General features: G+C 46.0%; 1 protein-coding gene and 2 long non-coding RNA genes across 23 annotated transcripts; 2 read left to right on the top strand and 1 right to left on the bottom strand.

Moving 5' to 3' along the window:
* The first annotated feature begins 32966 nt into the window (after positions 1-32966).
* LOC112836443 (uncharacterized) lies at positions 32967-42644 on the top strand. Its single transcript, XR_003211481.2, has 4 exons — positions 32967-33180; positions 36155-36461; positions 36566-36685; positions 41644-42644. It is a non-coding gene; the product is annotated as an uncharacterized lncRNA (long non-coding RNA).
* Positions 42645-46438: 3794 nt separating this feature from the next.
* On the bottom strand, positions 46439-139068 carry TNC (tenascin C). Of its 17 annotated transcripts, none has more exons than XM_073905851.1 (30): positions 138784-139068; positions 110699-111292; positions 106709-108118; positions 105173-105436; positions 103833-103948; positions 102956-103112; positions 99221-99490; positions 98000-98185; positions 97651-97740; positions 95715-95978; positions 86744-87016; positions 85894-86166; positions 85016-85288; positions 82323-82595; positions 79730-80002; positions 78285-78557; positions 75542-75817; positions 71778-72050; positions 69939-70211; positions 64295-64417; positions 63049-63192; positions 60824-60943; positions 58851-58994; positions 57957-58087; positions 54374-54506; positions 52612-52763; positions 51568-51664; positions 50514-50675; positions 48403-48566; positions 46439-46574 (listed from the first exon to the last, which is right to left on the bottom strand). In XM_073905851.1, exons 2-30 carry the CDS (start codon positions 111153-111155, stop codon positions 46464-46466), a joined length of 7155 nt encoding a protein of 2384 aa, XP_073761952.1. In that variant the 5' UTR covers positions 111156-111292; positions 138784-139068; the 3' UTR covers positions 46439-46463. The 17 variants fall into 17 exon arrangements, with proteins under 17 accessions (XP_073761952.1, XP_073761939.1, XP_073761938.1 ...); XM_073905838.1 differs by lacking the exon at positions 78285-78557 and adding an exon at positions 137088-137274 and having other exon boundaries at positions 138784-139067; XM_073905837.1 differs by lacking the exon at positions 78285-78557 and adding an exon at positions 123917-124050 and having other exon boundaries at positions 138784-139067.
* LOC112836442 (uncharacterized) lies at positions 108087-113749 on the top strand. 5 transcript variants are annotated; one of them, XR_003211480.2, is made up of 4 exons: positions 108087-108292; positions 111515-111606; positions 112395-112510; positions 113315-113749. It is a non-coding gene; the product is annotated as an uncharacterized lncRNA (long non-coding RNA). The 5 variants fall into 5 exon arrangements; XR_012382209.1 differs by having other exon boundaries at positions 112326-112510; XR_012382210.1 differs by lacking the exon at positions 108087-108292 and adding an exon at positions 111835-111913 and having other exon boundaries at positions 111153-111606; positions 112326-112510.
* Positions 139069-143436: the final 4368 nt, after the last annotated feature.

Below are 143436 nucleotides of genomic sequence, written 5' to 3'. Positions count from 1 at the left end.
CTTAATTTGAGGGAGAGAATTGTGGGCGTTTGTGTTTTGGATCTTATTTTTAGACATTACAAAAATGTTCCATCCACTGGATTTTGAAATTAAGAATGGGGAACATTATTTATATCTGAATCATATATTACAACAAATGAAAATATTACATGTATGGTTTCCGTTCTGTACTGTAGGCATTTAAAGGGAAGAGGGAGAGAAAGAGAGAGAGGGTGGGGGAGAGGAGAAGAAGGGAAGGGGAAGATGGGCTACGGCGGAATTGGTAGACATGAAAAAGACACAGCAAGGGCAAGATTCACCGGGCTTAGGCACCAGTGTTTGCAGACAAATAGCTTTGGTTTTGCCCTAATTAACACTTGAGCTATTGATACTAAGTCATATATTTGCTGCTATCACTTTCCTTTGAAACCCACCCACCACCCGCCCATCCACCCATTCTTTCTTTTTTGAAGCAACAACTCCTAACTACATCCTAAGTGTTTAGCCCTGTCCTAGGTGCTAGCAAGGCAAGCCATGAGGTCAGTCCTGCCTTCTTAGAGCTCACAGTTTTGTGGGAGAGGCAGACAGGTAACTAAATAAGAGCAGAATAAAATAAGTGACTGCTTCAGAGTTGGGGTGTGGTGGGAAAGACTTCACAGAGGAGGCGACCCTATGCGGGGTCTCAAAGGACATGCAGTAATGTGTTAGGTAGGCAAGATTGTTGGGTGGGAGATTAGGGTTATGTTCTGGGCACCCCAAAATTCAGAATAGCTTCTGGAGTGACCGAGTTCTGTCTGAACTGGGAGCTGGTTTATTTGAAACCTAGCCAGTGTGGCAGCTGGTTAAGATCATAGATATTGCAGGATAGATATGGGTTTAATCCTGATTTACTAGCTGTGTGGCATTGGTCAACTGTTTATTCTTTCCAAGTCCTAGTTTCTTTATATTTAAAAGGAGGTTAAAACTCGGAAAAGTTGTACGTCTTAAGTGAATTGACATGATACATGTAATAGCTTTGCACACTGCTGGGGACAGTAGTGAGACCATTATTCTCATTTCAGTATTTGGATCTTTGGTATAGTAGAATCTTAGTAGCAATCTGAACACTTTGGGTTAAGGGTGAGAAGCAATGCCCTATGCGGGGGAGAAACAGATTATATTTTATTTATGACTTTTCAACTATTCTCTTGAAATGTCTCAGAAACTTTTCTAAATCACAGTAACTCAGATATCAATGTCAGATTTTTTTCCCCCTGGGGTCCATCCCCCTCTGTATTTTCTAAGGCTGGAATGAAGTCAAACCAGAGGTGAGAGATTCGCTGTCTTGTAGATTACCTCTTGGCAAAAAACCTAAGCTTCAGCTCCTGAGAGCAAAGTTCTTTGAAAGGCTACCAGCCATACCTTCCGGCCTGTAATTATGAGTAGCACCAAGGATAGCCAATGGAGAGGATGGTGAAGATCTGGGTCAAGTGTTTGGAATAGATGCTCATGTACAGGATATAGCTAGAGCTAGTAAAACCACGAGACTAAAGCATGAATGGAGGGGAGCCATCTTTAACACAGACCAATTTAAGGTTAGCTGCCTCTTCCATAGGAGTACTATTAACTAGTGGGAGTTTGGAGTGTGATATCAATTGAGCAGGCCTTCAGTTTATAATACATTCTTTCTCAGGTAATATAGTGGACTGCAACACAGTCAGATTTGTTCTTTATCCCTCTGTGTCCTTGGCCATAGCTGATTCTAGGGCAGTTGTCCCCAAACTTGAGTGTGTATCAGACTCTCCTTGTTAGAACAGGACTTCCTGGGTCTTGTCCCCAGAATTTCTGGTCCAGTAGGTCTAGGGTGGGGGCTTGAGAATTTGCTTTTCAGAAAGTTCCAAGGCATCCTGATGCTGCTGGCCTGGGAGCATACATTAAAAAACACCCACCTAGGAGTAGACAAGTGAGCTATCTCTGTATTCTTTCTTCCAATGCACCCATCTACCCTCAACCTTTTTTTGTGTGTGTTTGCTGGATATAGTTTCCATTGCTCACAAATAAAATGATGTTAATGAATACTAGACGGGGGAGTCTTGTCTTTATCTTGGAGAAGAGAGGAGTCAAAGGGGGAAATCAAGGTTTTCTCTAACATCTTAAGATCTGTTGTGTCAAGATAAGAACAGGAGGTGAATCTTGCCAATTCTCCCATTTTGTCTCAAACCAAGCAAGACTTTTCTTAACCATTTAAATTATATAAAAATGGGCAGCTTTGGGTTAATGATGATAGATTGAACATACTCATTTATCCCTGTTCTCACCTGAAACACCAATAAAATGACAGTGACTGGGCTTTTAGCATAATGTATGGCATCAACTCTCAAAGACAAAAAGAAAGGAAGAAGGAATGGTAAAGACACTGGGAGCTGGAAAGCAGATGGACAACTGATCCCAATTGATTCTAGCAGGCCCAAGAAGCCTGATTCGTAAGCTGGCAAATGCAGAAGAACAAAGAGATTTACACTCTAGAGCCCCCAAAAGATTCTGGATTCTGGGACTTCCAAATAGGGTGAAGTTGAGCCTTAAAACAGGAAGAGTGGTTGAAAATCTGTAAAAGCCAAGGGACCTCTACATCACCTCCACCAACCATATCACCCAGCATATGCTCCTATGTCCTGGCCCATAGTGGGAGGTTTACTTTTGAAGGAAGCCAATCAGGGGGACTCTGGACAAGTGGGTACCAGGTGCAGTTGGAAGAAGGGGTACCTTATAGAAAATGGGTGGGGGATGAAATGAAAGTCAACATACGGAACTTTTATACTCCAGTCCTCTTCCCACACTGAGCTCCCAGAATCATGACCTTCAATTGTGTGCCTTCCAGATAGCAGTATGGTGTTGGGATTGAGAAGGTACTCAACAACCTGGAGCTATTACACAAAAAGCCTGGGAAGGGATGGAGGGGATTTGAGATGCAGGGCAGGCCTGATGAGGGTGTCCAAACTGAGTTCAAGTCAGTCCTGTTTACTGAGCAGCTAGCTATACCCGGACCAAGTAGCAAGCTCTGAGCTCTAATGATTCAATAGTGTGATTCAGTGTGCCCATCCCCCAGTGAACTAGAGGGGAAGGTTGGGGGAAGGAACAGCTTGTACAAAGGCTAAGCCAGTAGTGAAATAGCACGCTGAGTTTGTGGAACGATGAGCATTCAATATTGTTGGCTTAGAAAGTATAGACACACAGGGAGTGTGGGAAGAGGGGAGGCCAAAGAGATGCCATTAAAGTTTATGACCCTCTCTTCCTATGCGGTCTCTTAAGATACATGCACATATTTGAATCTCCATAAATGTATCCATTCTGGTTTTCCTTTTTTTTTTTTCCCCATCAAGGGCAATGTTTTTATTTTATTTTATTTATTTAAAAAATTTTTAAAGATTTTATTTATTTGTTTGACAGAGAGAGACACAGCGAGAGAGGGAACGCAAGCAAGGGGATTGGGAGAGGGAGCAGCAGGCCTCCTGCCAAACAGGGAGCCCGATGAGGGACTCGATCCCAGGACCCTGGGATCATGACCTGAGCCGAAGGCAGACGCTTAACAACTGAGCCACCCAGGTGCCCCAATTTTTTAAAATTTTAATTCCAGTTAGTTAAGGACAATGTTTTTAAGATCTATCTATGTTGCTATGGCAATAATCTAAGCCATTCCTTTGAACTCCTGCCTGATACTTTGTGGTATTTTATGGCATATAGTCACCTACTTTTACCTACCTATTGCCCCAGGGAAGGACATCAAAATCATTTTCCATTCCTTCCTCTTTCTTGCTCCCCTCCCCCCCCAAAAAACCCCAGCAATAAACATCCCCGGGCATGTTCTCTGATGAAGCTGTGTGAGAATTTCTTGTGCTTTATACCCTGGAGAGAGATTGCTGGGTATGTGTATATGTAATGGGGTGAAATATTGATACTTTGCCCTCCAGGATGGCCCATCACTGGGACATCAGTATTTTCATATTCCTGCAAATCCAGTTTTTTTCTTTCTTTTTCTTTTCTTTTTTTTTTTTTTACTCCAAAAGTGTTCTTGTACCTCTTTGGGTTATTCCTACTATTATTTTATAACAACACTTACAGTGAAATGAGACAGATTCTCTAAGTGCACAATATAGTATTGTTAACCATAGGCACTGTGTTTTATAGATCTCTAGGACTTACTCATCTTGCATAACTGAAACTTGATTTCCCATTTCCCCCCTCCCAACCTCTGGCAACCATCATCCTATTCTCTGCCTTGGTATGAGTTTGACTATTTTTGATATCTCATATAAGTAGAATCATGCAGTATTTATCCTTCTGTGACTAGTTTATTTCACTTAGTGTAATATTCTCCAAATTAATCTGTGTTCTTGCATATGGCAGGATCTCTTTCTTTTTAAGGCTGAATAATATTCCATTGTGTACACACACACACACACACACACACACACTACTTTTTTTTATCCATTCATCCATCAGTGGACATTTAGATTGTTTCTACCTCTCAGATGTTGTGAATAATGTTGCTGTGAACACGGGAGTGCAGATATTTCTTTGAGATCTTGATTTAAGTTCTTTTGGGTTTGCCAAGTTCTTTGAGTCCTTGCCAACAAAGAGATTGGAGGAGGGACCTTGGGTAAGTCCCTTCCCAGAAGTGGAATTGCTGGATCATATGGTAATTCTATTTTCAATGCTTTGAGGAACTTCCATACTGTTTTCCACAGCAGCTGCACCACCTTATATTCCTACCAATAGTGTATAGGATTCCAATTTCTCCACCTCTTGTGCCAACAAAACTTTTAAAACACAGTTTTATAGTTGTTGCTAGTGTGAAGTGTTTATCATTTTTCCTGGGTCCAAAATGTCATTTGTGTTTCTTTCATTGCTGATGATTTTGAATACCTTTTTTTTTTTTTAAATCAGTTTCTGAGCTTTTGAGGCTTCCCCTTTTGAAATTGACTGTTCACATCCTGTTGCCATATTTCTGTTGGGGCAGCTGTCTGTTTCTTGTTGATTTGCATGATTTTCTAATAGATTTTAGATATTAATCTCTTGTTAGCTACTTAATGAATCTACTTGTTAGCTGGGGAATGCCCTTCAACCGCAAGCCCTGCCTCAAGATAGAGCCATAGCTTCTCAGAAACAGAAAAATGACCTTGAGACTTGAGACAAAATAAACTGCCAGTGATCCTCTGTGTGACATATACTTGCTTATGATCTCCAAGGGTCACTAAGGTCATCTTGTCATTAAGTCTTCTAGTGTCTGACATCACTCACAAAATTTCCCTTCATCACTTCCTTCACCTGCCTAATCTTTAGCTAGGCACAACATACTACCGTCATTATCATTTCACCTTTATTACACAGGCTAAAAAAATGTTCTGCTGTTGAAAAATTGGAAAATATTCAAACTGATAACAAATAATTAAAAACCATCCACAACTCTGCTATTGAGCAATGATGTCCATTAATCTTTTAGGACAGATCCCGCTCCCTGTAGAGAATGGCTGAGAAGACATAAGCATCATTATGATCAATGAGCTTCCTCCTAACCCTGTCTTTCTTGTAGAGCTCCCTCCATCTTACTATAATTATTTGTCCAATAACTATTTGTAAATAACTATTACAGCTATTTGTTCAGAGGTTCTTGGGAGAGGAGTCAGTGGACTCAGGTTTTAGTTCCGTCTCTGATTTGCCAAAGCTCCTCTTTTTTTTTTTTTTTTTTTTTTTAAAGGAGGAGAGCTTGCAAATCATGCCCAGTGGTTTTCATTTTCTTCTGGAAGTGAGTAGGAGCCACCGAAGGATTTGAAGTGGTGAAATTAGCCAGATTAATTTTGGTAGAGGAAGTTCTCCCTGGAAGCGATGAGACATAAGTGTAAGTGAATGAAGATGATATTAATCATGTACCAGCTGTGGTGCTCCAGGCATATTATCCATGGCATTTCAGTGGATCCCTTCAGTATCCAGTGTAGGGAGGATGCTCCACAAGTTAGAGATGGCAACTTGTAACTTGGTGAGGCTAAGCAATGTTCTCAAGGACACACAGATAGTAAATGTGGGGGACTTAAATCCAGCACCATCTCCTTCTTTCGAGCATGATTTCTTTCTGGGCACAGAGGCCAGTTCAAAACGTCCTTCAGTAGTTTAGGCAGCATCAGTTCCTACTTAAGAATGGAGTTCAAGTGCCTAGCGAGCTACATTTTTATAGCAGCAGCATTACTTAGTTGGTGGCGGTCCCCAGGGGTTTTTCCCTATGACTCATACACAGCAGGGGAATCCTGAGGGAAGCTCAGCTTTTACTTCTTGAATTTCAGTCTTGGCAGATGCTGTAGTGACCTCAGATAGCCATCTGAGTCCTTGCCATCAGAGAGATTGGAGGAGGGACCTTGGGTAAGTCCCTTCCTCTCTGGACCTCAGTTTACTTAACCACAAAAGATGAAGGATCCCTGAAGTTTAATTAGAAAGAATCTCTCATAGCGCCTAATGTGATGCTGAGTTCTCAGGGAGCTTAATAATGATATCGGTGACTTGCTGGAATTAAACCAAGAGAATACCAGTACACGCAGAAGTGATTGAAAATCAGCTGTAGGAAGGGCATAGAAGGGACACGTTCTTAGTTACTCAACTTGCATATTCACTCGACTGGATGATTCATGTGGGAGGGACGTGCCTGGGATGGTATGTTTGTTCATCCCACATCTTAGAATCTGTCCCTAGCGCCTTCTATATAAGTGGCCAAACTATTTTGTTGAAGGAAAGAATGAAAAGCAGAAAGGCTACTTGTCTCTTAAGATCCCTCCTCCCCTTCTCCCTCAATAATGCAGGATGTAAAAGTTACTGGAAACAGTAGCCCAGGACAAAAACCTCATTCCCCAGACTTCCTTGTAAGTTGGATGTGGCCGCTTTATGAAATTCTTACCAATGGAACACACATGGAATTGGTGTTGACATTTTTCTCAGGAAATAGTCTTAATGAGAGATGTGATTTTCTCCTTCCTATTTGTCCTTCTGGCTGACTAAGATAAAATAGATACATGGAAAAAAAGTTTGGATCTTGGATCACAAGCTGAAAACTCAGTGTTGAGAATAGCAGAGCAATAAAAAGGATGGAGTCTGGGTATCTGATGATATTCAAGCCTCTGTAGAAACCTTACACTGCTCTGTTAACATAAGCATGAGAGAGAAATATATTTCTCTTTTGTCTTAAAAATTACTGCTTTTAGTTTAGTATTTGTTGCAGCTGAGCCAAATATAAGGGAACATTCAAATGACACATGATCTTCATAATTTTTCTTTCAAAGAGCAGCTGATAAAAAAATATTTTGAGCCTGGTTGCCATAAACTTCACAATTATATGGCATATCTGATTTGGGGGATGGCCACAGGATGCCTACTCAGCTGGCCAACAGTTGATTTTTAAGAGGGCCAGTAGTTTTTGTATAAATACATGCAAGTTTTGCTAATGCGATAACTTGAATATTTTATATTCAATTTCTAAACTGATCCTTTTACTTTCACTGAAAAATTTTATATGTCTGTTCTTTACTTGAGGTTGTTAATATAAAAGCAACTCATTTGCTGTGAGTGGAGTGGGGTTGAGGAAACATAAAAAGATAGCCAGTTGTTCCAAACCATTTATTTCACAGGATATATTTTTTTGCCATGGATTTGAAAAACACAATTGTCATGTATTAAATTTCTACATATTGGTAAACATTAGAAGAATAATGGCTAGGAATTTTATAAAGTTGATAAAAATATAAATCCAGAAATCCAAGATGGTTAACACATCTTCAGCTGGAAAAACACAAAGAAAATCACACAAAGAAACATACTAATTAAATTTCTAAAAACAAGTGATAAAGAGAAAAATCTTAAAAACCGCCAAAATATGTATAGGGTAACAAATATATAAATCCAATATTTCATCAGCAACTATGCATGCCAGAAGAATGGAAAGTGCTGGAAGAAAACAGAAGATAAACCTATACTTCTGTATGTGAGAAGAATATCTTTCAAAAAGTGGTAGGCCTGGATTATAAGAAATGTTAAAAAAAATAAACTCTTCAGGTTGAAGGAAAATGATAACTGATGGAAATTTGGATCTACAGAAAGGACTGGAAAGCTCTACGAATGGTAAATATAAAATATATTTTTATTTGCAAAGTTCATTAAATGTCTGTAAAAATCCTCAGTGGGTGAAAGCAAAATCATACTAAATGCATACTCTAAATCAGTGTCCTTTAAATGTTACTGTGTCTTCAGAGGAAGAATATATGGAGTAGTAACCAAAGGAGTAGCCATGGGAGTATCCTTGCCTGGAGAATTTATGCACACATTATGGCAAATCTGAATTCTGAATGTTTAGGGGTCTTGGTTTCAAGGGAACACAGGGAGAGACCCATTGAACCATCCCACACTGTTTCCAGGGCGTTTGGGGCTCCTTGTGCCAAAGGACCATCACGCAAGAACCGGAGTCACCATGATAGGGATAATTATTTCTCAGAGGAGGAGGAATTGCTCAGTGGAGGTAAGAAGGAAAATGCTTGGTCTCCACGTGATCCACTTTGGCATTCTCTTGGTGTTCCTTTACCCCGTCTAGATAGTAAATGGACAAATGTAGCAGTTGCAGTAAGAAAGGCCATGGTGGCCATGGCCTCAGACCCTTCCAGAAAGAGTATTCATGCCATTAGCTAAGCCACCAAGAGTGGTAGAGGTTCTAGCTTTGGGTGAGGGGAATCTAAAATGCATAGTATAGCAGGGAATGATGGGTATCACTTAAAGTCCCAGACAAACAGCAGTGTGTAGGGGCTGTAGTTTTCCCATAAACCTTTTAGAATCCTGAAGTCCTCAGAACTTACCTTGAAGAAGTGGGTCCAAGCAGCACAAGCAGCAGAATCTTTTTTTTTTTTGATGTAGTGTCCCATGATTCATTGTTTGTACATAACACCCAGTGCTCCACGCAGAACGTGCCCTCTTTAATACCTGTCACCAGGCTAACCCATCCCCCCACCCCCTACCCTCTAGAACCCTCAGTTTGTTTTTCAGAGTCCACTGTCTCTCATGGTTCGTCTCCCCCTCCGACTTACTCCCCTTCATTCTTCCCCTCCTGCTATCTTCTTCTTTTTCTTTTTTCTTAACATATGTTGCATTATTTGTTTCAGAAGTACAGATCTGTGATTCAACAGTCTTGCACAATTCACAGCGCTCACCGTAGCACATACCCTCCCCAATGTCTATCACCCAGCCACCCCATCCCTCCCACCCCCCACCACTCCAGCAACACTCAGTTTGTTTCCTGAGATTAAGAATTCCTCATATCAGTGAGGTCATGTGATACATGTCTTTCTCTGATTGACTTATTTCACTCAGCATAACACCCTCCAGTTCCATCCACGTCGTTGCAAATGGCAAGATCTCATTCCTTTTGATGGCTGCATAATATTCCATTGTGTATATATACCACCTCTTCTTTATCCATTCATCTGTCGATGGACATCTTGGCAAGCAGCAGAATCTAATGAATGCTGTGATAAGCCTGCAACCCAGATCTCCTGTCAGGACTGAAAGACTATTTCCTCACAAGTGAGGAATCCTGCTAGGTGACAGAATTTGGCTGTCAGCCATCACTTGTGATTGGCTTTCACAAGAAAAAGCTGCCTCACCCAGGGTCAGGCTTCCTTCCCGGGGCAGATCACGTCTAAGGGGCTTGGTAGGAGCTCAAGCAAAAAAACAAAAACAAAAACAAAAACATGGCTAAGCTGTCCAGACTGGGAATATAAGAGGAGTTTAGGGGGATGTCTCTACCTCTCTATCAGTGAGGAAGAGGAGAGGTTGGGTATATAAAGGAGTGGGGGAGGAAGGACTAGAGAGATGGTCTGTGGCTGAGGACTACTGGGGGGGGGCGGGTACCAGAGCCATTAGCTGCAGGTTCTGTGGGGTACCATTGTTGATGCTGGCTGGCTAAGGGGGCAGGTTGGGGCTGCAGTGACACAGTGCTCTGTTCTCCAACCCTTGGTCTATGACACATGAAGGGGGTGCCTCTATGGCCCAGTGGTGACCCTGGGAAAAAGCATCCCATGGGAATTCCCTTGGGGCCCCTTGGGGCAGGGTGGACATGAGAAAGTTTCACAAGGGACATGTCTGATGTTCAATCTGAAGTTGTTGATATGTAACCCTTTACCTATCTCCTAAGTTTTTTTAAAGATATTTATTTATTTATTTATTTATTTATTTATTTATTTATTTAAAGACTTTACTTATTTATTCATGAGAGACAGAGAGAGAGAGAGAGAGAGAGAGAGGCAGAGGGAGAAGCAGGCTCCCAAGGAGCAGGGAGCCTGATGCGGGACTCGATCCCAGGACTCTGGGATCATGACCTGAGCCAAAGGCAGACGCTTAACCATCTGAGCCACACAGGCGCCCAAAATTTTTATTTATTTGAGAGAGAGAGAGAGAGAGAGCAAGCACAAGCAGGAAGAGGGGGAAGGGCAGGGGGAGAGGGAGAAGCAGGTCCCCACTGAGCAGGTCGCCTGATGTGGTGCTGGATCCCAGGACCCTGTGATCATGACCTGAGCCAAAGGCAGACGATTAACCGACTGAGCCACCCAGGCGCCCCTCTCCTAGGTAAATCTTCAAGTAAGTGTATCATACTTATCAGCTCTGTGCAAGATGCCGTGTGTGTGTGTGTGTGTGTGTATGTGCAGAAATAGGAAAAGTTGGATTTCTTGTCTGGGTTTTAGCAATGTAGAATAAATAGCACTTGCAGAATCAAGAACCCAGACTTGGAGACATCAGAATATAATCCCCCCCCCACCTACTCCCCTCTTCCCCAGGAAATCTACAGAAATTTTAGCCTTTGCTTTTCCATGGAGCATAGAAATAATGATTTGAGCCACTTTATCTGGATTTTAAAGGGCAGGGAGGAAGCAAGTGATATCAAGATTACATTTCCTTGTTTTGGTGCCTCCAGCAAGATGCCATTGATAAGTTTATTTTATGGCTGTCTCTTGCTCAATCAAGTAAGCTGCTGGTGTATTGCTGGTACTTTACACAAATCATTGAGGTTTTAAGGAAGCAGTTTAAAACAACAATTATATGAGCAAATGGAGATTCTTATCTCTTGGATACAATAGCAAATAGTTCACTTATGTACTGTATCTTCTGGAATGCTTTTTTATAGACTGTAATTAGATGAGCTAGCTGAGTACAATGCACGGTATGGAAAGGTAAACTGTTAGAAGCCGTGGGTTCAAGACCCAGCTCTCATGCCAAGTTACTGTGTGAATTTGGATCCTTTAGCCCTCTCTGATATATAATTGTCCTGTGATATAGATGTGTTAAAGAAAAATGCTCTTCAGGATCTGTATTAATTAAGACTAAATTAGTTGAGTGAAACAGTGATTTAAATAGGATAGAAATGTCCTCTTTCCTCATGTAGAGGTCTCAAGACCCTTGGTTGCCAACCCATATATTCTACCTTTGAAGATGCAATAATATATAAAGTCACTGACTTAGAGTATGCATTACATATGTACTGCAAAGTATCTTTACTCAAGAAATCCTCAAGAACCCAGGAGCCTTTTGTTTTGTTTTTCCAGAAAGAGGAAATATAAAGAGCCAAGAACATACCACTTCTAATGATTAAATATACAACCTGGAGCCTGCACATACCATTTCAACTCATATCTTGTTGGCTGAACCTTTGTCATATGGCCTCATGCAGCTGCAAAGTTGACTGGGGAACAGTTTTTATTCTTAGCTGTTACAGTGCCAGGTATAACTGAACAGAATAAAAAAATAAATAAATTTAAAAAAATAAAAAAATAAAGTAAAAATACTTGAGAAAATGTAAAAAAGATAAAAAGCATTTGCAAATTTGGTAGGTTAAAAAAATAAATAGAACCTGGAGTTCCCTCACTCTGAGAGAAGAGAAGAATGGATATTGCAGAACAGTTAGAAGTCTCTGCCAAGAGTTCCTTCCAGAACTCACAATCTAGGATTCTAGGTGTTATCTACAGATTGGATGATCAAAAATCAGATCATCCTCCATAAGGGCCTCCCTCACTGAGTGACATAGTCAAGATGCCTTGATCACAGAATTAGCAAGTAGCGTGTAACCAGGGCTATCCCAGAGAAACAGGACATGAGCCACACAGACATTTTTTAAATTTCTAGTGGCCAGAGTAAAGACAGCAAAAGCAACAGGTGAAATTAATTCTAATAATATATTGCATGTAACCCAATCATGCAATCAATGGAAAAAGTTATTCATGAGATATTTTACATTCTTGTTTTCATACCAGGTCTTCGAGTTTGTAGTTTACACTTATAGAGCATCTCAATTTGAACCAGCCACATTTCCAGTGCTCCAGAACCACGTGTGGCTAGCGGCCACCATGGAAGACAATACAGTTGTAGATTGCGTCTACTGGAACAATAGCACCATTGTATGCACACATAAATTACTTTGTTATGAAAAGACTCTGCTAATTAATTCATGCAGATTTAACAGTATTACAGTATATGAATATGAAAGAGAACATTATCTTCTCTCCTCCCCCGCCTCTATATGAATACAAAAGAGAACATTATCTTCTCTTCTCCCCCGAGGATTTCTATGGATAAGTGATGTTAGCTACTGGCTTTCTGGATCATCAGAGGTCTCACAGATGACCATTACAGCTACCCAAGTCAGGTCAAACTGGCTGGAATCCAGCTCTGCCATTTACCATGTATGTCACCAAGATTAAGATGTTGAGTTCCTTTCAGCGCAAGTGCCCTACCTGTAAAGATGTTGAGGTGTCTTTTTCTTTTTCTTTCTTTCTTTTTTAAAATTATCTCTTGGCAGATGGACTCAGCAGAAATAGTACTGGACCAAGAATAAAGAGTTTGGATTGCAGCTTTACCTTTCCTCTGACTCTGAGACTATCCATCTTGTCCTTCCTCTGGATCTTACCTTTCCCATTTTGGAAGCTAGAGGTGGCGGTGGCATTTTAGATGCTTACCAATTTGTCTTTTTTCTTTTCAGATGAATCACTGCAATTTGAAGTAAAACTAAAATAGTCACCTTTCTAGGATACGACTAGGGAGATGATTGCTTTCTCAACTTGTGATGACTTCCAACAATTTCATAAAAGAGAGAATTGAAATTTGGAAGGTTGAGACATCCATAGTGGTCCGATGTTTGTAAACAGACAAATTCTTTGGAAAAAGGAGTGGGAGGGGTCAGGTAGAAATACCGCTATGGTCGTGACAGAGCCTTTCGCGTAAGGGTTGCAAATAAACTCTGGGTGCTCTCAGTCATTGCTGGTGAAAGTGTGTATTGAGGCATCTTTGTGGAAGGCAGTTTGGCAACATGTACCAAAAAGACAGAAAATGTGTACATCCTTTCATAAAATAATTTTGTTTCAGCATTTACAGAAACAATCTGATGTTCACAAGGATTTGTTTATTCAAGTGTTCTTTGCTCTGTTACTGACATTTGCATGAAATAGAAATATTCTGACTGTAAAAAATAAAGGAAATAGTAAAAAAGTTATGGTATAGGCATATGTGTGGATATTATTAAACCACTAAAAGCCATGTTTTCAAAGAATATTTAGTGATCTCCTCACTAGATGCCAATGGCACCCTTCTTCCAGATGAGACGACCAAAAATGTCTCTAGACACTGGCAGATGTCCCCTTGGGGACTAAACCACACATCTCCTCCTCCAGTTTTGTGGTTAGCCAAGTTTGGTGATTATTCAACTCTTCTTGCCAGTGAGAGGTGGAAATTGAAGATACTTCCTGATTACCACCCCTTCCCCCAGCTGTCTCCCTGTCTCTCTCTGTCACACACACACACTCACATGCACCTTCTCTCTCACACACACCCCGCTCCAGCACATCCTTATATGCTCATATTCACACAAATAGTAATTCACTAAGACGGCTCCGTCTGTGTGCACACTTGGCATTTCCCTCCATGGAGCATTTCCAGCATGATCTCTTTCCACCATGAAAGTAGAGCACTCTTGGAGCACTCTTTGCTCTCTTGGTTCATCCTCTGGTTTCCAGAGTTAACAGAGAAACTCACGCTCCTAGAGCTCAGTGATCGGAAAGTGAAGCTGAGGCCCAAGGTGACTTTACCATTTGTCTCTGGAAATTCTTGTCCAAGCAGATAAAGCTGTAAACCAATAAATGACTTCATCATTAACCTCAGGCACCTCATTAAACCCATTTATCCTGCTCTGGACAATTGGATACTCATCTGGACAAACATCATCCTTCGCAGAATAATAGATTGCTCAGCTGGGCAAACCTTCTTGCTTATCAAACAGCTGTTTACTCATCAACATTTCGCTCAGGACACTAGACTTTCCATGTCCTCTAATCCTAAACTGTTAGGACAATCTACTTGAAACACTCAAATCTGGATCCCCAGACACTTTTATAAATGTTACCCTTGACCTCCCCTTTCGAGACACACAAATACTCCCTCAAGATGGCGTTCTCCCTTATGCAACCAGTAGAAACTGAGCTTTGCCCGATAAATGAAAGTCTCTTTGGGGGAAAAAGCAGTCCTCTGGGGCCTGTTTACTTTTAAAGAAGGGGGGGCCATCATAAAGCATGGACCCAATGATACTTACAAAAAGCCCAGGGGGAAATTTTGACCTAGCAGCTTCCCTGCAGCTTTGGTCAGATAAGATCCCTAAGCGATGGTGTTGCACTGCACCCCACGAGTAGAGAGAAGCCAACCGGAAGTTTATGGTCTTCCTGCCCATGGCATGTGAGTGCAAGTGGAACAGAGTGAGGGCCACAGGTTTCAGAAGCAGAGAAAAGAGAAAGCACAGAAACACACAGACATACCGTGGAATTACGGCTGATTTCATTTTTGTACTTTTCTGTATTTACAATTATGATCTTAATGAAGATGTCTTCCTGTTCATCAAAGTAATTACTCTTCTGATTTTATTTTATTCATTTATTTGTAAAGATTTTATTTATTTATTTGACAGAGAGAGAGAGAGAGACAGAGAGAGAGAGCACAAGCAGGGGGAGTGGCAGGCAGACGGGGAAGCAGGCTGCCCGCGGAGCAGGGAGCCCGATGCAGGGCTCGATCCCAGGGCCCTGGGGTCATGACCTGAGCCGAAGGCAGACGCTTAACCTACTGAGCCATCCAGGCGTCCTACTCTTCTGACTTTAGATAAAATAATAGGTTAATAGAATTCTCTCCTAGAATATTAAAGAGAGATACAGGATATTGGCTTCAAGGAGGGGCCAAAGAAGTCAGAGACTTAGTCCTGGAGATTTTCCTTTTTCTGCATGGTTCAGAAGAGCACTAGTAAAAATAACTATAGGCTTTGGGGGTGTGTCATTTGGACCAAGAATTACTTTGAAATACGAATGAAAAAGATTGCAATTACTGCCCCCCCCATATTTCTCTAATCACATCATGGCTACTAGGAGATGCACTCAGCAGTGAGATGGGATAGGAAAGCCATGGGGCATATGACAGGATATAGTGACTAGGCACTAAAATAAATCCTACGGCCGATACCCAGGGACATGGACAGATGTATAAACTGAGAATGCCCTTGACCCAGTAAGTCCTTATAAAGAAGAAGCCTCTGGGATTGGCTTCACTCCTACTACTTAGTATTTTGTGACCATGAGCAAAATGCTTCACCTTTTGACAATAGTTCCTTCACCTGCAAAGGTAAGATACTGGACCTTGTCCAGGGAACCTCATGAGTTTGTTACAGAGATCAAGAGCGAGAACAGATATATAAATGTTTAGGAGACAGTTCAAATGCAAGGCATTATGAGAATATCTCTCAATGTTTCAAATGTCTCATTGATATTAACATAGATTAAGATATTCAGCCCACACTCAGTGTAAATGCCAAAGGTAGTTAGCTCTATGGGACTGCTTGAGGCAGAGATAGAGGCATTTGGGCATCTCCACCTTATCTCGGAGCCTGGCCTGGCATGGCACCAGAGACCTGGCTAGAGGCCCCCAACTTGGAGCCCGGTTCCCACAGGGATGTGTGGGGACTGCGTATGCCTGTCAAGAGCAAACCTGGAGGAAGGCTTAAGTTCTTAGGAAAGCTGGCCACAGCTGCCGCCCATCCATCATTAACAATTCAGGCCTAGCATGTAATCCACAATTCAGATTTTCCAGGGTGGAGTCCAAGAAATGAGAGGAATGAGGAGGAGCAGAGGGGGAGGCACATCTCCTGCATCTGCAATTTATTTATTGTGTGTCTATCAAGGCTGAGTACGTGTTATCTCATAGAATACCCGGAACCAACATGCCGATAAAGTCCACGTGGTGCTTGTACTGATCACAAGCTTCAAGAGTTTAAACAATTTGCCGCAGGTCACAGAGCTCACGGAGAACTGAGCAAGAATTCACACCCAGCTGCATGAATCCTCTTCTGCCTAACTCCAGCTGAGCCACCGGAGGGTAGGACAGCGTCACCACTAGATTTCCTACTATAAATTCTCTCCATCACTTACACACGGCCAGAGGGCAGAGGGCAAAAGAAGGTATGAAGAAATGAGACCTCTAATGTCTAGCGCTCTTATTTCTCCCGCATAAGCAGAATTTATGCCTAACTATGCAAAATGCTTAACTATGCAAATCATCCCAGAAGTGGGTTAGGTTTTTATTGGGCAGGTCCTGGGGCTAAATGCTTTTGACTTTTTTTTCCTCTGCCACTCTCCACATTTTGATTTTAAGGATCAGATAATCCAAGAATGCCATAATCCAATGTTAACTGAATGACATATGCATGACATTTCACAAAAAAAGACTAAATACCTTTTTAAGAAAAAAACTTAATTTGGGGTGGGAATGACTTGAGGCAGTAACTTCCCACTTTCCTTTGGCTTTTGAAATACAAAGTGGGGAAAGTCTGTCAAAACGGAGTTTGATAGGTTGGGGGAAAGATTTTTCAAATCCCTCTGACATGCTCAGGATATGAATGAGGTCGTCACAGTCATCATTGCTTGTGAACCCACATGCCCACTAGAAGGAAATGTAGTATTTCTTTTTTTTTTTTTCAGACTCCCCGAATTCTCCAGATTTTCCAAGAACCTTAGATGCTTATGCAATTCCAATAGGATCAGTTCTTTTTCTAAATTCCAAGCCCTAAGGAACAGCTGGGTTCTCAGCCCCTGCTTCTCCCCATCTCACGGTGGCACTGCGGTAGCTCAGCCGTGCAGAGCCTGGTGGCCCCTTTCCCTGTCCCCCATGAGGTGCTTGCTGGTCCAGCTCCTTGTCTGGGCTGCAGATCTTACGTGGTCTTCAGAAGGAATCGTTCTCTTCGGTGACATCCACAAGCCTATCGCTATGGTTTTTCCCAAGGGCTGTCTGTACCTGTCCTCCTGTTAACTGTGACTGTGGTCTAGCTTGTGTCTCACTGTTCTACAGAGAGCTTTATTTCTGGTGCCTGTTGCTTGTCTCCGAACCTCTGATGAGGTTCCTGGCCTTACCTTCCTCCTTTTGGAGTTCTTTCTCACTTCAGATCTCAGTCCGCATACCCCCCCACTCCCAGGAGACCTGCTCTGTACTCCTCAGATGAACTGACCCCTCTCGTTCTTAGTGAGCTGCTCTGTGGACAATTAGCCTCCATAAGTAGCAGCTCTGATGCAGTAATACAAGATTCTGTCCCGATGCCCCTTACCCCGCAGTATCGTCTACATTTATGAAACTCAGGGAGCCCAGAACACATTTCTTAAGTGATTCCTTTTTCCATATCTAAATAGAAGAGTGACTCATTTTAAATCCATCCCTTCTGATGGATTCAATCCATCTTATACCCTGTGTGATGTCCTGACAGCACTATATTGGTGATGTATTATTCCATGACACTGTGAAAAAGCGTGGCGTTTGCAGTCCAAGCGGTCCGCCTTTGCAGGCCGGGTCTCCGTCATCACTTAGGTGACCGAGTCATTGTTACCTCAAAATATTGTTATCTCAAGGATTCCTTCCCTTGCCTCCTGTTTCCCCATCACGGATCTAACCTCCACGCTGCAGCCAGATTGATTTGTCTAAATTACTGCTCTGTGTGACAGGCTTTAAAAAAAAAAAAAAAAATCCCTTCCCTCTATTTCAAGTTTTCTGCACTGATCGTGCATTCCTTTTGTGCTTTAGAAAATAAAGCAGGGAATGCATAAATAAACCATGAGGGCATACATATGGCAGTTAAAATGGAGCGAACTAGATGTAAATGCAACATCAAGGATAAGTCTCCAGATCTTTTGGATGAGTGAAAAAAGCATGGTGCAGAGACATTCTGAATGGTTCTGTGTATGTTCCGTTTTAGACACACAGAGAGTACAATGAGTTGAGATTTGAAGGGTCCAGGAAATAGCACCACCCTTCCCTGCCAGAGTTCAAAACCAGCCCGCTGCAGGGGCCACAGGTCAAGCTCTCTGTGTAGCCTCTTGAAGGGCTCTTTTTTGGGGCCGAGGTGGGGGAAAGGGCATCCTCTGCCCCTTCCCTATGATGGGGTAAGTGTGAAGAAAAGCAGAGCACCCTGGCAAATTCTTTCTCAAAAAAGTCCCTAATTGTTTGATTTCTTTTTCCCTCAGGAGAATTATGAGCTCTTTCATAAAGCCTGCAAGTGAGTCATGGGCCTTCTTGGCCAACTGTCCTCAAGTCTTAATATAGAATTGCTACGCTTCAGAATACGGGGCATATAATAGGCTTGACAGGTATTGCATTATAGGTGGTCTTTCGGATAGGTATGGCATTATAGGTGGTTTCTGCACAAAGTCCCAGGTAGTAGGAGACAATCTTGTTAACATTAGAAACTGCATTAAGGCCCAAAGTTTTCCCACCGGCGTTCATTCAGTACCCAGCTCTTCTGGGTCCAGCCCTATGATGGGTGCTCAGACATGAACAAGATCAGACTCCCAGCTTTGGGGCCTTCAAAGCTGGTTGGAATTACCTCCCTGGTCAGTTCTCTGCAACTGGCCTCTACACACAAACTAAGCCCCCCAGATGTGCTGGCACCTGTGTGGAAGGCACGGCATATGTCTCCACCTCCAGGCCTTTGCTAGCGGTTTCCCTCTGCTTGCAGTGACCTGTCGTCCCCCAGCGAGCATATGCTCACCCCAAAGGCCAGGGAACCTTTGCCAATGCCTGGTGCACGGCATTTCTCCCATCCTGACTCAAATCTCTCCTCTGTGCATGGCGAACCCTTCTCCTAGTCGGCCTGGGGTCATCCGTGTCTCCCCCATCAGACTAGGAGCTCCGTGACGGCACAGCCCTTGGCTTTTTTATTTCTGTGTTTTCTAAGATGCCAGATGCAGTGACTGGCCCTGGTCGGCTGGATGAACATCTAAGTGTGTCTTCTGGGCCACGAGCTGCTTGGCCCTTAGTCCACACAACTACCTCCCCTCCTTCCTGAGGGTGTCCCTTACCCTGAAGGCCCTGGATTCTCAAGGGGTCTCAGGAGGGGTGGCTGTCTGGACGTGTGGAAAGAGCACTGGGCAGAGCATTAGGAGGCTTGGATTTTCATCCCTGCCCTGTGAGGTTCCTGCTCCAGGGACCATCACTTTCCATGTCTGGGCCTTGGTCTCTGCCTGCGGAGGGCCTGTGGCTCAGAACTCTGAACACGTCTCTTGCTATGTGCTGTGCTGCTTTCGGATCAAAGCTCCCCTGTGTCTCTGTCTCTCTTTCCCCTCTGTCCTTCCTCTTAGGTGCGTAATAAACCAAGAGTTTACAGTAAAAGCACAGGAAGAGCCGAATGATGTGTTCTCTTCAGGAAAGTACCTGGTCCCCCAGGGAGCTAAAGGCTGTCTCAGGAGCCCCATGCCTCCCGAGCTGTGGCTCCTGAGGGCTTTCAGTGTAGACCTGCCAACCCAACTCTAGCCTTTGATGTGGCTTTGACTGTGCATGATACGCCAGCTGGCCTGATTCAGAGCTGCGGAAAGGCGTGCCACTCTCTGCCACCAATCCCAGGGATCGAGCGGTGGCAGTGGTGGTGGGGGAGGGGCGGGGTACAGACAGAAGGGCCCCCCGGGAGACGGCAGAGATCCTGACTCCCAGTAATCACACCCCACCCGATCCCCAGACTCCACGCAGGACCAACCTCTTGTCCACCGAAGCTCTCAAGAGGAACACAGACATGCTCTTAGAATCTCTGTGCACTTTGAGAAGCCAGGCAGTGCTCAGAGGAAATCCCTGGAGACACAACACATTGAATAATCAGCCCCCGAATCTTCAGAAGTGTCTGTGCTCTTGTGAAGAACGGAGGAATCCCCAGTTTGTTTATTCATGTCTTGTTCTTAGTAGAAATGAAGGTGGTGGAGGAGCCTGAAGATATGGTTTCAACTCATGGCTTTCATTCAACTCATTCATTCATTCACTCATTCACTTCTTAGCAAAGATGCGAGGCCCTCTGTTATACACGGCACTGTGCTGGGTATCGGGGGTACAAGGGTTTTAGAGAGATGCTAGATAGAGAGAGAGATAGATGAATACGGACACAAATAACAGACATAGATCCACAGACACGGATATAACGGGGCCCTTGCCAAGCTCAGAATCTGGTAAAGGACACAGCATTCTACAAACAGGCACAAATAATTGTGGTAATTGCCCAGAGGGAACAGACTGGTGAACCACAAACCTATAAAATGGGGGAATTGTGATTTATCTCGGGGGTCAGGCAAGGTTTTCTGCATCATCATTTGCTTGCTGAGCTCCAAAGAAAGGAGGCGGCCAGCCTCCCACCCCCTACTACAAACACCTGTCAAACTAATTGTCCTGTGGCTTCTGAAGTCAGACTGCTTGAGTTTCTCATTCTGTTTCCACGCCAAAGTAAGTAGTTTAACAGAGTCATGGACCGGGAGTTCCTTCGTTCTCCCTTCCCAGCTACAGCCCTGGAGCACTGCTTTGTTTCAGGTGAAGGGAATGTTGCTTCTCCAGGTGTCACGACTGTTTTGGGGTGCAAAGAACAGAAGGACCAGATCCAAAAGGGGGCATTTCCTTTCCAAGAGGCTACCCAGGGGCTCCAGCCACTGGATTCTGCCTACATCTCATTGGCCAGAACTGGATCTTACCACTACTCCTAGAGGAAGGGATGTCTAGGGGGAGGCAGGAGGATTTTACAGTGGACGCTTTGCCTGTTTGAGCCAAATCAGAGGAGACTGGGGGGGACACCAACTGTGTCTGCCTGAGCTTGGACTTCTTTTTGGACTATGGACTTCTTTTTTGGTAATCTGTATCTTTTCTGCTCTTTTGGCAACACTGACCAGATTTTCTTTCTGGAAATGAACCTCCTCCCAGGATAGAAGTTCCTGATGTTCTGCCTTCTTGAAAACAAAGAAGGGACGAGCCCAAGATGGAAAAGAGTTGTATGTTTATTCTAAGGCCTGGTCAAAACGACTGGTTATCTCCTGCTACCCAGAACCCTGGAATTGCCCAATTTCTGTTCTTTTTACATTGGGTTTTCCAGTCTTCTCCTAGATTCAGTGAGCTAAAGCCTCTGCTCCCTCTTCCTGGAGCAGAAGCGCCCTTTCCCCCACCCCCGCCTCCTCTCCACCTCCCCCCACCCCGACCCCTAGCCCCCAGCTCTCCAGCTCTTCACTAGAAGCTCATCCTAGCAATCAAGTAGGTTGGCTTTTCTGCTTTAGGTCATTGCCTGTATGTCTGTGCCCTCCCCTGCCTCCACTCTTTTGACTGTAAGCTACTTGAGGGCAGGGATGGGTTGAATTCACTTTCAGGTCTAACACCTAGCACGGTGATTAGCGTGTGGGGTCTCTTGATACGTGCTTATTATAGCCGCAGCAATGTACTGGGAACTATTACAGAACAGACAAAGCAGGAGGCAAGAGTCTTGGCTACGGAGAGATTCCTGACCGTGTCTCCAGAACTTTTCCAGAATCCTACTAGCTGTACAGACTTAGTGACTCCTTATTCTTCAGTAAGTTTTTTTTTTTAGAGATTTTATTAATTTATTTGATAGAGAGAGACACAGCAAGAGAGGGAACACTAGCGGAAGGAGTGGGAGAGGGAGAGGGAGAAGCAGGCTTCCCGCAGAGCAGGGAGCCCGATGCGGGGCTCGATCCCAGGACCCTGGGATCATGACCTGAGCCGAAGGCAGACGCTTAACGACTGAGCCACCCAGGCGCCCTCTTCAGTAAGTTTGACTCCTGGAGTCACCCTCCCCTCTGTATCACAACAAATTCTCCTCCCGCTCCTCCCCTCCTTTGTTGTCATCTTTACCTTCATCATCATCATCATCATCATCATCATCATCGTAGACTTATATTAAACATTTACTATGTGCCAGGCCTGTTCTAAGTGTGAGGTAAGAGGATGCGCCTCTTGACCAAGATTATAGCTAAATCAGGGCAGGGTTAGGACGCAAACTCAAGTCAGTTTGACCCAAAACCTGTGTTTTTGACTCCTCCTTCTCTCAGCTGCAAAGGAGCTTCTCTAACTTCTCTAGCCATGCTCCACTTTAAAATCCTCCCATGAGCTCTGCAGGGCCAGCTGGGTGGTGCACACAGACCCGTGAGCCCGAGGACGGCGCTCCCGCCCCTCAGCGCAGAGCCATCCTTCACCCCGCCCTGCCTCTGTTCCACGTGACTCGCCTGACGTTCTGACCCAACCACCTGCCCCGCGCACCAGGCATGCGCTGGGTGTGCGCGCCGCGTTCTCGCTGCCCACAAACGCCCTCCCCCGATCTGCTTATAGAAATCATACCCTTCACTTAAGATCTCTGTCAAGTGGTAGAGGCACGTGAAATCCTCCTGGATTCATGCTCCCTTTCAAAGTTAGGCTTCTCTCTTTTCTAACCCTGCACAGAACGTCCTGCTTTCCTCTTGGGTCTAAGGAAGCCATGCAGGGGAGGGACCAGGGCCTGGGGAACAGACACGCTGTTGGAACCCCTTACTAGCTTGGTGAATTTGGGCAAGTTACTTGGCCTGAGTCTCTTGGTATCTGTAAAAAGGAGATAATAGTATATACTTTGAGACTATGAGACACTTTTCATAAAAGGTCTCATGCCCTTGCCCACCTCACCCCTTCTGCTACCTCTGCCACCCACCCTCTCTCTGAGGCCAACTTCCTAAGCAGCCCCCAGTCCTGACTTTCTCTTATCTTCCAGAGAATAAATCATCTTGATGATAATGGCATTAAGAAATGACACCCCCGACTGTTAATCACTTCTGTCTCCTTTGCGAGGGCACTCATTGACCTCAGAGTAATTTCCTGGCCTCCTGATATCTTGGTGTCTCAGTGGCTGGTGAGAAGCACCCTGGACATGATTGTCTGCCCCACTGAGGGTGGAAATCCTATCTTGATGGCCTTGCCACTGGTTTATCGGTAAGTCTGATAAAGGGCATTACAGACCCTATGTGGAGGGGGGGGGGGATGACCTGGGTTTAGTTATGGGGCTTCCCCTGATTCACTGTGTGCTTACATCAAAGTTCTGCCCCCTCTGGCCTCAGTTTCCCATCTGTACAAGGGGACGGAGGGACTCAATTCCTAAGCAGTGTCTACCTTGATCAACTCATTAGGGTCTGTGCATCCGTTTCAGGGGACAATGCCTGGCTTTAGAGGCCCCATGGCTTTGGAGGAGGGGTGATGATTGGTGGTGGAGGGGTGATGAACTAGAGGAGTCCAGGATGTGTGTGGGGGTGGGTGGGGGGACTATGACCAATTCGGGGGTCTGCTAAGGGACATCTACTTAATGACAGTTCCTGGGAATTCAGTACCACTTTGAATTCTTGAAGATACTCTAGATAGCCTTTGTATATCACTCTAAAGGCAAGCAGTTGATATTCATTGAGTATCTACCGTGTACCTATGTGATACTGAAAGGAACTTTACATTTACATTTATAGTTTTTATATGGATAGTTGAGTAACTCAAATATTCTATCTCAGCACAGTATGATCTTTGGTCCAAACAGCCTTTCTTATTTTAATTTTTATATTATCAATATTATTTTTCTTCCCTGCACCCTCACTCCACTCTGCCATCCTCCCCACACCCATCCTAAAAATGTGTGTATATTTTTGAACATGTGTAGGGTTTATGAATGGGTAAGCTTTTAATTTTTATATATGGTGCTGTGATATGTATCTCAGACAGTTTCTTCTTCCTTCACTCAACATTTTAAGAGTCTATCCAAGTCATTGGGTATCCTTCTAAGTTGACATTTCTCACCGCTACATGAGATCTCAGTGTGGAACACCACTTTGTAGTCTTCATTCCCCTAGGGACTGCAAATATATCATCCCTAATTTCCCTAAATTCCCAGAAGCAGTGATGCAAGTCTTTCCTGCTAGGGTACTCAGCCTTTTCCCAATGCTTTCTAAAGGCGGACACTTGTTGCTGATGGACATAGTTTTAGGGGCCTGCATAGTGTGGCTATTCATCACATGGGATTATGTACTACATTGTATCAGGAAGATCGTATCAGTTTGGTGCTAGTAAGTTATTGGTGACTCTCTTATGCTTGCTAAATTTCCCTTTTTTTAATAGATCAGGAGCAGACCTCAGGCTAACATATTTTCAGGCGGCACACTCTAGCTGAAATTTAATTAAAATGTAATTTAAAAAATGTATTTATTTAAATGGCTTCTATTTTTAATAAGCAACTCTGGTTTTCTACTTAAAGAAATGACATTCCGTATTTAATAGAATCTAAAATGTGGCTGATTATAAAAACAACATTATTATATATTCCATTAAGAAAGGAAAACAGGGGGTCCTGGGTGGCTCAGACGGTTGAGCGTCTGCCTTCGGCTCGGGTCATGGTCCCGGGGTCCTGGGATCGAGCCCCCACATGGGGTTCCCTGCTGAGCAGGGAGGCTTCTTCTCCCTTTCCCTCTGCCTGCCGCTCCCCTTGCTTGTGCTCTCTCCCTGTCTAATAGAAAAATAAAAAATCTTAAAAAAAAAGAAAGGAAAATAATTCTACTAATTAAACCATCATATATGACTCAGGGTAAGAAATCTGCCTGCTTTCAAAGATGTTAAAATGTGAACAAACGTGCATCCACTTTTGTTTCCTTTAGCAAATAAAGTTATTTAAGCAAAGAAGAGAATTGATTGAATGAAAAAAATAGTTAATAAGTGACAATAGCCATGGTAAGTGAATTTTGTAGAAAGGAGGATGCAGATGCAGGAGTGACTGGAGTCTGGGAAACAATGAATTGTTAATCCCCAAGCAGACTCTGCTGAGTGCTGAGCCTGACGCGGGGCTGGATCCCAGGATCCTGAGATCATGACTTGAACCGATGTTAAGAGCTGGTCACTTAACCAGCTGAGCCACCCAGGCGCCCCTCTTTCTCTCTCTTTTTAAATTTTTTTAATTTAAAAAAAACTTTTTAAAATATTTTTTATTTATTTAAGAGAGAGAGCATAAGCAGGGTGAGGGGCAGAGGGAGAAGCCGGCTCCCTGCTGGGCAGGGAGCCCGATGTGGGGCTCCATCCCAGGACCCGGGGATCATGACCTGAGTGAGCCGAAGGCAGATGCTTAACCAACTGAGCCACCCAGGCGCCCTGCTTTCTCTCTCTCTTTTTAAAATTAAACTTCTATTTTGAGATAATTATAAATTCACTATTGTAAGAAATGCTAATATAGAGAGATCCAGGAGATGTGCCGCATTACTGGATTTACCACTTTCTCCCATTAGTAACACCTTGTAAAACCGAAGTCCTGAATCACAGCCAGGACGCTGACATTGATACAATCAAGATGCAGAACATTTCCATAATCTGTTGCCTGCCTGTGTTGCCCTTTTAATAGACACCCCCACCTCCTTCTCCCGCCCCACTCACCTCCCCATCCCATGCCTGACTCCTGGCAACTCCTGGCGAAACTTCTGTTTTGCATTTCCATAATTGTGTTGTTTCAAAAACGTTGCATAAGTGGAATCATACAGTATGTAACATTTTGAGGTTTTTTTTTTTTTCCACTCAGCTTAATTCTCTGGAGATTCCTGCAAGTTGTTCAATGGATCAGTAGTCTGTCCCTCTCTGTTACTGAGTTCCATGGTCTGGATGGACCACAGTTTAACCATTCACCTAGTGAAGGACATCTGCATTCTTCCCAGTTTCTGGCTATGACAAAGCTTCTATGAAGAACCTTGCAGGTTTTTGTGTGAACATAGTCTTCATTTTTTTTTAAGATTTTATTTATTTATTTGACAGAGAGAGACACAGCGAGAGAGGGAACATAAGCAGGGGGAGTGGGAGAGGGAGAAGCAGGCTTCCCGCCGAGCAGGGAGCCTGATGCAGGGCTCGATCCCAGGACCCTGAGATCATGATCTGAGCCGAAGGCAGACGCTTAACGACTGAGCCACCCAGGCGCCCCATCTTCATTTTTTTTTTAAAGATTTTATTTATTTATTTATTTTGAGAGAGATTGTGTGCAAGCATGAGCCGGGGGAGCAGCAGAGGGAGAGGAAGAGGGAGAGAAGCAGACTCCTGAGCAGGACCCTGATATTAGGACCTGAGCTGAAATCAAGAGTCAGACTCTTAACCAACTGAGCCACCCAGGCGCCCTCATAAGTCTTCATTTTTGAGGGATAAATGCCCAAGAGAGCAATTGCTGGGTTGTATGGCAGTTGCATGTTTATTTCGTAAAAGAAACTGCCAAACTGTTTTCCCTGACCACCAATGTCCACCTGACCCAAATTCTCTGCATCCTCACTAACATTTGGTTTTGTCACTAATTTTTATTTTGACCAGTTTGATAGATGTGTAGATATATCTCACTGTGGTTTTAATTTACTTTTCCCTAATGGCTAATGATGTTGAGCATCCTTTTCATATGCTTGGTTGTTGTCTGTATAACCCTCTTTGGTGAAATTCTGCCTTTTTTAAGAAAAAATTCTTGAATTGTCTTTCAGTCTTCCCCAGTATCCTTTCTTTTAAAAAGATAAAATTGTCCTGAAATAATTGTAGATTCATGTGCAATTGCAAGAACTGATACAGAGATCAGCAATAAAAAGATGAATAATGCAAGCCGTGGGCAAAAGATTTGAATAGGCATTTCTCCTAAGAGAATACACAAATAAATGGGCAAGATGCACATGAAAAGATGTGCAACTTCATTAACCATCAGGGAAATACAAATTAAATCCACAATGAAATAGCACTTCACACGTCCTAGGGTGGTTATAATAAAGAAAAAGACACAAGATAGCAAGTGTTGGTGAGGATGTGGAGAAATCGAAACCCTCGTACACTGCTGGTGGGAATGTAAAATGGTGCAGCTGTTTTGGAAAACAGTCTGGCAGTTTGTCAAAAGGTTAAACATAGAGTTACCATATGATTCAGCAATTCCATTCCTAGGTATATACTCAAGAGAATTGAAAACATTTGTCCACACAAAAACCTGTACATGAATATTCCCACTAGCATTATCCCTACTAGCCCCAAAATGGAAACAACCCCAAATGTCCATCAACGGATGAACAGATAAAGAAAATGTAGTCTATCCATGCAATAGAATCTTGTTCATCAAAAAAAAAGGAAATGAAATATTGATGCATAAATGCTAAGTGAAAGAAGCCAGTCGCAAAGGACCACCTACAGTTGATTTCAATTACAAGAAATATCCAAAACGGGCCGCTCTATAGAGAAAAGAAAGTAGATTAGTAGTTGCCTAGAGCTTGGGTCATGGGGGTATTAAGAGATGACCGATAAAGGGAGCAGAATTTCTTGTTTGGGATAATTAAAATGTTTTAAAAATATTGTGACGAATGTACAAGTTTGTCCCATGGAACAGTACACTTTACGCGAAGAAATTGTGTGGTCTGTGAATTGTATCTCAATAAACTTGTTTCTGTTCTTTTTAAAAAAATTTTTTTAAAGATTTTATTTATTTGAGAGAGAGAGCCCATGAGAGACGGGAGGATCAGAGGGAGAAGCGGACTCCCCGCCGAGCAGGGAGCCCGATGCGGGACTCGATCCCGGGACTCCAGGATCATGACCTGAGCTGAAGGCAGTCGCTTAACCAACTGAGCCACCCAGGCGCCCCAAGTTCTTTTTTTTTTAAGTTTTTATTTATTTATTTTAGAGCTAGAGAGAGCGCACACAGGCAGGGGGAGCGGCAGGGGGAAGGGGAGATGCAGACTCCCCACTCAGCAGGAAGCCAGATGCAGGACTCGATCCCAGCACCCTGAGATCATGACCTGAGCCCGAGTCAGACATTTAATGGACTGAGCCACGCAGGCGCCCCAAACCGGTTTTTTTTTTTCTTAAAAGAAATAATACAGAGATTCTGTGTACTCTCTACCCAGTTTCCCCCAGTGGTGATATTTTGCAAAGCTATAATATGATAGGCCACTGAAACCAAGATGTTGAGATTGATACAATCCACGGATGTTATTTATTTATTATTATTATTTTTTAATATTTTATTTATTTATTTGACATAGAGAGACACAGCGAGAGAGGGAACACAAGCAGGGGGCGTGGGAGAGGGAGAAGCAGGCTTCCTGCAGAGCAGGGAGCCTGATGCGGGGCTTGATCCCAGGACCCTGAGATCATGACCTGAGCTGAAGGCAGACGCTTAACGACTGAGCCACCCAGGCGCCCCACCACGGATGTTATTTAGATTTCCCCGATTTTACTTGTACTCATCTGTGTGTGTGTGTGTGTGTTCTACACATTTTATCACATGTGTAGATTTGTGTATCCACTGTCATGGTCAAGACACCGAAGGGAATATTGCCTTTAAAGCCGGGGTCACCCTAGATTCTGTCTGAAGTTGTGCTCCAAAGACCTTTAGTTTGCCCTCCCTGTTACTAACCCAAAGCGAGGAAGCTTGCCTCCAAGCATCTCCTCTTTGCTTGTCAAAGGACAGGAGTCACAGAAGGCCATGAATTCTCACCCACACTGGAAGAATGGAAGGTTGGGATCACGGGCACCATTCATCTAGATTCTAGAATCACCCACACTTCTGAAAGAGTAGGAAATGATCTTACCAAAAGGAAGAACGTGAATTCTGGAAGGGGGGTACGCCTCCGTGTCTTCACTCCCCGCTTTCTCCTCCCACCAATTTCAAAAGCCATCTACCTCCCAGGCCTGGTGGGTAACTTGTCAGCGCTTTCGGAGATCCGGTATTTATCGGCTTGCCCCTAGCAAACGCTGTCAGGGAGAGGACTGGCAATGATTCATCTGTACTAATCCCTGTGTTTTCATCAGCCTTGGGCTGCTCGAGGGGACAGCCCCGGACGCTCTTCCACATCATCATCACTTTGGTTTCTCTCAAAATGTTTGCTCAGAAAAAGTCCAGAGTTTGGCCTCGGTTCTTTCTGGGCTTCCAGGGGGATTTCCCGTCCTTTTCGGACTCCAAGGGTGAATTTGCTAGAAGGTTTGCTTCTTACCTGGCAGGGCAGAAGGTGAAGTCTGGCTTCTGCATGGATTGTTGTTGTTACTGTTGCTTTTAATCAAAGACAAGCTTGTTATGATCACATCAGTTGGGACAAAGAGCTGTGGGAAGACGTAGCTGGTAACTGCTCTCTGTCAACTGTGGTCCCACCGCCCCCAAATCGCCGGGCCTGTCATGGCTGACCACCTGCTAGTTCCAGCTCTCCCCTCCACCTGGATTTTATGACTCAGCCATGATTGGACATCTAGAACATAGCTTATGCAGATCTGCTCCGTACAACCCTAACTGTGGCCCGCGAACACGGACTTCATTATCTGACCTCCACCCTTGCAAAGCCCCAAACTCTGACACTCACAATCTCTGTTAAACTTCACACTGTGACTGGATGTATCTCCAAAACTGAGTACTACTACTAATTATAATATCTTGATTAGTTGAGCAACTTTGTGAGACAGATAGAAGCTCAGAGATGCCAAAAACTTGTCCAAGATCACACACTGTAATGGCGATAAAAATTTATAAAAACAAAGGTAAATTTCTCCCCTTTAGCCATGGTTTCCTTGCAACCCCCTACTTCCTTCAAGTTCATTATCCCAGAGGACAGGTACTTGACCTCCTCAGTAAGACCACAGCCTTGCAAACTGGACCTTATGGAGAAGAAAAGGATGACCAGCAGGCTGGAGATTCAAGGAGGAGTTGACATTGAAGCTTGAGACTGAAGGTAGTCTGCTGATAGAATTCCCTCTTCCCTGAGGGAGGTCAGTCTTTGCCTTAAGGCCTTCACCTGATTAGATGCAGCTCACCCACATTATGGAGAGCAATCTGCTTCAATGAAAGTCTAAATGTTAATCTTATCTGAAAAGTACCTTCACAGCAACATCTGGATTTGTTTGATCAAATATCTGAGTACTGTGGTCAAGCCACATTGACACATACAATTAACCATCACAGCAGCCAAGGGTTTTATGGAAAGAAGACTGGGAGGGAAGGAGAGGGGACTGAAACATCCTATGGGGGTATTCGGCCAAGAAAAGAAAAGCACTTTAGATAAATGAAAGAAACATCCAGAACAGAAGGTCGTTCTTGCTTCCACTCTCTGCTTGGGGAGCTACCCAGCAGAGCCACCTTGCAGGACATGATACCATCAGGGCAGCCATCTCAAAATAATCATGGCAGTGTAGTGCCTGTGAGGCCCGGGGAGGCTTATAGGGTTAGCCCTCTCCAGCTGCCTTTGGTTCCCGTGTGCTGCAGACAGCTGGGTGCCAGTTAGAAGGTCCATTGTATCAGGACCTTCTAACCAGTTCTGTACAGAAGGCTGCAGAGATAACAAACCATGTGGGCTAAAGCTGAATTGGATTCACTGCCAGGCCTCAGAAAGGTCTAGAGGAGGTGGCCCTGAATTAGCCAGGGAGCACCCAGACTTTGCCCAAGCAGAAAGAGACACAGACACACACACACACACACACACACACACACACACACACACACACACAGCAGACCTCAAGTTTCACTGGTTGCAGACTGGAGATGCAAGCTCTAGGAGGTCAGTCTGCATTTAGGTGGATCAAGGGTGTTGCTTCTGAAACCAGCATTGAACTGGCTTTGTGCCTGCAGCCCCAGGGTTGCCCTTCCATCGTGAGGTTGCATAAGCCACGCCCAGGCGCCATCTTGGAGAGGAGTGAGGGATGGCAGGCAGAGAAGCATGACTTAGAGATTGGATCTGTTTCCCCCAGAGAGACTGAGAAGTTCCTAAAGAGTCTACTTAAACTATTGGCTGAAATGAAGTATAAATTATATAGAATTTAAAGTCCACCTTATACCTGTTAGCTAGCATGAGGAACTAGCTTCATGAGAGACAGCAGTAGATTTCAGAATTGATGTGTGATTACAATTGTGACCTTGTTATATCAGTAAGTGGTAAATCCAGGCATGAGGACCAGCTCTTCATTTCTCCAAACCAGAGTTTCATGCTGACTCCCAAACAGTGTCACCATGATCAACTGACCCTCTCCATGAACCTCTGCGACCACGGGCCAACTCCTGCCAGGCTTGATCTTGTCTCCTGGCCACCCCCTTCTAGCGTGGACTTACTCTGAGGTCAGCTTAGACTAACTGAGGGAAGGACATTTTCATCATGCTTAGTATAACCCACTGCTATATTCTGGTTACTTTTATTTTGATAAATTTAAAAAAATACAGAAAGGTATAAAGAATAATATCACACGTATTAACACTATCCAAAGCAACAAATAAATGCTAAGGTTTATCATATTTGTTTCTAGTTTTGTTTTTTTTAATGTGAGCAAACCATTACAGATGAAATTACTGTCCCCTTTGACCTTTACCCCTAGACCCATTTCCTTCCTACCTTCCCCAGAAGCTACCAGGTTCATGAGTTTGATGTGGATTCTTCTAGTCCATTAAAAAAAAAACAAACAAAAAAACAAAAAACTTTTATACATACAATTGCACACATCTGTGAAAAATACAGAATATTTGGTGTGTGGTTTTAAAATCCAACCAAAGGGTGCCCAAATTATATATAATCTGATAACTACATTTTCCACTCAATCTGAATGAGACTCCATGGTATTGATTTATGTGCTGCATTTTATTTGCTCTTTTATTGATGGATATTTAATTTTTTTTCCTACTTTTTAAATTTGTAACCAAAATTTCAGTGGGCCTCTCTGTACATGTTTCCATGGGCACCCATGGATGTCTCTCTAGGGCATGTTCTAGAAGGGGTGGTGCTGGCTTTCTTATACATGTGTGAGGTAGTTATCACATTAGGGGATCAGTAACTTGTGTATGCATCTGTCTTTCCACCCAGACGTTGAACTCCTTGAGGTCAAAGGCTATGTTTTATTCATCTCAGCACCTGACATGCCATGTTGAGAGAAATGATTAGATGCATGAATGAAAGAAATGCTTCCATCCCTCCCCCTGCTTTCCCAAACCAGCTTCCCCCTCGCCCTAGCATGATGACGATAAAGGGAACTCCCTGCCACAGCTTACAATGTCTGTTGCTTGCACTGTCTCATTTAATTACCACAACTTTGTGAGAAATGCCGCTTCACCGGTGATAACACGGAGACTTGGAGAAGTGAGCTCCTGCCAACGCACAGTCATTAGGAGTAAAGGCAAGATTTGAAACAAGGTCTTTCCAAATCAGAGCCTGTGGCCTCTCCATTCCCTCTGGCTACCTCTCAAACAATGGGATGGGCTCATAATGGAAAGAGTCTGATGTTTTGCCTTCACAAACATGATATCTGCCTCAACAATTCTCTCCTTTTCCACAAAATCTTTGTTCCCTTAGAGTCTGGGGAAATCACCGTCATTAATTATCCCACAGCTTTGAGTAATTAACCCCCATCTTTCTCTCTCGGGCCTTGAATGCACATGTTAGAATCCTGAAGTGTGAGCGGTTGCTTTGGTATCTCTGAGGGCAACCCCACAGTTCTCCAGATGGGAAAGCGAGACCAAAAACTGAGGAAATGTGCTCAAGGTGCCATAGCAAATTAGAAATCCAGCTGAGGTCAGTACCAGGTTTTCTGTGACTGGGTCTGGTGCCCTTTGATCTGGCTTTTGGATTATCTGATGAGGCTGGCTCTTCTCCACCAGGGAGGAGACCTGGGTGGTGCTCAGCTCTGCTGCCTCGCTGATTTCAAGGGCACTGGGCAAGGACTGGGGCCAGGAACAGACATCACGTAAACCAAAGAATGTGCGGTCAGTGAAGTCCAGCTTGGAAAGCACCAGATGGAAGCTCCAAATGATGCTGAATCCACCGGACTGAGGTCAGAGGAGAAAACCGCCTTGACCGCAGAGGGACTCTATGAGCCAAGGTTAGCTGACTGCTGTCTCCATGAGCTCCCTGGCAGAATGCTATAAAAATGCATTGCTTGCTCACGTCATGGAACACTGCCACGGGTGGATTTGATCTCTGCTCTGTGTGGTTGTTCAGGGAATCAGGTTCCTTCCACCTTTGGACTCTTTCCTCTTCAACACACAGCCTGCAAAGGCAGTGTCCAAGGTGACTAGGGAACCAGGGGGGAGGCAAGGCCACTCAGGGGCAGAGCTCTGGCTGGAGCAGGCATTCCTGACCCGAGGCCAGTGGCTGGTATTTCTACCACACTGTCCTGTCTCTCAACGTCTCTGATCCTGTTTGCTCCTCTCTGGAATCGGAGTCATATGGCCTGCTCTCCCCATCCTTGGTATCGTGATTTCAAAGGAGTGGAATATGTTTTATAAATGGGAGCGTGGCCGGTAGAGATAAGCATGGCTTTAAGTTCTTTTCTAAATGACAGAAAACTAAGCATTCTGCCCACCTCAACCTGGAGTCCTTTCCCTTTGGGCCCTGAAAGTAGGTGACATGCCTAAGAAACGCTGTACACGAATGGAAGGACAGCTACAGTGTGACCACAGAGGACACGGTCACTGTCACTATGAGTCTGAGGCACAGGGGGCATCTCTCCCCAGGCAATGCTGGTGAACCCAGGCTATGCGTGTGTTCTGACGCCTCTCCCAGCTCCTCCAGCCTGCAGTCCTCAAGCTTACATCTGCAAGGTCAGTTGTTGACCTTGAGCCTGGACTGCAGCACCGTTGGATCTCCGCAGGGTAGTTGGTTGGCCGAGGCCTGCAATTTGGAATCCAAGAACTTTGGATTCAAGTCTTGGTTCGAGTGCCCAGTGAGCTCACTTTCCTCATCTATAAAATGGGGAGAATGACTTATATGGTTGTTTTAAGAACAAAATGAGCTCATTATGAAAACTGCTTAGCAGGTTGAAAATAGGCAGCACTCAGGAAAGCTGCGGTTATTTTCATGCCAAATCCAATGTGCTAGTGATGCGTTCTGGGCACTGGCAGAAGGGTTGAATCAGACCTTCACCTCGTGGCCTCCCCGGTGGCCCCATTTTGGTGAGCGGCCTTTTGTGTCAGTGTCCCTGCCCATCCCAATCCTTTCCCTGAATCTTCGCTGGCTTAGCGGAGGCCCAAAGACTCCATCTAGCCCCGGTGAGGCCAGATCCCCGGCCACCACTGCCACCCCAAGGCCTGTTGGCAGGATTCCCGGGCTAGGCTCCACCATCTTGACTGCGCAGACAATGGAGTCTGAAATCTAAAGCTTTTCCGTGGCCTGTTCACCCTCTGGCTCATACTAACCTCACTGAGATGATCTTATACAGCACTCCCGATTCTCACTGTAACTATGATGTGTTTCTGTCTCGGCCCATCAGGCCTAAAGCGGAGCCTGAGGCAAGAGCTTGGGAGATGACCCCCGGATGCAGGAGTGCGGGCGAGGGCAGGGTGAGACAGGGAGGAGGGATGGCCAACGTGGGCTTTGCTGCTCGGTTCCCGCTGTGGACAACTGTGGCTTAGTCCCGCTGGGGCCCCTGTGAGAAGGCATGCCAAACGTGCGTCCTTCTGTGAAAGGAGAGGGTCCTGGGGCATTCATCTGGTCATTCATTCCTGTCCTTCTTCGGTGGAGGGTCCCCAGGCCTGCCCCACCTCCCACTTGGAAAATGTCCTTGTGTGAGATGGGAGTGGCTTCCCAGGCTCTGAGGAAAGGCCCGAGTCAGAGAAGGGGAGATGCTGAGAGGCTTGCTTGCAGGAGAGCCCGTGGCCTGCAGCTGCGCTGACGTCAGGGACCAGGGAAGGCCCTGGAATGTCCGCTGAGGCCATGTCCCTTAGCAAGAGGTTTCCCATGCCCGGGCTTTTTGCACTAACAGTCACCCTGTGCCATCCCGAAGGGCGAGGTGCCAATGTCACCTTCCTAGCTGAAGGAGCCTCCCTGTGGTCCCTCCTTCCCAAGACCCCATGATATGTTTCTTTCCATGAACCTTCTCTGGCAGCCTGGCCAGTGTAGTGTAAAGCCTCCCAGCTCGTGCATGTGTCCTGGTGTTGGGATCAGTTCAAACAAGACCCGTACGGGACCCGGGCGGGGCTCATTACAGAGAAAGCGGGTCAAATGTCCACGCCAGGCCAGGAAGCGGGCACCGAAGGCGTGCTAAAGCTTTGGTTGCTTGTCAGGTGTCGGGGTCGAAGGTGTCGGGGTCAGACACAGCAGGCAAGGCAGGCAACGAGCCGAGCGAACCAGGCCGCGAGACGGGGGCACTTCGGGGGAGTCAGCAGGTCCCTTGATTTCCGCAAACAGCATCAGGCAGGCAGGAGACTCTCCTGGGAACGGACGAGGTTCCCCTCCTGGTCCTGCTGGGCCATTTCAAGGGCGCTGCCGTGTATGTGGGTTCCACTCCTGCGGTGGCCACGTCGATGACGTCATTGAAGTTTGGGAGAAGGGGTGACTTCCATGCACACCCCCCCCGAGGATGCATTTCCACCGGCTGCCGCTCACTCCAAAACCCTGGTGGCAATGGGATTCTGGGACTTGGAAAGAGGTTCTTTTTGGGGTTTGGTGCAAAGGCAGTGCAGCCTGCCATGACCCCTGGTATTCTGGAGACTCCGGAGTACGGAGTGGCTGGGCAGTACTTCTGCGGACCACGGTTTTCCAAGCCACAGGTGAGAGCAGCCACTTCTCTCTGAGACCAGCTCGGCAGGACCGGCTGGGCTGCACACAGTGTGAGTCACCCTCCAGCCCGTGGGCAGGACCTGGGACTGCAGGTTTTCCCTCCTCACCATCCCTGTCTCCATTCTCCACACTGGGGGCGAGGCGTTAGGTCGGAGGGAGCCGGGGGAGTGATGTGTCTGCCTTGCAGGCAGAGAAAACATTAGGGTGTTTGCCCTTTTACCTTAATGGGTCTTTTCTCCTTCCAACCCAGTTACAGCAATAAGTAACCTCTTGGCTTGCTTTGTTTCTACCGTCAGGTTCTGCCCCTCTTGAGAGTGGAATGTGAAAGGTGGAAGGAACATCGGATTTACTCCTGATCATGACCGTTGGTGCCGGCGCTGTGTGGGCTGACTCCATCACCAGGATCTGTAGTGTAGTCATTAGATTCCATCTGTCTTCCTGGCTCCCAGATTACGAGGTTCTGAATTAAATGTTCCATTTTCATTCTGATCACCTTCAATAAAGTACAACAGTGTGGTTTTGAAGTTCCCTAGCCTTCCTGTGCCTCAGTTTCCTCCTCTGTGTAACGGGTACACCGATATCACTTACTTCATGGCATTTCAGGTACTGTTTTCAGACTAGGAAAGTCCAAATTGGGAATCTGTGTCCCATTTTATATCTTTGATATTCTTCTCGCTTACCCTTTTTTGTTTGTTTGTTTTTTTCAGAAAGACGTGTGGATTAAACAGAAAGCAAAATCAGACCGTTGGGACAAAAAAGAGAACAGAAACCAGTGGAAGAAACTAGAAGGAATAGATTCGCCACAGACCTGAGCCACGATGATTGGAGTAAGTGGGCAATGAGTTTGCCCTTACTGTCCTGGCAGCTAAGGCAGTGAGGGGACACATTGGGTGACATGCATTTCACTTCCTGATTGCAGCGTCAAATACACATTCATTTGCAGAAATAAATTCTTGGGTGCAGTGAGGGGGACTAGATGCAGTAAGAATTTCTTATGTGGTCCTCTAAGGATAAATGGCTTTGAGTACACTTTACCATGTCTGTATGTTCAGTTTTACTAATGAGAAGCTGCTAAAGGTGTGAATCTTCTGTGAATCCTCTGGAAGGTTCGGGGACTTTGCCTTTAGCCGCTGAATGTCTAGGAGGAAATCATGGTGAAAATGAAAGACAAATGCGAGTGTCAGCTCTCTCTCCCAATTAGCAGAGATACACTTAATTTTGGATTTCCTTCTCTCCTTCTGCCCCAAACTCTTCCATGGGGCAGTCACCTGACCCAAGGCACATGACCTCACCTGTCTATGCCTCCTCCTCAATTAACTGAGTTCATTCATATTAGTTCCAAGTATTGATCAGCCAGGCAAAGGTTTACTGATTATTTCCTTTGTGTGAAGGTGAGTCCTAGGGAGTAGAAGGGGCATGCGATTTTGCTGAGCACCTACTATATGCCAGACGCTTTCTGGGACACTCTATTCCTTTATTTTATTTTACCTTTTATTATTTTTTATTTAAATTCCATTAGCCAACGTATAGTACCTCATTAGTTTCTGGTGTAGTGTTCAGTGATTCATCAGTTGTGCATAACACCCAGTGCTCATCACATCACGTGCCCTCCTTAATGCCCATCACCCGGCTCCCCCACGCCCTCACCCACCTCCCCTTCTGCAACCCTCAGTTTGTTTTCTGGGACATGTTATACGCATCATGGCATTTATTGAAACCATACAAGGTAGTTACTATCATTTCTGATTTATAGATGAAAACATTTCAAGCTCTGAGAAGTTCTACAGCTCCACCAAGGTCACAGTACTAGTTCTGTAGCAGAGCCAAAGATTGAAACCACCAATCAATTGATTGATTCATTCATCGATTTAGCATAGCGCTATCTTCCTTGCCGGGGGCTGCAGCTCCAGAGCTGGCTAAGAGCTGATTCTGGTTCCAGCACACCCAGAGTCTGGTTGGGGAGGCACTCTCCCGCCTCCGTGTCTAGTGGTCTTGTTATAATCAATCTCCAGCCTCACCATGAAACGCATGAATCATACGATGTACATGAAGTCACTTACATCCCCCTTGAATGCTCTCAGCATTTAGATTAAGTGGGAAGAAAGGGTTAAGCGGGAGTGATATTGGGGGCCAAATGATAACATGAGATCCCTGTTTGCACTTAAAATCTCCTTCCCAGAGACTGCTGCTTTGCGCGAGCCTCCTGGAACTTCCTAAGCGAAGTTAGGAAGGGGAATCTGACCCCCAGCAATCTCCTGCAGGCAATATCCCTGCCAAGGAGGCGCTGAGATTCTCCGGCAGTGGGTCATGGTTGCAGCTGCAGGTTTCTCTTTCTGTAAGGAGCTTGCTTCCAAGAAACTCTTTAAACCTTGAATTTTTAGGAGATTTAGGGTTTTGCCAACTTGCAAGTGTGGCTCCTCCCCAGCGCGTTCCCCAGAGGAAGGGCTTTGAGAACAGTGAATACTGTGTTTATCTCCTGTCTCCCCGAGGGGCTGCCTTCTTTCAATAAATCTGTGTTTTGTGGTCTCTTAACTTTGTCATAATGAGCATTCCTTTTGCTGCATTTGAGACTCAGGCCGGAGGCTGAAAACCGGGAGCAGAAGCTTTTCGACAGCTTGGATGAGACAACTAACTGAGCCAGAGGGGAGAATAAGTCCATTTTGGGGCTGGAAGGGACCTTACAATGCTGCTTTATTGAATATGTGAACCTCAAGACCTAGGACCCCTCCAGGGTCAGGAGCTTGCTGCTTCTCCGATGGCTTGTCTGTTCCCTGGATGGTTTTGGTCGCGACAAGCTCTTTTCTTACTTGGGTCCCATTTGTCCCCGTGTAGATTTCACCAGGGGACCCTAGTTCTTCCTTCTGTCACCCAATAGGATGAGTCTGCTTTCTCTCATCCAGGACGTGCCTGCAGAGATTCTGAGACCAAGGAGATGTCCCTGCTCATTATCCCACGTTTTCTCTTGAAAGACATGGTGTTTTCAGTCTCTTCACAATCCGATTGTCTAAGTGAGCGCCATTCTAAGGATAGAATAAGACGAATTAGACATCTATTAAGTGAGGGCAACTCTCTTTCATCCTGGGCCTGGTTGTGACCTGAGAGCCATTCCTAAGAACTTGCAGGCAGTTATTGTGAGTTGATATCTCAATAAAGAGGTCTTGATTGCGCAGCTACTATGCTCCCGCGCTTTGCGCTGCGGATGCGGTGCTGGACACAGCAGAACAAGCCAGGCTCTCGTGCAGCTTAAAGCCTGCTCTGGACCCAGCCCTGTGCTGCACTCAGTTGAGAGTGCTGCCTTAGGACTGGGCTTTTGGGGGGAGACAGATGTTTTTCAAACCCAAACTCTGACGCTCCCCTGCAGGGTATCCAGGTGGAGTGCGGTCCTCAACCTCTGCTGAGCTGGGTCTACTGTGTAGACCAGACCCCTCTCACCCACCTGGGGCCTGCTCCACCCTCTCCTCTGCTCCCTGCTTAGAAGGCGTTTACTGTCAGGAGATAGAGATACTTGTTTTTGGAGAAGCTCTTGAGCCCACAACTAGGTGAATTTCGTTTATGATGCTTCTACCATCCCTGGAAAACTACTCTGTCTCTGTCTTTGTCTCTGCCTCTGCCTCTGTCTCTGTCTCTTTCTGTCTCTGTCTCTCTATCTCTGTCTCTCTCTCCCTTTTTCTCTCTGTCTCTTTCTCCCTATTATTTCAGTAAATCTTTAAACTCATGTAAATAAAAGGGTCGACAGGTCGCTAATTTTACACACTTCCCATCAACCCCTGTGAAATGATGGTTCTCAGTGTGGTGGTGGTGAGGAGGGTGCAGAGCCTCTGTCCAAAGTTGAGAGGATACCCTCCAAGGGACCACATGTGTGGAAAGTTCCTGGACAAGCAACTTTGGTTGGATACGCACGATGCTCTGCTTTTCAAATGCCTGATATTTTTGGTGATTTCCATTTAAATATCCTGCTGGATTTCTCCCTCCTTGGCTGTGAGACAACCTCAGCCCCTAGCCTGTCCCTCCCCAGGAGAGGCTGCTGCCTGGGGCTCTCAATAGAGCAGTTCCTCTGCTGTTTCTTTAAACCACATGCCAGGTTCTGACCTACTGTGGTAATGATGTGGGTGAGCAGGAACTGGATTTGAATCCATACTGGTTGCATGACAACTTAGAGAAAAATCACTTATCTGAGTTCGTTTCCTCTTAAAATGATGATCTGGGGACAGAGCGGACCCTCCATGAGTTAAACAGAAAATAAGGTGAGGCGGATACGGCCTGCTTGCCTCTCTTCCTAGGTCTGGTCATGTATTCGGTTGACACATAAGGACCGGGAGACCACAGAACGGGCTCTGTGCGAGGTGCTGGAGATACAGCAGGGGGCAAACACATATAAAGTCCCTATTGTCACGGAGCTTAATTTCTAGAAATCATACAACTAAGTAAGTAAAGGAGCAGTGAGTCAGGTGGAAATATGAGCTCTGGAGAAAGAGAAGAGTACGGGGGATGGGGGGGCTTGTGTGCGTATGCAGAGGTTTGCACATGTGGAGGGCATGCGTGTGTGTTCAGGTGGGGTGTTGAGGGAGAGTCTCATGGAGCGGACGGCATTGGGAAGTTGCCTGAAGGAAGTGAGAAAGCCGGCTGTGTGCGTGTGTACCTGTGTGTGTGTGTGCTCGTGTGCAAGAGCATTCCAGGGAAAGGCCCTGCAGTCGGAGAGCGCTGGGTTTGAAGAACGGCCGGCGGGCGGCGCACCTGGATCGTCATGAAACGGGGCTGGCGTTCGGAGCAGTATTGATGGACAGATAGATCACTCCGGGCTTCCAAGGCCACTGTCACGTCTCGGGCTTTGCTCTAAGCCAGAAGGCAAGCTTGGAGGGTTTGGGACAGCGGAATGAAATGACGTGACTCAGCATTTTAAGAGGATCGCTCTACACCTCTTTGGGGGTATAGACTGACTCAAGGAGCTAAGCGCTGGGGATGCAGGATCACCGTCTGAGCCAGGCTTTTGAGGAGAGAAAGCCAAACAGTAGCAATGATAATAGGAAGTAGGTCCCATTTCCAGAGGGGCCTTGCTCTGTGCTGGAACGTTAAGCGGTAACAAAGGAGAAGTCCTGAGGCTGAAGGGCCAGGGACAAGCCAGAGGAACCAGCACAGGACAGTAGAAATTGTGGGGGCTTGCCCTTCACTCCCAACAATAAGGGATTCATAATGGAAAGTAAGTTAGTGAGGAGACATCACTACAGTGGAGCTGTTGAACGTTCCGGAGAAGGGTGGTGGTCCTGCAGAATCTGCGTGGGGACTGGACATGTGGGCCCGAAGCCTTGCTTCCCTGCCCCCCCACATTCCTATTCCCCGCACCCCGGTGTACATTTGCAAGAGGTGATAAGCAAGAGGGTTTGTGGTTGTTGACATAAGGTTTTGTGCAGCCGAGGGGGAGACAAGAACAGAAGAGACAGCCCGCCATGCCCTGCTGCCTGTGGGCAGGATTTGAACCTCTTATGGAGCAGGGGATTGGAGTGAAGGTGGAGGTTTCCTTGGAGGTTTCTAGGAGCCTGGGTCTCCAGCCACCTGAAACATCGCTGGGAGCGCCTCATTGAGTGCCCTCCTAAAGCCGGGGGAGACTGCCATCTGCTGGCTGACGTGAGTATTTTACCCTGATGCTCAGCTTTGAACCACTGTCTTACCTGCTTCAGAGAGAGAAATGCATGGTTGGCACTTTCTCCAGGCCAGGTGCTGTCCATTTTTCTCTTTCAGATCATCACGACTTCTCATCAGGGTATATCTTCTTATTTCTAATGTTTAGGGATACTCAGAAAAATGAAGCTGCTCGACCAAGATCAGTCGGTAATTGGAAAACGGGATTCAAGCTCAGCTCTGACTGCAAAGACGATTACTTTAAAGAAGTTATAATCACATCGGCTTTGCAAACTGTAAAGTGTTATGAGGGAACCAGCTTATGGCGTGTGTTCCTCGTGTACCGAATGGAAGGATGGATAAAAGGAGTAAATATGCCGAGAGAGGCTCCTCCAGGCACTTGGCCTAAGGGGTCAGAGGATCTAAGATACCAGTCCTAGCTCTGGCACTTCAAGGTCAAGTGAACCTCAGAGAAGTCATTTCACTGCTCTCAAACAGTTCCTTTACCTGCAGCTGCAAAGGTACTGGGCTAACGTGGGAGCTGCTCATTTTGACTGAGTGTGTGTGTGTGCGTGCTTCTTTCTGTAACACACTGGAATCTATTTTCCAGTCTTGGTGAGGCTGGAGTGATTCTCAAGAGGAGAGCCTTTTCCTACTTCCTTCCTGAGCTTTAAATTCACTTGCGGTGCTGGCCGCGGAGGGAGGCGGACAAGGGGAGGGAGCCCTCTGCTGGCCACAAGTATACCACACGCCCCCGAATCCTGGCGGCGGGCACCTGTGAAGACGTACAGCATCCCACTGAGGACAGAGGACACGCTAGCAGGAGCAAATACCTTTCTAGTATGGGAGTGAGCCTTCCAAAGAGTAACGCTGATTTTGTCACTCCTGCCCTAAACACCATCAGCACCTCTCAGCTGCACTTACAGGACCTAAAGCCTTCGGGGCAAGGCCCCCACCACCTTCACCCTTTGCCTTCTGCCACAGCCTCGCCTTGGCATTGATCCCATTCTAACCACAGTAACCTCCAAGGAGCTTCCCTGATTGCCACCCCCCCATCCAAAGTCCAAGGAGCGATGCCTAGTACTATGGGACCCTGCAGCCATCCGGGTTCCTGGGGCTCATGGAGCCTTGACTCCAGCTCCGCACACCCCTACTGAGACTATGGAGCCGCATCTAGAAGACACCCCTGCAGGAGCTGAAAGCAGTTCTGGAACTGGGGTACGGACGTGGAGCAGCTCTCTGGGACCCCAAGTCCTATGGGTTTTTCCTTCTAAACCTCTCTCAGAACTGTATGCCCCATCTCCATGACAACATACCTACTCAAACCCCATCACCTTTCCCCTGGGGCCCCCGGGGCACCTCCTGTCTTGCAGGCTGCAACACAAAGATGGTTTAGAGAAAAGATAGGATCATAATCCTTCCCTGCTTAGAATTCCTTAGCAGCTTCCCATTGCATTTAGGGAAAAAGATCAAAATCCTTATCCTGGACCAAAAGAACCGTCAAGACGGGATTTCTGGCTGGCTTTCTGCACAGCCGGGCCATTTCAGGGCCTCTAGAGATACTCTGCCCTCTGCTTCCCCTGCCTTCTTCCCTGATTAACGCTTACTTATCGTTTAGGTCACGATTCAGATGTTCTTTCTCAGGGAACCCTTCCCGGTCAGGGTCAGGTCCTCATTAGATATTCTTGTCGTGTCTCGGCTTTGCTTCCCAAGCATACCCTCAGGTGGCTTGTCCGATGTAGTGGCTGTCGCCAGCCTGCCCCTGGCATGGAAGCTGCTCGAGGGACCAGGGCCCATGGTTATTTTGTTCACCTAGTGCTGGGCCTATGGGGGGCATTCAGTACTGACTCTTAAACAGAAAGCGAAAAGAGAATCTTGGGGGAGAAGAGAGCCAATCAGCACAGCCCACAGGGGCCCCCACCCTGTACGTGGAGTTGGCAAGGAATGGTGGGAAGAAGAATGGCATGAGAGGGGCAGGCTGAGAAAGGGAGAAGGTGGGATGGGTTGTCCCGAAGGACGGGGCTGTGTGGGCAGACACTGTGGTGGCCGTGGGGAGGCCAGTCTCTTAGGCTCTTTGATTTGCATTCCTTGTTCAAGGCTAGAAGTCCCTCTGCAGGTATCCAGTGGGCAGGGTTCGAGGTATGTGCCCTGGCTCCCACGGGGAGGAGGAGGGAGTATTTTCCCCTGTGGCTTCCATGGTGGGAGGCCCGAGTGGAAAGAATGGGGTAAGGGCCAGCAGGCAGCGACAACAGGGGCGCCCGGAGAGTGGGCCTGTCTGTCGGGGTCCCCGGGAGAGGCAGGGGAAGAGAAACTGTTTCCAAAGGTGCAGGCGGGGAGGAGGAGAGCCTGAAGGGCTCGAGGGGGGACAGTTACCTGACACCTGGATAGAGAGCTGAGTGGGCACGGTCAATGGACAGGTGCTGTGCCTCTGCTGGGAGGCAAACTGTCAGCCCCCTGTGATGCTACAGAGGTAGGGCTGGAGAATAGGGACCCTGACCCCCCCACCCCAGCCCCCACTATCCCAGCACTTCCCATTCTGATAGCCAACCAGAAGCCTGAGGGCTTGGCGGTCCATTGGTATAATCCACGCAGGGTGGCCTTGAAGGGTACAAGCAGCGGGGAAGGGAGGGGAGCAGATGGAGGAAGGGCAAAGGGAAGACCAGACTCCCTGGAAATTCACTCTCAGTGGAGAGCTTCCCGGGAGAATGCAGTGGAGTAGAATTTCCAGGAGCCCTCTCAGGAGGGAGGAGGTTGTTTGAACAAAGCCAGAGCCAGCGACTGAAGGACATGTTTGAGGAACGTGAGCTCATGCTTTGACCAGGATGGGGGCAGCTTTGAGCGTCTCGGTGCGGGCCCTTCCGGCTGCCCATCCCCACATGGGGGCATCTGCAACCTTCCCAGCGCCCCGGGTTAAGGACTCCTGTTTGATGGGGAATTTGATTCTGGTGTGGCTTCTGGGAAGAACCTCACCCGCTTAGTTATAACTGCATTTGTGGGGAGGGGACAGCAGCGGGCCTCAGGGCCTCCCAGGGGAACCATCAGCAGCCAGATAAGCCTCCCACTTGAGGCTTGGTTGTTGCAGGAGCCCGTTTGCTCAGGTTTACACAGCAAGGCGAGTGTTGCTGTGGCGGAGGTGCAGAGGGTGAGTCTTATGATCTGGAACAGCCAATTGTGTATATGACGTGACAGCATTTATTAAAGCAAGATAAACTCAGCAGTGAAGGATCTGGCCCCAGCCGTAAATTCTTCTTGTCCTCATGTCTGAGCCATCACATTCCATTTGAATGAGGCCTATCAGTCCAAACATTTTCATTAAATAAGTCCCTTTGCTGAAAATCCCCTAGAGAATTAATAGGGAATTGCTCTCCCCCCACCCCCAACCCACCCTGTTTTCAAAGACAAATGTGTAGTGTGTGGTTCTAACTCAGTATTTGCCAAGTACGAGCAGATCTGCTGTGCTGGGCAGTGAGGTCCCTCCACCACTAGATGCATTCAGGCCGAGGCTGGGGGACACGACAGGGGGGCTTCGAGTGGGGGAGGGGGAGATCTTCCTAACAGACATTCTTTCTAGTTCTAAGATCTTGGGGTTGTAAGAAGCATCCAGCAGGACTTCCCCACACTCCATCATTTTGCAACTCACACATTTCCTCAGGGAAGGAGGGATTTTCATCGGGGTCCCGAGGGAGAGCAAGAACACTCGGGTTGAGATCAACACTTGCGTTGAAATCCTAGTTCTATGATTAATTGGGTGGGTAGCCTGCGGGCAAGTCATTGCAATTCTGTGAACCCCAGTCTGTCATATATAAAGTGATCGCAGAGACAGCTAACACTTATTGGCACTTACTCTACACCAGGAGCCGTGTTAAGGGCCTTATCTGGAAGATGTTTATTTTTTTCTGCAGAAATGCTATGCAGTTAAGAAGTGCGAGTATCCCCACTTTATTGATTGGGAAACTGAGGTACAGAGAGATTAGGGCATAAAGGGATGGTGGAGTCAAGATTTGAACTCAGGTAGTCTGCCTCTGGGCATGTTAATCTTTGCTGGATAACAACTGTCTCCTCACCTATATCATGGAATTTCTAGAAGATGGGTATAAAAGCATCTTTGAAACCACACACTGTTAGTCTTGAAAATATTGAGCAAGAAGCTGAATCTCAAGTGGTAACCTTTTCCCAACCTCGTTTAGCTTTGTTCAAAAAAGTTCTTTCTTCTCTCCCAACTTGTAGGCCCCCTCCCTTCTTCCCTTCCTCCTCACTGTTCCTCCCGTTCCTTTCCAGCATTCCTCCCTCTGTTCAAATACGTTGCCTTTGGTGGAATTCAGGCTCAACAATGAAAGGCAAAAACAACAGACGGATTTAAAAGTACTTGTGCTTTTATTAAAAAAAAACAAAACAAAACATACAATCAGGTACTGTCCAGATGTGTTTCGGAAAGGAAGATCTCTTTAAAAATTCTTAGTTTTCATTGTCATTATTATTATATTAATAATATTAATTGTATCCTTAAAATCGAAACAGTATTGCTTTTCTGGTTTTTGTTGCATGAAATGTAAAAAAAAAGGGGCGGGGGACGGCATCCCATGACGCACACCGAATCATTGCAAACAAAAATAATGATACTTATACAGCTTTGTGTAAAATACAGCTGGTTCTAACACAAACTACCACTGTACAGCCTACCCCTCTCCCATTCCCAGAGCCACCCAAGAGAAGGACAACCACCGTGACATCATCACTGGAAGATGTGTGCTGATTCAAACAACAAGCAGACACCTGTGGAGACTGTTGTCTTTGGTGCGAAGGAAGTACTCGCAGAGTAGGTGGGGCCAGCGCTCCTGCCATCGGCCTGATGATCCACGGTCAGCTTTAGCTCCTGCCAAATGCCCGGGTGTGGCTTGATGGTTGGATGGGTTTGTACTGAGACTTTGGTAAAATTTGCTTCTTCCTCTGGGCCCTACTCCTCTCCCACCCAGTTAGTCGTTCCTGGATTTATGCTCGCTTGCGCCTGCCTTCGAGATTTCGGAAGTTGCTGGGTCTCAACTTCATCTCAGCAAACTGGATGGAATATTCGTGGCCCTTCCAATGGAACCAGTTAACGCCCTGTGAAAAAGAGAAGACCTCAGATAGGTTCCCACTGGGCAAGGTGCTCACTGACTGCTGCTTGGTCAACAGGAACAAAGGGAGTTCTGTTTGAACCTGACCATTTGGTAGCTCACAGCTCTCTCTTGCCTATCTGTCTGTTGATCTGTGTAGTGAGAACTTGGAAAGGAGCTGGCTGAATCTGACTCGATTTTTTAAATTTCAGTCAGAAGCCACCTGTACTTGCTTTGAGCTTTGAGCTGCCATCGTGAAACAACATGGTGGCTTGTGAAACTTGCCATCGGTAGGAACAGGTGCTGAATGAATTCAGGTCATGATTGGAGGTTACAGAACGGACTCGCTAGATGCAGGGGAGTCTCTAATTCCCACGATTCCTATGGAGTATTTTAATAAGGGTTTGTCTGGAATGGCAGGAGGAACACAGGCGGAACACAAATCTTACAACCTGACATATAGGATTAAATCTTAAGGCTCTTATACTTGGAACATAAATGGTCTTGAACCAGTCATCAAACCTTTGTGGGCCTCAGTTTCACCATCTTCCACCCCCCCCCTTCAGGGTCTGATAGTGCCAACCTTGAAAGGATGCTATGGGGATTAAATGAGTTTGTAAAGGAGTGATCATAGTGCTGGGCACATTGCAGGTGCGAAGTAAATACGACTCCCCTCATCTCCAATAGGGAAAAGTATCCTTGGAAATTTGGCCAACGATTTTTTTTTTTTTTCTCAAGAAAAGATTATATTTGGGTGTGGGTCCCCTAATTCCCTGTTTGACTCTCCCACAGAGTCTACAGATGGTAGAGTCTGCTGTCGAAACCCACAAGGCCCCTTGCTCCACCAGGGCCTCAAGGGGGGGCCGCTTCTGCAAGAGCTCCTAGGAGGCCACCACCTCATTCCCTGACCCCTCCTCTCTTCAAGCGGCGTGGGGCTGTGAGGGGACATGGAGGAGTTAGTGGCTGATAAAATGAGGCAAGAAAATAGAGACACTTTATAGGATTCTAACTGTCTGGCGTGCACCGATAGCGGGCAGTCTCTGAATCTGACGGGCAGCTGAGGTGTGAGAATGGCTGGCTCACCCCGTGGGCAAATGTGTCTGTAACTACTCAGTGCTGGTGAAGTACTTGGTCCCTGCGCTGCCTTCCTCTGTCGCCCGTCCTCCCTCGGACAGAGGCGCCCAGTGGGATGCAAGCCCTCCTCGTTCTATGCTGGGGACGGAGGCCAGAGAGGAAAAGTGACATCACCAAGTCCACACGGTTGCCGGAGCAGAGCCAGAGCTCAGATGGGCTCCCATAACTCCTTCATGGCCTTTCACGTAAGCCCACATTGGAGGGGAGGGGAATGGAAAAAGAAGTTTCCTGCTGGGCATGCGCTTTTGTTTCTGTTTGTTTGTTTTCCAGAAGGACTTTATGTCACTCTGGTGGCAGGGGACGAGGAAAGAGAGGTGGTACAATAATGCTAGAGTGAAAGTGTCCTGGGGGCAACATCATAAGACACCCCACTTACGCCCCTGCGTCACCTAGACACCTCCACTTGAATCTGCTTTCCTTCTGGAGTTCAGACAAAGGCTCTGTCTGAGGAGAGCTTTCTGTGTTTGGAATCCCCCTGACCGGTGGTCTCCCTGGGACATTCACGGGTTAGCATGTGCTGTCTCGAGGATTTCACCTGACCTGCAGTGTCCCTGAGGTTCCTCCTTGCCAGGAACAGATGTGACACCAGGTTCCGGAGGCTGCTGCCCCCTAGTCTCAGCCAGAACCAACGGGCTGGGGTGCCCGCCTGTCACCGCGACTGGCTTCCCGAGCCCTGCCCCCGACCCTTGCACTTGGCTCACCTGACTGTGGTTGTTGTCCCCATACCTCCCCATCAGGTTGACACGGTGACAGTTCTTGTACCAGAAAGCCCCCTTGTAGGACAGGGCGCAGTTGGTGATGGCTGAGTCCGTGTCCTTATCGAAGGTGGAGAAGGATCTGCCATTGTGGTAAGCCATGGAGTCACCTGCGGAGCGGAGATACAGATCTGAAGAGTCCCAGCGTGGGGAGGGGGGGTTTCCTTGTGGGCAGAACTGGGGTGGCGACTGAAAGATCCTGGGGGGTGGGCTGCCCTTGAACCCTGGACCCAGGATTAGTATCGAACACAGGACTGGAGTGGTCATGAGAGCTCCCCCAGCCCCCGAAGGCTCATTTCTGCTGGAAACAGTACAATGTGGAAGAAAGAGGCTTGTGGGTGGCTTTGAGGGTCCAGCTTTCACTCCCTAGCATGACCTGGCCCACGTCAGGCCTCTTGCTGAGCCTCAGTGTTCTCTTCTAGAAAATGGAACTAGCACATTGATCCCATCCACCTCAGTGTGCTGTTGGGACAATCAGTGGATATGAAGGTAGAGGGGTATGCTATATAATAGCTGTGATTGTTGTTACTTTTATCATTTTCTTTTACATTCCTTTACATAATGGAGCACAGAGACGGAAAGGCAGGACTGATATTTTGAAGCAGGGTACAAAGGGTCTCAGATGCCTTTTTAACGACGAAGTGACCAAGAGCAGGTAAGGATGGATGAAACAAGATGCCCTCCTGTGGACAGCTGGCTACCACCAGAGGATGCATCTCTACCAGGGTTACCTTAGTAAGGGGGCTTTGGAAATCAGTGCAGAGAGGCGGGTGGAGGCCACATTCCCACTGCTCAGTGACTCCCCCTGGATCCCCACCCCCCTCCGGTAACAATATCCTTCTTGCCTGAAGCCACTTCACTCAAACAGATATTTATTGCCAGGTAATAAAATGTCAGAATTCTTTGAGGGACACAAGAATGAAAACAATTTTGGCCCCTGGTTCTCTCTCTTCACCACCGCCACACTGATCTCCAAAGAGCCTGATCTCTGCTTAGATGGCCAATTTTTCTCTGGAGACTCTCCCCATTATGGTTGTTTCCTCTCGGGGCTCAGAGAGGCTGGGAATGTACCATAGCTTCTGTCTTTCCTGTTTTCATAGACATAACTGGACACCACCCCAAAGCAGGGAAGGGTAGTCGTACTGTCAGACCTGGTCCCTCCTCGTTACCAAGCACACCTGTCTGCCACCAAGCCTGCCCCCTGGGTCCACCTCGGGCAAATCACCCACCTTTTCTGGGTCTCAGTTTCCTCATCTGTGTTATAGCAACAGTGGAACAGTGTCCGTGAGAACTGGAAAGGGGTAATGCTTGCGGAATATCTGCCAAAAGGAGATGCTCCCTCATAGGTCTAAATGCGTGTGGCTTCCTTATTAATTTCTCCTCTAATGTGGAGCCAGGAAAGCACACAGAGGTCATTTCAAGGCAATGACATCTGCAAGATCTGAGCTAGGTTATGTACCAGACAAGGACCGGAAGGGCCACTTGGCAGGTAGTGAACTTCTGGTCATGCGGGTATATGGGCTGTGGCTGGATGACCACATGGCAGGGATGTCTTTGAAAAGATGCAAGCAGTTGGGGGATGGAGTGGATTGCATGCTACTCAAAGTGTGGTCCACAGACCAGCAACATCCCCAACAGTGGCATCGCCAGGGAACCCGTAAGAAATGCAGAATCTTGGTGTGTCTGCACCAGCCCCTTAACAGGATCCCCGGGGATCATATGTACACAAGAAATTTAAATAAATAAATTTAGATGCACTGGATTAGGTGAGTCTTCGGGCTCCTAAGAGACTGTTTATCCATCTAAAGTTGATATCTAAAAATGGGTAAGAAAAAGATGTATTGTTCTGATTCCCAACCTTACTCTGTTTTGGTAACCAAAATAGCTACCCCCTTCTGCCCAGTTGCAGCTCTGGCTTAGTACCTAATAAGGATTCAGATATTTGTCGATCTGATAAGCGGATGGATTCGAGAAGGAAGGAATGAGGAAGGAAGGAGCTAAAAACCCAAGGAAGGCTTTTGTGGTTTCAGAGGCGGGGTAGTGTGGCTGTCCCCTACCTGCGGTCCCGCTGTAACCCTCCACCTTCAGCTTGTAGCGGGTCTTGGCGTCCCCCACGCTGAACTTGTCGTAGACGGCATACGCGGTCTTCCCGTGGTCACGCAGGTCCACCCGGAGCTCGTACTGCCCTTGCGCTGTGATTTTGTGCAGGTTGTCCAGCCCTGTGGAGGACAGGCGAGGGTTACAGAAGAAGCACAAGTGACTGAGGCCGTTGCTTCTACTGCATCCACCCTGCAGGAGCAGCGGCTGGGCTCTTTAAAAGAGGTTCCTCTCGCATAGACCGCGTCTGGAGGCCTGCGCTCCTCGTTGGCACGGACGTTTCTGAGCCTCAGGTAAAATCAGGGTGACACCACCTCCTAGGGCATTGTGCAGATCAAAGGAGATAAGGTGGAGAAAGCACTTTTAACCTCCAAAGCTCCTTGCAGGAGAGAGGCAGTGGACGCTAATGGGGTGGACATTCCCCAGCACAGGCACCGGAGCGCGGAACAGTGCCCCCTGCAGGGAGACTGTGGGAAAGTGCAAGCTACAGGGATGGACGGACAGATGGACGGACGGACGGATGGATGGATGGATGAGGGCTTTGTGGTGTTGTTTGGGGAGATTTCAAGTGGCAGCTCTACTGCTTACTGGCTAGATTCTTGTGAGCACGTGACTTCATCCCTCTTTTCCCATGTGCAAGGTGGGAATTTTGTACCTTGCGTAGGTGCTGGGGGTCTCAAGGTTATGGCTATAAGGCCCATCTCAGCACCTGGAGCCCAGGACGGAAATAGTTAATAATATCAGTGAGGATGAGTCTGTAAGTAGTTCAGTGAATGACTTCAGGCTAGGCTCATTCTTCAGGTCTGGTTGTGGGCTCTCTCTGAACCAGATTTTTATTTTTAACGACCTAGGGACTTTAAAGTCTTTTCTGTGGAAGAGTTGATATTCCATGTCTACTACCAGAGCTACTGTTTCCTCTTAGGCCTTCTCTCCCATGGGTTGCTGTGGGTTAGGAACGATGACAAGGAGGGCAGAAATGGGCACTTGGGACACACACAGGCAAGGCTGCATTACCAAGCCAGAATTCTTCTCTGCGGTCCCCAAACCCAGCAGCATAGGCTTTCCAGTTGCGATAGAAATCCTCACGTCCATTCTTGCGTCTCAGGAACACCTGGAACATAACCAATGAATCAGGGCGCGCTTTAGCTATCGGAAGAAAGAGAATGCATCTTTCTGAGAGGAAGAACATCAGAACTGTGGGAAAAGCACCAGTCCCCAGCTCTGTCCATCACTAATTTGCTGTGTATCTCTGGGCAGGCCACCTCCACCTGAAAAACAGGGATTAAAAATACCACCCAGCTTTGGGTGATTATGATGTGTCAAGGTCGGCTCATCACTTGTTCTAAATGCACCACTGTGGTATAGATGTTGATAGGGGGAGAGGCCATGCACGTGGGACAGGGGGTATGTGGGCACTCTCTGCACTTTATGCTCACTTTGGCTGTGAACCTAAAACTGCTCTAAAAAATAAAGTTTATGGGGCGCCTGGGTGGCCTAGTCGGTTAAGCATCTGCCTTCAGCTCAGGTCATGATCCCAGGGTCCTGGGATCGAGCCCCGCATCGGGCTTCTTGCTCAGTAGGGAGTCTGCTTCTGCTTCTCCCTCTCCCTCTGCCCTCCTCCCTGCTCTTGCTCTCTCTTTCTCTCCAAAAAAAAAAAAAAAAAGGTTTATTAATTAAAAAGACATACTACCCAGCTCGGACAGTATTGGGATTGAAATAATTCACATAAAACTCTTAGCACAGTGTGTGGTAGATAGCAAATGCTAATTAATCCACATAACGGGCTCCACGACCACCATCATTTTTATGCATCACAGAGTTGTTTGAGGATCAGATCAGATAAATTACAAGAAAATTATTTTCTCTGGTCTTTATCCCCGGCTTCTTCCCCATTCCTTTGTTTCAGAGATGGTTCTTGAGTGCCTCTGGATGACAGGCACTATCTTGCAAAACCTCCAAACATTGGTGTGTGAGTGCATGGGGAGGACGTGCCCACCTCCCTGCCCCTGCTGTGCCCTCTGCCCCTAGGCCCCAGGCCTGAGAGCTCACGATACTCACGATCCATCCACCCCCATCAGAGGTCATGTCGCAGAAGACTTCCAGAGCCTGGGTCTTATCACCATTCAGGTAAATGGTGTAGAGGCCAGAGGCTGTGTCTCCATTCAGCATTGCTTGGGAGCAGTCCCTGGGGAATGGGTACAGGAGTCCAACTGCAGGATAAGAAGGAAGAGTGGCCCTCTTAGAGCAGGAACACTGGTAGGAGCTTTCAGATTGCAGCTCCACTGCGTCCTGGCTGCATGCCTATGAGCAAGCAACTTAACCTTTCTGCAGCTCTGTTCTCTTGTGTGCAAGATGGGGGTAAAGCCTATTTTGCAGGGGTGCAATGAGGCTTTTGAGGTTATGGATATAAGGCACCCAGCTCAGTCTCTTACATTCATGGAAGTCGCCAATGATATCGGCGGGAGAAGAGCTGAGCTGCTGTGAGGAGCGAGCATCAGGCTGACCTTGATCTACCTCGAGCAGCCAGGCAGCACCTGGTGAAGACCCAGGTACTGGCAGGATGGCCAGGTCTCTAGCACCAGTCGGTGGCTCGCTGTGGATCAGGGCACTCTACGGGGCATCTAAAAACCATGCGTCCTGAATTCTTCAGAGGATTTGGGAGCCAAAGACAAGAATTCTAGTCTTGAATTTGCAATCTCTTGCCTCGGGACACTGGAGAAGTCATTTAACTGCTCTGAGCCTGGGAGTCTTAGAGGGACCAAACAGAATGCCTGGAGAATCTCCAAGTGCACTAATATGATGTAAAAACAATGTAAAACTTGACAGAAATGGATGGTCTTGGGGCTGTGCTGAGCAGGTGGGACAGGGAGCTGGTAGTTCTGACCTGACCCCCTTCACCTGAGGCTGCGTCATGAGCTGTGCCCTTGTTTATGTCCCGGCTCTGGTCTGGGAGCATCTTTAGGGCACATTCATGTGTTTGTGCTCCCAGCATTGGCTGTGAGGTCTGGCAAAGGGCTTTGGCTTCTGCAGCTCCCTCAGCAGGGAGAGTGACTGGAGAGTACGCAGTGACTGGAGCCAAACGCAAAGGGCAGGAGGCGGTCAGGGATGCACGCCGGGTATCCTGTGCTCAGGGCTTTCCAGAGGCCCACTCCCCCCTTCCTCAGGAATGCGTGCGTCCTCTTAGTTCACGAGAGAAACACCTCGCACGTTTGCCATCTGCGGACGACACCCCGTGGCAGGGCGCAGGGCTGCTTCCCAGGGCCTGGAACCCCTGAGCCCAGATCTGCCTCTCACTCATGCTAGAGCCTGGAGTCACTCAGTCTCTGGGAGCCTCTGCTTCCCCCGCAGACAATGGGGCCCAATGACCCTACCAGCTCGGTGGGAGGACTGGTTTTGATTTCAACTTCGGACAGGCTTTGTTAACAGGACCTGGCTTACAATGAGCCCGGTCCATGGGCCACACACCGGGGCTAGGAGTTCAGACACAGCACAGAGTCCTTGTGAGGAAGGGCTACTGTGAGTCCCACTGTATAGATGAAGAAACGGAAGCTTGCAGGGTGGCATTAACTTTCCTAAATCACTCAGAGCAAGTGGTGGAGATGGGGCTTGTATCCAGAGGTCTCACTACTGGTTCTCCTTTCCTTTCACCACGAGGCTCTTAACCTCCTGCACCCACATTCCTCGGGCTCTCAGGGAGTGGCAGGCACTGATCATTTTAAGAGATTTGAGGGAAAAATTCAGTCATGGTCAGAGAAGTGGAGGGTCGGTCTTGTCTCACAAAGTTCGAGCTCAAGGCTCCGCTGCACCCTGAGCCCCTTACTTGTGGTAAAGACTGTCTGGACCAGCTTGCTCCTCAGGGGCCCATTCAATGCCTGGATCTTGGCCGTGTAGTGGGTGGAGGGGCTCAGCTCCGCCAGGCTATAGGAGGTGGTTTCTGGACCCAGAATGACTTCCTAAGGGCAGAAGAAAGAATGTAATATTTTTTTTTTTGCCACACAAATCCTCAGGGTACAGATGATACATTCATTCATTCACCCATCCATTCATTTCTTCATTCAAAAGAATCCACTGAGCCTCACTCTATGTCAGGCTCCATGCTCATTTCTGGGACACCAGAGATGGGGGGAACGCAGCCTAAGCAAAGGTACCGAGGTCAGGAGGGGCAGAAGAGGAGGTAATGACCTACCTGAGCCACACTTGGTTTTGGGTGCTGGAATGGCGGAAGAAGTAGGCAAAAACCAGATTACAAAGGGCCTTAAGTGCCAAACTATGGAATCTGAAGTTTATCGTGATAAGGAAGGCAGATTCCCAAAAGGTTTTTGAACAAGTGAATGAAGTGAACCCAGCTTAACATGGTAGCAAGATGAACCACACAAAGGACAAAAGGTTTAGATTTTCAGACCAGTTGTATCAGCCACCTAATATGGCTGTTTTTCACAGGCCTCTGGGAAGCTTTAAGATAATACAATGCCTGGGCACCATCCCAGATGGGCTGCATCGTAAGAGCCAGAAGTGGGGCTCCGCCTGGTGCATATCAAAGAAGCTCCCCAAATGATTCGGATGCAGTCAGTGTGGGGATCTCGAGTCAGGGGATGACTGCAGTAACTCAGCAGGCACGGCGGAAGCCTGAGCTGACCCGGCTTATCTCTTTCTAGAACAGAGATGTCCAGGAGAGGCGTGCGTGTGTCTCTGCTGCCAGACCTCCTCTAACCCCCCCTGTAGTTTGTGAGTGCTCACTGTGTTACTGTCCCCAGAACATTCGTTTCAGCTTCCGGGAGGTCTTCCTCCCTTCCAAATCCTCTTTCTAGCTTCCAATGCCTGCAAATTCACCTTATAGCAGGTGACCTGGGTGTCTGGGATTGGAATTCAACCTACACTGCTAGCAAACCCAACCCAACGGTGCCTGCAACCTGCAAACACGGCTGACAAGCTGTGGGCAATAGTGGGTCAGTGCGAAGGCCCCTGCAATGCTCTCTCGCATCCTCATGCTGGGCAGGTGAGGTTACCGTGATGCTTCCCATGAGGGGTGGGGGGCTGACTTCCAGAGAAGCTGAGGGACTCATTCTCACTCCATAATGTGTTGGTGGTAGAGGCTGGTCCTACCTCCTATCTCCCCACATCTTGTCCAGGACTCTTTCCTCCTACAACAGGTTATTTTCTTGAGTGAAACATACACAGCTGGGGACTGGACATGCAGGAAGGCAAGTCAGTAGGCTGACACCGGTGACCCGGTGACCTTTATGTGGCTCCCAGGTCTGGTCCCTGGGGAAGGATCAGGTATAAAGCTGGGTTCGTTGAATTACTTGGGGATACAATTACCGATCAGCTCTCTAGGGTGCTGGGCAAAGTCCTTTTCTAGGTAATCAGAGTAGACTGAAACGAGGCTCAGGACTCATGTAAACTCAGTCCTAGAATGCCTGCTGGGAAGCGACTTGTAAGGCTGGTGAGTCCAATGCACTCATTTTACAGATGGGAACACGACACCCAGAGAAAGTAAAGGACGTGCCTCCATGCATACAGTGAGTTAGTTCGTTGTTATGCCAACTCAAAGAAGGGCCACGGGAGTAACTAGAAATGTGTGTCCACTTCTAGTTAAACACGGTGGATTAGACATGCCAGTTTAGCTCTACTTTCTTCTGAAACCCCCTGCAATGAGAGCGAAGGGATAGAAAGCACAAGTCCATGAGGATGAAGCGGATGACAGACGAGACAGACAGAGGCATGCAATGTACACAGAATCCTGATGGATGGGAAGGGGTGCGGTGGGGTGACAAGAGAGGGGGCAGGCTGGGAGATAGCTGGCTGAGTGGGTGGGGCCATTCCAAAGCTGGCTGATGAATGCTGCAGGGCCTAGCAAGTTCAGGAATGGAATGTGTACAAAAGCAAAGATGCCTTTGAAGGCCAGTGTGGGACATGGCTGAACAAAAGTTTGTTTAACAGCTTAAATAAGGAACAGATTCCAAGCTCTCCCCATCCCCGCCCTCCCCCCCGCCCCCCACCAAGTCTGGATGATTGTCCTTCCCAGTCCAGATGAAAGACTGAGGTGTACTCTCTGGAGACACTGAGCCAGAGAGAAGACTCTGGATTCAAATCCACCAGGCCCCACGGAGCTACACTGGAAACAGAAGGGAAGGTGTGTACACAGCAGGGGCCCAGGCTCTTCCTTGGGCTACAATCCTGGCAGCTTGGTTTGAAGGGGTTGGAGGACCCTCTAGGGAGGTGGATTAGCTCAAGAGAAAAGGCTTACAGAACTACTACTTATGAGTCCCCAGCAAAATTGCTGGGCACTTGCTTACTCTACGGTGAGCCTCATTAGTTGACAAGCCCCGTGTCTGCCATCGGAACTCCCAATAAGCTGTTTCATTCTTGGCTCGAGAACAAAAGGACCATCAGACATTGGGCGGAAGTCTCCAATATGAAAGATAAAGACCCAAACCAAACAATAGCAGTGAAACAGAAAGAAAGAAAGAAAGAAAAAGGAACTTGGAAGAGACACTATGCAGGTTGTAGAATAAAATACTGGTAACATATATTCTTAGAGATAAAGAGAAGTCGCGGAATACAAGCAATACGCTAGAGAAAGGTGGATGAGCAGGGAATAAGGAAAAGTTCTTAGAAATGTAGAGTGCGATGACCAAAATGAAAAGTTCAATAACAAGTTCAGAAAATAAAGTTTGGAGATCAAGTTCACTTGTGTGAAAGGAAGGGTTAAGGTTATTTCAACTTGGAAAGTAAAAGAAAAGATGTTCACGGGTAGAGAATATCAGTAACAATTGCTGTAAATAGCATTAACAGTTGTTGTCATAGGAGCGTGGTGATGTATGTTTCAATATATAATGGAATGATGCCATCTGCGAGATTGTATATATGGCAAAGATGCTAAAGAAGCTTTTGGCTTTTGCTCAATAAAACATTAAAAGACCATGCATCCAGCTCCTAAAATGTCCTCAAATCTTGTGAGCAGTGGTTCTTGACCTTGGCGGGCGATCAAAACTGGAGTCTGGTTAAAATGAGACAGGGAGGCTGGAGCATATGATTCAGAAGGTCTGGCATGGCAACCCATCCCTGTTAATTTTTTTTATTTTCAGCTCCCTAGCTGCACTGAGGTGGAGAAACAGCCCCGGGGTGATTCTTCTCTCCGCTGAGGATCATGTACATGTTTCAAACAGCAGTGGGGAGTTTATATACTTCAAGATACCTTGACTGGGCGCCTGGGTGGCTCAGTTGGTTAAGCGACTGCCTTCGTTCGGCTCAGGTCATGATCCTGGAGTCCCGGGATCGAGTCCCATATCAGGCTCCCTGCTGAGCGGGGAGTCTGCCTCTCCCTCTGACCCTCTTCCCTCTTGTGCCCTCTGTCTCTCATTCTCTCTCTCTCAAGTAAAAAAAAAAAAAAAAAAAGATACCTTGACTGTACCATCGATGGATTCATACACCAATAGGTAGCCGGTGACAGATGCCCGGGGGGGTCTCCAGGTGAGGAGGGCAGTTTCTGACTGAACCTCAGTAGCAGTCAAGTCTCTTGGAGAATCAAGGTCTGCAGAAGATAAGTCATTTGTTAGCAAATACGTCAGCAACTCTAGGACAAAACTCCCTTGGCTGGGTTATCAGGAAGCCTGGCTTCAAGTCCTTTCCCTACCATTGACCTATATGACCTTGGGCAGAACCTTCCCCATCTGTAGATGAGGGCATTGAATCATGCGATCCCCAAAGACAGAATTCTCTGTGGTTCGTTTCACCCAAAGGGCCAGATTTTCCTGAGCCCAACACACTCTTGATTGGCCTTGGGTGGATTTGGGGAGAAAGACACAGCTGTGAACATAATTCCCAACCCCCTCTTGCTCCTCAGTAAGGGGACAGATGAATGCTGATCCTGGCATTCATCCCTACTGAGAGGATGCTTCTTCTCTTTCCCTGCCTGCTGCAGTTTGTAAAAAGATCTCAATGTATAAAAACCCAATGAACATCTGGGAAAACGTGCCTGAAAAATCCTTCTCTTAAAAATATTTCCCTGCCTAGAACAGGGATCATTAAATACTGGGTTGAGGGCCAATGGGGACTGGTTTTCCACTTTCAAAAAGCCCTCCTCTTAAAACCGTTTCCTAGTCCGTGGGGAGAACAAGGTCATTTCAGTTCAAAAGGAAATGGTGTGTTTCTTAAGGTCCCAATTGAGTGGGCACTGGTGAATTTAGCTGATGCTGATGTCATCACATTGCAAGGGTCTGACTTAAGAAAGAAAGGGTTGGAGTTTCAGATGGAGGCTGTGGGTGGGCGGCTTCCAGCTCCTGGTGTCTTTGTACCTGTTGTGAACTTGGTAGTGATGACTGAGCTCTTCTGGGGTCCTTTCTCTGCAAAGATCCTCAGTGTGTACTCCGTGGCAGGCTCGAGGTTGGTCAGAGCATATTCCACCGTGTTCCCGGACACTGTGCGTGTAATTCCTGGCACTAAACATGAAACACACCGAGCAGTTACCGCTCCCTGTGTGAGCCATCAGCACACTTGGCACACGGCGCACACACCTACTTCTAGCAGCAACTTTCAGTGACCCTGTAGAAAAGCAGGTCTGATTTCTGAAATGACTCACACCCTGTTCTCTCTCTTGAGCACTCACCTCATACACAAAGGATTTATCATATGGAGACTGGATTTTTCCAGGCACCAAATCAGGAGGAAGGGGGCCTGGGGGTCAGGAGGTGTTTCCACATGGTGCTGGCTGGGGGGAGCTTTGCAGCGGAGGTGCAGGAACGAGCTGGAGGACAGCTGCAGCTAACGTCTCCAAGCCTCAGGCTGCCCAGATTTAATGTGTCTCGTTACTTGCTTTCCCCTCTTTTTCACTTACTCTCATGTCCTTTTATAATCTGACAAATGTTGTTAAATCACGAGGCTGGAGAACCACAAAAATTGGGCAGCTGCAGATGCACTAGAGCCTGGTTAGTGCCTCTCAGACCCATTGGGTCAAGTCCAGTGGTGGAAACCAAAGCATGGCACCAGGTGGGTGTGTTTATTTCCTGATCACAGGTGACCGACCACCTTGGCTGGCCGGGGACTGAGAGATTTCCCAGGGTGTGGGACTTTCAGTGCTGGAATTGGGAAAGTCCTGGGTATCCTGGGATCAGTTTATCGTCCTGTTTATCATCCATGAAACCCCATCTCCTGCACCAGGCCCCTTTCTAGGTCTGTATCTACTGATCCCATAATCCCTGTGAACTATGCTCTGGTTTACTGTAGATACAACACCACCAGCTTCCCTGACTCGGAGGAGTTCGGGGAATATTTAAGAACTGAAGAGATGAATGAATGAATGAATGAATGAATGAATAGAAGAGTAAAAAGAATAAACCCCCAAATCTCTCTTCCCTCACCCTCCAACTTGCTCTATGCTCATAAAGAACTGTTTTAGGTAGTGGCCTGGGGGGAATGCAGATTTTCAGAGGCCCCAGGCATCGGTATGGCATCCCTTCATGTTGTCACTGCAAGTAAAATAATCCTGAACCGCAAAATAGGAAACTTACACGTGCTTTGGGATTCAGATAGTAAAGTCTTTTTCTAGGGTAGCTCATTACAAAAGCATGAATTCATTCCCTGAAAAACAAATCTCTTTCTCCTCTCCCTTACTTGTATTTGATCTTACGTTTTGGTGGCTGTGATGTGTTGGTGCCCCAAACAAGTGTTTAATCGGCCAACTAAGTATATTAATTAGCACAGATGTCTGCAAAGACAAGGAGAAATAATTTCTGATTTCTCAATTGCATCTGTTACCTCCTCTGTAGCCTCTAAGAGGCCCAACCTTCCCAGTGCCTCCTGAAATAGCCTGTTTAAGACTCTAGATTTTGAACTCATTCTTTGTAAGAGATGGGAGCTGCTGCCTAGAGGGGGAAGCTCACGGTGAAAGGCTGGGAGACTAGCGGGGGCGGGGGGTGGGGTGGGCCACAAGCTGGGGAAACGCATGCAGGCTGGAAATGTGCCCTTTGTTTTCCTTTAAATGGCCTACCGGCCTTCCTTGGTATAACCACAACATTGATGCTCTTCACTTGTCAACAAGCAGAGGAGGATGGGTGAGGCCTCCCTTGCCACCCTCCGGCCAGGCCCTCTGCACCGACCTACCCAGGCCCGGCTTCAGCCCATGAGTCTATTTTGAGAGCCCCAAGGACATCACTGGCCTTTCCAAGCTACCTGTGTATTTTTGCCGTCCTGGTCCAAAAGTGACAGGGAGGAGGGAGAACGGCACGACAGACACTCCGCCTGGTGGGGAGGGTCTTAGACATGGCCTTACCTTTCTCCCCTGTGTAGGAGATGACATAACTATCCACGGGGGCAATGGCTGGCTGCCACATGGCCAAGGCTTCTGTGTCGCTGATGTTGGCTGTCACCAGGCCAGATGGGCCATCCAGAGCTGCAAAGAAAGATGATGATATATTGGAGAGATAGGCAGTAGTGGGGTCAGACATCAGCCCACAGCTGTCTCACTGCTCCTGGACTCCTGGTGTTGGGCCACGGCGCCTGGTGCGCACACAGTTCCACGTCCTGAGTCTGGAGCCAGGGCGTCCTGGGTTTGAGTCATGGTTTCTTCCCTTGCTGGCTGGGCTCTCTTGGGTCTCTGTTTCCTCACTTGTACAATGGGGATCCTCATTCTGCCTGGCTTTATCCTCAGGGTTATTCTGATGCTCACATAATAGTATAGGTGGAAAGGAGCTATATAAACTGGAAAGGGCTGAACATATGATGAGGGTTATCATTGTAGTTCCTCACTGTTCTCAGGGAAAGAACTTACAGAAACAGGGAGCCTCCCAGAGTCAAGGCTGCCCGAGGCTCTTCTGGGCTTTGAACGATAGCTCTGGTTAGGGGGCTGGTGGGCAACATGGAGCCAGGCCCCAGAGGCTGGCGGGCCCCGGTTCTATCGTGGCTTCTCTGCCTAGTGTCTGTGTGCCCTTCTGCAAACCTCATTTCTTCAGGTGTCAGAGGGCGGCTGCTAGAAGGATGAACGAGACCTCGCGCACGTGAGATGTGCTGGGGCAGCGCTCACTCACGGTGGCTGCTATTAGTAACACGACTATTAACGTTACTGGAGTCTTCGATATGATTGCCAAATGACTTGTACTGACAAAGGGCGCTGGCCCGTTTAGCCGACCCCTGTGACGACCCAGCAGCCCCTTCTCAGAAACTAACCTAAAGAGGACTATTATCCTCTTGCATTTGCCCTTATGACTCAATTACTCCAGAACAATGGCCCTGGGAGGCTGGAGGTCAGCTGTCATCAGCTCATTTCAAAGATGAGGCTCCTGAGCCCCAAGAGATGTGATGACCGGCCAGAGAAGCAGAAGGAGGCAGAGTACTTTTGGGAGCCCACATGGTCAACTCCAAGCTCCTTCCTGCTTCAGCCTGTCTGTACAGAATCTCCTTTAAATGCCCAGGACAACAGGCCTCGGGAGGGAGTGCATCCAGCGTTTGCAACCGGAGAGTCCATGAATGAAAGGTTTCTATGGGGGAAATAAGGGCCTGTGTGGCAGGGCGGACAGGACTCTGGGTTCAGATGGGATGTTATAATTGCATATAATCAACTTTTTTCGACTATTAGGATATTTTTAAAATTTCCTATGAGGCCCATTCTTTGGATCCCTTAATGGATTAGACTGGATAATTGCTCGCCTATCAAAGGATAAATTGTTCAGAGACATGGCTGCCTGAAGAGAAATTTTCCACTTCATTCTCCTTCAATGAAATTCACGATGTCCCCCTCCTTACAGTACACTGTACAAATCAGGTTATAATAGGAAAACAATCCTCTATTTTAGAAGAACACAGGGTTTGGAGTGAGACTGACCTAAGTTCAAATTTGCTCAGCATTTACTAGTTAGGTGGCCTTGGCCAAGGTATTTCATTTCCCTGGATCTCAGTTGTTTCCTCTGTAAAATGGGAATGATGTAGGCATTTGCATGGTTTAAATGCAAAGGGTTTCGGAACAGTGCCTGGAAGGCAGGAGCAGCCTAGTCAGGAGTAGCTACCTGATAGCTATCACCATTACACGTCTGTGTGCTGAGCATGCTTGAAAGCGTTTCCTCCGTAGGCCGGGAGGGAAGGAGGTGGATTAACGTGCACAGTCATTTACATTTACAGATGTTTTATGTAAATCATGTCATGTGATTCTTATGGCACCCTGCAAAGAAAGCAGAATTGTACCCATTTTACAGAGAAGGAAACTAGGTCCTAAAGAAATTAACTGACAGCTCATGTATCTAAAAGTGGTAGACTTGGCATTTCAATTCAGGGCAGCATGGCTCCCAAACGTGTGTTCTTTCTTCCACACTAACCCAAGAAATGAAGGCCCAGGGCAGTTAAGGATGAAATCAAGGGTTCCTGCCTATAAGAGGCCAGGGACGGGCCAGAAATGAGGTCTCTGGTGCCCCAAATTCAGTCCATTTTCCACTAGGATTTCCCAAATAAAGAAATTTTTTCCAGCTGCTGAGTCATGAGCAATAATGCGGAAGGTGAGAAAAACACCTGTGCTGAATGAGCCTGAGACTGGTTCGCTTTCCTCGAAGCCCTTCATGGCGATGACGTTGACAAGGTACTCTGCTCCAGGTAAGAGCCTCACCAGCCTGGACTGAGTCTTGGTTCCATCCACAGTTACCACTGACGGTGTTCCTGGAACATGGCAAAAGCAAGATCGGGAATGGTGAACCTCACTGAAACTTACTGTTGCCCCAAGAATGGGTGTATCCGATTTGGAAATGAAATTATATCTTGATCCAGTACCATTTTCTTGACTTCCTTTCATTTGCTCCTACCCTCTGGCATAAGAGAAGAGGTCTTACTTTTTGTATAATGCTTTTTTTCCATCCATGCAGATGCCAAAAACCAAAGAGGGGAAGAAACATGAAGTCACAATGTGCTAAAAACGGCAAGTTTCCGTTCAGTAGAGAGCTGGCATGTTTTTATTTATTTATTTTTCCCACAAAGAATATGAAAAGCTCACTGTGTAATGGATATCTGGTCTATTTAACCCATTGTCTTAGGTTTGGGTTAAGCTAAGACAGAGATCCTTCCTAGCAAAGATCCTACCCTTTAAGGAAAGAAGACGGTCATAGTCAAGATTGTACTCTTCTATTTATTAAAAAGGCCACAATTTATATTTCCTAGAATTCCAGGGCTGGTGAGGAGCTTATATACCAGCTGGCCAAACTTCCGTAGAGCTGCTACAGCATCCCTCTGAAGAGGAATATACTTCCACCTGCCAGAATGTCTTTGGGCAGATCTGACGGTGCCTCCCCCCTGCCCCCACCACGGTCTTTGCTGTGGCCCCTGTGCATTGAACTAGAGCTCCCACTTCTACTAGCAAAGTCACAACTCCCCATCTCTACTGAGACAGACGGATTTGAAGACCAAAGGATAAAACCTCACATACATCCAGGTCAGGATCAGCTTTTCAGATGAGTGTGCTCAAAGAGAAAAGCACCAGTGTATTTAGAGTCTCTGCCATTGTGTGAAAACCACACTGGGGTCCATTTCTCATAGGAGTCGAGGGTTTCAAGGCTGGAAGAGGGTCTTCATAAAATGACCCTTCGCAAGGCAGCTCTTCCAAGGATCCTACAGCACTTTACAAACGAAACCTACAGATATGGTCTCCGACAGAAGGAAGTAATTTTCTTTGGTCATATTTGGGAGGATGGGAATTATCAGAGTCTCTTCACTACCCCACTCAAACCCTCTAGGCTGCTCCTTCCAACGCCCCCTTCCAGAGCCCTACCTCCTGCAATGGGCACGTAGGTAATCCGGAAGCTCTCCACCTGGGCAGAGGGCGCCATCCAGCTGACAGTGGCCGAATCTTCAGTGATGTCTGAGAAACTGATCTCCTTTGGAGAGCCCATGGCTGTCAAGGAGAAAGCACAGGAGAAACCCAGAAATAGTCAACTATCTTGCTCATCAGTGATTCTTCCTGGATTCCTTATCTAGGAAAACTCAGCCTCTAGAGTTCGTGTCTGAGCCAAGCCTTTAGGATGGAGAATGTGGTGGTCTGTGTGTGGTCAAGTTGTGACTTGATAGAGACAATTGTTCTCTCATTCAGGTACAGGGCCCAGGGCCATAGAGCTGCCATTAGGTTTCATTCAAGTAGAATGTTAACACCACAGCTGATATCTGAGGAAGTGAGGCTGGTGGTTTCATAGCTTGGAATATGCCATCCTATAATTTCTCAGTTTTAGCATTTTTTCCAAACCTTTGCTTTCTAGTTCCTTTTATTCAATGATACCAAGACTTGACCATTGTACGGTTCTTTGTAACTGGTAAGGATTAATCCTCATTTAGAAACCCCTGAGAAGAAAGTGTGGTTGTAGCCATTTTATAGAGGAGGAAACTGAGGCTTGGTTCTCCAAGGCACATTGTTGTGGGGTGACCTTTCTGGGCCCAGGACGGGGCAGCAGAGCCGGCCCAGCCGAGGGATCCTGGAAATAACATTGACATGGAAACTGACCTCGATGAACCCATTTCCAGAACTGGATGGAGGTCCAGAGCCGGGACAGCAAGAAAAGTGAACACGTCCTGTGCACTGGGTCTACCTGCGGGGAGACCCATGCCCACGGGACAGTTCCTGCTACATAAATACCATCCCCCCAAACCCAGGTTCCGTTGGCTTTTCTCTGTGTATTTTTTGGCTTCACTCTTTGCCCTCTTCAGCTGACTATGTTTAACCAGTGAGATCAGGAAACAATTTTCAGGTCTCCAGGGAGCTCATTTCCTCATCTTTTCCCTCTCCAACCCACGCTGATCATTAAGTTTTAAAACCCACAGCCCACTTGGGGGAGATGTTTTTCCCTCTCTCCATTTCTGTCTCTCTCCTCTTTCGGCTTTCTCCTGTAGTCTTTCCTCCTGGTAGTCAGATTCTCTGGCTGACGGGGGTTCTGCCCTCTCCTTAGAACCAAGCTTTGGAAACCACAAGGGCTCTAGAGCCTGGAAGATCCCTTCACTTCTGTGAGCCCCAGTGGGAAAAGTGATGCCCACCTACAGGAATATTTTCAGGATTAGCAGAGCTAGTGGGTGTAAAACCCTTAACAGAATCTGGCAGATAGTAAGAATTCAGTAAACGTGATTGTTATCTCTTCATTTCCTTCCCCATATAACTCTTTTTACCATGGGCTACCCTGGATTTTGAAGTAACTCCCGGGAAAGAGCTAGATAAGGTTGGCTGAAAATAAAACCCAGTGAGGTGTGTAAATGCAGGCACTGTGGCTCTCCTGTGGCTAGCCTGGTCCACGCCGCCCTTCACTCTGACTGCAGACCTCAGCACATTTTAGATGTATCTTTGTGGCCACAGCTTTTTTCTCTAGATGCCAGGTTTTCTCATCTACAAAACGGCAATATTATCTGCCCTGTCTTAGAGGCCGTAAGAATTAGTAGCGTCATACATCGTGTGCACCTGAGGGCCGTGCTTGATCAGAATGGCAGCAGGGAAATAGCTATGCATAATAACCTGACGGAATGGCCCAGTAGTGGTGGGAGTCCAGGCTTAGTGGTGTGCTATTTTTGGACGATAGGCCTTCCTCCCTGTGGAAGACTATTTGTTATTTTAGCGTATCTCCTTCTGTCATAAATATAGTGCCCATAAGTCTCTAGCACCACAGTAGAGGAGATGGTCAACGGGAACCTGAAGATAGAGCCTCACAAAGCAACTAAATCATACTATTGAAAAGTTGAGAGACACAAGCAAGGCGATGCCTCTATCTCTTTTCCCAAGTGGACACCTGGTTTTCAATAGACTCCATTAGGGAAACGTTTGGATTTGCTAATAACTCCCAAGGAGGTTGAAGAGGGCTTTGATCAGCAATTTGCATAAAACGTTGCCACCCCAAATCTGGACCAAATGTCCATGGCTTTAATTATATGGCCATGGACAGTCATTTTAAAAAATGTATTCTCCCTTCAACGTGTTTTTATTGAATACTTCATATGTTCCAGGTCCAGTATGAAGCTCCAGGGACAGCTACTGGAGCCAGTATGGTTTAAGAGCAAGGATTCTGGGCTTAGACTGACCTGGGTTTGGATTCCATTCTGGCCTTCCTAACTAAAAACACCTTACCCCCTTAGGTCTCAGTTTCCACATCTGTGAAATGGGGCTGAATGCGGCGCTCCCTTGATCTGGCTGTGTCACGGTGACCGACGGAGATAAAAGGGTGTCAGTTGCCCTGCTCATGCTGCATGGAGCTCATGCTTTATAAATGGTGGTTACTGTCTTTATGCCTCATGGGAGTCGGAGCCAGAGGCACCGAGCATAAAGGGCCTGGTTCATATAGAAGGGAAGACTGCCAAGCAAGGTCTCTGCAGACCTGCACCAGACACAATGCCATTGCAACTCGGTGGTGTGTGGTTTCAAGTGCATTCTGAACCGGAACCGGGCAGGGGAGTTGCGAGGTTGTCTGGCTGGGAAAGGATCGGTGGGATGGGAGGGGGGGCACCTTCTGGGAATTGGGAGGAGGGGCACTGACTACCCCCACTGGCCTCCGGGGTGGAAAGGAGTACCCAGGGTGTGTGTCTGGGGGCGGTGATGGGGACAGGTTAAAGAAGCATTTCAGGCTCCTCACTAAGCACTATAACTCCAGAAGAGAAAGACAAAGTCATCATTCTCCGTGGCTGGATTTTTAACTATTTTCTGTCTATTCCGGGGCCCCTCCATTTGGTGCACAGAGGCACATTGGCGTTTAGCTCCCCGGAGGCAAAAGATGCTCCTGGCAGCTCTGGGCTTTCCAAAGAGGGACCACGACTATTGGGAAGTGGCTCAGACCACAGAAGGGAAGAGGAGCCATTGCAAAAACAGGAATCAACCTAAGTGTCCATCAGTAGGGGGCTGGTGAAGGAAATAAGGCATATGGGATTATCTCTCAGATTTAATAAGCAAGAAACACACATATACCAGAGTGTGGAAGAGTGCTCCCCGCAAAAAAAATTTAAAAAGAGTATAGATTTAAGTCTAATTTTGTCTATTTGTACAGACAAGAAACTGGTAATATTGACTACCTGTATACAGAGCAACTAGGGAGCAGGGAGAGAGTTGAATAGAGACTTTGCTCTATGTCTTTTTTTAATTTTTGAATTTTGAACCAAGTGGCCCATTAAAAAATAAAATTTACATGAAATCACCCAAACATAATAACAGTTAATATTGTTACAATGGGCAAGGAAACAAAGTACTTGACGTTCATGATCTTATTTAAACCTGGCGGCTGAATTCAGAGTTAAATTCTACTTGCCAGAGGAGGGGACTGAGGCTCAGAGAGGAAAGGAGGTTTGCCCAAGGCCACTCAGCTGGTAGAACAAGGCTGAGACTCCCAGGAATCTACCCAGAGGCTCCAGACCAACGAGGTGCACTGCGCTTAACTGCCCTCTCTGCCCCGGGCACCTCAGGGCAGGCAGCCTGCGCTCAGGGAGTGAAGCAGACCCTACAGCAGCTTTTATGAGGTTAAAGAGGAACAGAACATCTCAGAGAAGGGTTTACAACTGTGCAAGGAAGGAAAGAGGAGGAAGGTTGGAAAAACAAGAGGGAAACTTTATAAGCCTGACGAGGTGACGGTGGAATTAGACGTATGCTGTCTAATGGAGTCACCTGTCCTGTCCTCTCCAAGTACCGGAGCAAGGGGTGCAGGCACACGTGTGCACACGCATGCGCACACGCATGCGCACATGCGCGCGCGCGCACGCACACACACACACACACACACACACATACACACACACACACACACACACACACACTCTGGCTTCTCTCTGGCTGTGAAATACAAAGCCCCAAAATAAGAAATCAAAGAAAAGGTTTTCTGAAAGAGCAGGGTCTTTCTTTCTTATCTTTCCTTTCTCTTTTTCTTTCTTTTCTTTCTTTCTTTCTTCCTTCCTTCCTTCCTTTCTTTCTTTCTTTCTTCTTTCTTTCTGTTTTTACAAAAAAAAAAAGCTCTTGATTATTCATTGTTTTTTTGCTTCAGAACTGCAGGGCCTCTGGCAGAAAAGATTGGCAAAACAAAATCAGTGATCAGAAGTAAACTTTGAAGGGCAATGTTTATAAACCAAGGTCAAAATCAGGCTCTGTCTGTGATCTGAAGTTGTTTTATGCCTCCTCTACAGGGAGGAGGAGACAAGGACCCGCATCCCAGGGGTAGGGTGTCCAAGTTAGTAAGAAACAGGGTTTTTCCTCTGACTGGACTGCCCTCTGCACTTCAGCGTTTCCTCCATGCCCACAGATACTGATTACGGTTCCTGTAGGTGGCTTCTCTGAGCTCAGTGTCCTGCAACTTGACATGATCTAATATACCCATCTCTGCACAAAGAGGTGGTTTTGGCTAACGTGCGCTATGCCCGTCAGAGACGGCAAGTATGCACATTCGCTGGTTATCTGTCATCCAGCCTGCTTACATTTCATAGTATTAAAATAAGTATTAAAATGAAATAATAAAATAGTATTAAAATAACCACATTTGGGTTCTATACCAAACCTGGCCGTGCGACATGAGGCAAATCACATCTTTCTGGACCTGACCTCAGCTTCTTCCTGCAGGAGCAGAGGAGGCTGGGCTACACCCTTTCTTAATCCCTTTTACCTCTCTCTCTCTCTGTGCCTTTGATTCTTTCTTCTGCTTCCTCTTTGAAGCAGTCTGTCTCTAGGGAATGCTGTGTTTCTCCCTGTCCCTTAGTTTCAAGAAGGAATTCACCACACCTGTTAGAGGTCTTTGCCTCTAAAGAGTCCTATTACCAATTTTTTTTTCTCCTTGAAACAACTCATATGGAAAAGGGTTTGCACTTTCCCCTCCAGTGCTTTTTGGAGTCGCTATGAGTGTCTATCGTAGAAAATCATGAACTTTATGAAGAGCAGCCCTTGACCTTGCCAGCCCCCTCCTTCGATCCTTCCTGAGCGTGGTACTGATTATTCACACGTAGCAGCTGATAAATATTCATCTTTCTAGGTGGAGGTGCCACTTCTCCATTATCCCCTGCACACTGTAAAGTCAAACACTTGCCCAGAGGTACTTCTGGATAAAAAAAAAAAAAAATGATAAGATAATAGGCCGAAAGAAGGGTCTTTGGAATTTAAAAATTGCACTAACTGTAATGATGATCATGTATTAATGAAAATAATGCAACTCTAAATAGCTTTAATTTGCCGAGCCCTTGCTATGCAGCGGAGCCTCTGCTATGGGCTTGCCATGAATTATCTCATTCAATCCTCACAACTCCATTAACTAAATGGCATCAGGGTCCTCTGGCATAAACATTCAGCCAAATCATCCACACTCACACTGTCTATAATTGAAAGAGCTTGGCTGCACCCAAAGCTCTTGCAATTTCCCAGCCCTGTGAAAGAAGACCCCCGAGTCAACGACTTTTCTTGCTTCTCTCCTGTTTATGTACGGTACCTGTGGTTGCTAGGGCTCGGACTGGTTGGGATCGCCTTCCACTGCTTATTCCATAGAGTTCAATTTCATACTCAGTGGCCTCTCTGAGACCAGTTATGTCCCTGGTTCGTTCGGGGGCAAGGAGGGTTATTTCCAGTGGCTCAGACTGCTTTTTGGTATCTCTGATTTTGAGAACAAAATTGTCGAAGACCCCTTCATCAGCTGTCCAGGACAGACGGAAACCATCTGGGGTGGCATCTGAAACCAGAAGGTTGTCCACCTCTGGCTCGGCTTCTAGAGGAGGAGAACATGGTGGGAGGAGGAGAGAGAACATCATTTCCCAGCCCGTGCAGTCTTCTTCTGCAGGGGGGGTTATCAGTATGCAGTGGCCCTGGCTCTCAGGGACAGAAGTGTCCTGAGATCCCGAAAATAAAATCATTCAACATAAACAAGTAGGTCCAGGAGAAGGGAAAGATGGAATTCACACATCCAATACAAGCCAAGTGGATGCTTGCATATGTGAGTTTTGTCTAAAAGCAATTCTATAAATCCACATCTGGACTCTGCTTTGGCCCCTCCCACACATTATTAAACAAGTTCAAAGCCAGTAACTTGTTTACATTTGCTCTCTGTCTTCCAATGGCTGAGTGCCCATCCTCTGTGAGACCTTTTTCTTTTCTTTTTGAAAAGACAAATAAACCAGTATTAACGATCTGTAGAGTTGCCCATGATGATACTGCTGATTATATTTCCCTTGATCCTGAGCAAAATGGCTTTTAAAATGTTACAAATGTTATGGTCTTTTTGCGTTTTTCTTGGAACTGTTGTACTCAAAGAAGACTCCTACTCTTGACTTTGTTGCTTGCTTTTTAAACCATTAGACAAGAGTCCAGAGGGTAGAACTGAGGCTTGGAACCTCTTATACTCCATTCTTTGGACTCAAGGTATATGATTTTGGATTGCCTTCACTAGACAAAACTCATTGTCAAGGTAAATTTAGAGCTGAGTTTCCCAAAGTGTACTCAGAGCAAACTATTCCTGTTTGTTCTTCTTCCTTAAAAGGTATCCGGTGTCAAATAAGTTTGGGAAATACTGCCTGGGTAAGTCCCTCTCAGGAGGGACACATGCACATTGGGATATTCTGTAAAGCCTTGTTGTCAAGGATCCTATTAAACTATGTTTCCAAACTTATTTGAACATGGAACTTCTTCACCAAGCAGGACCTTTGAATATCCTATAGAACTAGTAAAATCTGGAAAGACTTTGGGAAACACAGATTTTTGACTGTTAAAGTTGTTAATGCTATATGTCTGAAGGAATTATTATTAGTCTTGAGAAAATTATGGATTTAGTCTGTGTCAAGGAATCTCTATGACATTAGTGTTGACCAATATAATAAGTTTGCAGTTGGGTTTCCAATAACGAGCCCACCTGGTAACTTTATCAAGGTCACCGTTGAGATGTTGAGATGGCAAATGTAAAAAATAAGTTTTTGAAATATACTCATTGGTATATTTCTTTTGAGAAGGCTGAAACATCGCTGAGGACCAGCCAGGATGTACACAGAAGAGAATGATGTGGAGTAAGCACACAACAACTATGGACAAGACATGGTCTAAAAGATTTGGGATGCTAAGAGGCAAACATTTCGACCTTCTCGTTTCTGCAGTGGGAGAAGAGGAGTGCTCAGCAGAGACACAAGACAAGGGAGAGTGTGGGGGGAAACATAAAAGAGCAGGCCACATCTATGGATTATGTAGAGAAAATGGACAAGGATGTTAAAACCATGGTGATGTGGTAGATGGATTACACGGAAGAGAACCAAGGAGGTGAGAAAATGGCTCACTTGAATCTAAGTACCTGTAACAATCTCAGCCCTCAAGGGCTTGGTTTGGTGCCCTTGGGTGAAACCAGAGACCACAACCTCATAGCCAATGCCAGTTATGAGGCCTCTAAGCTCCAGCTTCCTCTGGGCTCCTGAAAGTGTGAATTCCTGGGGGTCCAGCAGCTTCCCAGAATCCACCACCGTTACTAGGAAGCTGTCAAAGGCATTTTCCGATGCCATCCAGGAAACTGTGAACCCGTAGGGATTAATGTCGGAAATGGTTAGGTTTTCCAGAAGGGGCAGGGCCTCTGAAAGAAGGGAGGAGTGAAAATAACTCAGGTTAGCAGCTCTGACCCTGCTGAGATAGCACACGTCTCCACGAATACCAACCGATACCCAATCAACCACTAAATGTGTTAAATTCTGAGAAAATGAATATTTAGTAAAAGGTTACTGGGGGCCAGATGATGTTATCTCATGTCAATCTCTCAACAGGCCTATGTGATAGACATTATTCCCAATGTGCAGGCAAAACACCCTGAGTTTCAAAGAGGTTGACTGGCTTGGCCAAAGTCACAGAGCTAGGATGTGACAGAGCAAGGTTTTTAGCTGCGTCTTACTGCAAAGGCCATGAATTTTTCCCTATGAAATTGGATAGCTTTTGTTGGTTTTGGATTCCTTTCTCTGCCTCCCACTTTCTTCTGAAGGTCTTGAAGGAAATCAACTTTTTTCCTCCCAAATATACTCATATACTTCCTTTTTGGTACACTTCATATGTGTATCCCACTTCTAGTTTGCATTTTGAATCAAGTTGATGAGGCCCATTAGTGACATATATCCTCATAAGCTGAACTAGAGGGAGAGGGTAAGTTTTTTTTATGTGTCAGAATTAACAAATCAGGGTTGCGGCCCAGTAAGGAATACTAAGATTCGTTAATTCTTTGACTGTTTGTTTTCCTGGATAAAGTCAGGAGATAAAGACATGTCCGGATCTTTAGCAAGTTCTGTTGTCATCTATTCAATCATTTACCAAACATCTGTGTCCCAGGGACCCTTATTTCTTAGATGTCAAGGGGTCTTCACACACTGGGATTTCCAAAAGGACTGAGCTTATATCACTCAAGTTTCTAAGTGCCATTATTTCCCAACTGATCAGGCTTCACATCCGTTTTCCTATTTAAATGACACGTGAAATAGCTATTGTTACCTGTTCCCTCGCCCCCGTGACATCTAAGGAAATGGAGCTCAATAACTTATCCAGAATCACACATCTACTGGATGGCTAAGCTGGCCTCCCACCCAGGCCATCTGATTCCAAGCTCAATGCTCTTTCCACACCCTGAGCCAACGTCTAATTAGTCGACTCCATCAGGGCTGGCAAGTCTGGAGGCGTAAGTAGGATCGGTGGAGAAGGTCCAGTGCCTCTAGCAAAACAAAACGTGGTATTGGTGAATGTGGTTTTCACTGGAGGGGGCATGGGGCTGGAAACTCCATAACCAAGGCTGCTTTAGCCCCACCTCATTTAGAGGCACCTTTTCCATTACTTCTAAATAGAAACGTTCAAAGAGATAAATGACCTTACACTAATACCCAGAGCCTAATCCACGGGATGTAAAGAAAAATGTTTAAAAAAAAGATTTTGGTGATTCAATGAACAAGTGAATGAATGCCCTCATTCTTGAAGCAGAGATTTAAATTTTGTTGCAGCTTGGACCTGTACTTACTTAACACACTTGCTGTTTGTTTTGAGGCTTTTTTTTTTTTTTTTTTTTTACCATGTAAGGATCTCTCCCAAATCATAACTCTATCAAAGGCAGAGATGAAATCGCATATCCTGTGCAAAGAGGCCTCTGTCTGCAAGACAAGGGTCTCAAGTTCTGTTGCTGAGTTTTGTTTAGATAAATGGCACCTCTCTTGATAGCTAGCCCTTTTGCACCTCCGCCCCATCAAAGCGGCGGATTCCAATGAAAAGGAGAGCGTTCAGGCTAATTAGTCAATCAAGGGCTTGTTATTTATAGTCATTCATGTTCAGCTTTTTTTTTCCTTTTACTTTTTAAAAAATATGCTTCTTTTAAAACTCAGGGTCTTTTCACTTCAAGGATTAGCTGAGACAATGCTGTAACCAGATCTAGGATTCCCAACACCAGCACTCCCAGCCTGCCTTTCTTCTCTCTGTTCTGTGGGAAGTCCCGCGGGACGTAAGGCGACAAGTAAGGGCCTGACTGACCAGGAGCCATTCCTCCCCTCCTGCTCATCTCATGGCTTTGGGACACGAGAGAATGGAAGTCCCCACCGCTCCCTCCCCCGCCCCACTCAGAAATGAGCATGTTGTGGGCGCCTGGGTGGCTCAGTTTGTTAAGCGACTGCCTTCGGCTCAGGTCATGGTCCCGGAGTCCCGGGATCGAGTCCCACATCGGGCTCCCTGCTCGGCGGGGAGTCTGCTTCTCCCTCTGACACTCTTCCCTCTCGTGCTCTCTATCTCTCATTCTCTCTCTCTCAAATAAATAAATAAAAAATCTTTAAAAAAAAAAAAAGAAATGAGCATGTTGTGTATTTGAAGACTTGTCTGAACGACTGAATTCACAGTAGGCAACGGGACAGAAAATATAACCACTTTCTGATCTCCCATTAAAACATGTACGTGTTCTCTTAAAAACCATAAGAAAGTCAGGGTTTCATAACAATAGTTGCTGAGTTTCTGTCTAGACTTGTGGCTTATTTTTCAGAACACTGCTCCCCTCCTATTGCTAGGAAATGGAAAGAACCTAGCATCTGTAAGATGCCTGCTGGATGCCAGGACATTAAAGTTCATTGTATCCATTTAATTCCCGAGACAAGGGCTGCCCCCAAGTAGCTGTGGGTGTCCTTTCTTCATTCATAAGGAAATTGGAATTCAGAGCAGTTAAACACCAGCCAAGGTTATGCAGCTAAAAAGATGTGGGAGAAGATCAGAAACCACTCAGGCCTGATATCAAAACCCTCACGCGCTTCGAGGTCATCACGGCTGCCTCCAATTAAATATTTAATTGAACGTATTAACATATCTTATGGGCAGCAATTTAGATGCTGGGAGAGGCCTGGTTTAATGTGAGAATCAGTAGGCAAAGTCAGTCTCCTGAAAATTATCATTAGTGGAAGGCAAGAGACTTCTAAATATTTCCTGAGGTTTGTCAGGCTAGAGATTTGGTAAATCGACACCATTTGCAGTCTTTGCCATTGATTTGGGATAATCTCAGGCAAGAGAATGGAAGGCCATATCTTTATGCAGTTCTTACATAATTCAAAGAGAGGTTAGAGGTCACATTCAATAAATGCGTAAACTTTAATTAAGTTTGGATTTATCTGCTATCCTAGGTCAAACATTCAGTAATCTGTTATAGATGTTGATTTAAGACAAAGTATTTTTTTTTAAAGAAAAAGATAAATTATTGCATTTCTGGGGCAGGTGGTTTATAAACTGCCTTACATAGCATGATTTATGGACAAAATTCCTGCTCTTAGCTGTTATTTAGAACTCACTCTTCAGCCAGAATCGCTAAAATATGGATCAGCCCATAAAGCTAGGCAGGGAAATCCCTGGAAACTTTATGCAGCTGTCGAATACATGGTCTCCATTTCCCACAAATGGCTGTGAAATACCCATCTTTGCCATAGGCTCTGCTCTCTCTTCACTTAGACATTTACATCCGGGGTGAAAACTGTATTTGGGGTTGAATTTCCCCTTAGAATGTCTGTCACCTTTCCCCTGCTCCCCATCTCAGAATTCTAAACAGACAAGCAAGAACCTCTGAATGAGTACCTGTCATGACAAAGGCAGTGAGGGGCCTGGTGGGGTCCCCAGCCCAGGTGGTCCCTGCCACACTAACGTCATAGCCAGTGTTCTCCACCAAGCCCGTGACGTGAGCGTGCTGTGTGTCTCCTGAGACCGTAAATTGCTGGGGCTCATACAGCGAGTGAGAATCGCTAACATTGACAACAATCTTTGCAAAAGGCCCGGCTCGAGCGGTCCAGGTCACGTTGAAGCTGTCAGGAGTAACATTGCTAAGGATTAGCATGCCCAACTGTGGCTCTGGCTCTGAAGGGAAAGGGACATGGGCGAAAGAGAAAGAGAGAGACATGATTAGAGGAAGCAGTGGATTTTTCCAGAATGTAGCCATAGGACACGAAAGTGCCAATCCCTCCAAATATTTGCAGAAACGTAGTGTATCAGGCTGTGGCTACACCTGCTTGACTATAATGCTAGAGAATACATTGCTTTTTCTGCAGGCATGGATGTGCATTCTTTGTAAGGACAGACATGACCATTTGCTGGCCATGTATGAAGACAAGTGAACAATCCATTAGAATGGTAGATAGGAGTAACACAGAATATTAAGGGTGCATTTCTAAGGTTTGCAGTGGGCCATTAGCTCCGTAAGACGTTCTAAGAAAAACAGCTTTATAGTGAAGTATTTATGGATATTCTGTCTCACCCTAGAGGTTTACAAAGCATGTTAGCATTTTATAGCCTCTGAAATGCTGGTGCTATAAAGAAACCTACTAATTTTGTGTAGCCAGAATTTCACAAACTTACTGATCAATGGATACCCGTTCTGAGAAATATTCTTTGAACATCTCAAGGAGCTGGTGCTCCACTGAGCACAGCTTAGAAAATGCTACTTTGAAGTTTCCTTGTTTAGTCTTCTTTTGATCTGTTTGGATTGTACAAATTAAAGGCTAATATCCATACAAGAGAAATTCTCCACAGTATTTAGAAATCTAAAGGTTTCCTATATGCCATAGGGAAATCTGCATCCTACCCTAAATGAAGCAAAGGTAAAATAGCTTTCATGAAATCATTCCTGGTGTATGCAGAAGTTAAAAGAAAATTTATCTAGGTGTTGCATTTTCTGCCTAGGAAATTCACTTACTGGATAATTTGCAAAGATAGCTGGTTCCCCTGGAGGTTAAGTTTCTCTTCTCCTTGAAGGACTAGGAGATCAGTGATGAAGGGAACTCATTTTTAATGTAGGAGGCCTGCACTGCTAGTTTCAGCTGGAATGTAGATGGTCTGACCTCCTCAATGCACACTTATCAAGTCATACTACCACTAAAATAAGTTCAACTCCAACTGTATTTTAGAAAGAGGCAGCAGTCCTGGAGGCTTGAGGTACCAGGGCCAGCCTTTAGGGTTAGGAAGAGAAGCAGACTATTTCCTCCAGGGACTTGGGAGCTGTGTGCCTGGAGCTCCAGGGTTAGGGGGAAAGAAGGGGCTCACCTGGAGAAACTTTAACTGGACAATTGCACAGTATAATTCGATGCCACAAAGTCTCCAAGGGCAACAAGGATCTGGCTCAGAAGCAGAATATAGCTGTAAGGGACAGCCCGGGATCTCCTTCTTAGCAACTCATTTGAGAAGCTAACGATGCTGTAATTTTTAGCCACAACGTTGGCAAATTACTTCAACCACACTAAAGGTAGAACCCTCCAAATAGGCCTCTGTTTGCTCTTTCCCTGTGTTTTGCTGTGGGAGCAATCTCTCCAAGTAAGGATGCATATTAGGACTCTTCTCATGCTCCCGGACAGAGACTGGCAGTGGGAACACATTCACCATGCAGAGTAAGACCTGGATTCTCATGGCCAGCTTGACCTCCAGCTCTCTCCCAAAGGGTGAGGCCAAGCTGAAAAGTGAGGAGCAAGAAGAACCTGAGAGAGACAGAGAGGGAAGGTAGGAGCAGTGTTCCATGCAAGCTGGGACATCTTTCCCTCCCCAGTTCTGACCCTTCAAAACAATTCCTGGACATGCTGTCTACTTCCAGGAAACACAGATCTTTTCAGAGATTTAATGCTCTGAACAATGCTCAGTTCACCACATGCACCAAGATTTGGACAAGATGACAGATGAAAGAAGACTGACATTTCGTGACAGGTGTCAGTAGATGACAAAGCATGCTTCATAGGGTAAATGTCAAAAGAGAACAGTCGGTTTGTAGGGAAGGCAAGCAAATAGAAGTCCCAAGAACACGATGAGACCACTGGGTCCTCTCACGTGTGTTAGGGTCTTTTCTCTGCATGCTACTGGCACTGCTTTTTAGAATCTTGGGGGAGAGAAAGAGGGAGAGAAAGGGGTAGAACATTCTGATCAGGGGACCAAAACCGGCATGCATGCACCTCTTTGAATATGACATAGGCAAACTCTGATTAGACCACAGGCAGATGATAATGGGTGGAACTGGAAACGATTATTCAAGATCAGATGGAAGGATGATTTAAAATTCAACCAAAGCAAGTCAGGTTAACTCTATACAAACACAGAGCAACTCCAGATGTGAGTGCCTATTTAGGAAAAAGAGGTTGACATTGAAGTTCCGTAATTTGGGGTGAGAGCTTTTTTTTTTTAAGTTTTAAGGCTCTGATTTGGGTGGCTCTATCAAATTTGAGAACGATCTGGAGGAACTAGGAGGATGAAAAATGGGTAGCGAGTGATTTTTCTTTTTTTTTTTTTTTTGAATGATCCTCAGAGAAAGTTTAATGGAGAGAGAAGAAGCCGTCGTGGGAAATACCTGTGGTTGCCTGGGCCATCAGAGTCTGAACACGGTGCCCGCCAATCAGCCCGTGAAGGTGGGCAGTGTAATTAGAAGAAGCTTTGAGGTTGGTGATGACAAAGCTGCGAGATGCTGCAGGCACAGAATGCACCACCGTCTCCTGGTGGGGGTCAGAATTCCTAACTTCTATAAGAAAGCTATCAAAGGTAGCCTCCTGGGCTTTCCACGAGAGGGACACACTGGCCCAGGTCACATTTGAGATAGTGAGGTGGCTGAGGAGAGGTTCGGCTACTAAAGCAAGCAGAAAAAAAAAATAATGAAAGCGCATCAGTTTAAAACATGGTTCCAGAGTCAAAAACCAAAACACGTAAGACTAAATCCATAAAGTTTTAGACTTCATCCTTTGATAAAGGCACTGGTCCTTTGTTGAAGCCCAGTTTGAGCCATGAGAAATGAATGGATGGGGTTGGGTGGTTTTCTTCTCTAGGTCTCAGTGTACTTGAATCTGGTGGGGCCGACCGCTCCAGCACCCTGCTGACAATTTGTAGTCTCACGTAGAATGAGGACAGACCCTCCCTCTGCCATGGGTGGCTAAGTGATAGATGATTTTGATGCTATGATGTGAACTCTTTTCTTGGATTCACTGATTCACTGTCCAAAATGTGCTAAGAATGCTCTTTTGAATGGATAAGCTTCTCCTTTCTAAATTCAGATAGAGAATTCTCTTTTGCTGCATGCCAGAGAGCATCTCATGTAGTATGTATTACCACAGACACTACAAATTTAAATAAGAGCAGCTTATGCTTTGGTTGACCAAGTTCCTTATTTAAACATGACTACTTCCACTTTTGAAATCAACCATTCACTCTCTGGGGGCAAGACAGCATGCTCAGGTCTTTGCTCCCAGAGGTCGTGATGGAATCCAGGCGTTCCGGATGGTACCACTTCCTTGTGCACCCATCTGATTAGTAATCTGCTTTTTTTTTTTTTTTTTTTAACATTTTTGCAGTTGAAAAAAAAATAGCACCAACACAATTTCATTAAATCATTGGGATACTTGGGTATTTAGAGGCCAAAGATACTAGGGTAACACAAAATATAATTTTTAAGACCTCTTTGACTGATGCAGACATCTTTCCAAATCAAGGACAACTCTGGCTTTTTAGGTACGGAAGGGCAGAATTCTTTTCTCCAGATTCCATATGGCAATCTGGACCAGACTACATTTAAGGCTGCACATGTCCTGGTCAGTAATAGATCAGGCAAGGGGCTTCATGGAAATCCACCATTTGGGCTGCTGTTGGAAGAGAGTTATGTTAAGCAGTGCTCCAGTCTCGCATCCTGGAGGGGTTCAATGCGTTATGGTTTGTGCCTCAGTGGGCAAGAAGGAGCGGCTTCACCTTGCAAAGAAGATTCTGGAAACCTGGAGAGAGGGTGTCAGACACTGGAGAAAGCAGATGTACCTGTGGTGGCCGTGGCACTGATGACTTGGGTCCGGATGCTGGGAGCAAGTCCCGAGAGGTAGATAACAAAATGATTATTAGGGTGTAGCCCTGAGATGTGGGCAGTTCGTTCAGCACCAGAGATATTATATTCCATCGTCTCCAAGAACCTATTGGAATCAACAATTTCAATGGTAAAGGTCTCGAAGGCCCCATCGGTGGCTGTCCAGGAGAGATTGAAGCTCTCAGGAGTTATGTCAGAAACAGTTAAGTTTCCAATTTCAGGTCCTGTGGCTGAAAAGGGAGGTAGGAGAGAAGAAAAAAAATCAGGGGTTAATGATTTGGCTTGTGTTTTAAGACTGAGGTTGTTAATAGAACCACAGCTAGGTAGAAGGATCTGCCGGTTCAGTGTTATGGTGAAATGCAGCAGGTGTTACCCAGCAGTGCTGATGAGAAAGGAAGAGGGGGGCTTTGTTAACAGGAGAAGACCAAAAGGAAGATTGGGCAGTTGGATTTCCCTGCTCTGGAGCTGCCTTACGTGATCAGGCTGGCTGAGATCCTGCATGTGAGAAGCCGTCTAAATGATGTCAGCAGGAACTGTGGTGCCTAAGCTCAGATGCTCCAGGGGAGCCCCACCGCAGGGATGCTGGCCATTGCTCAAAAGATGGGCATGCCGGCAGCTCCCAGTCTCTTGAATTGCACTCAGGAGACCCCAAGTTGGCTCCCTCCTGGGGTCATCCTTTGCTTCGAGGGAGCTCCCATCTATTTAAATGAAGACTAAGTAATTCTGATGCCGTTACCCTCCCAAGGTGGTACCTTGAGGCTTCTGCTTTTGTGACTTAAAGGAAACTGGCAACTCGTCAGTGTGGTTCTTGGTATTGTCTTCATACTCCTGACAAGGGCCGGCTGTTTTCATATTCTGTTGGAATAGCTCGTTCTCTCTTAACTGCTTCTCCGTGAGCCAAGAAAGCCACTACTGCATTGCCAACCAGGAGAGCTGAGCCGATGCAAGGCATTCAGGTCACCCTGTTCGGCCAAGAAATAGCATTCTGTCTGGGAGACGGTCCTACCAGTGCATAATCGCTTTATCATGCAGCAGGAATAAAACAGGCGGAAGGCAGGCAGAAGCAGGGTGGGAAGAGCTAGTATTGCTTCTCTAGCAGGGAAGGAGAAGGCCTTCCCATCCCATCAGATGTAGTGACACACAGATCAGATGGAATTACAACCCTTCTCCCCTCCTACCAATTCATCAGAAACAAGACTGTTGCTATCATTAAAAAGAAACACACACACACACACACACACACACACACGAGTACTAAGGGCACCCAAACCATAAGATCTGCAGGAAAGATCAGAAATGGCAGGTGATTTCTCTTGCCTTCTGGGAAGGGGTGATTTATGATCCCTATGTCAGATCAAAGGGCCCTGGATCCATCCAGGGCACCTCAGTTGCAATTTCTGGGCATTTCAAGGTCATCATTCATACAGTGGCTGTCTGTATTATGTTTATCTCGGCCAGAATGATTGAAATGATCGAGGCTAAAATGCAGAGCTATGCTTTTGCTAGGATCAAGGAGGTTGCATGGGTTTGTATGGAAGTTTAGTGGTAGTAATTATCTAAAAGTGGGGCAGGTCCCCGCAGAACCAAACATGACAGCTCTGCTGAGCGTCCACCTAGTGGAGGCATGTCGGAAGGGGAGAGATGGGAAACAGCGTTGGGGAAGGCTGCTCACTGTTGCAGGCTCCTGGGGGCTTCTGAATGCCTTGCCGCTGGAGCGGCGGGACAGGTCAAGTTTAACGCACGGTCCTGGGTGGGCGCTGGGAGTGAACCACGCCAAGGCCAAAACTCCAGGGAGCACCTCTTGATTAAGAGAGCAAAAAAGGGCATCAGAGATTTGACATTCATAGCCTGGGACATTCCTTGCTTCAAACGCCGCTGTGTGGACTTCTAATGAATGGTTTTTTCTTTGGTACTGTCTCCAGTCATAATTGTGTGATTTTTTTTTTTTCCTTTTTGGTCTAGCTATTTGCTAATTTGGGGTTCTAACAATGACTCAGTATCTCTGAGAGAATTGCCCAGAGGAGGGTAATTCAGTTCTCTCATTATACTCAGCGCATTTTAAAGAAACATTTAAATTAAAACATTTCTTTTAAATGCAAGAACCACAGTGCCCATACCCTTGAGGGATTTGGGATAGTAAAGCACCATTTCCAACTAGCAAAAGGACTCTCTAAAGTAAATAATCTGTGCTCAACCGGAACTCACACATGGCAAGGGGCGGCTTTTAGTTATATTCCAGCCCTGGAGAAGAGAATTAAAACCATCCGGCTGTCTCCTGGAACAGAAAGTGGTAAGACTAGGTAAAGGCTGGGAGAGGCTGAAGGCTGGAGGTCAGAAAAGGCAACATCTGTATCATTCATTCTCGAAATGGCAGAGGCTTGTAGACGAAGGCACAGTTCACAGGGACGTCTCTGAGCATGCACGCCAGCCACTAGGCGACAGAAGGGAAGGACTCGGACATGGAGAAAAGCTGACTTTCTGCACAGTCTCTTGGAGAGGAAGCAGGCAGGGAGGCTTGGGGAGGGGCATCGGCAGTGGGGAGGAAGGTACCTGTGGAGGCCTCAGCGGAGAGCACCGGTGTCCTATAGCCCCGGATCACCCCGTATATGGTGACTCTATAAGGGGTGGCAGCCTTGAGGCCCGGGACGTCCACAGCCCGCAGGCTGCCGGGAACCGTGAGGTTCTGAGCTGCCTCCACCCAGTTGGCCTCCTGCACCTGAATGACAAAGCGCTCATAGGCCTGGTCAGTTGTGGTCCAGTTGAGTTTGAGGCCATCCCAGCCAGCCTCGGTCACGGTTAAGTCCCCCAGCTGGGGGAGCTCCTCTGAAGAAGGACAGAGAGGTATTTGTCAGTTCCGCAAACCACAAAAGGAGGAAACCAAACGTCCCACAGCCCAGCTCTAGGGAAGACAGAAGAGGAGCGAGAATTTTTGTGGGTATGTGTGGTCCTTCTTGGTCTCTGGGCGTTTATTTGCAGCTTGAACAGCTGTAACCTGGCCACAGCTTTCTTCAGGAGTTGAAAATGGTCAGAGAGGGGAAGATCCGCATGGTTCATCCTTGAGATGGCAATGCTATCCGGCGGACCACTGAATAAGCCCACCTGGGAGGTCTCTGGGCATGCATGGCCAGAACCTAAAGGGCAGCTGGAAAAGTGGGATTGTGGGTCAGGGTAAGGGGGGTTGGGAGGGTTAAAAGTGCAGGCTTTGCAGGCAGCTGAGCCTTGGTTGGAGTTCCAACAACATTTACCCCCCGGGTAGTCTTGAACCTATCACTCAGCCCGTTCCCGAGTCTCACCCTACAGGGAGCTGACAGTGCCCTATCATTGGACCGTGTGATGGCTAAATACCATTTATAAAACCCCTGAGTGTCATACCTGACCCACAGTGAGTGCCCAGTAAGTGGCAGCCCAACAAATACACCATTGTTTAGATGCTTCCCCTTGGCACTTCTCAGCCATATTGGAGACAATTATCTGTCTCTTTCATGACTTCACGTTGGAGGGACTGTCTTATTGCTGGCTGCCTACTATCGGACTGGCTTTATAAAGTGTACGCTGTCTCAGTCTGGACAAGTCTGCTGTTTTATCTCTGGACTCTACTCGGCTTTCAGGGATCAAATGTTCTGTGCTGGATTCTTGGCTCGGCTCTTTCCCTCCCACCTTCTGCGAGGACTCCGTGCCTGGATAAAGAATGTCTGCATCATGAAGCAAAGCCATTTGTGCAAGATGAGTGCCCACTTTTAATTAAAAGTGATTATGTTTTGCTCGGTAAATGGTGCATAGCAGGGCCCACTATTTATCTTTCTACCACGTAGGAAGGAAATTTAACGTAGTTCTTTTTGCTGATTTAGGAAGTCTGGATTCTGAACATGGCAAAACCCACTGCTTAGTGGAACACCTCTCAGGATTAAATGCAATCTCTCAGACTTTTCTCTTTTAACAGGCTGAAGGGGCCATGGATTCGAAGTTAGAAAAGGAAGTATCTGTAGGGACTTCAGCCACAAAAAAGGTGCGCCCGAGGTACTTATTCTCAGGTATTTCAGGACTCAGTGTACTGTGAGAGTCTGAGCAAACTCAGCCTGTTAGAGGGGCTGATTCAAGCTATACCACATGACCTTGGTGCTTTTGGGGGGTATCAGTGCAGGAAGTCCCCTCTGTCTCCCTAGCTCACCGAGAAGAGCTGTCCATTTACCTGTCATGAAGTGGGGCAAAAGGAGTTCTGTTGCTCAAAACAAAAGTTTACATACTATAGGTAGAGACCGCTAGCATCCTGCATCCAGATCACATGGGCCTCAAAAGCCCTTTTTGCTCATTTGGTCTGCCAACTTTGGTGGATTGTGACATCGCTTTTCTCAGTTTTGGAATTGTGTGTAGTTTCTAGCAAGGACCAAATTTACTTGGTATATGCGAGCAAGAAGAACAATTTATTTGAATTAGGTTATTTGGGTGGTATTATCAAAACACAGGATGTATAGGCAAAGGTATGGACTGAGGGCCCAGCATAAAAACCCTACCAAAAATTTGGCCCATTTGCTCTTTTTAAGGCTGTTTCTAAACACCTCACAAACAGCATAGCATTTCCTATAACAGATGGAACAGCATTATTTCCAGGGAACAAATTGAGATAAATTGTTTTTCCTCCCCAAACTGAATGAAAAACATTGAAGTCAAATGTGGCTTTTCTTTCTTGGAAATGTGCTTGCTGCCCTGAGTATCTGTTAAGGGGAGAGAGGCTCGGACAGTTTCGGCTGCAGATGGCCACATCACTTCAAAGCTTATTCCATAGTGATGTACTACAAGTTGGACGGCAGTCAGTGACTCTGAGGCCACTCGTGATAAGATTTCTCTAGAAAGTTCTGACCTTATTCTTGTGCCACAGCCCTACTGTTTCTGCTATTTTCATTAGGATACGTTGCTACCTGATATATTTACCTATTTGCTGTTCAGTATTTACCACAGGATGGGAACTTTGCTAAGCACTTTTGGTCATGGTTTCATTCACTGCTCAGGACAATGTTCTGAGGTGGGGTATTTTCTCCAAATTGAAGGTGAGAAAAGTCAAACGACAGACCCAAGAACATCCAGCCAGGAAAGTGGAATTCCAACCCAGACCTCCCTGAGTTCGAACTTGCGTTTGCACTGCCTGTCAGGAATATTGAATAAAACTCTGATGCATGGGGAATGTTCTCGATTCCAAAGAGAGGTTGGCTCAGTTACGTCCCTGGTGTGGAAGGAGGGTCCTATACCTGTGACGGCCTCCACAACAAGGGGTGGAGTGCTGCGGCCTCTGACCTGGCCGTGCAGGGTGGCCGTGTAAGGAGTTCCGGCCCTGAGGCCTGGGATGTCCACAGAGCGCAGGCTGCCAGGAACCGTGAGACTGTGAGCTCCCTTGGCCTGGTCTGCCTCCTGGATCTCAATGATAAACTGCTCATAGATCCCATCGGGGGCAGTCCAGTCCAGACTGAGGCCATCCCAGTGGACCGCAGTCACTGTGAGGTTTCCCAGATCCGGAACCTCCTCTGCATGAGGACACAGAGTTGCTGAGTTACTAAAAAAAGGTAATTGCATGCCGGGGTTCAGGTAAGATGACACTTTGGTTGAGGTTGGGATGAGTTGTCTGGTTAGTGTTGATTACAGATGCATGACCTACAGCAGGTGTTGAGCACACTCCCTCTGACTATTGGCACTAAAGCCAGGGTTTTTCTCTTCAGTCTCTGGGAATGAAAGATAGTTCTAGGAATTGTTCATAACTTCCATTCTTAACGTATAAATGGGGCTTTGGGGAACCTTGGTGTGTTCTTAAAATGAGCTCAGACCCCTTTTTTTCCACTTGCAAACTGTGCTTTCCAATTCCTTAGCTATTATGACTGAAACTTGCTTTGAAAGAAAAGCCACCTCTCACTTTTGTAAGGGAAGAGTAGGTGGAATTTTCCATGGAATTGGCTACCACGCTAGACTACGACTTGGCCAAATAAGGGATGTGACATTTGGAGGGAAGCGGGGATGATTCACCGGTATTCCCCAGTGGGGCTGGGGCTGAGCCCAGCTTACAGCAGGAAGAGTTCTGATCTGTCCCAAGCAGAGACACAGGGAGGAAGCAGAGTAATGAGCTAGTCTGGAATACCTGTCAAGACTTCAACAGAGAGAGGAGTCGCGCTGAAGTCCTGCGTGACCCCACGGATGGTGACGCTATAATGGGTGGCTGCTTTGAGCCCAGGCAGGTCCACGGACCTCAGTCCTCCTGGGACTGTGAGGTTCTGGGCTGCCTCTACCATGTCAGTCCCCTGCACCTGAATGAAAAACTGTTCGTAGGCTCCTTCCGGAGCAGTCCAGTTGAGTCTGAGGGCGTCCCAGCCCACCTCGGACACCGTGACCTCTCCCAAACTGGGAGCTTCCCCTGGAGAAGGACAAAGAATGGAGTTTAATGATCAAATCACGCACAGCAAGATTCAGGGAATCTTGGACACCAGAGTAGGCTTTAGATTACCTAAAAATATAGGACTGTCTTTAGATAAACATGCATCATGCAGCTTCCTGAATTCGAGAAATAGAGCAAAGAACATGAGGTATAGAAAAATATTTGTCATCTTATTTTATTCAAGAATTGCCCCAACCTTCAGTGGGCAGGGAGATTAATTTTCTGATTTTTCCCTTTCCTTTTAAATATAATGACCTTCACATCCCTTACCAGGAGGGAGTCTCTTTGCGAAGCTAAAGATCCCTGCCGCTGGGGCTGTGTGGATAGTCCCCAGGCAGGGCTCTGCACAACCCCAAAGGGTGTGGTTCACATAGGGTGCAGTGTCAAAGGTGCCCGGGGAGTCGTACAGCCCGACGGCTCCCCTTTATTAGACACCACAGTGCTGTAACTTGGGGCAGAAGAAGTCCATTCAAAAGTGAGCTGTGTCTGATGACCCGTGGGTAGTTTCCTGTTAGGGACCACAGAAGCTAGAAACAGAGGAGTGAGAGAGAGGTACCTGTGGAGGCCTCGGCGGAGAGCACCGGTGTCCTATAGCCCCGGATCACCCCATAGATGGTGACTCTATAAGGGGTGGCCGCCTTGAGGCCCGGGACGTCCACAGCCCGCAGGCTGCCGGGAACCGTGAGGTTCTGAGCTGCCTCCATCCTGTGGGCCTCCTGCACCTGAATGACAAAGTGCTCATAGGCCTGGTCAGCTGCGGTCCAGTTGAGTTTGAGGCCATCCCAGCCAGCCTCGGCCACGGTGAGGTTTTCCAGTTCAGGGGCATGGCCTGAATAATGACAGAGATGGGTCAGTTAAACTGTTCCTCAAACCCCTTTCCTTCTGGGAACGCAGAAATGGCAAACCCATTACCAGTGCTGAAAGGTCTGTGGTGGGGGCTGGGGCGGGGCTGAGCACCAGGCTTCTCTCACTGCATCCCCTAGCGCTGCTGTCGACATCAAAACATCAACAGAAAACTCAATATGATACTTATTTTGCCCTGTTGCCTCTTTGGGTGTGTCTTTTGGAAATGGTATTTTCCTACTGACCAGTGTCCTGTGGATCTAGAAAACTCTACACATCCATGTTAGTAGTGCTCTAGGCTTCAGTTTCCATTTTGGAAAGTGTCTGTCATCATAAGGATGACATCATAAGGAACAGCCTCTGGCTATTCTCAGGATTTTTGGTCTAAGCTGCTCAGCCTTCTGTATTTTGAGAAAATTGGCTCCTATTAATTCCCTTCCTTTTCATGCTTCCTCAATCTTGTCTGGGAGGTTTGTTTTGTAGTCTCTATGCTGAGATTTTTGTCAGTTTCCAGGGCTCAAGTCAGTTTACATAAAACCACTTCAGGAAGAGCAGAGATAAATTAACACGGTCCAAGTAAGGCTGTACTGAGGAAGGGGAGGAGTCTTTGCAAAACCGTCCCTTACTGGAGAGAAAGACTAAGGCCTGGGACAAACAGAGCTTATCAAGCTCAATTAAAACCAAAGGTGCCATCTTCATTCATCTCCTGAACACACAAAGTACAGCAATAACACCTGTCTGAATATGCCTTCCCGGTGATAATTTGCCCAGGGCTGAGTTTAAGTGGGCTTTGCGTGACCTCGGAAGAAAGGATTTTCTCTGGAAATGGATCCTGTAAACAGAGCAAGAACTGCCTCGAGCTCATTTAAAAGAACAAATGTTTCTCTATTTATGCCTCCCATTGGCTACTGGTTTCAAAAGAGCCCCATGTGCGCGTTAAAGCACGGCCCTAACCTGAAAATCCTAGCTTGATTGGATTGAAGATATCCTTTCTGAGGGAAAAATGTTTCTTTTCAAGAATCTATTTAATTCAGACTTTTCCAAGTTCTGGGAAAAGTTCTTCCTGGGGCGCCTGGGTGGCTCAGTTGGTTGGGCGACTGCCTTCAGCTCAGGTCATGATCCCGGGGTCCTGGGATCGAGCCCCGCATCGGGCTCCCTGCTCGGCCAGAAGGCTGCTTCTCCCTCTCCCACTCCCCCTGCTTGTGTTCCCTCTCACGCTCTCTCTCTCTCTGTCAATTAAATAAATAAATAAAATCTTTAAAAAAAAAAGTTCTTCCTTAATGTTTGATATTGACAAAGCTTGCACTCCTGCAAATCTTGTTTGATCTGGAACAGGGGTCTGCAAACTATGATCTGAGCGTCAAATCTGGCCTGCTCCCTATTTTGGTAAGGAACTGCTAACAACAGTTTTTATATTTTTTAATGGTTGGGGCAAAAATCCAAAAAGAAGAATGTTTCATGATATATGAAAATTCAAATGAAATCCAAATTTTGGTGTGTAAATAAAGTTTTATTGGAGGGGCGCCTGGGTGGCTCAGTCGTTAAGCGTCTGCCTTCAGCTCGGGTCATGATCCCAGGGTCGTGGGATCGAGCCCTGCGTCGGGCTCCCTGCTCCGCGGGAAGCCTGCTTCTCCCTCTCCCACTCCCCCTGCTTGTGTTCCCTCTCTCGCTGTGTCTCTCTCTGTCAAATAAATAAATAAAATCTTTTTTTTTTTAAAAGAAAGTTTTATTGGAACATAGCCCATGCTTGTTCATTCATGTGTTATTGATGGCTGCTTTTATGCTAAAGGCACCCTTGAATAGTTGTGACAGAAAGCTTATGGCCTGAAAAGTCTAAAATATTTACTATCTGGCCCTTTACAGAAAATGCTGGCCATACCTCATCTTGAACTACATTCTACGGGCTCCTCATATAACCCAAATTCATGCCCTGAAGCTCATCCGAAGCAGTTCTTAACCATACAAATGTGACTGTGATGAGAAAGAGAGGACTCAATACATCTCATTTGGGGTAAAGAAAGGGAGAGTCAGCCATCCTTAAACCCACTGGCCCTTGTGAGGCCAAGAGCAGTGCTCCAGATGTAACAGTCGTCGTCCTTGACCTTAGGATTTAAGCACAACTAAAATCAGGAGAGTGTCCTTTTCGAATATTCTAGTAGTTCTCATGCATGATCTAGGACAAAAACCAATCTAGGCAACTCTTTAAGCTTAAGGAAATCAATCCTCTCATCCACAAATGCCCCCTATGACTCATTCCACTTTTCTCTTTTTTTCCCCTCCCGCTGTCAGAACTGCTTGTCAGGAACTTGGATGGCATGGACAATTTTCCTCTTTCTGTGAATTAAGTCCTTGTTTTTCCTTATCAGCTAACTGCTTTTTTAGCCGTCTCTCTAATTCAGACATAAAGCCTTTTTTTTCCCCCTCATGAAAACAATGTCAAGAACCATTGTTGCAGGACAGGTGAGGAGAGTAACCTACCTGGGGCAGGGAGAAGTGGCCTATGGGTGGTTTCTGAAAGCTCTTGCAGTAAAGATGGACAGAGAGAGAACAGGAGGGGATGCGCAGCGGGAACTATGTCTTCCTGAGGAGAACCATCTTTTCTCTTTGGATCGGCTTCTTTTTCTATGTCGCTGACACTATTATACGACACACCCCTCATGCCCTGCTTCTTCCGTTCTTTTCACAGAGTGATTTTCACATAACGTCATGTTGCTCAGTAAAAAGTAATAATCAGGGTGATATTTCTACCAAAACCTTTGACTATTCTTCTATATATATTTTTTTTTTTGATAAGCAGGTCAAGAAAGAGTATCAGTTTATCTTGAGTGAGCCGTGCTGTGACTGTTTCTTTCATGGGTGCTGCTGGTGCCCCCCCACCCCATCCTTTCACTAAACAAATGCTAGTCATTAAGTAAGAGGTGTAACTTAAATGAATGGAATTGATAGATAAATTGAAGGGAAAGAGATAATTATGAAATTAGAGGGAATGATATGAATAAAAATACAGTGGGCAATAGCGGAGGTGGGGACTAAGAAGTTTCACACAAATGCAGACTCTCCATTTCAACAGCAAATGACACACTGTTGGCCTTACCGTCCAGAAGCCCAGTGTTTCCGCTGTAGAGTTCCACGCTGCATTTCTTGGCATTTCTTTATGAAAAGGCTGTTGTCTTTTTCTTACAGCTGTGCACTGGCATCTACCCTCTGAACAATGTCAGTGGGCCTGGGAAATCAGAATTTGAAATCCCATTTCTATGCTCATGGGGGGTTGACCAGCTGGCCTGGAGGAATTTCTGGCTGTGCCAACTTTAAATCTTCAGATATGCCAACTTTAAATCTTCCACCATCTTGTAGATGGTAATTACCAAATGCTAGCTGATTAGGAATTCACTTTCAGTGTTCACTGATGGAAGAGAGTGATTCTCCGACAGCAGGTGGATGGCCAAACTCAAGCCTGAGGACCCCACAGGGTAGATTTAATTGCTTTGATCTCATCTTGTAAAGTCAAGATAATTAAAATTAAAAGCCTTGCCTGCCTGAAAACTTTTCAGTGACTCTTTATCACTGTCAAGAATGGAGTCCAAGCCCCTTAGCACGATATTCACTGCCCTCTGATGATGTCTCCAACCCCACACCTTGCTGTTCTCTCGCTCCATCACAGAGCAGGACCGGACAGCTTGTGTTTCACTAATACGAAGTTGCTCATGCCTGGGAACTTCTCACATGCTGTTCCTCCTGCTGGAAACGTCATTACCCCCTTCTGTACTTCCTTTCTTCTTTTCCTCTTTGAGGACTCGGCCAAGTGTCATGTCTTCCAAAAAGCCTTCTCTTATATCCTTCTTTCCCTTTGCTCAGGTCTGGAATGGGTCCTTGTTTCTGCTCTCATCGCTTCCCAAACTTCCCTCTAAAACAGGCCAGTTATGTTCTTATAATTTTGGTTTTGGTTCTCTCTTTCTCATTGCAATGTGCATCATGTGCGCCTTCCTGTTCTCTACAGACACCAGCACTGCCTGACCCATAGCAGTTAAGTAATAAATATTTGTTGGATGGTTAAATATTTGAATAAATTCGGTTTGCTCCATGAATAAATCAAAATGGCATCACAGCAGAATGTTCCCCATTACCTGCAGCTGTGACTATAAGCAAAATTACACCTCTCTGCTTCCCAAACTCATGAGAATTACTGGGGTATCACTGTTGAGTCTTATGCTGGTATGGAAAGATGCTTTATTGGCCTTGTGTTTTACATATTCTCTCTGCTTTAGGTCCCTACTGCTCACAGCAAATTCATGGCCTCCACTTTAAGCGGGGTTTCATTGAGTTTATCAAAATCCAAGTGCAGGGGGTGGGGCATAGGGGAGATGCCTGGCACACACTAATTTTCCTCAACTTTAATGGGATTCTACCTTTCTCTCTCTTTCCTTCTCCCTCCCTCCCACTCTTTATCTTCCCTTTCCTTTCTCCTTCCCTCCTTTCCTTCCTTCCTTTTCTATCTAGAGTAAGCTTAACTGAAGACAACAGAGTAACTTCCCTTCCCTTAGTCCTAAACAGAGAGAATTTGGGCTGTTAATGCAGAAGTAGAAGGAAAAGACCATGAGATTCAATGGAAACAATACCACTCTGGAGTAGCTGGGGTTCCCAAATCCTCATGAAGCACCTCTCTTGTGCTTGGCTGTGTCTAAGGCACAGGGGATGACGCAGCACTGGATAAAGGAGAAAGAGTCTTTATATTCTGGTCAGTAGTAGGAGGCAGGTCATAGGTAAATAAATCAACTACTGAGTAATATCAGGCCAGATAAGTGTCATGAGGAACTCTGCAGTAGCATGAAGGGGTAAATTGGGATGGAAACACCATTTCAGACTAGTGGCCAGAGAAGTCTACTGAGAAATCACTTGAGCGGAATAGAATGAAGGAGATGCCAATGAATAACTGGGAGAGAAGTGGTATTTAGATAGCAGGAATAGCATGTGCAAATGCCCTGAGGTAGGAGCAGGCTTGGCATACTCAAGGAACAGCAGGAAGGCCAGGGTGACCCGGGTGAAATGAACAAGGTGACGAATGGTGGGGGTGAGGTCAGAGAGCTCGGAAGGGGCAGATTCTGTGGGGCCATGGAGGCTGTGGTAGGGTCTTTGGATTTTATTTCAGGTGTGATGGGCAGCTGGCTTACGCATACTTTTAATCTGATTCTGCGTCAAGGAAAAAGTTTGCCCGTTGGCTCAATTCCATGGCTAGAGCTCTGGAATTCCCTGGGAAGAAAATGCTTTGGGGGCAGCCAATTCCACATCTCTGTAAGACCCACGGATAATGAGCAGCACTTTGCAGACTTCTGCCATTAAGAATTTAGTGATGGGGGAGTGCCTGGGTGGCTCAGTTGGTTAAGCGACTGCCTTCGGCTCAGGTCATGATCCTGGAGTCCCGGGATCGAGTCCCACATCGGGCTCCCTGCTCATCAGGGGGTCTGCTTCTCCCTCTGACCCTCCCCTCTCTCATGTTCTCTCTCTCTCTCATTCTCTCTCTCAAGTAAATAAATAAAATCTTTAAAAAAAAAAAAGAATCTAGTGATGGGGCCACCTGGGTGGCACTGTCGACAGACTGAGCATCTAACTCTTGGTTTTAGCTCAGGTCATGATCTCAAGATTGTGGGATCCAGCCCTGTGTCGGGCTCTGTGCTCAGCGTGGAGTCTCCTTGAGATTCTGTCTCCCTCTACCCCTCCTGCTCATACTCTCTCTCTCAAATAAATAAATAAATCTTTAAAGAAAAGAAATGATAAAAAAAAGAATCTAGTGATACAGAACAGGGGAGTCCCTTTCTTCTGAGGTTTGAACATCTCAAACCTCAGGCCCTTTGGTTTGACATCTCGGAACTCAAAACCACATGGTACACTTGCCCAAGAGCTCCCATGGGATCTGTTTCTTTTTTCTTTCCATATGTACAAGGCCAAGTGCCTGTACTTGTACTTATTTCCATAATCCACAACACAGCCCTGTTTGCCTTTATGTGTTTGTGCAAAAGTTTCCACCCATTTTAAGCTTTTCCTGATGCTCAGAAATCATCCTGTGCTCCTGCTGCACCCTCTGTACCCCCAGCTCTGGCAAGCGGAGTGTAGTGTTGTTGTCTGTCAGTCTGTGTATCAGCAAGTTCCCTGGCAGCACAGATCTGTCCTAACTGATCTAGTGTCCACGGAACTTTGTGCACGGAGCTCAGCGGTAAACATTACTGGTTAAGTAACGCAGAAGACTTGAAAAGATAGAATTCGAGAGACAGAAAGAGATGTCCACCTCACTTCTAATGAAATAAAACTGTCCTATGGAGAAAGCCCTAGGGAAAAATATTCTGGAGACTACGGGGGAAGAGCCAATTAAAGGGAGTCTGCGTATTTCTCCTGAAATGAAGGACGTCTTTAAACAGACAACATGATTTTTTTGGAAACCGTATTAAGGATGTGTGGCTAGGGAAATGAAACCACTGAGTCTTTGGGTTGCCAAAACTGGGCTCTTAGTCGGAGACAAAGTAATTCCAGCCTGTGGTTCACTTGAAAGCTTTCATCTTCCTGAGCCGCTGAGGCCTGGGGCTTCCCCACTGGAGATGGGAGATAACCTCGCTACAGCCAGAGGGTAAAATGAGTAGAAATAGGAAAGTCTTTGATATAGCATATGTCAAACTCAGGGAAAGGTGAAGAGAGAGAGAGAGAAGAGGAAGAGGAGAGGAAGTAGAAAGAAAGAAGAGAAAGAAATGTCTTCTCTCTTGTTTTTCAGATTCATGTGCTGTTCCTTGATACCTTGTGATAAACTCATGTTTATAAAGTGGAAACATTCAAATCTCTACCACAGACTTATTTCTTCTGGATTCTATTTTGCCCCTCCCTTATCTAGGATTGAACTGTCCCTCCAGAACACCCTTGAGGCTCATCTCATAGCCGGGTGGGAAGCAGTACATGCACAGAGGCCATCAAATTACCACTTGAACTCACTTTAGACTCCCTGAAGAGCCTGCTCTTTGTCTACCAAATATCCCTTCTCTCTCTCTTATAAACCACCACAATTTCATGTGGGCAGCAACAAGCTGAGCCAGTAGACTACCTTTCCTAGACTTGCTTATAGTGTGGAGTGGCCCATGAAATATGAGTAGACGTCAATGGTGAGGTTTCCAGAAAGACTCATCTAGGAGGTACTCCTTCTTGGTTTTGGTTCTTCCTCCTTCAGGCTGCCTAGAACACAGATGTGAGGGCTGTACTGTGGCAGCCATATTGTGACAAGGAAGTGACTCTGGGAATGGAGCCGAGGACTAAGAATGGTGGAACAGAAAAAGAGAAGGAGCCCAAGTCCCTGATGACTTGAAACCGCTATGCCAGGCCTGGACCACCTGGCCTCAGATTTACCTTATGAGAAGAAACCAACTTCCATTTTGTTGAAGTGACTGTTTTTTGAGTTCTCTGTTATTTGCAGGGGAAGGTACTCATAAATGATAAAGAGTCTTCAAGGTCTCTCCAGATTTGCCCATCACCACAACCCCTTTTCTGCTTATTGAGATTGAGTTAGATAGACTAACATCTCTGCCATGACACTTTCTCTGGCTGCCCTTGATTCTCCCAATCACTCCCTTTCCTTGATGGTGCTCCATCTAACATTCTGATATCTAGTCTTCCCCACGGACAGTGAGCAGGAGCACATGAGTGAAAATAACAATGCTAAGTACGTGACCCACTTTCCCCTCAAATACCAGCACACTATGTAGTCAGTGGGTTCTCAATAAAGACTAATTAAATTGAGACTAAAGACTATTACTTGTCAAGCCCTGAAGAAGTAACATTTTTCACCTATACCACTTGAATAGTTTGGGGCCACAATTCTATACACATATTTTTCATATTGGAAGAATGGATTTTTTTTTTTTTTGATTATTTTTTCAACTTAGCCACTGAGGAACTGTGGCAGCAGGTATGAGGAACAGGATATTTGGGCTAGAAGGAACACTGGAGATCAGAATTTAGCTGTCATGGAAAAACCACGTTCGCCTCTTAAAGTCTAGGAGAAAAGAGAAAATGAGGAGGGCGCTGTGCAAGCCTCAAAGGATCATGCAACTTTTCAGGCAACCTTAGAGGGAAGCAAAAGACCTGGAATAAAAACATTTAGTGGAATGGGTGCCTGGCTGGCTCAGTCGGTGGAACACGTGACTCTTGATCTTGGGGTCATGAGTTCAAGCCCCATGTTACGTGTAGAGATTACTAAATAATAATAATAATAATGATAAATAAACTTAAAAAACATTTAGTAGGAAATAACCAAAGAATTATTACCAACACATTGGTACTCTTGAAAAAAAAAGTGGAAAGTAAATTGTTAGGCTAAAGAGGGAGGACAAAAAATAAACAATTTAAAAGACTCTGTAAAATGCACAAAATTAATTAAAAACAAAAAAAGAACCAAAGACAAATGCAAACCCTGATGCTTTAAGTTCTCCTAAGAAGAAATATTTTAAAAACGCTAGTGATTTCCCAACAAAAAGACTTTGCTGAATCAGTTGACAGAGGAAAAGAGAAGTAAGTAGCTCCTTCAAAGTGCTATGCAGAGAAAGTTGTGCGTATTCCCACCTGGCTTTCCCTCGTGGAGACAGCCTGACTTACCGGTCTGCAAACCTCAGAATCAACAGAGAGTCTGGAGGGAGCTCAGAGGCTGACCTCACCTGTGGATGCCTTTACTCGTGCGGGTTTGCTCTTGTGCCTTCCCTTCTCCGCGGTGAGGAGGATGCTGTATTCCTTCCCGGGTTCCAGGCCTCTCAAGACATAGGAGGTGGTGTCTCTCGGAAGTTTCACCTCCACTGGCTGGCCCGAGGGCAGGCTGTAGTTGAGGCGGTAATGGTCAAACTTGGCCAAAGGCCTCCTCCAGAGCAGGGTCAGGTTGGTCTCCGTGGTTTCAGAAACCCGCAGGTCCTTGGGTGTGTCCATGTCTGGGAGGAAAGCAGAGAGATGAACAGGCCTCAGGCTGGGAGGCAGGGCTGCTTTTGGGGCTGAAAGGCAGCTCTGGACTAGCATCCCAGCTCTGCCCTACAGGGGCTGTGTGACTGCAGGTGACTTTCCCGTCTGGGTCTGTTTTCACCTCTCTAAGATGCCATGGGACAGTGCCTCATTGGAGTTTTGGAAGATTAAAAAGAATAGAGTGGTCTATATCCACACCATGAAATACTACTCAGTTAAAAGCATCTAAAAAGAACTGACTGTTGACACAGAAACAATCTGAGTAGACCTCAAGAGAATTATACTGAGTGAAAAATCCTATCTCCGCAGGCTGCATTCTCTGTATGATTCCTTATATGTAGCATTCTTGAAATAACATTACGGAGACAAAGATTAGGGATTGCCCAGGGTTAGGGAGAGGGGGAGGGAGGGAAGTGCCTGTGGCTATAAAAAAGGGGACAAAAGTGGCCTTAGTGATGGAACTATTCTGTGTCTTAACTGTACCAGTGGGTGAAAAAAGCTGCTTGGGGTAAAACGGCATAGGACTAAACACACACACACACAAACGAGTTGCATGTACCACTGGTGAAATGTGCATAAAGTTGATAGATTGCATCAATGTCAGTTTCCTGGTTGGGATATTGTTCAATGGTTACACAGTTGTTAACCATTGGAGGAAACTGGGCAAAGGGTTTAAGGGGGATCTCCCTGTATTATTTCTCACAACAGCACGTGAATTGACAATTACCTCAAAATAAAAAGATAAAAAAGGGTGTGTGGGGGGCGCCGGGGTGGCTCAGTTGGTTAAGCATCTGCCTTTGGCTCAGGTCATGATCTCAGGGTCCTGGGATCATGCCTGCGTTAGGCTCCCCGCTCGTTGGGAGTCTGCTTCTCCTTTTCCCTCTGCCTGCCGCTCTGCCTACTTGTGATCTTTCTCTCTCTCTATCAAATAAATAAATAAAATCTTAAAAAAAAAAGAGTGTGTGTGCAAGTGCTCAGCATTGGGTCCTGCATAATGAGGACCCATGAGGCATGATCTACATCCTTTTTGCACACCAGACCGCTTTTCTTCACGGTGCCTGGGGAAAGTAAGGAGGAGTTTGGTGGAGAAATAGAGGGAACAGTTTTCTTTTCTTTAACACATTTTCCAGGGAGGGGGAGAAACTTGAGGAAAGAATCAATGGCTTCAAATCAAACGGCTCCTCATCACTCTCATCCAGAGACTGGAGCTTCATGGGTAAGAGCAAAGTCTGTCTGAAACTGTTTCTGCTACTTATCCTCTGTAGGACAAGAGTACACTATAAAAGTCAGGTGTTTTCTAAAAGAAAACCTCCCAGATGTGTTTTGATTAGTCCAAGGTATGTGTATATATATATGTATATATATATAAAATGGAACTGATTACCAACTTAAGAAAAGTTTGCAGGTTTCTTATAAAATTTGGTTCCAATTTCTCCTAAAAAAAAATCTCATTCCCCTTGAGGATCATTTAGATGTGGCGTGCTTATGTTACTTTTGAATTAGACATCTGGGCTAGATGATCCTAGAGGCCCCTTTCTCCTCTGTGCATCTACTGTTTCTTTCAAAATAGGTTTTCTGCCTCCTGGGCCCCAGCACGTCTGTCAGCGCCAGCCCAGTGGTGGGGGGGATCCAGGGGTGTCTCACCTGTGGCCGCGTTGATGGTGGCTGGATCGCTCTCCTTGTCTGCCTTTACAGCAGACACTCCAATCCCATATTCAGTTCCTGGCCTCAGACCTAAGGGAAAACGTGCAGGTGGATATTTAGCCCCAAATTGGAAAGACGTTCAGAGGATCAACAAAATAGCCCTGAGCTGCCTGTTGCTGGAGGCTATGATTTCTCAGTGTCTGGTATGTTGTACAGACTGCCTTGCTGAAGTCCAAGTGAGAAGAATTGCTGGGAACTGCACTTTTTTCTCTACGTGGAGGGCTGCAAAATGGGGACACCCCGCCCCCCCTCCCCCGTGGGCGGGCTGGGTCTGGGATGCAGAGCTTACCTGTGAGTGTGGTTTTGGTGGTGGCTTGCTGGCTCCTTGGGACTTCGACCTCGGCATGGTCACCTCCAGAGATGGGTGCATACTTAATTCTGTAACTGTCAACGGCCGCCTTGCCGTTCTTCCATTCCAGGGTGATGCTGTTGTCTGTCTGGGAGATGCGACGGAGATTCCTAGGAGCATCCAGGCCTGTTTGGAAGAGGATGGGACATTTGCATCGAAAACACCAGGCACTAGGAGCCTGGGAGTCGGACAGTTCAAGCTGAGACATGAAAGGCACCTGCCATTGGAGAAACATGACAACATCTCCCCTGCCACCCACCTGAATACCTGATGCACAGATTTAAATAAATACTGCATATCGGGCACCTTTCCCCATTATTAATGTGTGTGCTATTCTAGTCATTCACACGCTCCTCAGATTTTATGCTTAAAAAAACTATACAGAAACTTACAAATAAGGTCTGTGAGTGTAAGAACTGGTCTGTTGTGCCCATCACTGTATTCCTAATAATTCATACGGTGCTTCATAAGGTGCTCTGAAAAAATATTCATTGACTCAAAGATTGATGGACACTTTGGGACTTTTAAGAGAATGCCACAGGGGTGCCTGGGTGGCTCAGTCAGTTAAGCATCCATTTTCAGCTCAGGTCATGATCTCAGGGTCCTGGGATGGAGCCCCATGTTGGGTTCTGAGCTCAGCAGGGAGTCAGCTTGAGGGCTCTCTCTCTCTCCCTCTCCCGCTGCCCCTACCCTCACTTGTACTCTTCTCTCCCAAATAAATAAATAAAATGTTAAAAAAAAAAAAAAAGAATGACACAGGCTAAGAGGTTATGGGCATCTTTGTCATCCATGCTTTCCATAAACTGTATTTTGTTATGAAAATATTTATTTGAATCTTATTTTAATCAGAACTTTTTTGTCTGAGATTATCAGACCAGCACCTTATGTTTTTGTTTTTTTTTAGAAGGTTATTCGGATATAGTTTTCTTTTTCTTTAAAAAGTTAATCAATTGCTACAATATATTTAAATAAACATTTAAAAGAATGAAATTTCCCTTTCTACTTTCCTACTGTCAAAGGACCCTGGAAGATATCCTAGCACGGAGTGGGATGGAAGCCTCACAACCTATCTTTCCTGGCTGTCCACAGGAGATGGACATCTCCTGGACGGAGATGTCCCATTGGAGATGGGACATCTCCCTAATGGAGAAGGCCCATTACCCGTTGTGAAGGTCTCCTTGGCTGGGTTGCTGGACATGTCACCCCTGCGGGAGATGAGGGACACCTCATACTCGGTGTCCGGCTTCAGGTTCCCAATGGAGTACTGGTTCTCATCATGTGTGAGATCGATGGTGGTGCGGTCGCCGGGCACGTCTTTGATTCCATAGGAGAGCTCAATGCCATCAATCTCGGCCAGGGGCTTGAACCAAGTGATCAGGGCCGTGGTGTCCGTGACATCTTTCACCTCGATCTGGCTGGGGGCGTCCAAGCCTGTGACGGGCAGATGGTAGAGTGGTTTCAGAGATTGGGGCCGGGGCCAGGGGCTGAGCAGACAGGGGCTTGCAGCCATCCAGTTCCAGGTGTGGACAGTTCAGTGTCTACTAACCATCTGACCTTCTTTTGTCTCTCTGTGTCTCCATTTCCCATTTGACAAGCTCTAGATAGGGATGATGACAACTGCCTTGCAGGGTTTGTTGTTTTTACGAACATGAAAGGAGAATGCTTGCAAAGCACCTAGAACAGAGCCTAGAGCATGGCAGTTACATGATAAATGATCATTGCCCTGTTATTATTATCACTACAGTTTTCACGAGTTGAAGAAACATGCTTAGGGCCTTTTTCATTTAAAAAACATTGATTTACATCTGAAACTGATGATGTACTCTAAGTTGGCTAATTGAATTTAAATAAAAAAATAAAAAATAAAAAATATTGGTTTGGGCTCTCTGGCTTTTTATTAGGCAAAACTCCCTGGATGGATAACTTTTCCATCAGAATTATGGAGCCCAAAAGCGAGGCCACCCCTGGCTTGGCCAGGTATAGAGAGTTACTTGTGAGGAAAGAATTCAGGAAGAAAGTCATGGCTTGTCCCAAGCCTTGCCATCTTTGTGCCTCCGTCTCAGTTCTCCTCCTGCCCCACCCCCCCTTGTGTTGTCGTGTTGTGCGTGTGTGTTGTCGTGTTGTGCGTGTGTGTTGTCGTGTTGTGCGTGTGTGTTGTGTTGCTGTTTTGTGACAGGAAGCACGGCATGCTATTTCTCACCTCTTGGCCCCTGCACTTGCTCTTCCTTTGTGCCTTCTTCCCGAGATTGCCCCTCCCCCTCTAAAAGAAATCTCCTATTCATCCCTCAAAACCCCACTTACATATCACTTCCTAATGAGAGTCCTCTCTGACCCTTGTTATAATCAGGTGAACACATACACCCTCCCCAACAAGTAGGAAGTTTCAATGTATGTAAGATGAGTAAGTTCTAGAGATGTGCTGGACAACACAGTGCCTGCAAGTAACTGTACTCACTGAAAGAGTAGATAGAATTTGTTCTAAGTGGTCTTCGCACAGTCAAAAATAAGAGAATCCTTGCACTTTTTTCACTGTTCTGTAACATATTTCTCTACACTTTGTGTTATTCAACTTAGATAAGGTCTCAATTCATTTATTTAGAGAGCGGGTCTTTGACCCCTTTTAATCTCCAGCATAGCATCAGACTTTGTCATTGATGTCTGAATTCTTTTTTGCTAATTATAAAAACAATTTTAATGCAAACATTAAAACAGACCAAGAATTTGGCAAATGCCTAAAATTAAGAGATTAAGGCATTTAGCCAATGTTTATTTCTTCAATTTAAAAATAGCTAAGTTTGTGTTTTCAGCTTTGGCCGAGGAGACAATAACAAAGGAAAGGAACTTCAGTGTTACATACAGAACGGGAAGGAGGACGAAGTCCTCTCTGACTATGAGAAACCTGCAGAGTCTATTTTTTGAATTCTAAGTGTTGACCCATCAGTCTCAGCTTACAGACAATGAGCCCATAGAATTCACAATGAAAACAAAGCTAGAGTTCAACAGTGAAGCTGCCTGTCCCGTGTTCTTACAGGTGCCAGCAAGCACCCAAACCACATCTGCTACTGTCCTTAGCAACTCTTTCCTAAGAAGTTGGGATTGACTCAAGCTCACTGATTCGCCCCCCTCCCCAGATTTGGGACCCTTGAATAGAGGAGACAAGTGCTGCCGTGGCTTCCTAACATGCCAAGCGCAGTGCTCTGTCATGTATGTCTTAACTCTCATGACAACCCGGCAAGGACACTATAAATCCATGTTCCTGATAGTAGGTCATAGGCTTAAAGAAGTAGAACTTCGCAAGGTGATGGTCAGTGGTGAAGCTGGAATTCACTCTCAGGTCTGTTTGGGTCCAAAACCCATACTCTTGCTCCATTAAATGTGAAAGCCTCTCAAAAGCATCCAGGTACCAGAAATGGTTAGTAATACAGCCTGATAGAGACAGATACCAGTGGGAAGGAGCCAAAAATGCTTTCTCACCCAAACTTTAAGGTCCTTTAAACCTGGATAAAGTTCGGCTATCAGCAAAAGGAGTATGTAAATGTCTGCCTTTCAGTGTTGATATGTATATGATTAGGGAACTTTAGGTGTTGGGATGTTTGTCCTGCAAGAAGAATAAAGCAGCTAATCCCCAGAATTAGATTAAAAAGCAAGGGGTAGATAAATTTTATTTTGTAGTTTTGGTGTGCCTTCTCTATAGCAGGTAAGCATCTGCTGGATCTTTTCTATGCCTTTCTGGTGATCTAATGATTTTTCTCCTGTCGATACCTGCTCTCTACCTACCACAGAGGGATGGTGTCAGAATGATGGAAACACTTGCCTATAGGGGGGAGAGTCTAAGAGTTGGCTCTGAGCTAGGCAAAATGTGCAAATATTTAAATGCAAGATGTTCTTTCTTGTCATTAGTCAACAGATTTAACTTTTCCAACAATCTCCTGCCAAAAAGAATCAATTCCTTAAACAGTTGGCACAGATGCTATCTTGAAGAAGATAAAGAGGTTTTCCCAAATGGCAATGCAAAATAATTTTATTTATTTATTTATTGATGTTTAAAATTTTGCTTCTTGGTAGAACAACTCCAAATCCAGATTTTCTTTTTTCCCCCTCACCAAAGGATCCAGTAGGGCCAAATTCTATTCTACCCCCAAGAAGTTCTGACCTCTTTATTATTGAATGACATTTAATTTATGTTCCTTTTGGAGATACAGGATGAACATTCTACATAGACCAGTTCCTCATCAATGCTAGTGGTAAAGGGGGTGAAAGTTATAAAACTGGATCCTCGCTGATAATTGTGGCCCTGTGGAGGTCCAAGTGTTTACCATGTGATGTTTGTTAAACTGATTTCACTTCCCTGAGCCTCAGTTTTTACTCTTGGAAAAGTAATAACAATAGTATTTTCCCAACCTCTTTCACAAGACTGGTGTATCAGATTAGATGATATGGTAGGTTATTTCTAATGGTCTCTCTTATTGATCTTCCTGTATCTGTGCCCCTTTGAGATGTTACTTTGAGGCGCCTTTCATCAAGGGCTGGATCTGTTTCCCCACCCCTTAAATCTGGACTGGCCTTGAGATGCGCTTTGACAGAGTGATACAGTGCTCAGCTGCCATGTGATCAGGCCCAGGTTAGCATACTGAGGCCACCTGAGGCTAGCCAGTCCCCAGCCCACACAGATGCATCAGCGAGCCCACTCAAAAACAGAATTGCCCAGCTGAGCCCAACCCCAAATCACCAATGTGCAGAACTATAGTTTTAAGCCACTAACTTTGGGGCTTGTTTTTTACGTAGCAAAATCTAGTTGATGCAGAAGCGACAGAAGAGGAAATATTTTCAAGCAGAGGCGCTATGGGGTACAGTCAGCTTTATCACAGGGTCCGTGCTGTTAAAGGTGATACTCACGGGTGGTGGTCACCCTCTTCAGGCCCGGGCCGCGGGTATTGTTTTTCACGATGTGCAGCGAGATCTCATATTCTTGCCCAGGAGCAAGGCCAGTCTGCCGGTATGTGGTCTCTGGCCTCCTCAGGCTTTTGGTGATCTCTCCCTCATCCTCTTTATTCTGAAAGACAGGAGCACCTTGGTAAGACCTAAAGGAGGTTCCAGCCTCTTCTTCTCTGTGGCTCGCTCCTTCCGCATCCACTCCTTCGCTAAGCTCTCCCTTGGCGGCAGATCAGCATGGCAGGTGCTGAGGACGCACAGAGGATCAGAACATTTCTTGAGTTGGCTTCTCCCTCTTGTAAACCTCTCTACTCACTCCTTGGACACTCAAGTCAAGTGCCAGAATGTGAGAGCCAAAGCAGTCTAGAGCCACAGATTCAATCCTTCCTTTGATAGACCAAGAAGTGAGCATCAGAGAGGTTGGGTGCCTGTCCCATTGGCACCCAGCTAGTTAGTGACAGTGCCTGGGCTCGGACTCAGGAATATACTTCCCTGCCTCTTATGCGCTCTAAGGCCCAGACAGAAGGGATACTCCATCTCAGATATGCCTGAGGCATCTGGAGACAGAGCTTGTTTGTTCTATTCTGAGTAGAGATTTGCCAGACTATGAGGAACAAGGCGACGGCTCAGCATCTATTTGAGCTCACAGCCCTAAGGGCTATGCTTACGGACTTATTAAAATCACTTAGAATATATATGCAAACATGTAGGGGCTAACGATCCACAGCCGGGTTCCCCACCAGAAGCTACGGAAAGAAAGTTGATATAAAAGTCTGTAGAGCCCTCAGACCATCGTTCAGATCCTTGAGGTCAAATATGCCCACTCCTCTGTGCTCCTTACCATATTCCGGAAGATGATCTCCCATGTTTCAAAAGCGATGTCCAGAGGATCCCACTCCACTTCCACAGATGTCTCCTTGATGGACTTGAACTTTAGGCCTTCAGGTGCAGGTAAGTCTGTCAGGAAGAGCAGATGGAAGGATGGCTGCATGTTGCGGGGGGGCGGTGGACACAGCGGTGATTCCCCCTAAACCCCACTGGTGGGTGCCCCACCCCCGTCAGAGCTGGATTCTATTTCCGACTACTTGTGGGATGCTGTTTACTGCGAGGCAGTGTGACAATTAGCATTAGGACCCACCATATGATTAAATCCTGGCAATTTCATATGATGAAGCCATATGAACCCAGGGTTTGGAATCAGATGGACCTTGGGCTCAAATCCAAGCTCCACATTACAAAAGTTTTGTGTGCATGGGCAAGTTGCACAAAGTGCCCCAAGCCTCAGCTTCTTCACTCGGGAGGAAGAGGTAAGTACGCCTGTTCCTAGGAATGTTTTGAGGACTGAGTGATACGTTGCATGTCGGCCGCTGGGCACGGGTCCTGGAGCACAGCACATTTCAATACGTGGCAGCCAGGGGTGCCTGGGTGGCTCAGTCGGTTAAGAGGCTACCTTCGACTCAGGTCATGATCCCAGGGTCCTGGGATTGGGCCCCGCATCGGGCTCCCTGCTCTGAGGAGAGTCTGCTTCTCTCCCTCCCTCTGCCTGCCGCTCTGCCTATCTGTGCTCTCTATGTCTCTGTCAAATAAATAAATAAAATCTTTTTTAAAAAAAAATACGTGGCAGCCAATGTTATATTTGCTGAGCAAAAATAAGGACCAATTTCTAGGCACAACTTGCTTTTTTAGGTATGAAGGGAATTATACTGTTGTTGGATTCCTAAAGGAATAACTTGAACCCTAATGTTTCTACTTTTTTTTTTTTTTTAATATGTGGACAATGAGCTCCATAGAAAGGAAGTAGTAGAATAGAATGAGCAAGAGCACAAACCTGCAACCAGACTTCCAGGGTTAAAATTCCATCTCCACAACTTATTAAGAGTCTGATTTGGGAGGAGCTGCTGACCATTTAGTCGCAGTTTTCTTATCTGTAAAATGGGTTAATAATTGTCCCTATCTCATAGGGTTATGGTGAGTTAAATGAATTACTAGATGAGGGGTTTCTTTTAAAAAAATTCAGTGGGCTTAACTGGATCCCAGGGTCTTAATTGGTGCAACGATGAAAGGACAGCTACGCAGCCATGGGGGCGAAGGTGAGGCGGTGACCCGTGGGGGCAGGTCATGAACTGGGCAAGCCGAGGGCAGTAGAGGCTGTGGGGGTGGGGATGGGTTCTGGGCACTCACACGTGGCCACCCTGGCGCTGACGGGAATGCTCTTCTTGTTTTCCAGGATGGCAAAGACACGGATAAAGTACTCCACACCAGGCTCCAGCTCCCGGATGGTGGTGGACGTCTGGTCCCCAGGCACGCGGAACTGCATTTCCAGGCCGTGCTCGTGGGTGGGTGTGTACATGACCAGGTACTCTGTGACCCGCATCTCGTTGTCCCAGGCCAGGTTTACGGTCTCTTCCGTCACTTCTGTCACGATGAGGTCTTTGGGAGGGGACACTGGCAGGAGAACGAAAGGACAGCTTGGGTCAGGTGGTGTCAGTAAGGTCCTCTATAAATTCTCTCTCTAGGCTGTTTCCCTTCATGTGTCCCCCCGTTACCAGTCACAGAGCCCTAAAATCGGGCTTCCATTTCCTAAAATAAAAGACTCGTCAAGGACCTTCTGCTTTGATCCAACTTGAAAACCTTTGGTGACCGTCAGGCTAAAGTGCTGAGTCTGCAGTGTGGCCGTTAGGCTTCTTTGTGACCTGACCCCTCCGACTTCCCTACTCTCTGGACCTTAGTTCAGATTCGGGCCATTTGCATGGGCACAGGCAGCCTGAACTTGGCTCCCTGCTCTGAACTTGAGGCCATACATCGTTAGTGCTGGAAAGGTATCTGGGGCTCATTTGGTCCCAATTCTTTCATTTTCTAGATGTGAGAGAGGCAGAGGGACTGGCCCAACTTTGCTCATCTCATCAAATTTGGGACTCACACCTCCTCCCTGCCAGCCTGGTGTTCTTTCCAACCAGGCTTCCCTGCCTTGGGCCCATTAAACACATTTATTTATTCATATCAATGATACCTTCAATCGGGGCAGAAATTCTCTATTACAACAGATACAGTCTGGGTGGATGAGAGGAGTACAAAGAAGACCCTCAGTGAACATGAGCATTATCATTCTTTGTTGTATTTTCACTCAATCCATGTTTATTGAGCACTTACCATATGCTGTGCCTTGTGCTGTCAGATTAGCGCTCCTTGAAGGAGCTCATAATCCCCGGGATCAAAGACAGTTACGAATAAATGAGTTAAGAGATGGGTCCACCTCCTATGTGATTAATTAGCATTTACTCTCTGAGTGTGCATGTAAAACTGTTTTATGTAATCTCATTGTCCATTCAATTGAGCTGAATTTTTGCTTCCCTTCAAATGGAGATTTAGGTTATTTTTGGTTCCGCGTCAGTGGGGAGGAGATGAGAGGGCTCATATTTAGCAAAAAGGCTGTCTTCATTTCATCTACCTCACCACAGGTGTGTTACCCTCGGTGTAGACCAGATGGGTAGACTCAAATAACAGCTCTAGAATGTACGAGCTAAGTGTTCTTGGGACAATTCTATGACCCCCACTGAGCCTCCGAGCCTTCCAATAGTTAGCCCTGTGACAGCTGAATAACCAAGGGCCCCTGCTAAGGTGTGTGTGTGCGCCGTGCGCGGGCGCAGGTGTAATACGACACCTAGCTCTCCCACCCGCACCAGGGCCTGCTCCTGAACCAATGGTCAGTGGACTCACCCTCCGAGCAGTCGTCCCCGGCGTGGCCCTCGCTGCAGATGCAGCGGCCCTCCACGCACTGGCCCCAGCCACTGCAGTCGTTGAGGCAGGAGCGCCGCCCGCAGTCGGGGCCCGCGAAGCCCTCCTGGCAGATGCACTGCCCGTCCTCGCAGCGGCCCCGGCCGTGACAGTTGCCGGGACATCTCCGCTCCTTGCACGCGGCGCCCATGAAGCCCTCGTGGCACACGCACTGCCCGTTCACACAGCGGCCTTGACCGTGGCAGTCGCCGGGGCACGCGAGTTCCGCGCAGTCGGGGCCGGTGAAGCCGTGCTCACACTCGCACCGGCCGCCCACGCAGCGGCCGCGGCTGCTGCAGTCCCCGGGGCAGCGCAGGTCTCGGCAGTCCTCCCCGGTGTAGCCGTCGTCACAGACGCACATGCCGTTCACGCAGCGGCCGTGCTGGTGGCAGTCGCTGGGGCAGCTCATGTCACTGCAGTCGTAGCCCTGGAAGCCCGGCTCGCACTCGCACTGGCCCTGGATGCAGCGGCCCCGGCTGTGACAGTCGTTGGGGCACCGCAGCTGGCCGCAGTCCTCTCCGGTGTGGCCCCCGTCGCACACGCACTGCCCGTTGACACAGCGGCCGTGGCCGCTGCAGCCGCTGGGACACTGGAGCTCGCCGCAGTCGGCTCCCGCGAAGCCGGCGTCGCACTCACACCGCCCGTCCACGCAGCGGCCGTGCTGGTGGCAGTCGGCGGGACACCTCTTCTCGCTGCAGTCGGGCCCAGCGAAGGCCGGCTCGCACACGCACTGGCCCTGCTGGCAGCGGCCGTGGCCGGAGCAGGCGTTCGGGCAGCTGAGCTCGCCGCAGTCTTCGCCCGTGAAGCCCTGCTCGCAGTAGCAGGTGCCGTTGACGCAGCGGCCGCGGTCGAAGCAGTCGTTGGGGCAGATGAGCTCGCCACAGTCGTCGCCCGTGAAGCCTGCATCGCACACACACTCGTTCTCCACGCACCGCCCGCGGCCGTGGCAGTTGTTGAGGCACAGCGGCTCGGCGCAGTCCTCGCCCGCGAAGCCGTCCTGGCACACGCAGCGGCCGTCCACACACCTACCGTGCTCCTCGCTGCAAGCCGCCGGGCACACCTCCCGGCTGCAGTCGGCCCCCGTGTAGCCTTCGAAACACACACAGACCCCGCTCACGCACTTGCCCTGGTCGTTGCAGTCGCCGGGGCAGGCCAGCTGGCCGCAGTCCTGCCCCGTGAAGCCCTCGTCGCAGACACACTGCCCATCCAGGCACTGGCCTCGCAGGTGACAGCTGCCAGGACATTCGGGCTCCGAGCAGTTGGGGCCTTTCCAGCCGGGTTCGCACACACAGCCGCATCCTTCCGCGCTGAAGTTCCCACGACCGCTGCAGAAGGGCCTGGTGTCCAGGCGGCCTGCAACGAGAGCGCAGAGGCTGACCCCTGAGCCTAAGCTGCTGCGTTCTCTGTTACCACCCGCCCAACCCAGATTCCAATGCAACCGGAAGATGGTGGCACCCTCAGCTCCCATCTGGCTTGAAAACTAGTGGCTTCATGTGTGAAATCGGAGGGAACTGACACCCCATTAGAGTAGGTGCAAATTCTTAACCTGTCCTCTCAAATGTAAAGAGTGTGTACTTACGTGTGTAGCTGTGTGTGTGTGGGTGTGTGTGTGTGTTTTCCACCGCCCCTCCACCCCCCTCCCGGGAGAGGATCCATAGTTTTTATCGAATTTTAAGTATTCCCATGACCCCGGTGATTACAAATCATTGCCTTGTGGAATATATTATGCTGGGCTACGTAATTTCTCCTGTACCTTGCCAAGGTCAGGCACATAAGAGAATAATTGTTTCACACAAGAAATATTTGTTGAACTGAACTCATTCTTATTCTGGCTTAGTAGCCGTGCTGCATTTGGAAAGGGCGTTAGATGCTTTGGAGATCAGTTTCTTCATTGGTCAGGTGGGACCAATCACCTACTTCCCTGGGGGGTATCAGGGCTAAGTGAGGACATTACAGACCTACTGTTGTTCTCATTGTGACCTTCTCTTGCAGTTTTTTGGGTTGACTCAAGTCGGTATGTGGGTTTACGTGACCAAACTTTCTAATTTTCCATTACTGAAATGAGGCAGCATAGGAATGGCTTTCTAATTCTGTCGGTACAGCTTATAATGTGGCTCTACCCCCACAACGCTCATGTGTGTCTAGCTTTTTCCCTACCCATCCTGAAGGCTGCAGGGGTGGGTGAATCTGAGGAAGACACGGTCAGGGCTGACATGACTCCATCTCTTTGAAGTCTACATCGTGTGTTGGCTCAGCTTGCAAGAGTGACTGGCGTAGTCTCCATGGAGCCAAGGAGAAGAAACAAAGCTCACTCCATTTTCTCTGCACCCAAATACAGTTGTATTACTATGTTTTATCTCCTTCCTAACAGCAGGGAAGAAGGCAATTAAAACAAATAGTCTGAAAGGTGAGAATCATACGTTTTCATGTAGGGTAGCCACTAGACACGTGTGGCTACTAAACAATTGGATCGTGGTTACTCTGAATTGAGATTTGCTATAAATGTCAAATACATACAGGATTTCAAAGACTTGTTTAAAGAAAGGAATATAAAATATCCATTAATAAGTTTTGTGTTGATCCCATGGTGAAAAGTGGATAATTTGGTTACACTAAGTTAAATAAAATAGTTGATTAAAACTATTTTCACCTGTTCCTTTTTCATTTCTTTAATGTGACTATTGGAAGTGTTAAGAATATATATCTGGCTCATGTTATATTTCTCCTGGACAGCACTGCATTAAACAATTATTTCAACCCATTCTTTAGCATTAATCCTATTGTGTAACTCCCATCTGCATTTTGCCAGGAAGTTGATGGAAATGGAAGATAAAGTAATTTGTGCCTAAAGAAAACATTTTCTCCCCCCTTGTACACCTAGAGCATGTCCTATAGTCCTCTCCACTTACAGTGATTAGGTCTACTCTTGAAATAACTTATCAAAGTGCTTTCTGGTCATTTTGTCAGGGTGGCAGAAATAAAGATGTTCAGCTCTGATTTGAAGCTAGCCCTGTCAAGTGTAGGCAGTGAAGATGAAGACAATTCTAAAGTGGCAAAATCCCTGAGAAAAAGATGCACAGGATACAGGTTATCGTAGGGGTGGGGGTGGGGGTGGGGGTGGGTGGGTGGGGGTAGGGAGCGTGAGCTCTAGAGACCACAGGCCCACTCAGAGATCCTTTCTCTTATTACTCTTGGTGTCTTTTTGTGCGAATTGGTTAACTTCTTTGAGTCTCAGCTGTTAGATCTGTAGAATGGGAGTATTAAACCTTATCTCAAAGGGTTGTTGGAAGGGTTCAATCAGGTAATGAATTATACAGTGCCTGATGCATGAAAGAGGGCTCAATGTATATTGTGATGATGGTTGTTGCTGCCATAAGCTGGAACATTTTTTCCAGTTCCCAGACTTTGTACTACCACAGGCAGCACTGTGTCTTTGTGAGAACACCAGGGTGTGAGATACTGTGGTTCAAGTCCTAACTCGATCACTTGTGGCAGGACCGTGAGGAATCCCACCCTCCTTCTGGGCCTTAGTTTTCCTGCCTGGACAGTGATGTGATGAGGCCATATTAGCACCTTTCAGAGAGTGATCTTGGGTCAGGAATTTCATGATATGGTTCATAGGTTTTGGGGTAGAGAATGTGTAGATCTCATGGTCAAATAAATGTTAGAAACTGGTCATTAAGGTGAAATAAGGTTTTTCCAAGCAAGACTTCTCGGAGGTCTAAAACTCCTCTGAGAAACATTTGTCACCAGGACTCTCCAAGAGCAGAACAGAGATGGTTTACATTCTGCACATTTATTTGACCATAAAATCTCTTCTCAAATGAACACTTTGTGAGGCCAGTTCCCCAGGGAACCTGCTTTGGAAACAAAGTGACGGATCTGGCCAGGCTCATCATTTCTCCCATCTGGACAGTGAGGGGCTGGGTGTACCTTCGGCGGGCTGGAGACAACAGCCGGCTCCTGTGGTGCACTGCTCCCGCAGGGAAGACACCAGATTCTCCAGATCCTCCAGTCTGCTCAGGAGCTCCTTGATGTCAGGAGCTGCAGCGCAACCACAGGCCCGGCGGGGGATGTTGATGCGGTGTGTGAAGACGATCTGGTTTTCCCCGTCGCCCGTGTGCTCCTGGAAGCTCTCGCTGGGCTCTGATGGCGGTGCCAGGTCCTTCTCCCCACTGGCTGATTCCAGATCCACGGAGCACTGGGACCCGATGGGCAGCTTGATGTTGTAGATGTGGTTAAACACCACCGGCTGCTGGTCCTCCGGCAGAGTGACATTGACCCCGCTCTGTCGCTTGTGCCGGATGACTTTCTTGAGGACCCCACCTTCGGTAGTGAGGGTGAGCGAGGCTAGGAGGATGCCCGCCAACAGCCGGGTCACGGCCTCCATGGCGGAGGTGGGTCTGGCTGGGGCGTTTCTGCGCTCTCACTCCTAGGGTGTCTCGGTCTCAGGCAGAAGTGCAGATGTGGAAGCACAGAGGAGAATCCAGATGAGTGTGATCCTGATATTCCTGAAGGAATTCTCTTCTGCAAGGAAAGGAGGGAAAGCAAGCTTGTCAGTATCCACTGCTAATCGACTCTATTGAGTATCGTCTTTCCAAGTGAATTTTGATGTTCTATCTCCTGCGTCTGAAGCTCTCCTGATACTCCTTCAGTATTCACTGTAGTGTTGATACCAACTAGTCTCTCAAAGAATATTGCCATCTTGAAGGAATGATTTCACTTACTTTTCAACTTCTGGAAATACAGGGAGATGGCAGGGAATAGAGAAACGGGCAAAACTTTGGAACAGTATAGACCAGACCTGGATTTGGATCTCAGCTCTAACTCTGTGCCTTTGGGTAAGTCATGTAACTCTTCTTTGTCCTATTTCTCTTTCTGTATAGTGAATGGCTAATGTTGGGGTTAAAATAATGATATAAGTAAAAACATAAGTAGAAATCTTTCACAGATTTACGAATCCCTTCAATATTTACTCGAGCCCACTGAGTGAGTCATTGTAATGTTATGAGACCATAGTCACAGTAGATGTGTTCAATAACTCCTGCCTCTTATTATTGGTCCTCCAGTCCATATTTAGCAGCATCTGCTGGTTTCCCTCCACTCCTGGAGGCAGAGGTTCAAATGACGAATGTGCTAGAAGGCAAGGTGAGCTTTAATTCCAGCCCAGCTTCTTAACTGTTGTGTGGCCATTGGAACAATACTCTACCTCTTTGAGACCCAGTTTCTTTTCTCCTTGATTTATTTCTAAAACCTTAAAAAGTCAAGTTTTTTGGAGAATCTGACAGAATGTTTCTAAACCCCAGTTGTCCAAACTATGATCGAGGGCAGGGGATGGCTCAGAAAGAATGTCCGTGAGCCTCTGAGGTCTTCTCCAATCTACAAGTACTTACACTATTCTCACTGGGCGTTAGAGACTAAATCCTGTCTTCTTTTTCCCCCGAATTCATATATTGAAGCCCTAACCTCCCATGGGACTATATTTGGTGATAGGGCCTTTAGAGAGGTAATTAAGTTTAAATGAGGTCATAAGAGTGGGTCCCAAATCTGTTTGTGCTAGTGTCCTTAGAAGAAGAGGATCACCATGTGACAGAACTCTCCCTCTCCTTCTCTCTCTGCTCCTGCACAGAGGAGAGGTCATGTGAGGACACAGTGAGAAGGCAGCCGTCTGCAAGCTAAGGAGAGAGGCCTCATAAGAACTGAATTTTCCAGCACCTTGAGTTGGAATTCTACCCTGTAGAACATGTAAGAAAATAAGTTTTTGTTGTTCAAGCCAAAATAACAGTCTGTGATATGTTTCTATAATAGCCTGAACAGACTAATACATTGAGTTTTCCACAATAATCAGAGCTCTGTGGAGATAGAAATAAACATAAGACTAAGTGCCTACCCTCAGAGGCCTTAACAATAGAATTATAAATAAAATGGAATCACACATTTAATAATGAAGGGATAAAGCAGGAAGGAAGGCAAATTACTGATTTTGTGGTATGGAATTTGAAAAAAATGAAAAGGATTGTCAAAGAGTGGTAGTTGGAAAGGACAGAATTTAAGCTGAGCCTTAAAGAGTGAAAGGATTAGATACCAACAGTATATGGAGGAGATTATGCTATTGTGAGGCAGTTCTTACTTGGTTAAATTGTCTTAGTCATCTCTCTTATGACTATTTATCAGTATGGACAATCAAGGTAGCAAGAGGCAAGGGCTGTTGTCGAAGGTGGTTGACAAATTTTTTGAGTAGATAGGAAGACATGGCTAAACCTTAGATGATTACAATATTGACCTAAATATGCTCTGGATGCATGTGGCAATGATATATACAGGGAATGAAGTCATTCATACCACTCTTTAGTTAGAAAATACACCAGAATATAGTTCAAGAAAATAGTTGAGAGGTATTCGGTTTTTAATCAGTCACTTTGCAAATTGGCGTTTTTCTATGCCCATGCTATTCTTATACTTGCTCCTTCAGAGTTAGCTACGTATGTCAATTAGATTCAGTATTTGGAATACTTATCCTATAGAGGTGCTCTTTTTTTTTTTTTCCAGAAAGATTTTAGCCCAACGATCAAATGCATCAACATGATCCCACGTGATTGCCTCCTGCATGAGAACAGAAAGTCGTTGCGAAATCTGGAGAGGGATTATGGCAGAAATGAGAAACATTTCTGTAGGACTGAGCACGGGTCTGGGGACCTAGAAAGCACTGGCTATGCATTTAATCAAGAACCTCCTACCCACACATCCCCACCACATCCTAATTATATTCATACTTGATATTTTACCAATTATCCATGCAACAGCTACCTAGGGCATCTACTCCCTGGTTAGGCAAAAACAAACAAAACCCCAAAACAACAGCAACAACAAAAAAAGGAAACAAACACTTCTTTTGAGTATGCTTTCTTATTCAAATTAGTTTCCTAAATAAGAATGTGTGAATCTGCAATGTAGGCCAGCGCATTGAATAAAAATGATTATGAAGAAGAGAAACTTGGTAAGTTCTTTTCTTTTAAACCAGCACAGCCCATCTTATTTGTTTACTGGGCAAATATTCATTAATTGCACACTCTATTGCAATCACTTTAACTCTCTTTGCCTTCCACAAAGTCCTTCCTCCCACCCTCTTTCCATCAATTCTTAGCTTTTTCTTTTCTTTCTTTCTTTTTTATGAGGAAGGGCCATGGGCCAAGCTTGAAATGCTTTGGGACTTTTATCCAACACTTTTTTGTGTGTTGCTAAATGACTTAAATTTCCATCTAAAAGGCCATTAGAGTTGCTGGTTGAGATGCTGAGGCAATGAGTCTAGGGTAATAATGACCAGAGTATGGGTTGAGTGAGGATTTTGCATTGCCGTATGTAAGAGACTTACATTGGCACAGCCAAATGCTGCATTGTTTGGTGGCAGGAAATGTGATTCTTGAGGGTGGTGTATTTCCCATTGGCTCATGGTGGTCGGAGGGCAGGTGGATATTTTTTGTACTTTGGAAAAGACCCATTACATCTTCAGTGTGGAGGAAAGTGCCCAGGCTTTAGAATTAGACATACCTGGGTTCAATGCCTTTGACAAGTGACTTATCTTGTCTAACCATGACCTTATTTGTAAAATGTGAGTCAAGGTCTTTCCAAAGGGAATTGTGGATTAGAAATCATTATAGAAAGCACCCAGCACAGTGACAGGCCCATAGCAGGCACACATTAAAAAGCAGCTGCTATTTTATTGCACTCCTAACAACAAAAGGTAGTCATGAGTCCAGGCAGATAGCTTCCCTTTGCTTAAGCTTGAGCTTGACCTCTGCATTGAATCCTGTCTTAAACTCTGTAGCAACCTGGGTCTAGATGAAAGGGGCACTGTAGAAATTACTGATGGGGGAGGAGGTAAACCTTATGAAGATAAATTTTCTAGAACTGGAAATAATAATGCCAGAGAGGAAAAAGATAGGGAGCAAATAATAACCTTTAAAAATGTATTCTCATGCAGACAACTGGCTGGTTAATGTCTCCCTTGAGGATAGACCTAAGGATAATTATTTTAGATTGTAGTTTGTGATAATTTAGGTAAAACATGAAGGGTCATGTTCTGACAGTAGGGCTTTTAAAATTTCAGAATGAATGACTTATTCTATAGAGACTTCTTAAAAAGCACAAGCAGATTCTTATCTTTATAGGAAGTGATCAGGCAATAGAAGGTCTGGAAACTATCTTGTAGGAGGAATGAGTGTGGACCGTGTGTGTTTATCCTGTAGCTGAAAAAGCCAGGGTTGAGAGGGATAGGATGACCATGTATAAATCCTAGGGAAGTGGGAGCTGGCTAGTCCCTTGTGTCCTCAAAGGACAGAACAAGGGCTGACGCGTGTTTATGTTGGGGGTGGGGAGGGGGGTTGGTTAAGAAGGTAAATTTCAGCACAGGAGGAGAAATATTTTTCTACTTGGAACTCTCCAACATAAAGGGCTTCTTTGGGAATATAGCACGGTCCAAGGCACTGGAATGTAGACTAGTGTTGAAGAACACAGCTTCTGTAGACACACTGTGTTGGGTTGGAGTCACTGTTCAACTTCCTCTTTCTTGGGTAAAATATTATCTACCATCCTAAACCAGAGTCACGTCATCATTAAAATGTGATGCAGGGGTTCTGAGAAAATTGTTGTGAAAAGTACATGAGATAATGTGGGTCGTAGGGACGGCACAGACTTAGCAGAAGGAGCTCATCAAAGGGAAGCTTTTGTAGTGATAAGTATGGCCTTCAATTAATATTTTTTTCTAGAATTTTCTTTCTCCCAACTCTTGAAATCTACCGTGGCATATACAGATCTGCTTTTTAAGCAAGGATGAAAGTTCTGCAGTGAAGTAGAGCGTTCTTTTTCAGAGTTCCCAGACAAATATGCTTTGGAAGATATGGATGTAGATTTAGATCCAGGTCTGCCTATGTTTTATGATAAGATTAAAGGATCTAGTTGAGTACCAGGGTTTGTGAAAGAGAAGAGCAGCAAGAGACACAGCCTTTGTATTGGCTCAACACACAGATTGCTGGGGTTACACGTTTAGGACAAAAGGGCTGTTTCCAAGCTTTGCATGTTGCCCTGCTCTTTATCCTGTCTCAGCATGTATTCTGGGTGCAGAAAAGTAGTGCAGAGCAGACCTTGCTTTGTATCTTTATCAAAAGCAATTTTTAGGTCCAAGTGAACTGCTGTGCGGTGTTTTTTTGTTTGTTTGTTTTTTGGTGAGACTCTTTAGGTCCCTCCATTCCTGTTAGTTTTTCAAAACAAAATTAATCTGGAGAGAAAAAAAATACCGTAAACATTTCCCCACGAGGTAGAAGGCTGAAGAAGAGGTAGAAAACTTTGAATTCATGGTCTAGAGCTGCAGTGTCCAACATGGCAGCCACTAGTCACAAGTGGTTGCTAAAATGAAAATGAATTAAAATTGAAAACAATGAAAATTTCCATCCTCAGTTGTACTATTCAGAGTTCAAGGGTTTTATAGTGGCATGAGGCTAATGACTATAGTATCAGTGCAGCTAAAGGACAGTTCCACTATTGCAAGAAGTTCTGTTGAGCAGGACTGGTTTAGAGGAGTGCTTTAGTGATATTAAATCCATGGTACAGACGAGGAAACTGAAGCTCAGAGAGGTCAAAGAGAGTCCGTTTGATGTTGCTAAGTGTCCTGTCTCATGAAAATGAGGTGAGTACCTCAGGTACATATGGCAGGGGACTAGTGTAAGATGATGTTATGTGGTAACTCAGCGAAACATAAGCAAATGTGTGCGTGCAGGATACTTACTCTCTGTTACGTTTTTGGACCTTACATGTTCAAACATATCCAGGTACAAGTGAGAAATTATCTTTACGGCTATTGTCCTCCTCAACTCTGAAGGGACATCCACCTTGCCCCAGGCGAGCAGATTTCCCCCCCTGCGCCCCATCCTACCCTTGGGATAGGAAACGTTTTCTTCCCTTTCTTTCTTTTTCTTTTTCTTTCTTTTTTCTTTCTTTCTCTTTCCTTTCTTTTCTTTCTTTCTTTTTTCTTTCTTTCTTTTCCTTCCTTCCTTTTGTTTTTCTCCCTTTCTTTTTCCCTTCCTTCCTTCCTTCTTTTCCCTCTTTCTCTCTTTTTCTTTCTTTCTTTCTTTTTCATTCTTCATACTTTAGAGCCCCAAGTTCTCCATGAGTTTCTTCTCCTCAAATCAAACCAAAGATAAGCTACTTCAGGGACCTCTCTGGCCATGCCTAACATCTTGTCCTGCTCTGCTCCACCCTTTCTCTTGGAAGCTGGTAGAACTTGTCAAAGATAACTTATGGCTCTCCTTCTGTTGACCCATACACTACTTTTCTCCAGAGTTTTTGAGAGGACTCAGTCTCTTTCCTTCAGCAGTATAAACTATTCTGTTGATGAAGCAGCTGGGTGTGAGAGAAAGAGCCTGATCATTGGAAAGAAATAGACCTATGTTAGAATCCAGCTTTTCCACTTAGTAGCTGCTTTTTATGGCCATTCATTCACCCCTTGAGTCTCACTTGCCTGGATCCCCTACATGGCTATACTCACCTCTATTTCATGGTGTTTCGGGAGAATGGAATGAAGTGAGGTATCTGTTAAGCTACTAGCATAGTGTCTGGCATACAGTAGGTGCTTTATATATGGTGGCTAATATTAATATAGAAGCAATAATAACACTGGTCAAATAGAGAATGGATCAGAAAGAAAACTTTGCATCTAGAAGGGATGGGAGAATCAGGGAGATACATCATGATTATAACAACAATATAACAGATAACAACAGAGACTGGTCAACCTAAGTCTACGCCATGTTTAAAGTGGAGGGAGGCTGCATTCTTCTGGGGGGGGGGGGCGCTTAGGAAAAACACATTGAAAGAGGTACCCTCTGAGATGGACCTGAAGGATAGGTGGCAGTTTTGAGAAGTGGATGGATACAACTGAAGTAAGTGGGCAGCATTCGAAGCCTGTGGAAGACTAGAAAGGGAGCGGAGAAAAGGCAAGGGACTTGGGAGTGCAGGGTTGATAAGGAGAATAAAGAGGATGACACATGCATCCCTTTGCAGCTCCCTGCTAGAGGCAGAGGTGGGGGTCATGTGGATGGAATACTGAAGGTTAGTTCTCCTGGGGTGTCAAAGGCATGCAGGGGAGCAGAAAGGAGTGAGCACACAGAGTTGGTAGAACCATGGTAAGGGATAGGAGGGGGACATGCAAGGTCAACTTGAAGAGCCAGCCCAGAGCCCAGGAAGAGCAACGTTGTATCTAAGAAGAGGTGTCTAATTCCTCAGCGTCCTCTGTTGAGAGGACTGGGTAGAACATAGGCTTCTGTCTGTAGTCCCTGGTCTCCAAATACCTGGCATATTTAGGGTTCCCCCCTCCAAATTTAAAAAGATTAAAATAATGGTCCTGAAGCCTTTTTTTTTTTTTAAGTGGGGGAGGGCGTTAAACCTTTGTTGCAAGATAAAAATTAGTTCTTGGTTCACCTTCTCCAGTATTAGATGTTGCCAGCGTAGGATCATTTTCCAGATCTTGGCATTATAGACTTTTATTCAGAACATGACTCTGAGGTAACACTTCATTTAACAGGTGAGGAGAGTACGGTCGGTATCGTGGCAGCCATTTTCCAAGGGTTTTCTAGTTAATAATTTTATACTTTAAGGTGCCTCTTGTCTGGTTATCAGATCTGCCCCCACCCCATCTCCAAGAAGAGCTGTTTGGTAGCTAACCTTTTGGAAGCAGCATGACATAAACTATCCGTTATTTTTAGGCACCTCACCACAGGACAAAGACCATTGCTGGATGAAGGAATCAACAATCTTTGAATTTTTTCCTAGTCACAGCTGGAGAATAAACAATTTCATTTTTAGATAAAGATAAAACTTCCAACTGGCTAGAATCATATTTCAGAATTAGTTACTTATGACTTCATTTTTAGTGGCTCCCAGAATATATCTATCTTGTTGACTTAGGCAAGCACATGAAATATCCTAGGTTGGGGGCAGTGAGGAGGATTCCAACTGTTTAGAAATGCAGATGAATCTCTTTCCACTGCATTTTGGCAACACATGAGGCAGCTCACACCAAATTTTTCTTCTTGCTTACAGGCAAGAGAATTTTATTGAACACAGTCATTTACGCATGGAGCTGCTTACATGGGCGTTCTTAAAGGTTCTAGAAATTCTTCACCCCTTGTCCTTCCCAACATCCATAAATTCCTTCTTGGAATGTGTCAGGAAGAGACAGGAGCCAGGAAACAACCTTAAGTGTGGATTTTTTCCGAGGACATCTGATCCTTACAGTTAGTGGGGCCAGCACAACCTGTCTTGAAAGAATTAAGAGAACTCTTGACTGCCAAACCGAAGCACCTCCAAGCCCTAGGTGTTTGAAACCCAGCACTGGAAAGCATTTATCCATTCATGTAGCATGGTGACTTAACTGGTGCCCAATCTGGATGCTACTGGAGCCAGTAATCATCCATCCCAGAGGCCTGAGAATGAATTCATTTGAAAAATTACTCATTCTTGCATTCAACACAGATGAATTAAGCGAGTGCTAAGATAGCCCAGGGGATAGTGGAGAGGTGTTTCAGAGACCCGTGATGGATCATTCTTGTTCTCATTAAATTCATGGGCCAGTAGAGGAAACAGACATATCAACAGATAATTACAGGGAAGAATGATAAATGCTAAAATGGACAGTTATCCAGGGAGAGTCTGGGCAATGTCTGAGAATATTTGTTCTAGAATCAGGCAAGTACTATTGAACCCCGGTTCTGCCACTTGCTCTCAGTTTGGCCTCTATGGAATTGCCATTTTTGTAGGTCAAAAATGGTTGGATAGAAGGCAACTTCATATGGTTCCATCTAGTAGCTATGACCTTCGATATGTAACATTGCCTCTCTGAGCCTCACCTTTCTTGTTTGTAAAACGGTAATATTAGTATCAACCCCACAATAAAGTTCTTTCAACTGCAAGTGGGAGAAAATGAGATTAAATGAGATAATATATGAAAATATTTAGGATAGTGCCTAAGAGGGCAGAGATCTCAGTAACCTGTGTGTGTTGTTACTGTGTGATGGTTTGTGTCCTTGGTTTAGAGAAGGCAGTTATTGGAAGGCTAGTCTCTGAAGGGTGAGAAATTCATAAGGGAGGGCAGGGGAACCCCCTCTTGCTGCTTTTTCCTTGGAAGTGTATCATTGTTAGTGCTTCAGTTTGTCAAGTGACAGGGATACTCTGCAATCCACAGGGGAGTGAGGAGGCTGAGGCTACAGCCCTGGTTTTCCTCCTGGTTTATCTATTTTCGTTCAGTAGCAAGAAAAGGCAAATCTGTGAGGCTAGGGTGGGGCTCTTTTCTGGGAGGTCAGTACCCTGGCCAAGAGGCAGTGCTCCTTTTGGGATGGATGTCCATGCTGCTCTGCCAGGGATTTCTCCAGAAGAGGCTGCTTGTGGTTTAGTCTTTTAAGACATTGCTCCTGACGGGAAACGTTTGGCTCAGCTTCTCGGCACTTTCCACAGACACAGACAGACATGAGATGATAGAGTGAAAATCAGAGTTGAGCAGGGCTTAGAAGCAACTGTAGAAAATCCCTGAGTTGGGGGGTGGCAAATCTGTGGCACCAGCACACATCCTTCTAGTATACGTGGCAGGCATTTCTAATCAGGACCTATACAATTCCACAGAGCCCCACTTCAGAACTGGTATGAATACATTGCTCCAGCAGCCACATCTGAATCAGGACAGGTAGTACATGCCTTGAAAGGGAATTACTGAACTGAAACATCAGAGAAGGTCGGTAGCTAGTTAGTGGTAAAGTTGATATTAAAACCCAGAGATCCTCCCTCTTGGTCAATGAATTTGATTGAGGTTTATCTCTCCCCCCGGGCTACTGGGAGTCCTTCAAAAGTAAGGGCATAGGAGAGGCTTCTGGTAATTCTTAGTCTGAGGTCATTGTAAAGGTCCCCAGAAAGACGTATCAGCAATAGGATCTTGGAGAGACTCTGTGTTAAGAGATTTCCAGGTTTCTTGGTCCTGTAAGGTTTCTGCAGTTTTCCAACCATCCACCCATCCATCCATCCACCCATCCATCCATCCACCCATACACCCATCCACCCATCCACCCATCCATCCATCCATCCATCCATCCATCCATCCATCCATCCACCCATCCATCCATCCACCCATCCATCCATCCATCCATCCATCCATCCATCCATCCATCCATCCTTCCACCCACCCAACTTTTCAGTACATATTTATTAAATACCTACCATCTGCCAAGCCTTGAGTTAACCATGAAGGATACAACAATGAAGAAGATCAGCATGTTCTAATCATAAAGCCTACAATTTCCTCCTAAAAGTTCACAAACGCAGTTTATTATTTTGTTATTTTTTATTTTAAAAGAGAGAGAGAGAGAGCATGTGGGGGGGTGGGCAGAGGGAGAGAGAGAATCTCAAGCAGGCTCCACGCCCATTGATGGACAGATGGGAGCCTGACTCCAGGCTCAATCTCACAATCCTGAGATCCTGATCCTAACCTGAGCTGAAATCAAGAGTCAGATGCTCTACCGACTGAGCCACCTAGGCGCCCACAAATGTATTTGGCTTTAAGTCTATGTACTATGGATTTAATATCTGTGGTATTCTTTTATTTTTATTTTTATTTTGTGTGTGTGCGCGCGCACACGCGCGTGTGTGTGTGTCACTGCAGATTGGGAACATGGCGCAGACTCTCAGGCTGATAGCAAGAGTGTGAGTGTTAAGATTCTTTTAAGGGCTGCTTGCTCTTTACTTACTATGGGCTGCACAGTGTGCTGTGTGCTAGGGAGACTAGGCAGTGGAAGGACTTACTCTCTGTTTCCAGAAATCTCAGAAACTAGAATATACATAGCAAGGTTCAGTAGCAGTGCTGGTCTGAATGAAGGAATTGAAGAAAGTGTCAGTCTGAGCATGGAAGTTCCCAGAGGGCTTCCGGGAGGAGGAAATGCTTAGAACTACCAAATATTGATTGAAAAGGTCTTGGAAGATAAAGAAGAGGTTGAAATCATAACAGTGATAATAAAAGTAATAAAAATGTCATCTATGACCATTCCCTGTGTGCTTATTTTGCCGGTAAGCATCTTACGTTTCCGATTTTAAAATCCTCACAAAATGATATGAGGCAGTACCTTTTTTTTTTTTTTTTGAGGCAGTATCTTTATTCTCATTTTGAAGATGAGGAAACTGAAGCAGAGAATAATTATGTGGCTTATGTAAGTTCAGATATTTATTAAGCAGTGGAGTCAGGATTTGAACACAAGTCCATCTGAGTCCAAAGTGAAGTGCCCTGAACCACGGTCTTCTACAGCTTTTGGGCTGGAGGGCCAAGGAAAAAATTTATGGTTCAAGACCAGCCCCACGCTCTATCTCCGTAAGTTTCAAACACCCGGCTCAAAGGGGAAAATCTTTGGAGATGCTGCCATATCTCAGTTGTCAATGAGAGAGGGTACCAGAAGCCTCAAAGGCTGCTCGAGAGCCCCTCTGCCATCTCTGAACGGACACATCTATTTGTGCTTCAAGATAGAGCTCAAAAAATCATCTATTATTAGAAGTTTTCTCAGGTAGGGCGCCTGGGTGGCTCAGTTGCTTAAGTGACTGCCTTCGGCTCAGGTCATGATCCTGGAGTCCCGGGATCGAGTCCCACATCGGGCTCCCTGCTCAGCGGGGAGTCTGCTTCTCCCTCTGACCCTCTTCCCTCTCGTGCTCTCTCTCTCTCATTCTCTCTCAAATAAATAAATAAAATCTTAAAAAAAAAAATAAACTGTGTCTTTGCTTTAAAAAAAAAAAAAAGAGAAGTTTTCTCAGGTAATTTTTTCCCTCTGAATTCTCCAGGTTCTTGATTTGATATGATTTCCATCATGTGTCATTCTAAAATTGATTTTGAGTGACTTTATTATGTATGTATACCTTCCCTTTTTAGAGCATAAGCCAATTCTATCTTGTATTTATATTGGACTGTAAGGAGTTAGATTGTATGGACTATGTCAGCTCCATGAAGGCAGGAACTACATCTGAGCCATTCACCTAATACCCAACACCAAGCTCAGCGTCTACAACATAGTGAAGGCACAATATGTTTATACTTACATGAAATAAAGCTGAATATATTTCTTGATTTGAACTTACACATAGCAGGGTCTCATAGGCATGGAATGACTGAATGAACAAATACTCTTATTTTCCTGATAGCTCTAAGGTAATTAGTTCTCCAGTGATCTCTTCTAAGACAAGATGTATCAAGGAATTCATCATAGCTGCACTCCCGGCATTAGTTCATTTTTATTCACTCAGCTATTCAGTGAGTACCTACTATGTGCCAGAGACCACACTAAGCCCAGGGGTTACAAGAGTGGCCAAGACACGCTGGGCTCCTTCCCATGAGATTCCAGGCAACACCTCAAGGGTTCTTGAGGGCCCAGTACTGTCTGCTTTGAGATACATCTTCCATAGCATCACAGTAAACTCAACTAGACCACTGGCAGGAGGTGAACTCGACCAGGCCTGTGATGTCCTCAGTGTAAAATTCTGGTTTCCATGTGAATGAGGCCTCCTGGGTTATTAGCCTTCCCATGTCACTGTGGCATTTGTTGTTGGTTAGAGTTAGGTCACTCTCCCTCCTTTTGAATTTTGACTTTTCACTACTTATTTCTCAGCTCCCAGAGATCTGAGGCTCTCCTGAGACCGTGCAGTGGGGAGTGCAGTAGATCAAAGGGCTAGAAGATGAGCTCTGAGGCACAGTCCTGCCAACCACGCTCTGTGGGACCTTGGGAGGTCCCACCAACTCTCCTGTCAAATAAGCAAGAGTGTGTGTCCCCAGTCCTTGACTCTTGGGTTCTAGGGACCCGTGATCCATTGCTAATTTGGCAATATTTCTGCTGAACTTAAATTTGGACTTCATTTTAGACCCATGTCAAGTAGCCAATATTAAGGACAGCCCCCTGCGCCCCAGATTATGTTTCTTTCTTTAGTTGTTTGGCTGAAGGGCTGGTGGTGCTTTGTGGCTTCCTTCTTGCTATCCCCCAAACAGAAGTTTCCTTACCAACCCAATTGAGCTCACAAATCTTAATCCATAAAATATTTCCCTTCAGACACAATAATGAGATTCATATTTGTGGTTTTGTATACCTAAGAAAAGCTCAGATGAAATATGACTAGATCCATTGATACATTCAGACCACAAACTGCCCTGGTGTGGTCTGGTTTCAATTTTTGAAATAAAAATTCTGCAGAGCACTTGCTTTCTCTCTCCTCTTTGTTGCCTAGACAGAAAGGAAAAGAAAAAGTGGCAACAGTATAGGTTGGACCAAGTGGCAACAATATAGGTTCTTGTAATGTTCTGGAAAATTGTTTCAAATGTAAATTTCAGTTCATTTCTTAATGGAACAATGACCTCCTCTTACCTTCATCCAAATTCCAGGAAATCTAGTTGACTCTACTGCAAGTAGGTTCTTGAGCTCTTGAGCCAAAGTGAAGAGATCAGAGATTTGTCTAGGAAGGATGGGTTACAGACTGACTCATACCTCAATGTTAAATAAGAGACCTTTTAAAAAGGGCACTGGGACATGGTGACCCCTGTGAAGCTGTTGTAAGCTACCCAATGCCAGAGATATAGCCTTGAAAGACTGAAAATGTTTAAGGAGGCACTGTGATAGGATAGAGAACATAGCCTTTAGAGCAGGAGATCAAATTCTACAAAATTCTACAAATAAATTCTGTAACTTTTCTGAATTGTGGCTCCTTCAGCTGTAAAATCAGGGTATTTCCAGGGTTGCTGGAGACAGAGAATAGAATGATAGAGTTATATATACCCCCCCCAAATGTTAGTATCTGTTCTGCTTTTCTCTCCTCTTTCTCTGTGGCTTCCCTTATTGGGGAGCTCCAAAACATCGGACATACTAAAAAATAGACAGTAATATTGTAGAGGTGGTTCAAACATTGACTGAGAGGTTGAACTGGTTTGGGACGGCAACGGAGTTTCAGCTTACATGTCAACCTCAGTGAGCTGATACGGCCACCTGGCACCATGGCCTCGTTTGGACTCAGGGGGGAAAAAGTGCTGTGATGGCTTAGCAATGAACACCATGGGTCCCAAAGTGAGGGAGTATTGCTATGTGTGCCAAATATTTGGCATAGCAAGACTAGATGGCTTTGGCAATCTTTTCCAAGCCAATGTGCTGATATTCGAATGAATGGAATGCCGTTTGAGGCCTGAGTCAGAGGGAACCAGATGGAGTCTCTGACAATATAAAAGCCTGTATGAATCAAGTGCAATAAAGTTTGAAGCATTTTGATAGAAGTTGACTCCTGAAATGAAACTATGCCTCTAAGATTGGAAGCAGGAAACCGGACTCTCAGGGAAAACTAACACGGCTCCAGCAATTAATTTGTGTGATACCCACGCAAGGAAACATACTTTCATTGTCGGCTCTCTCTTTCTCAAATGGGGCCATTTCAATGCTTCAATAGTAGCGAACACTGAGTGAACACACCTGTGCCAGGAATCGTGCTACGTGTCTTCCTTGGGTCATTTTGTTGAATCCTCTCCAAGACCGATGAAGACCTTTATTTATTTATTTATTTATTTGTCTGTTTGCTTATTTATTTTTCAGTTTAGGGATGAGGAAACTTGAGGCTCACCCAGCTCCAGCTCACAGGGCTCGAAAGGGGCAGCAGGGATTTAATTCAGATGGACTGACTCACGTGTCAGGGAGCCCATTCCTACCCTCGGCTTTGGGGCCATCCTTGACTGTTGTCAAAGTGTGGTCAGGGTCCAGAGTAACTATTGACAAAGAAAGACCTTTACTTCCAGAGAGAGTAGGGGAAGCTGCACATGAGCCTGAAAAATAGAGAGATTTCCAACCCCTGACTTGGGTTTAATTAGCTGCATAACGTGAGGGGGCATTTTGCACTTGACCTTAGCCAAAAGGCCGAGAAGAGATGGAGAGGGCATTTTGTAAAGTGTAATCTACAACATGTTGGCAGGTATTAATGCAAGGGGAAAAAAAAGTTTTCCTACTTAAACGTGTTTGAAAAATGCTGTTCTAAACCAAACAAATTATACAGCTTTGTTTACTTTGGGGTTTTCCAGGGTCTTTAATGGGTTTGTGTTCATCAGAAATCTCCAAGAGGGGGAGAGTTTATAGTTGTTTTCCCAACCTGTGTGATTATTTTGTGTTTGAAGTATGTCACGGGATTCGGTTTGGTGGCACACGATGGGGAAAGTGCAGATTTGGAACAAATCTACACCCTCCTCCTTCCATGTGATTACACATTAGATGAGAGTAATGGTATATCCGAGCACGACCAGTCTGTGAGTGTGAGGCTCATGGATGGAGACTCTCCACCAATGTAAACCATGAGTGAGACAGATAGTGTCCCATGTATTCTGTGCCTGGAACTTTACAGATGCCCTTTTTATTTTAAGGTTTATTTATTTGAGAGACAGAGAGAGCATGAGCAGGAGGGTTACAGGGAGAGGGAGAGAGAATCTCAAGCAGACGCAGTACCGAGTGGGGCTCAATCTCATGAACCCGGGATCACAACCTGAGCCAAAACCAAGAGTCAGATGCTTAACTGACTGTGCCACCCAGGGGCCCCTGCAGATGCCCTTTAATTGTGATGGCAACCTCAGGAGTTAGGAAGTGCTGTTCCAATTTTACTGTTATGAGAGTTGAAGGCTTCAGAAGGTGACATAACTTGCCCAGCCAGCAATTATTTGATTCAAAATTAAGAACTCAGTCCTATAATTCTAAATCCTATGCTCTTTCTGCTATACCAAGTTATCTTTTAAGCAAGATTCATTTTTTCAGTTTAAACAATTAATATTTATGCAACAAATATCAGAAGGATACCCAATTACCACTCACGCAAGTAGAATTGTTGGATCCCTAAAATGGGGCCCCTTAGGAGGGTGGGGCTGGGGAGCTGGAGTGCACATAGCCATTTTATGTAGTTTTGAACTTGAGGGGAGGCACAGAGCCAAATGTGCTATAATATCTATGTCTCAGGCAAATCTTGAAAGCCCCTGGAAACAGCCTACTCTCTTTGAGTCTGGCCTGGAGAGAAAGTGAGTAAGTAAGAGGAAGATAAAGTGAGAAGCAGCAGACAGAGGAGCTTAACAAATCTCTCCTTTCTGGAAAGCTGGCCCTCATGCTATGTACAACCAAAAAAAAAAAAAAAAAAAAAAGTAGAGTATTGTTTCCAAAAAATCAGTCAAGGCGTGAGAGTCTTTCAGGGAGTCTAGAAACTATAATTTTCATTTTTGAAAGAACGGACTTATATGAACAAATAAACAAATAAGGAAAATTGGGGGGGGAGTCCCTTCTGGACAACAACATTTAATTCAGCATATGGCAGGGAAGTCAAGAAATTCAGCCTGAGAGAGCTAAGAGGCAGAGGGGGTTCCAGGGGAAATTGAGGATGAATCATATAAATGAATAACTCTTCTGTCATTCTTCGAAATTTCTTTCAGCATTATGTTTTTGGAGGGGGACTTACTAGATGAGCCTTTATTTCTGCTTCAATCTCTTTATATGTATAAGTATAATAATATATACCTTGCTAGGTTGTGGTGATTGGAAATTATGTATCTAAATTTAGCACACTGGCAGGGGTCGTAAATTTATTTCTAAGTGACAGACAGTAAGTATTTTAGGTTTTGCAGCTAGATGATCTATGTCACAAAGACTCAACTCTACAATTGCAGAGAAAGTAGCCATTGTCGTGGCATAAAGGAATGAGCATGGCTGTATTCCAATAAAACTTTATTTATAAAAATAGGCTGCCACCTGGGTTTCCTGACCCTTGCTGGAATATAGTAGTAAAACCAAATACAGATTGAACTGGACAAGAAGGAAACTTAATATTTTGTTGAGAGCCTACTATATATCATTTTGTGCCATGCCTTATGCTAGAAGCTGTTTATACATGCTACCATTTACCTTGTCATTTGTCATGACAACCTGGTGAGATAGTGTGCATTATTATGCACACTTGGAAGTCAAATCGAGACTCAGGGAGATTCAGTGATGGGTTTAGAGGGACAGCCAGCATTTGGACCATAACTTGTGACTCTAAAATGTGTGCTCTCAACTACTACCTTGGGCTGATTCATCAAGCAACTTCCTGTAGTTCATTTTAAGGTGAAAATTTAAATCAGCGCTGCTCAATAAAGAGAGAGATAAGAGCCCGAGCAGACACCTTCACCTTCCATTTACTAGATCTTTAGCAGCAATCTGGTGGCTGTCTGTGTGTAAGCGCCGAAATATTTGACCTCTGTCTCTCTCCCAGAGCCTCTGGCTGGACCTCAAGTTTTGTACACTTCCCCTCTGGAGAAAGCTTAAGCCAAGGTGTACTGTTTGCAAACACTGATTAGTTTTTAGGCAGATGTTGGCAAGTTTCCTTTGGCCTGAGATGGGATTCCAGAGTCTGCTGCAGCCTGGCTGTGCTCATCGATCATCTCAGCCAAAAAGAGTTCCTAATTAGGGTGACACCCTGCTTCTCTTTACCTCTAGAGCTAGGTTTTCTTGCTCTGGGCATGCCTGTTTCAGCCCGAGTGGTTTGCTGGGCTTTTTACCATAGGTCTAGATGAGTGAGAGCAAATGTATAGTCCTTTTAAAAATCTATGAAGCCTTGTGCTTTAGTGTAGAATTTACCAGATTACATTCCAAGATGTTTTTAGGTACATGGTCAAATAACTTGGGAGACACTGGGTTAAATGAAGCTGGATTGGTTAACTGCTACAGGATTTCTTAGATCATGTACTCTTTCTTCTCCCCCAAATCTCCCACTGGCTTCTAATCACACTCAGAATAAAATCTTAAGTCCTAGCCGCTACCTACAGAGCTCATTTCTCTGTTTTATTCAGATCTCTGCTTAAATGTCATCTCCATGTCTCACCCTATTTAAAAGAGCACCCCACTTACCACCACCTCATTGTCTGCTCTCTTACTGTGTTTTATGTTTCTTCTTAGCAAATACTTGCCCGAAATTGTACTCACAAGTTTATTTGATTCCTTGTTATCATCTCTCTTCTTCCACCATAATATAAGCTCCATGAGGAGCTTAAAAGGATCTTGCATGTCCTCTTATCTACACTATTTCCACCCTTGGAATATGAGCTAAGAATTCCCAAGAACAGGACACAGTGCCAAGAGTCCCCTAAACCCCTTTGTCCACAGAACACTTTTACAGTTGCATCTCGCAAGAATGCTGCTCCACAGGCCATAGTTTTGGGAACTGCTTGTCTAATGGAGCCTTATTACCCATGACCATTTCAATAACAGGTAGCAACAATGACAGTAAAACATTTATACCCATATATACAATGCAATATTGTGCAGCCATCAAAAAATGAAATCTTGCCATTTGCAACGATGTGGACGGAACTAAAGGGTGTTATGCTAAGCGAAATAAGTCAATCAGAGAAAGACAAGTATCAGATGATCTCACTGATATGTGGAATTTGAGAAATAAGGCAGAGGATCATAGGGGAAGTGAGGGAAAAATGACACAAGACGAAACCAGAGAGGGAGACAAACCATAAGAGACTCTTAATCTCAGGAAACAAACTGAGGGTTGCTGGAGTGGAGGGGGGGGTGGGAGGGATGGGGTGGCTGGGTGATGGACACTGGGGAGGGTATGTGCTATGGTGAGCACTGTGACTTGTGTAAGACTCATGAATCACAGACCTGTACCCCCGAAACAAATAATACATTATATGTTAATAAAAAAATAATAAAATATGTTAAAACATTTATACCCAAGTGTCAGTCTTGTGCTAAACAATGCACTCACCCTTACACCATTGAATCATCACAATAACCTTCTGGAGTAGGTGCTACTATTTTGCCTTTACTATGGATGAAAATGAGGATTAGAGAAGTTGAGTAACTTGGCCAAGATCACATTGATAATAAAAGAGCAAGCACTTGAACCCAGAACTAATGCCAAAGCCATACTCTGAACCATTAGCCGATCCTTCCCCTGTGCTGTGAATTTCTCCATGTCCTAAGATAGAGAGCTCTTTGTCTCCAACCCTCCCTTGAGTCCTTACCTTTCTCCCACTGTTTGTAGACTGATCCTTGTTATAACCTTCAGATACTAGGATCTCTTGTGACTCAGCCTCAAATCCCTAGACAGGCCTCCTCTGTCCTTGGTACTGGTTTTTCCAAATCCCAGGCAGGGCATGCTTTGATCCCAGAAGCCTCCTTGGAAAGCAAGGGCATTCCTCGAAGTCTGTGTCCTGAGATGTTTTCCTGTCCCAGAACAGAGCTGGCTTCCTGCTGTCATAAGTCATGACATGACTCTGCACAGTTGAAAGCTCAGAGGGCAAGACATGAAAACAACTTCAAGGCCTGGGCTTTCTAAATAAACTCTAGTGAGGAAGGAGAAGTCCAAATCTGGGACACAGCAATAACTCCTGTCTGTGGTTAAAGATTAATTTTATTCCAATTGTGTTCAATTTTCAGATGAACCAGCTACAAATTCTCTTTTCAAGAACTTCATTGGCAGGAGCAGTTGATCTATGAGCAGACAGGCAGCTCCAGAATGATAAGGGTGATGACACAAAAAGATACGGGGTAGAATAGGATGACAATAAAGGGACATTTCATCTACCCGGAGGAGGGAGGTGGTTCCTGAACTGAATTTTAAAAGGAGATTATGAGTGGAGGAAAAACACAGGGAAGGATATTCTAGGAAAGAGGGAGTGGCATTTGCCAGGGCATGAAAAGCATGAAATAGTGGTTGAGAGTATGGATTACAGCTGAAGTACAAGGTCTGTGTGGAGGCCGGAAGCCAGATCATGAAAGAAACTGAATTCCAGGTTGGAGATCTGAGTTTTTCCTGTGGCCAGAAGAGAATCATTTGGAAATCTTTAAGCCTGGGAATGTTTACCTATAACCCAGGTTAAGAGATAGATTGAAAGGAAAAGCTGGTGGGATGGGAGCCAGTGGGAAAACCATTGCTATGGTCCATCTGTGAGATGAACGACCCGAACTAGGATGATGAGGGAGGGGGTGGGGAGGCATTGAACTGATTGACTTGTTAAGGCAATAGAATCCACAAGTTTAGAGTATGATGGTGTAGTAAGGACAAACTAGAAAGGGAGAAAGAATTAATCCTAAATTTTAGTCTTCATTATATCTGCTAAGAGAGGAATAGGTTGGGGAGGGGAGACAATGGATGAGTTTCAGATTTTGTCACTTCGAATGTCTTGCCTTTGAATGAAATCTATTTGAAGCCACTGCCTTGGATGCTTCTGTCCTGAGATAGTCAAGAGGAATTATGGCTCCCCAATGAACTAGGACATCTAATGCAAAACACCTGGCTCCACCTTATAAATGGACGGAAAGCTTAAATAAAACACAGCCCACTCTAGTGGCTGCCATAATTGTTGACTGCCCATCAACAGCAGTGCAGGTGTGGGTTGGGTGAACTTGTTATTGATAAGAAGTTGTCAGAAATAGGTGACATTGGAGTGCTGGAATGGCAGAGAAGCTCTGAGATGGGCCCCAATGATACTGCCCCTCCTATTCACATCTTTGTGCAATTCTCTTCCCTTGAGTGTGGGATGGCCTAGTGGCTTATTTCTAACCAACAAAATATGGCTAAGGTGATGGGTATATCACTTCCACAATTAAGCTGTACAAGATTGTGATGTCTGTTTGCTTGCAGGCTCTCTCTCTCTCTCTCTCTCTCTCTCTCTCTCTCGTTGGCTTTGATGAAACAAATGGCCATGTTGGAGAAGTCTGTGTGGCAAGGAACTGAGGGTGGTCTTGGGCCAACAGACCTCAAGAAACTGAATGTAGCCAACAGCCATGTAAGTGAGCCTGGAAGCTAATAATTCCCCAGTTGAACCTTCAGACGAGACCTCAATTCTGACCAACACTGTGAGTGTAGCCTCAAGAGAGACCATGACCTAAAACGTCCAACTAAGCTATGCTCAGATTCCTGACCTACAGAAATTGTAAGATAATAAATGGGTGTTATTTTAAACCACCAAATTTCATGGCAATTTGTTATGCAAGAGATAACAAATATAGTGGACGCTTGCCTCAACCCCTGTGTGCTAAAGGTGTTCAGAGAGTAAGACTCTGCTAATTTTCCCTTCTTAAATAATATATTAACTCTGACATTTTTTTTATATTGTCCCTGGCTTTCAAGAGCAAGAGTCAGAAGACCTCGGGCTGAGACCTGACCCTCTTGCCAACTGGCGTGAGATCTTAGAAGGAGTTTTCCCTCCTCTGAGTCTCAGTTTTACCATCTTCCAAATAAAGGGAGTTAAACCAGGCCAGCAATTTGCAAAAACTTTAATTTTTTTTTTTTTTTTTTTGGCCTCAGAACTCTTTCATCAAATGACATTTCGTGAGGAAGCTCTGTGCACAAAACAGATAAAAGTGAAGGGGCTTAAATTAAAATAAGATTGAATGGAGCCCCTGCTTGGCCTCCCCATCTCTCCACGGCAGCCCCCAAATCGCCTTGGAGGAGTCTTTTCAATGCAGTCTCCAAGCCCCTTGCCTAGAAGCTGCTGAAGAGCCCTTTCAATTTCAACATTCTATAGGTTCTCAGGAAAAAAATTGTTAACAAACTACCTATAAGTTAAAACACTCTACTGTGACATCTCTGCATCAAGCCACCTCTGTATGACCAGCCCAGGACCCAGCGCACAGGTTTCCCAGAGAGCAGCCAGCTTCCCTTGGGGGCAGCACCAAAGGTGCAAGTGCCCAGCATGAGCTGATTTTTACTTCCCTGAGCTCCCCAGCAGGTGGGTTCTCTCCCGCTCCTTGCGTACTTGCCTCTCCCAGACTGTTTCTTCCCTAAGTGGAAAGTCATGGCTTTCTTGTCTGGATGCATTCCCATGCTTTACTGGTATCGCTGCTGTTGCTGTTGTACCTTGGTGCCTACACTGGATGCAGTGTTTGGGAGAGGTTCTGCCTGGCAGAGAGCCCAGGGCTGCTTTAGGCTTTCTTGTTCCGGCTCTGGTGTGTCACTTCTGCAGGGAGGCCATATGCATTCCTGCTGGACCGCATGCCTAGAAGGTTCCCCAGTGCACTGCTATGACCCAGGAGTGCCTTATGCTGCACATGTAGGCTTAGAGTTGTGAACAAAAATATACTGACCTGCACTCAATGTTCAGTCCCCACCATCTTTCTTTCTGTCAAGTATGGTTTTACCCCCGAACACATCCCTGGGTGATAAAATTTGAGTTCTCCTACTCCTCCCAAGGATCCCCTTGCCTGAAATCCACCTTTGGCAATTCTCTTATCGGTTAGGCATTGCCCTCTCTACTGAGCTACCCTTTAAAAATGTAAATATTCCTCTGGAAAGTAGCCTGCTGTCTTCAACCTCCTTCTTATCTGAAAAATGGGAAGAAGACCTGAAGGGCTAAGTGGCACAGGAAAGAGGCGCGGTTGCGGGAGATGGGCGCGCCACCACTTGCCACTTTGTGCAAATGACAACCTTTCTAGGCCTCAGTTTACCCACTTGTAAGGTTACCTATAGTTGCTGGGACAATCTGTGAGGCATGGAAAAGTCATTTTATACGTTTACAAATTTCTGTGCATCCTACTTTGTTAAAAACTGACCCAGCAGAGGAAAATGCTTCACAAGCCATGGAACACAGTCCCGAAGTAAGGCAGTGCTGTGCTATTGTTCCATTTCCTTTGGGACATTAGAGAGTTTCTTCAACAGTAACTTACTGAGGGCCTGGTACCTGTCAGCAGGTGGCTAGACTCTGGGGAAAACGAGCACCAGCGAGACACAGTTGCTGCCTCTCTGATTACCTTGACCTCAGGGGTGTGCAGCCGGGTGGGGCGGGGGAGGTGATCATCAAAGTATTTATGAAACACGGATGTCAGTGGGGGAAGCAGACAGTTCCGCGGGAACCCAGGAGAGGGGTATTTGAGCCAGCCTGCAGGCTAAGCATGGCTTCATGAGGGAAAACTTGCATCTGTGTGTGCACCTGCTTCAGGTCTCAGGCTGGTGAGGGGCCTCGGGCCGCTTAGAGTCCAGGAGAGGAAACACATTGCATTAGGAATTATACACTAATTATTTAATTACAGTTTCCACAGGAAACGAAACCAGAAGGAGGAAGTCAGAGATACCACCAGCGGCTGCCATGCTGAAGAGAAGAACACGGGGGTCTGAAAGACGAGCTTTTGATTCTTTCTTAGCTTTGTGGTGTCCAGCCCTCTCTGTTGTCAGAAGATGAAATAGAATTAAGGTGCGGAGCGTGACCTGCATATCCTAACGGTTATAACCACGTGTTCAGGACTTGGAGCTGGGTTTGAGTTCTGGCTCCGACATTTACTCTCTGTGTGGTCTGGGGGAAGCTACTTAAATGTTTTTAGCATCAGGTTCCCTGATGCTAAAATGGGGGGGGGCAGTTACACTGGCTGAATGGTTGATGATTCAAAGGCAAAATGCCTGTAGAGTTGTTGGGAAATGTTAGCTTCTACAGTCACCCCCAAACTCCAGCTAGAAAACCTTTTTGGACCTGTTCATGTAGAAGTTCGTAGCAGCCAACTCACCTCCTCCAGGGCAAGAGTTAACCACTGGTTAGTTCTGAAGCAAAGCTCTCAACTTTCAGAGCTTACAAAATCTCTCTGGCTCCTGACACAGGGCGTTTGGGGGGTGGGGGTGGGTGTTAAAGGACCAACCAAAACTATTCGAGTTACCATGGCTACATAATTAAGAACCTGTGAATTTCACAAAATTTCAAAAAATCTGAGACAATCTGGCATGATACTTTTTTTCATTTCCGTTCACAAATAGACTAGAAATGCACATGAAAGGGCTTTTCCTCACACAGGGTGCTTTCAGTATGGGCATTTTGCTTTTATTCCTTGATGGAGGGTCAGAGGATGCAATGATAGTGCCGAATGAGGTTGCTGCTAAATAGAGGCCAGAAATATGAGACAAGGCAGAAGGAAACAGAAGAACAATTCTAGGCTTAAGGGCATTACTGAAAGAAAAGTCTGGTCACCAGGGTTAGAATCAGGTAGGCACACAGACTCTTCCCCTCTACCAAGAAGCCACACGGAGTGCACAGCCCCTTTCCGGTAGGCAAGGCTACTGCTGCCTTTTGTTTGGATGGGATTACGGCCTGGAGATGGCAGGAGTTTGATGGGGTTTTCCCCCTTGGAAGGGAGCCTTTGTTTCCTGTTTCCCACATGCTGAAGATCTTCAAATTGGCCGGGTTTAGATGCACGGGAATCCCCTGTGATCTTCTCAAAGCAAGAAGTGATTGAACCATCACCCTCATCTCTAAGACTTCAGGGGAACTGGGGGCTTGGAGCCTACAACCCTTTATTTCCTGATCGTCCTGAGATTCACTGCCCCAGGGCCGGGCACACTGATTTCACTCTGTCCCCCCATCAGCCCTCTTACACCAGGTGCTCGGTTCACCTGGCTCTCGGAGAGGGTGCAGGTACAGGGACGGTGCTGCTTCTCCAAGCAGAGTTCCAGCTTGCAGAGCACAGCAAAGTCTGTGCCTCCTTTCCTGGGATGAAAACCAACAGTAATAACTTGACTGCTACCTTTAGTGTCATTCTTCTCTCTCTCTCTCTCTCTCTCTCTCTCTCTCTCTCTCGGCTGAAATTCGAACTTTCCTGTTTCCAGGCAGAGAACTGCACCACTATAAGCTGACCTTTTCTGAGCACCAGGGAAAATGATATATGCAGGGCTATTCTGTCAGGTCAACAGATACCAAGGCCAGTCGGGGGCATCTCTACGGTCTGGCTTTCGCTCTCTGTCCCTAAAATGGAGTGAGTGATTTATAATTTGCAGTGTTAGAGTGAGAATTAGATGAGGAACGAGAGACAAACCCTCCTATCATGCATGTGATACACAGTTAGCCCTCAATGTTTCTTACTGTGTGTATGTGTTTTATCCTCACCACAAGGAATTGTGTATTTGGGGTGAGCTCAATGTCTGGTGCCTACTTTCTACTTTTCAAACTAAAGTGACTTCAGTGTGGAGGGCCTTGTGCTTTACACCAGCTAGACAGTTTTCCCTGTAAGAAAACATGGCTGTGTGTCTACAGAAACCCAGGGGAAGGAGGGAATAGGTGTTCTTAGTTCATTGTGAGCCTCAGAAAGGGTAGGATTAAGGGGGACGTGTTTTTCATTCTGTCAGCTTGAATTCCCTTTCCAAATTCCATTCTGGTTATATGATCAGGCTACTGCTGTATTTATGGGTGGCCACAGTCTGGCTGGAGGGGTAGATTTAGTCAGAAAGGAAGTTTTTTTTCCTTCTAAAGGCAGGGAGCGCAAGAAGCAGCAGCATTCAGAAGGAACACGGTGGAATGTGCTTTGGGGATCATCAGGACCTGGGTCTCAAAACTGGCTCCATCACCCTGTGTTCTAGGGCTCCAGAAACATTATTCATCTTCTCTACTCTTCAGCCTACGTCTTTGCCCAATCGGCATGGTCCGTTTCTCAGAGATGTCCTGTGGATGTTTAGTAGTTGATGTACATAAGAGTAGACTCTCCATATATTTTGGCTACCGGTATCATTAAAATTAATTAAAATAATTTTCCTTTGTTAAGCATTTTATACTTCCCACATTCGTGGCTACTGTCCCACTCGGGGAATAGTATTGATTCCTGTTCCAGGTGGGCCCCGGAGGGGCAAACATCCCCACTGAAGTGCAAGATTGCGGCCTGAATGTACTCTGCCTTGCTTCATGATTTTTAACTGCATTTGTGTCATTCAAGGTTCTGTGGAAATGTCCCAAGGGCTGAGAACCATGGGGTGAATTTCGGACCCTCCCCTCCCACTTCAACCAAAGTAGCCCCACATTTGCCGGTCATATTGGAGTTCTGCCATCAATTTCATTTAATGAATACTTCCACGGCTAAATATAAGTTTGAAAAACACTGTCTGAGAACATGAATTTCAGATAAGTCCTTATAAATTGAGAAGCAAGAAAACTAAGAAAAAATCTCCATTTACTGAGCCCCTACTATGTGTCAGGTACTGAGTCTGCTATATATGATCTCGTCTGGACGTCACAAGAGTCCTGAGAGATACAGATTGTCATTCTCTTTATATGGACAACAACACTGAGGGCTGGAAGATCAGTAACTTCCTTGGGGGGGAGGAGACAAGCAGCTAGAAGATGAGATAGGGAAGCTAGGTTTTTCAAACAAAGCACAGACAAAAAAAAAAAATCTTTAAAGACTGTAGAGTTGGCAATACCCCTTTTAATCCTCATCTGATGCACACTGTTCTGAGCAAACCAGAGATTATTCATATTGCGCATGAGTTTCTTCCCCAAAACGCCATCACTTACCTGAAACACGTATGGTCAAAGCACAATCACATCTACGGCAGTGGGCTCAGATGCACACGAAGCCAGCAAACTTCCCAGAGATTTCTTTAGTGCTGAACCTGAAATTCCTCTCCCCAGCTCTCAGTTGGGCTTACCATATTGAAGGACAAGGCAGAAAGCTGGCTGGGGTGGGCAGCAGGTTTTATTTCTAAAGCACATATGGGAAAGCTTCATAAAAAAGGGGGAAAGGTCCACAAGACATGAAAAAGAGGCATTCATTCTTCAGGTGGGGCTCCCTGTCCCGCTCTCACTCTGGATGGAAAGCATTTCCAAGGAGTTCCCCGGCAGCATCGTACTTCATAGCTGACAGCTTTAGAATCTGCAAACGCCCAAACTCAAAACCTTGTGCATTCTCGAGTCAGAACTCGACATTTACATCCAGCCCTGGGCTGCTCCCTTTCCCCTAACTTGTGCCAAAACAACCTCCTGCTTATAAAATACAGCCAAGTCTCCGACCTGTCAGCCCACTGAGACACCCTCAGACCAGTGCGAGAGAAAGAAGGGGATTTGGGGTAGAGGGTGAGGAACACATGAGAAACAATCCAAGATCGCCTCTTTTAACTTCCAAGGTGATGGCAGTGTTTGACAAATAACAATGATTATCCCAGCTTCTGCTTACTGAGCACTCACTCTCCCAAATGCGTTATGCCCCGTTTCCTCCTCATAATGACAACAGAAGTTATTGTCCCCATTTTAGATGAGTGGACACTGAGGCTCATAGAAGCTGCAGATTCTCATCTTTGATGGTGGTGGTGGGGACACCAAAATGACTGACCCTTGCTTTCAAAACCCGAGCTCTGAATCCCCTTACAACACCGAAGAAAGAGAGGAGCCCCCGTGCCCTTCTCAGAGTCTGCCAGGTAGAGCTTCCCAACCCTGGGGCAAGGGGTTTCTCAGGGCTTTCTGTGATGAGAGATGAGGAGGGGGAGGTGATTCTAGAAAGATTCGTGGTACTGCTGGCTCTAAGCACACCCAGACATGCACAGGTACCCAAGCCCAAGGATCAGTGAATCGGGAGATACCCACAGGGAGTCCCCCTGCCCTTCAGAATGGAAGCTGGTGTCCACCCCTCCCACCTCGTAGTCTGGCCCTAGGAGCCCCCTCCTCCCTTCTGTCCTCCAGCCCTCATCCCTTTCTGTGTCTTACCACAGGGAGGATGTGGCGGGATGAGGGATGGATACAAAACTTTTGTAAACTGCTAGGTGAGCACTGTTTAGATATACAGTTTTATTGTTCTCTTTATCATCCTCTATCAACTTTCCCTTGACCTATCCCAGAGTAAGGCCATGAATGATCTCCACCTTCAAATTCTACTTCTCTCCCCGTCAAACAAAAATATTCACAGGTGAATCAGCCAGGCAGGGAGTTAAGAGAAGATTCTTACTTTTCCTCTGGAGAATGCAGAGATAAAAACTTTACAGAAAGTTCCTTCCACATGCGACTGTTCGCAGAACTCAAACAAACACCCCAAATCTACAAGACTGGAAGGGGTAAGTAGAAGACAGTCAACGTGCATCTGATCGTCACAAATACCCCATTTTGCCAGCAGCGAAGACACAGCAAAAGTTCAACAATTATGAACCCACAACTCCTTTGGTACCAGGAATGCAAACAGTGTGCCATAATGATCTTTGGCGATGGGGTGAAACCCACTTACCTTTCCGGAGTTGGGAAGGACCTAGATCCTTGAATGAACCGGCTGCATGGAGTACCTGGCTGTGAGCCGCGGGGCTCCCACATGCGCTGCCCGCAGGGTCACCCCCAGCCGCGCAGTCTTTGTGCGGAAGAGAGGCCGGCCGGTGCGTGTCTGTGCTCCGCTCGCGGGACAGCGTGTGACAGTAGGCAGGCTGCGACCAGCGCAGCCAGCTTTGGCTGGCTTATATAGCAGCTCCTTCCTCTGTAATGGGACGCCTCGCCTCCAGACATCCTTTCCTACTTTTTCAGTTGGTGAATTAAAGGAACAGCCCTCCCAGCGGAACAGGGTTAGCTCATGAAAGACGCACTCACTCCCTGCTGCCTGCCAGGAAAGGAACCCATTTGCATACAATTTATGGCAAAAGTAGGAATTCCAGCTCCCCCCCCCCCCCCCCCCCCGCCCCCTCCCTTTCTCCACCCCCAACCCAGACCCAGAGCAGCTGTTAGCTAGGTGTGATTTTTGCTTTGCTCCCCAAGTGGATTTTCTAACTGTGAGACAGAAGCCCAGGGAGTGAAGGGGGAGCAGGATCGGCAGCCCTGGCTCTGCTACTCAGGCAGGCTGGAAATGCGACCTGGGGCTCGCCTGGGCTCTGGGCAGCAGCTGCCCAGTGGCACCACCGAGAGGAAAGGGGCCGAGCCCAGTTCCTGGAAAGAGGAGATAAAGCCCTTCAGAAGCCTGGGGCTTTGGGGTTTCGCTGGGAGGGTAGAGAGATAACCCAGGATTAGTTCTCAGCAGGTGGGGCAGTGCGGGGAGCACAGATGTGGCCGGTTTGGTCTTCTGGGGGAGGGAGCCATGCCCGGCTGCCCAGAGGCTTCACCATCCCTGCCCCAGTGCCCTACCAGGGGCAGCTTTTTGGACAATGTCCATGCCCTGTGAGTGGGCCTGTCTTGTAAGTAGCACCTCCTGGGGATAGCTCTCTCAAGTTTTCTTCTTGGTGCTCAGTGTGGAAAGGTGTCCAGCACAAAGCGAAAACAAACAAACAAAAAAGGTAACAACTTAATCTTTGAGACATGAGCAGCGCCTTTGCTCTCCAGCCTGCTGAGGATTCTTTCCAAGCTCTGAGTCATCCATTCGTTTGGTGGTTAGCATGCACTGAGGATCTGCAGGGCACACACAGGCATCTGAGGCAGTGGGGAAGCAGCAAGGGCACGGCACCCGTGTTTCAGCTTGTCACAACACACAGTAGTTTGGGGATAGTGGAGGGAAATGACGAATCATGTAACCTGTGGCTATGGTTGGACCCACCCTTCTTAAGTCTATAGTAGGTGCTCCACAAGGTACTTGATGGATATTATTTCTTTACAGGCTTACTCACACCAAGCAGGTGTCGAGCCCTTTTGACAGGCGAAGAAATGGGAGGTTCAGAGAAGTAATGTAAGTCCACTTAGGGAATACACCTGGGAAGGGTTTAGATGACACCACTGGACTCCATAGTTCTTTCTACTGTGCACCACTGTCCAGGAACATTGTCAGATGATGTTGAAATGTTTTATGCCCTACTGAATTATAACACTGCTTGTACAAAAATCACTGCCATATTTAAATATGGGAAATATATTTCTTTGTTCCATAAGAGCTAAAGGGGAGATCCTTGTGTTTTTTTTTTTTTTTTTTTTGGTTCATTACTAATAATGGTGGCTTCAATCATCTGCCTGTTTTTAATAATGAATGATATAATTCCCATACTTGTTATTATTATTGCTGTGGGCCTCAGTTTAACCATCTGGAAAAAGCGACACGAGGTTAAGTCACCCCCATGGTTGCTATAGCTCTGGCATTCTAGGTTTCTCTGCTTAAGTGACCCTCCCAGACAGCAAGAAAGCCCATAAATAGTCATGTCATAAAACAGCTCATTTGAACTTTTGAACATTTTGGCTGATTCAAATGTTGGTTGTTTTAGAAGTTTTTAATTCTGTGTTTTAGCCAAAGTATGTTGCAGTAGCACGAGACTGTGTCTTTCAACTTGTAGTGAATGCTTCCTTGCCTCTTGGTTTCCCAGATTCGACTAAGTTTATCTTCCGGGTTAGGGAATAAAACATTAGAACAGTATGTAATACATTTCACATGGCATATAGGCTATATTTACATACAGCATGTAATCAATATATGTTTGCGATTATGTGCGTATTTAACTGCGATAAGAAAGCATGCTAGAAAACTGGGTAATAAATATGACTTCTGGGAATGTCCAAAACCTTACCCACCTCCCCCACTATTCCACAGCCATTGACTAGGGGTCAACTACAGGTGGCTTAGACAATCAGAGGAAAAACAAAGCCAAATATCACCAGACTGGTCCTCAAGGCAGGAATAGGCCATTGGAGCAAACACATAAGAATATGACTACGCATTAAGTTACCATCATGGAAGTATATTCTGACAACATAGAAAAGAGATGGCTAGCTTTATTTATGTATCTTTAGAAGAGATAGGAATTTTAGGAAGTTTCTCCAAAATCCATGTGGCATCTTGAGCCACATCTTGGCTTTTGAGTAAGGGGGCGGGCAGACAAGGACTCCTTTCCATTATCCATCCCTGGGCCTTTCGCTGCCTCCGTTCCAGGCAAATGGGTCTGCATACGCTCTCCCAGAGTTGAACCTTGGCTAATTCTGTACTCTACCTAGAATCCTCACCTCCACCTCCTCACATAGGCTTATCATCCAATTCTGATCCAACTTCACCATAGAGCTTTCTAGATTTCGTCCACAAGAAGTGCTTCTAAGCACCGTAGTATGTGGGACGTTAGGACATTCATTAACTGTACATGGTAGATGGAGGTCTAGCTTTTTCCGCCTTACACTCTAGGCTTCCAGAGGTTGCGGATCACGCCTGCTTTTTCTGCGGTTAGCACAGAGCCTTGGGTATTGCAGACACTCAGGAAATACAGTTTATTGAATGATTACAGTAATGGAGGAACAAGTGAATGTTTGACATGCTGTGTTTCAGCATTTTAAAATTGTCTTTTTTCATTCCTAGAACATGAGAGGGAAACTAGATGATCATGTTCAATATACCCATTGCACAGATGAGGAAAGGGGACTCCAGAAATGACTTGCCCAAATGACTTGCTTTCCACCCTAGACATCACAGCAGAGGGTGTTTCTAGAATTAATACCCACTCATCCTCCTGTTGGGCAGAGCCACACCTCTTGGCGTCCAGCTCTTATGGTCTTGTCCTTCTCGGTACTGTAAGCACTTTCTTCCCCGGGAGAGGGTGAAGTGAGAGCTTGTAAACACCTCTGCATGGAGTTCTCCGCCAAAGACTGATGCTGTTGTTGCTTGTTTGTAATCCTCCCTCACCGGCTGCTGGTGGAGGCTGTGGTCTGGAGGCCAGAGGGAGCATAAGGGTTTGCCTCAGGTGAGATCATTCTCATTTCTTTGAAGGTCTGTGAAATGTAATTTTTTTTTCCCCCCAGATAGATCAGCCAGTGAGTGCAATGTTGGCCAGGACTAGCGCTATCTGAGGCACTCAGGCATCTATTTCCTTGAGAAGTCTGGCACCCCCTTCCCACAGGACCCTTTGCTTCCCACCTGCTTAGCCACTCCGTCACTGTTTCCAACCACCTCCTCTTCTTGGGATTCATCTAGTGTGCTAACTCCTGTCCAGAAATCCCACGTGACTCTACAATTGCCAGAAATCTCTCCCAAAGCAACGAAAGAGCTCTGAGCCAACACAATGGGCTAGTCATTCAATTAGATTCATTTGTTTAGAGTCAAGGTTCCCCAACTTGCTGTCTGCAAGTCTTTGTTCGGTGATCTTCGCCATCTCTTCTCATTTTTCCTGAGACAACAAAGGACAAAAAAGCTCAAAGACATCATTGAATGAGTCTCAAGCTAGAGCAGAGCGTTCCTGCTTGATGGGATAGGGCAAATCAGCTGCATAATCAACCAGTAGGTAGACTATCTGGTCAGCATTGCAGAGGGGATGGAGCTTTGGTTTAGAGTGGGTTTCGAGTCCTGATGCACATCAACTTACTGTGTGACTTTGGGCAAATCCCTTCCTTGCCTTAGCTCTCAGTGTCCTGGTTACCAAACGAGCCACGCCTAAGGATCTTAGCAACTCAAAAATTTTTAGTAAAATACTCAAAGAAATAATTTAGAGGGCTCTGAGACTTTGCACATTCAATTCCCTGTCCCTAGAACAATCTTCCTCCCACTTTGTCCACACGGCAAATTCCTCTATTATTTCTCAAGATTTACTCTGTAGTACTTCCAAGAACATTTCCATGACCTTCCATTAAGAGAGAAGGGCCCCTCTCTATTCTCACCCAGACTTTCATTTTTCATTTTTAGCACATTATATACTTTACCCCATTAGACCATGAACACTTTGAGGGTACGCACCATGTCTTTCCTCTGCTTATTAACAGATCTGTTCATGGTTGGTTCTTACGCCATGTCACTTGCTAATTATTGTGAATATCATTACTGCACATCATGGTTCTTAGAATGGCACAGACCCACAGTAGATTTAGGAGGTATACAACAAAAAACCCCAAGTTTCTTGGAATGATTTACTTGATGATTGGAGACTTTATTACTATCACTGATTTACTCATCTATTCCCCCACTGAGACTGTGAGAGCTCCTTCGGGACAAGAACTCGGCTTTCCA

The sequence above is a fragment of the Callorhinus ursinus genome, unplaced genomic scaffold, assembly GCF_003265705.2.
Source record: "Callorhinus ursinus isolate GAN/ISIS: 27379988/994484 unplaced genomic scaffold, GSC_fseal_2.0 scaffold24, whole genome shotgun sequence".
NCBI classification, from domain to species: domain Eukaryota; kingdom Metazoa; phylum Chordata; class Mammalia; order Carnivora; family Otariidae; genus Callorhinus; species Callorhinus ursinus.
This window is presented reverse-complemented; position numbering and strand designations above follow the sequence as displayed.

What these genes read in the sequence shown, in the direction of transcription:
- TNC (XM_073905851.1), bottom strand. Translation starts at nt 111,155, where the DNA reads ATGGAGGCCGTGACCCGGCTGTTGGCGGGCATCCTCCTAGCCTCGCTC. An exon ending in TTGTCTCCAGCCCGCCGAAG is followed by an intron (nt 108,119 to 110,698) that starts GTACACCCAGCC and finishes CTCTCGTTGCAG; the next exon opens with GCCGCCTGGACACCAGGCCC. An exon ending in CAGCGCCAGGGTGGCCACGT is followed by an intron (nt 103,949 to 105,172) that starts GTGAGTGCCCAG and finishes TCTTCCTGACAG; the next exon opens with ACTTACCTGCACCTGAAGGC.